Below are 142,526 nucleotides of genomic sequence, written 5' to 3'. Positions count from 1 at the left end.
CCCACCAGTCTGCCCACCTGCAATCATGCGGGGTCCACCGCGAAGCCGAGGTCGCTGTCACCGGATGTTCTACATGCGTGGCAGAGTTTTTGGAAAGTTTACCTGCAGATCTTGGCATGCAGTGCAAGCTAGAGTTTGTTGTGCTTGATTTGACCCAGTGTTCACGACTCTCAAAAGCATTTTAAATGTTGCTTGGTTTTCCCGCCTAGACTGGTACCACCTGCTCACCTGCGCTTCAGGAATTAGGATTAAACTTTTTAAAAAAAAGAAGAAGAAGCGAGACAGAGCTCTGTGGCTCAGCCCTGGAGATGCCCATCCTATCTGACCGAGGTCCTGGCATCTGCACACTTTGGAAGCAAGCCCTCCCCGGCCTCCCACCCCCGCCCCGGCGCTGCCTGCCCCACGGACAGAGTCTGGATGTGTGTCCCGCGGACATCAGCGGGGCTTTGTCAGACGCCCGCCGAGGCCCCCGCTGCGCACCTCGCCTCTGACGGCCTCGCGTTTAGGAAAAGAGCGCCCTTTCCCCTGCTCCGCGTTGACTCAGGGACCCACCTCCCAGCCATCACCCGGGGCTCCTGGAGAACAGCTCTGCTTCAGGACCCGGCCCCGGGCCCCGGGGAGAGGACCCCACACCGCTTCTCCCCTCCTCCAGGCTCCGCCCTCTGTGCCCGCTCCTCCCTCCTAGTCCGGCACCCCGGTACCTCGGGGGAGAGAATCCAGCGCGTCCCACCACCCGCCCCGAGAGAGGAGCACAAACCCCCTTCTCTCCACCCAGTCCTCCCACCCCTGCCGCTCGAGGACGGGGACAGGGGACCGAGGGCGCTTCACGTTCCGCCACCGCGTCCCCGGGTGGGCACGGCGGCAGGTGCGCTCTCACCTGGGGCGGGTGGGAGGGCGACATGGGGGCGGGGCGAGGGCGGGCCCGAGGCGGCGAACCCACCCGCGACGGGGCGGGCCGAGGCCGGCGGCGCCAATGGGACGGGGGGCTCGCCGCCGGGGGGTGGCCGTCGGCCCTCCCCGTCCCTCCACGCCCGCGCCCCGCCCCTCCCGGGTTTAAAGCGCCGCGGGGCGCCGGTGCCGGGGCAGCGAGCGCGGAGCGGCGCTGGGAGATGCGCCTGGGCGCGCGCCGCCGGCACCATGCGCCCCGCGCCCGCGCTGGCCCTGGTCGCGCTCTGCCTGCTGGCGCTGCCCGCCGCCGCCGCCGCCGCCTACTTCGGGTCAGTGTCCGCCGAACCCCCGGCCGCGCCCCCGCCCTCCTGCCTGCCCTTCCTCCGGCCGCCGCGGGGCCAGCTTTCCCGTCCCGCTGCGCCCGGCCCAGGCTGGGTCTCGAACTCAGACCTCACTCTGGCCGCGCCCAGCCCCACCTCCCGGTCGGGGGTCGCGCCACCAACTGCGTCTCTCCCTCCCTGGGCTCAGACCCCATCGCACCTTCTGGAGTCCGACGCCTGGGTCCCCTTCGCAGGCGCTCTTCCCACCTTCCCTGTCCCAGACCTCATCTCGCTCCCTCCGCGCGATCTCGGACCCTGGCCCAGCCCTTCCAGGTGCCTGTCGGGGCTCTGATGCCCGCTCTGGTTCTCACTCGGGGCCCCGTCTCCCCATCGTGGGCTCTGTCTAGCCACCGTCTTTGCCTCGGGCTCCCTCTCCGCCCTCTGCCTTTGACCCGCGGAGCGGAGACCCAGAGGCCGGGTGGAGGGGAGGGGGGGTGGGCTGTCGCGGAGGCCCGGGGAGGGCATCGCGCGGGTCCGAGAAGAGCGGAGGAAACCGGGGACCGGGAGGAGAGTCCGCTGCAGACCCGAGAGGGAACTGTCAGCTGGGGAGATCCGACCAAATCTCAGACGGAGCGTCCGGTGAATTCTCCGGAGAGTGACGGAGAGCACGGGGCGGGCTGGGGGTGTTTGCAGCGCCACTTTCAGGGCAATGGGTTGTAGCTCCTTCTCTGGCGCTGGATTGCAGGCACTTGGGGTGGGAGCCGGGGTCGTGGGTGTGAGGCCCTGCCCTGACCTCCACCCAAAGCCTGCTCCGACCGCGTGCCGTCTGTTACTTTGACTCGCGCCACTTTTTATGATCTTCACTCGAAGGTGAGGTCTACAGTCTGACTAAGGAAGGCAAGGAAACACCAAACAAGTGACCTGCAGAGATTGCTCTGAAGGGCCTTGCAGGGAGGGGCGAGTAAGGGTCTGAAATGCCCTCACAGGCTGGAGTAAGGACTCGGGGCTAATTTCCAGGTCATGACCTCTGGTTAAAACACTCCTGGGCTGTGGGCAATGGCTTCTTTTTAAAATAGATGGAAGGGGCAAGGGCTTGTCAGCTCAAACCCTAGCTCCAGGCTCAGCTGCTGCTGACGTGGGAAGACCACTCACTTAGCCTTTAGGGCTACAATGACCCCTTTTACAAAGAAGGGGATGATGGTATGATGGAGCCTCTAGACTCACTCCAAGAGCAGTGCACCAACATGTTTTTTTTCTGATGATTTCAGGCTTGAAGGCACTTATTGCCTCAGCAGGCAGGATATAATGGGTAGGGCACAGATTTGGGGTTCAGTTCCCAACCTTGCTACTTGCTAGCTGTGTGTTCTTGGCCAAATCACTTAACCTCTCTGTGCCTTGGTTTCTCATCTGTAAAATGAGGATAATAGTTCCTGTTTCATATGAAGATTGTGTGAGTTAGTACATGTGAGGCAAGCAGGACACGTCTAACACATAGTATATGCTCAACTAATGCCGATGATGATGATGATGATATCCCAGCTCTGACAAGGGTTTCTGAGCCGAAATGGAGAGGAAGCCTGGACCATTCTGGCTGGCATGGTAGGAAAGCAGAGGAGTTTGAAACAGTGCATGGGATTAGAGTTCGAGGACTGAGCATGGCCGCAGCCTTGGAAATGAGAGGGGCGATGATTCCGGCCGGGTTAAGGGTGAGAGGGGTCCTGTGAGTATTGGAGCCACCTCTTCCAGGTTGTGAGCCTGGCTGGGCAGAGCTGGCAACGTACATTTAAGCCACCACCACCACGTCTGGGGAGCCGGACAAACACTAAAAGCATAAGCTAAAACTGGGCCTGTTACGTGCTGTTATGTGTTTGGTCTTATAGAGCCTGAGTTCTCCCTGGGGAAGCCCTGTTGCTCACCAGTCAGGCCAGGGTTCCCAGCTTCCCGTCAGAATTTGCTCTCTGGGAGGAATGTGTATCAGTCATCCACACTGTAGTGAGAATGTGAGGCAATGTGCTTCTCTCTTCTCCAGGTCACTTGCTTTTGAAGTCTCATTTCTGATTATAAGGTGAAGTGCTTTGGCATCTTGATAAAAGAACATTCAAACATCAGGAGAGCCAGTGAAGCCAATCTTTCGGGGATCGTCAAAATCCTAGAATCATAGACTTAAGAGTTGGAAGTGGCCCCCAAAGGATCTCTGGTCCAACTCCCTGCTTCAAGCAGGTCATGTATTATTAGCCCCATTTTTGAGATGAAACGACCATCCTTCCCAAACCTCAGTAAGCTGGCAGCTGCTGCGACAGCTTCTGCATGAACCTGGAGCCTAATTCTCTTGATGGTAATCTATAATAATAAAAGGGTAATATGCTAATTAGACCAGACAGCTGAACGACCTTCCAGATGAAGCCTGGGTCCCGGGTGCCAGAGGGAAGCTGGTGCCGCCAGCTGGGAGAAGGAAGGCCTACTCTTGTACGAATTTCATGCATCCGGCCTCTAGTAAGAATATAATAACTAGTATCACAGTTTACAAATAACTTTCTCATACAGCTCTTCTCTCAGCTGATTCTCAGAGCCATTCCTGAGGAATATAGGATGGGCAGAGAGAAGAGCTGTATGAGAAAGTTATTTGTAAACTGTGATACTAGTGATTATGTTCTTACTAGAGGCCCGATGCACAAAACCAAGGGTCAGAAAGTTTCAACAACTCACCCAATGTCACACAGCATATCGGTGGGAGAGGCAGAATAGAAGCCAGTCTGGGCTCTTTGACCTACAGCCTCCAGAGCTAATACTGAGTGGTCGGTCACCCAGGGAAACAGCAGCTGCAAAGAAGGGTGCCCCCCTCTCCTGTTTAGTTAATTCTGTCAGACTCTCGTGGGTGCAGTGGAACGGGTGAGACCACAACATTCTCCTCTGTCCTCCATAATGAGACAGGATGCATGGAGCTCTGCTGGTGTGTCAGGTGGGCTCTCAAAGGATGGCACGTTGATGGTGGGATGGGAGGTAGACCAGAAGTCAGGAGCCCAGGTTTGCCCTATTTCTGGACCATTCTCTGTGTTGTCTGTGGTCAAGTCATTTGCTCCAGGATCCTTAGCACCTGGAGGTAGTAAGGTTTCCTAACAGGCTGATCCTCGCCCGGAGTCTAGGATTATTCAACAGCTCATGTTTTGGTGTGAGAATTCTGCAAGTATTAACTGATGTGATGTTTGATAAATGAGCGTGCATTGCATATGTGATGAGCTGGACACATGACAGGCCTTGTCATACAATCCAGTTATGAAGTCATACCAATGGCTTTGTAACTAGAAATAGTTCCTTCGGATGCAACTTTTAAAATCATAGTTGACTTCCGCGGTTATTTGTAAATGTATGACCTCTGTGCTTATTGGGTTTCTTTCCTCGCTGGAGATGGTATAGAGAAGTTTATGAAAAGCACAGCTAGACCTGAGTTAGAATCCAGATCATGCCTCTTGCTAACTGTGTGACTTTAAGCAAATGTCTTAACTTTGCTGAGTTTGGGTGACGATAACAGCCATCCTAAAGGCTGGTGTGAGGCTGAATTGAGCCAATGAATGAAAGATAGGTTACAGTAAGTATGTACTGAGCACATACTTAAGTGCTCAGTACAGTGCTTAGTACTCTTGGTGGTTGCTGGGGCTCTAGCCACCTTCTTTGGTTATGGAGACGTCATCATTGTAAAAGAAGCAAAACACAACCTTAACTCCCCTCCTCCCCCCAATCAACATTACATACAATAAAATGCACGTGTTCTAAATGCACAGTTTGGGTTTTAACAAATGTCTGTCCCCATGTAACCACCACCACAATTACATTTCCTTCATCCCAGAGGATCCCCTGTGCTCCTTTGCAGTCGACCCTCCCCCACCAGCCCCAAGCCACCACTTCTCTACTTTCTGTCATTATAGATTAGTCTTGCCCATTGTAGAAGTTCATATAAATGGAATCATATGGTATATAGCTTCTGCTGTGTGCATTCTTTTGCTCAAAATAATGTCTTGAGAGTCATCCATGTTGTTGCATATATCAGTAGCACATTCCTTTTTTTGCTGAGTAGTATTTCATTGTATGGATGTTCCTCGATTTGTTTATTCACTCACCTGTTGTTAGACATTTGGTTTTTCTCCAGTTTGGAACTATTCCAAATAAAGTTGCTATGTACATGTCTTTTTGTGGACATGTGTTTTTATTTCTCTTGGATAAACATCTAAGACCGGATTGTTGGGTCACATGATATGTATGTGTTTAACTTTATAAGAAACAGTCAACTAGTATTCCAGAGTGGTTGTACCGTTTCACACAGTAATGTGTGAGAATTTCAAGTATTCCGTATTCTTGTCAGCTACTGTCAGTCTTCATTTTGGCCATTTTAGTGGGTATGTCTTGGTATCTTGCTGTGGTTTTAATTTGCATTTTTCCAATGATGAATGCTGTGTTGAATATTTTTTATGTGACCATTGGTCATTTGAATATCTATTTCATTGACTTATTTGCTTTTTTATTGTTGAGCTGTAAGGGTTTTTATTACTTTGGGTACAAGTCCTTTGTCAGAAAGTATTGGCAATATTTTATCCCTGTCTGTGGCTTGCCCTTTCATTTTCTTATTGGTATCTTATGAAGAACAGAAGTTTTTAATTTTGATGAAGTAAAATTTTTCAACATGTTCTTGTACAGTTTGTGCTTTTTTGGTATCCTATCCAAGAAACCTCTGCCACCAGACGTTGTGAAGATTTCCTCCTGTGTTTTTTTCTAGAAGCTTTATAGGTTTAGCTTTTGCACTTAGGTCTATGATTCTTTTTTGAGTTACTTTGTGTGTGTGGTGTGAGGTAAGGTTTGGAGTTCATTGTTTTTTCATGTGGATAGCCACTTGTTCCAGCACCATTTGTTAAAAAGATGATCCTTTCTCCATTGTCATCTTTGTTGCAAATTGATTGAGCCAATAGATGAGGGCCTATTTCTGGACTCTCTTTTCCATTCCACTAATTTATATGCTTATCCTTATGCCAATACCACACAGTCTTGCTTACTGTAGCTGTTAAGTAAGTCTTGAAACCAAGGACGATAAATTGTCTGTCTTTTTTTTTCCCAAAACTGTTTTGGCTACTCCTGGTTCTTTATATTTCCACATACATTTTAGTATAAACTTGTCAATATCTACAGAAAAGCCTGCTGGAGTCTTGATCAGAATTGCAATGAATCTATAAATTAATTTATAGAAGATTGGCATTTAAACAATAGTGAGTCTACTGACTTATAAACAGGCCATCTCTCTCTAGGGCTTTTAAAATTTTAGCAGTGTTTTGTAATTTTCAGTGTACAGGTCTTTTAAAAAAAATCCATTAAGTGTTTTATATATTTGGATGGTATTTATTTTTAATCAGAAAACATTTTTAGGAGTTAATTGGGTACTGAGAAAACCAGGGTTGAAGGGAAGAAAGGGTAAAATAAATTTTACTGCTTTGGGGTAGTGGATTGGAAGCCAAACATCACTGATAAGAATCACTGTGTTTAGGGAAGGAATTCAGCCAGGCTTGTCACCCCCGCCCCCAAGAGTTGGGCTCTAAAGTTGGGTTTAGGGTGAAACCAGCCTCCTCAGTGGATGGTGGTGAAGTTTCTGAGGCTGTGGAGTGGGAAAAGGAGGGGAGGGAAGCAGATCAGGGGGACTCCTGGAGTGGCATCTCCCAAGTAAGAGAGGTCCTGGTACCTTTAGGCTTATGTGCTCTGGTAGATGTTGGACTCAAGAGGAGGTGGGCCAGGTACTGTGAGGGGACACCACCTCGGCTTCAGCCTGAGTAGGATTGGAGGCAGCCCAAGGTCCTGGTCTTGGAGTCACACAAATTGAGTTCAAATCCTTCATTTAACTACTTGCAAAAGTGTGGCCCAGGCAAGTCATTTAGCTATTCTGATCTCAGTTTTCCCATCTATAAAAATGGGTTAATCCTTACCTCATGGGGTTGTTGTGAGGGTTAAATAAATGCATATAAAAGTGCTGAAATGCTATCTACGTATAAGGAGTCTGAGAAATTTCGTGATCTGTCTTAGAGCATCCACGTTAAGGAGCATCTTTAGTGACATTTGCTCCTTCCTCTCTTCGTTTTTAACCCAGTGTATAATTGTACCCAGTCATTGTATAATTGGAATCCTTCTGTGGTCAGCACTTTATGTGCATAGCATCTCATTTAACCATTGTGACAGCCTAGGAGATAGGTACTGATACAATTATCTTCATTTTCAGGTGAGTGGGGGAAAGTTCAGAGACCAAGTGCCTTTCCCAAAGCCATACAGCTAGTGGCTGGGAGCACCAAGATTTAAATTCTACTCTTCAGAATCCAGAGCCAACCTAGTCATCTCTGCCTCATACTCCTGTTGAGCCCCAGCTGAGGCCTGCCTCCCTCTGGCCAGCTCAGGCCCTCTGAGACCCAACCTTTCACTTGGCTTCTATCATAGGCATCTCTTGTACTTCCTCTCTCCCTCTCTCTCTCTCTCTCTCTCTCTCTCATATATATATTCATGTTTTTATCAATTTTTAGAGATGGGAGAGAGAGAGAAATGTCATCAAGTGCCTGCTTCCTGCACGTCCCCTGCCAGGGATTGAGCCCACAACCCGGGCATGCACCCTATCCGGGAATCGAACCTATGACTTCTTAGATCCTGGGTTGATGCTCAACTGCTGAGCCACACTGGCTGGGCTGTACTTCATGTCTTAAACTCTTAATTTGTTACCCAATTCTTCATGTGCTCATGTCTCCAATTCATGCGTAGCTCTCTTTAAGCAGAGGTCTTGGGGCCCTGCTGTGGTCTGAGGCCCCCCGCCCAGGCCTTAGCTTTGCTCCTGGTCTGCAGTGAATGTCTGGGTGGGCAGTCGCCTCTCCCTTTCCCTGGTCCTTCCTCTCCCCCAGAACCCTCCTCTCTACCTCATCACATTTGTTCTTTCATCTGCTCACACTTGGCTCTCTGGAGCACACGTTGCTTTGCCAGGATCTGGCCTGTATCTGGAAGGAGCTAAAAGCCAAGCAGAGAGCAGAGACTTGCCTGATTAGACACCAGAGTCAGCCCCACCTGGCCTACCATGGGGATCCAGTGGCAGCCGAGATGCGCTTGGGGGTAGGGCAGTGGCCTCAAGGCCAGACCCCTCACTGGAGAGATGAAGACTGAGGAGGGGAGCGGGGGTGAAGAGTCTTAAAGAGCCAGGAAATACTTAGACCCCCATGTTCAGTCAGCGCTGGAATTTCCAAAGAAACTGGTTTTAGGACAAGAGCAGGGAAGGTCTGCTCTCTTGACAGTTATAATCCCTTTGAGGCCAGATGCGCCTCAGAATTGAAGACTTTTCAGATTTTAGTAAGGTGATATAATGCATACATTGTGTATAACATGACATCCCCAGCAAGGTCTAGGCCAGCACCCATCATCAGACACTTCATTTTTGCAGAGAAGCATCTACGTGTTGGGATAAATCAAGACCGTAAATATTCTCACTTTGGTTCAGGGCAGGTCTCTGCCACGTGAGTTCCTCCCAACTGTACGAACACTCGGCAGTTTTCAGAGCTGTCTGGAGTTTGGAATTGTGGGTAAAGGCTTGTGAACCTACGGCAAACTTTCAGCACGTGTCACCACCAGAGGCTGTGCAAGCTGAGTGTTAAAGAAAGACTTGGGCCAAGTTCTTGGCGGGTCCTCACTGGGTATCAAAGGGAGGCTCGGGCTGCCCTGAGCACAGTTTGCCCCCACAGGGGCTGAGAGGGCTGGAGGACTCAGGATCTGACTGACCACAGCCAGGTGGCCCTGAGCGCTGGCACCCGGGAGAGTACACACGAGAGATCACAGTCTAAGGGCCAGGGAGAGCGTGGTTACAGGCGGGCTCCTTCAGAGCCACGCCCTCCCAGAGTCTCCCAGGTTGGGCTTGGGAGCCAGACAGCAGGATGGCCAGGAAGTAGGGTTGGGAGAGGCTGAGGGAGAGCCTAGACTAGAGCTACACTCTAGGGGTTGGACATCTGAGGGATTTATGCAGCCAGCAGGTGTCTGAGGAACACTTGCTTAGAATGGAAGTCCTGGGCCGGGGACAGGAGGACCTCAGGAGAAAAGAAACTATGATCTCTGCCAAGGAGCTTACAGGCTACTTGGAGAAACTGTCTGTGTGGCCCTGAGGAGGGAGAAAAGAGTGCCAACCCCACGAAACTAATGCTACTACATCTGCAAAATTGGAAGATGGGGAAGGGGATGGGTAAAGGGAATGGGGCTGACAAGTAAGGAGGTCTTCCTGGAAGAGATGGACAAGCATCATAGCATGTTAGAGCTGGACGGGCCCTCTGTGTCCCTTTTCTCATCCTCTGCATTGTTGGAAAAGGCAGTGGCTATAAAAGGATACAGGGGCCTTAGCTGGTTTTCTCAGTGGATAGAGCATCAGCCTGTGGCCTGAAGGGTCCCGGGTTCGATTCTGGACAAGGGCACGATTCCAGTAGGGGGTATGCAGGAGGCAGCAGATCAATCATTCTCTCTCATCACTGATGTTTTTCTCCCTCTCCCTTCCTCTCTGAAATCAATAATATGTATGTATATGTGTGTGTGCATATATATGTATATATATATACATATATATATATTTAAAATACATAAATAAATAAATAGGTACAGGGGATCCATGAGGGGTTTTGGACTGAAAGGCATCCAGGTAGGAGGTGCAGCATGAGGAAAGGCATGGAGGTTGGAGTGAGAGCCATGGCTGGAGAGCAAGGAGGAGACTGGCCTGGCCTGAGGAGCGGCGCCCTGTGCTGCAGCCCGGGCTCGCTGTGAGGCCAGCATGGTCCAAGGTGGGACGTTATTGTGGTCCTGCTCTGGAGGCCCCGCTCTGTTCCCAAGGGAGCATCCCCTTGGGCTGTCCTGGACCCCTCTGGCCCTCCCTAGGCATGTTCAGGGAGTGACTTCTTGACCAGCTTAGGAGGTCCCTGCTATTTCTGGAGCTGAGAGGAGGGGCATGGGCCATCTCTGGGACCTGCGGGGGGACAAATGAAGTCTGCAGCACGGGGACGTCTCTGCCTAGAGCATCTGCAAATAATGGAACTGTCCTTGTCACAGAGTGAGCACACATGAGACATTCCCTAGGGGCCTGGCTCTCCCAGGACCCACAGCCCAGCCGGAGCCTGCCTGTCCATGGGGAAGAGGGTGGCCACTCAAGAGCATGCCACACTAGGTATAGTTGGTCGGTCAACTTACCATGATTCGTAAGTTGGCCAGAGTCGCCCAGTCTAGGAGCCAGCATCCTGTGGTTGGGGCAGAGCTGGATGGGGTGCTGCTTGCCATGAGGAGAGGCAGCCTCAGCAACTGCCCGCCTTTCCCTGCAGTCTCCCCCCCCCCCCCCCCCCCCCCCATGCCTCCTACTCCGCTCCTCTCCTGGGCCAGGTTTGGGCCTCTGGACCAAAGAACCTTGGGAAGCTTGTCTTTTAGGGCTCCTGGCCTCCCTTTTCTCTAGTCCCCCCACTCCTTGCCCCAGGCCCCCAGTTTCTCTCTTCACAATCCCAGAGGCTCTCCCCTGACCATTTTTCTTTCTAGCAAAGTATGTGCTCGGCACTAGTATCATATCGGACTCTCATGCTTTAGTGTGAATAAGCAGGCTGCTCCTCTCAAGTCAGAAGCTCTATTTCTGACTTTTGGCTGAAAGAAGAGTCAGTGTTAGACCAGGGCAAAGTAGCCTTTTAAACAAAGGGACCTTCTCTCCCTTGGGCTGCCCAGGGGGCCAGAGGAGTCCTGACCAGGTTTCCTTCCCTTCAAACCTACCTGTCTTGTACGCCCATCATCCTAGGCCAGGGGTGGGCAAACTTTCTGACTCGAGGGCCACAATGGGTTCTTAAACTGGACCGGAGGGCCGGAACAAAAGCATGGGAGTGTTTGTGTGAACTAATATAAATTCAAAGTAAACATCATTACATAAAAGGGTACGGTCTTTTTTTTTTTTTTTTTTAAGTTTTATTCATTTCAAACGGGCCGGATCCGGCCCGTGGGCCGTAGTTTGCCCACGGCTGTCCTAGGCATTTGCTGTGGTGGTGTCTGATTTTGATTACCTGAAGCTTTACATTGAAACTGAAAGCGGAGACCACCAGACGGCTTGATAGAAACAGTTAGGAGACCTGGGGCATAGTCCTAGCCCTGCCACGAACTCAGTGGGTCACCTTGGACAATCTTACATGGATTCTCAAGGCACCAGGCAGTTCAAAGCAGACTCTTGGCAAACCTCTTGCCCTCCTCCCTGCCCCCAGAAGCCTCTGAGATACCCCCAGGAGCCATCATGGCAAAACCTTGGGACAGGGTGATCTTGCAGGGTTTATTCAGCCCTAAAAGATAATAATTCAAATGGTGTACATTTGGACCCAGCCAGGGACCTGGGGGAGATGTAGAGGTGAGGGATGTCTCTGCACAGGAGTGACTTTGGGGACCCTCCATGCCACCTGATCCATGCATGTGATGGATGAAGGCTTCCTCTCCTCAGCTTCAGCCTGAGCCTGAATGGAGAGGGAGGGAGATGGGAGGAAGGAAGCGGGGAGCATTTCCTTCCCAGATGTTGCACTTGTTACGCTGGCTGTGAATACTGGAGATCGTTGAGATGCAAAGCATGTTTGCTGTGTGGGCTGCTTGCTGCCCAGTTAGCTCATGAGCACGTCTCCCCGATGCCAGCCTCAGCGGGCAGCCCAGTCTGCGGAAACAGGAAGCAGAGCTGTTCTTGGAGAGACAAAGCCCACAGCTGGGACTGGCTCTTTCTCTCTAAGCCAGGGATTGGGCGGGGCGGGGATGGGGGTGGGGGGAGGCTCTGGTGGGCTCCTGGGGGGAGGTGGTGAGGAGATGCAGTCCCCAAGGTGGGTTCTGAGGTTGAGAGCTGGGGGGCAAAGAAAGGCTGGACCCAGGAGGGGCTGGGGGACCCAGACAGGAAAGTAGTGAAGGTCCTTGTTTATTTCAGTCTTCTGTGGGTAAACCTGGCATGAAGCTGATGCTCAATAAAGTCCTCCATCTTGATTTTAAATGAGTGGGTGAGTGAAAGGAGGGAGTGGGAGCGAAGCTAGGACATGTAACGGCTGACCTTGCCAGGCTGCTCATCAAGGACTTCTTCCTGGGGGAGGCGTGAGGGGGCGCTGACTCCAAGAGAGGGGGCAGGAGTCTGAGGATGGAGGGAAGGATGTGCTGCTCAGGACCTCTGAGGGCAGGAAGAGGGGAGAGAAACCTGGGGCGGGTGTGGAGGGGCCCCCTCTCTGGAGGACTGTTTGCTCAGAACCATGGATGCTCTCTTCCTGGGCTAGTCACTGCCCTCACTAACTCTCCCCATCTGGGAAGAGATGGGTAATGGAGAGCGAGCACGGATGGGGGTAACAAGTTGGGGGGAGAGACAAAGAGAGAGAGAGAGAGAGAGAGAGAGAGAGAGAAGGGGTCCAGTGAGGGCTGGGAAAGTGGGCTGAGATGTTTGAGATGAAAGCACAAAAGGAGCACTTACCATGTAAACGGCCCTGCAGCGGAAGCCTGTTATCAGAGCATCTAATGGGGTTTGTAGGGCCAAGGCCAATGCTCCAGGCAGGGCAAGGCTTTCCTGGTTCCCAGGCAGCTGCCTGCAGTTGGCATGGGCCCTGGTGCCAGGCACAGCTCCTGGCCTCTCCAGCTAAGGGTCCAGACATGCTGGCATGACCTGGTGCCCTGGAAACCACCAGCCTTGTCTGATGCCAACCCCCACTTACCCACCACATCCTGGGGGTGGCCTCCCGTGGACCCATCAGACCCTCTCAAGCAGAAACAAGTGTGGAGGGTGGAGTAGAAAAGCAGAGCCTGGGGCACCCTCAGGTAATGGGAAGTGTTTTCCACCTGCCAGGCCTGGGAGCTTCCTCCTGCCTCCTCCCCGCCCCCCACCCCCACCTCCCACTACAGGCAGGATGGAGACTGGCCACGGCCAGGTTCTCACCCAGATGATTTGGGTCCCTGAGCAGCTACTGATTGTTCCTCGGGGAGCTGGGCTGGTTCAAAACTTCCTTCTCCTTCCCCTGCCCCTTGGGGCCTCAGGAGAGTGTGGGCTACGCTTGCATTCAGCTATGTTTTCTCTATACTGTGAGCTCCTTGAGGGCAGGAGGGGGTCCCAGCACCCAGCACAGTGCGCAGCACATAGTAGGTACTTCAGGAGGACACTTACCTGGAGCTTATTATGTGCCAGGCAGTGTTCTAAGAGCTTTACAATGTGAACTCATTTCACCCCCAGGACAGCCCTGTGAGGCAGGCACGGTGAGACCTGCATTTTACAGATGAAACACAGAGCGGTGGCGTCCCTTTTCCAAGGTGACACGACTAGTAAGAGGTGGAGGTGGGATTTGAATTCAAGCCGTCTGGCCCCGGTCATGCTCTCACACTAGTGACCGTGAACCTGTTAGATGGAACGGCTCAGGGGGCGAGTGGATGTCCTCACGGTCACCAGCGAGTGAGGGCAGACCTGGGACCCAACTGCCCAGATCAGAACTGCCTTGGGGACCTGAGGTCCTTGGGTCCCCACATTCCAGCAGGTGATGGGTGATTGTTCCAGGATGAACCCCACTTCTTGTCAGGGGTTTGATGGCTCCTGAGTCCTGTGGATGGTAAACCAAAGCAGTCTCCTGGGAAGCCTTCCCCAAAGCCTGGAGAGCCTTCTTTTGCTAACTTCAAGGTCATCCCAGATGGGGCTGCTTCAGCCAAAACTGTGGGTGACCTTGGGGAATGTGAAAGGAGGCAGAGGTGTCAAGGGCCAGGAGTGGACAGAAGAGATATCTGGGTTGGAGGGTGGGGTGGGGGTGAATGTGAGATGGAGTCCTGTGGGGCATTCTTGTCTTTTCCCACTCTATGGGGAGATGAGGTGGTCAGGGAAGTGTCTGGGGATGGCCTGGGGTCAAAGCCAAATGCATCTCATTGTATGGGAGTCAGGGTTTCTTGTCTTATTATTAACCTAAGGGTCATGGGCCCAGGGGGCAGAGGATATAGGCTGGGGCCAAAGAAGGGAGGAGAATGGAGATGGTCACATGTACTTTATTAATGGGAGAGGAGAGTCTGGAAATCAGCCTGTGGAAGCTGGACTGGATGCAGGAATAGGGGAGACCAACTGGGCCAAAGCAGGTGCAACCAATGAGGTCCCAGGAGGCTCAAGAGCACGAGTCAGGCAGGGAAGCCTGGGAGCTCAGCCCAGAAGAGCCATGAGCAAATTTGCAAATTCTTCGTCCTCTGCTCGTTGGTTCAGAACGCTGGTCACTTGTTTGGCTGACAGTCTGACCTCACCAAGGAGCAGTGTCTTTATTAGAACCCCAAATTTGTCTGGACTTATTAGCTTAACGAAGGGCACTTGATCTTCTCCAGTTTACTCCCATGGGGCTCAACTAATATGTGGGCCGTTGAGATTTTTGGAGAGGGGGCTGGTGTGTGGGGTTCTCAGGCCTGGGGTGCCAGAGAATGTGGCTTCTTTAAGGGAAGAGGATCATGTCCACGGACCTGGAACAGACTGGAACCTGCACCGCCTAGAATTCTTCCGAGGCCCAGGAAGAAGCCTTCCCGAGCGGATGCCCTGGGACGGGCACGCGGAGAAGAGTTCACAAGCACCGTTTAAGGAGATGCCTTCAGGCATTTTCTAAATTTGATGTCAGGGCCCTATTTCTTCAAAGGAAATATGATCTCAAACCGCAACATGGAAAACAAATAAGGGGAAAACTGGGTCCCGGAAGGGCTCCCAGCTGTCCTCCTTCTAGGGCCTGAGGGGCAGTGCCAGGGAGCCTTCTCTGAGGGCAGCCCTGGGCAGCCCAAGGCCCAGTGTGGCCTGAGGTCCCTGTGCGGTTGGCTGCCTTTCCCCACCATTAATCGCTACTTAGTGTCATTACCGCTAATAAAATTAACCGACTTTATACTGGACTCCTGGGGCCATCAATCACAGGGTTTATTACATGAAATTAAAAAACACACACACAAAAACAAAACAAAACATGTGCCTGTGGATGGGGAAAGGGTGCGGAGCCTGGCTCACAGGTGCAGCCTGGGGCACGCTGGTACTCCACAGCTGGCATAAGGACCTGGTCAGGGGCGGCAGGCACCCTTGGTTAGACAAACCAACACCACGTCTTGACACTGTACTATAGGTAGGAGCGTCTCAAGCAAGTACACAGCTGACCCCAGCAAGACCCTGCTCCCCAAATTCTCTCTCCCACTCTCTTGATGCATTGGTTCATTCTCTCTGTAGACCAGCTTTCTTTTTTTTTTTCTCACCTGAGTTACAGGCCGAGTCACCAAAAAAGAGAGAGAAAGCAACTGTATGCTCTCTTAATTCAAATTCCAAATTCCCAGAGAAAGGACTGATTGGCCCAGCTTGGGTCATGTGACCCTCATTGGTTCAATCAACAGGCCAGAGCAGCAAGGCAGCCAACCCATGTAGAGGGCCACCAGGATACAGGACTCTTTTGAACTAGTAGAACCATTTCACCGAGAGCCTCTGGGGAGGGTAAGGTGAACTCTAATCCTAAGCCCCACCTTGCTACTGATCTGCTGGGCAACTGGGCCCAGTCACTACCTCTTCAGGTGTCTACATAGTAATTTAAAGGGCTTAGTAATAAGCACTCACAAAGTGGTAGATATGTCATCTCATATAACATAATATACCTGTAATGATACAACAATAATAGCTATTATTCTTAAAATGGCATTTGAGACAGGCCTTAAAGGACATGCAACACTGTTGATCAAAATTCCTATCACTCCTGCTTGTTCTGCTATCTGTCAATCAGCTGCTACAAGGAAAGTACCAATTTCTGAAACATAGGCACTGTCCCTGGTGTGGGGAGGACATTTGAGGGGCTGCATGGCTGCTGCCCTTTGCTCCCTGCAGCCCCCCAGTGGCTCTCCACTCTGGAAGCCAGTCAGGGTGGGGCCTCCTCAGCTTCTGCTGTGGACCAGCCAAGGGTCAAGCTCCAAGGGTTTCCTGCCAGGCTGCAGGGAGGGGTTTGGGTGTAGACCTGGTGGACTGGAAATTTACCCATTTGCCCCCAGATTAATGATTAACGGGTCCCTGCCCTCACCCTGTCTGGGAGGGGAACCCAGGGCCAGGCTGGGCCAGGAGGAGCCTGATAGCATCTGTCTCTGCTCGGAGGTTTCAGAGATATGCTCCATGCTGGGTTGGCTGCACCTGATGGGTTTGGAATCTCCAGGCACTTTCTGGGGGCACCTGGGGCCTGGCCAGGACCGGCACCCACCCAGACAGGGAGGGCATGGCATCTAGCCAGATGTCCTGGCTGGGCAGGTGGCTCCAAACAGGAGAACTGTGCCCTTGTGTCCATGGGACATGGGCCTTTCTGACCCCTCAGGGCTTGGCCAGGACCTGCCTTGGAGCAGGAATGACCAGTGCCACGTTCAAGCAGGAGCTTTGAGAGCCATCGTGTGGTTCTACCTTGGCTCTTCTACCTTGACCATGAGGCCAGCATGTTCCAGAAAGCGGCCACGTCCTCCAGCCTGGGTCTGGGATGATATAGTTTCCACCCTCGCAGAGGGCCACCAGGGTATGGGACAGGGAATTTTTGAACTAGTAGAACCATTTCACAGAGAGCCTCTGGGGAGGGTGAGGTGAGCTCTAAGCATAGTCCCCGCCTTGCTGCTGATCTGCTGGGCGACTCGGCCGGTCACCGCCTCTTCAAAAAGCCTTTGTTTCCTTATCTGGACAAAGGGAAGACTCTGCCCGAGTTAAGACAGTCAAGCATCTTGCAAGAGGAAAGGATTCTGAGAAACTCTAGCCTGTCCCAGGCACTGTGGTTGGTACTTTTCATGTAATCCCCCCAGCAGCCCCAGGAGGTAGAGAGGATCGCTGTTCCCACTTTCTGGAGGAGAAGACCAAGCCTTCAAGGTTATACAGCTAAGAAGTGGCAGGCAGGCTTAGAACTTGGCAGCCGGATTCCAGAACCCACGAACTTCAGATATTGTAGAACGAGAGGTCAGGGGCTGATGGCCTAATGGAAATTCAGCTCCTTCACCTTCACTCACCCCTCTGTCAGTCTGTCTATCCACCCACCATCCCATCCTTCCTTCCCTTCCCTCCCTCCTTCTTTCTTTCCTTCCACCCATTCTTCCATCCAAGTGAATATTCCCCAAGCATTTCTTATAACAGGCACTGAGTGGCCAGAGGGTTGAAGATCTATCTGGGAACAAGTTAGGTTGGCGTGGGATTGCTTGGGCGGTGACATATGTAAGGGAGAAAGGGCTATCGGGGAGAATGGCTGGGTGTCTGTTCACGGTGCACAGCACTCGGCCTCCCCCCCTACCCCCTTGGAATGAAAGTGGCCCTCCCCTCTGGACAGCAGCCAAAGCTACATGCAGTATTTCCCAAACTTCCCTGATCATTGAGGCTGCCCAGGGATGTGGTAAATATACAGATTCCCCAGGCCCCACTCCAGACCAACAGAAGCAGAATTGCTAAGTGTGGATCCTGGAAACCTGGGTTTTAAGGACCCTGGGTGATGATTCTGATCGGGCAAGTTTGGGAAATTGGGTGGGTAAGAAGGGCAGAGACTCTGGCATCTAGAAAACACGCTTGGGGTCCTGTTGGCCCTTGTTAGAAGCACCTTGGTTTCCTACTCTGCAAAAAGGGAATATAACCCCATGGGGCTGGCCTCCCTCCCAGAAATAACAAACCCCTCCAAGAAGGCCCCTTCCCCTCACCTGCCCATGTCCTCAAGAACTGGCATCTTTAGTTCCCTCCCCCACCCCCACTCCGCCGCCCCATCGGGACTCCCAAGGGTCACAGGTCTCCCTTCTCGCCCTCTCTAGCCTGACTGGACGGGAGGTCCTGACACCCTTCCCAGGGCTGGGCACCGCGGTGGCCCCAGCTCAGGGGGGCGCCCACCTGAAGCAGTGCGACCTGCTGAAGCTGTCCCGCCGGCAGAAGCAGCTCTGTCGGCGGGAACCTGGCCTGGCTGAGACCTTGCAGGATGCTGCCCACCTCAGCCTGCTCGAGTGCCAGTTCCAATTTAGGCACGAGCGCTGGAATTGCAGCCTGGAGGGGAGGACGGGCCTGCTCAAGAGAGGTAGGGAGGAGGGCAGAGAGGAGGGCTGGGGCAGGAGGGCTGGGAGGGGGAGGGCTGGGGCAGGAGGGCAGAGGGGAGGAGGGCTGGGAGGGGGAGGGCTGGGAGGGGGAGGGCTGGGGGTAGGAGGGCAGAGAGGAGGAGGGCTGGGAGGGGGAGGGCTGGGGGCAGGAGGGTTGGGAGGGGGAGGGCTGGGAGGGGGAGGGCTGGGGCAGGAGGGCTGGGGCAGGAGGGCTGGGGGGGAGTCTGCCCTTCCCACACCCCTGGCCCCTGTGCTCAGGCCACACTGCCCTTGCGAATCCAGCACAGTCCTGAGGGAGCCGAGTCCTGGATTAATGAGGCCCGTTCATGAGGGCATGTTTCAGAAGTGGGTTAGTCCAACTTGTTCACACATGGACTTGGAGTCAGGAGCAGTGGTTCAGTCCCAACGTTGTCCCTCACCAGGTGCCTAAGTCACTTCTCTTTGCACCTCGGCGTTTTCACCTGTCCCCCTGACCTGCCGCCGGGGGAATCTGGGCGCATACCCACCGTGAATGGCAAAGTCCCATCTTAAATAGCAACTCGCAGCCTGAGCTGAAGGGCAGGTGGCAGGGCGGCTGCCCGAGCTGCGTCCTCGGGTTCACACGCCCCTCCTCCTGCTCCCGGCCCAGGTTTCAAGGAGACGGCCTTCCTGTACGCGGTGTCCTCGGCCGCCCTCACCCACACGCTGGCCCGGGCCTGCAGCGCCGGGCGCATGGAGCGCTGCACCTGCGACGACTCTCCGGGCCTGGAGAGCAGGCAGGCCTGGCAGTGGGGCGTGTGCGGCGACAACCTCAAGTACAGCACCAAGTTCCTGAGCAACTTCCTGGGGCCCAAGAGAGGAAGCAAAGACCTGCGGGCACGGGCAGACGCCCACAACACCAACGTGGGCATCAAGGTGAGCAGGTTCCTGGCGGCCCCGAGCCCTTGCAGCCAGAGCGCGAGGTCCGCAGGAGGTCCTCCCCCACCTTCCCCCCAGCACACACTCAGGCTGGGCACCTCTTTCCTGCAGCCAACATTCCTTGGGCAATGACTTTGGACTGTGACCGGGAAACAGGGAAGGGTCCTGGGGGTCAGTAGCGCTGGGCCGGGGGTGGGAGCCAGGGTTGGGACAGGCCATGGTGAGGCAGGAGCACGTTTGGAAAGGGCTCTCCATTCCAAGGACTAGCCTTCCTGGAGGTCTTAGAAGCCAACAGAGTTAGAAACAAGTTAGAAAGCTTTGATCTGGTGCAACCCCCACTCCTCCTCCAATTTTACACACGGGAAGAGGAGGGAAGGAACTTGGCTGAGGTCACATAGCGAGAGGACTAGAGGGTAAAGTGTCTCGTCTATGAGGCTGGGAAGGCTGGGAGAGGCGGGGCTCCAACGCTTTAGGAAACGGAGTTCTGCGCCCTCGTCACTGAGTTGTGCGACCCACGGCTGCTGTATTCAGTTGTGCACGCCGTCCATGCCACAAGGACTCCGGCCCGGGGAAGGGGCTGCGGCTGAGGTCCAGCCCACACTGCTCTCACCACGGCATGCGTGTTGGCACAGGACGCTTCTGCCCAGGGGAAGAGGAGCCTTGGGCCAGTTTGCACACAGATGCCACCTGGCTAACGTTCCCATCTTCCTGCCACTCCCCCGCCGGCGCTGGCGCCCCGGGCCCCTGACCCCACCTCCGTTCTGCCTCTCCTCGCAGGCCGTGAAGAGTGGCCTCAGGACCACGTGTAAGTGCCACGGCGTGTCGGGCTCCTGCGCCGTGCGCACCTGCTGGAAGCAGCTCTCCCCGTTCCGAGAGACGGGCCAGGCGCTGAAGCTGCGCTACGACTCGGCGGTCAAGGTGTCCAGTGCCACCAACGAGGCCTTGGGCCGCCTGGAGCTGTGGGCACCCGCCAGGCTGGGCAGTGCCACCAAGGGCCTGGCCCCCCGGCCCGGGGACCTGGTCTACATGGAGGACTCACCCAGCTTCTGCCGGCCCAGCAAGTACTCCCCTGGCACGGCAGGCCGAGTGTGCTCGCGGGAAGCCAGCTGCAGCAGCCTGTGCTGCGGGCGGGGCTATGACACCCAGAGCCGCCTGGTGGCCTTCTCCTGCCACTGCCAGGTGCAGTGGTGCTGCTACGTGGAGTGCCAGCAGTGCGTGCAGGAGGAGCTCGTGTACACCTGTAAGCACTAGGTCTGTGGCCCAGTGTGCCAGCCGGGCACTGCCAGGACCTCCCTCAGTGCCCAGCGCCCAGCTGCCCAGCTGCCCAGCTGGCCCCTCGGGGCAGATACTCCTGCATGCATGCGCTCATCGACGTGCGTGCCAGGCACACGCACTCCTCTCACCATCGCGCCTGGCAGCCTCCCCCTCCCTCAACACTCAGCCGTGAGAGGCGCAGGCTCCACCCTGAACCCCAGGGTCCCCAGTCTTTTTTGAGGACTTGGAGCAGGAAGGCAGAGTGGGAAAGATGTGGAAGGAAATGAGAGAGACCAGGAGGAGGGCAGGCCCGAGGTTTCAGAGGGTACGGAAGAAATCTCCCGCCGTCTCCGATCCTAGGGTAAGTGGCCTAGAGCCGGGAAGATGCAGGGAGTTGAGCTTCTGCGTGAAGAAGGCACAGGGAGGCAGTGTCAGCTGGAAGCCAAGGCTGGAGCCTGGCTGGGATGGGTCAGTCCCTCCCGTGGGCCCTGCTCAGGTCTCAGGGAACCCAGGGACCACAAACCATCACTGCCTAGAGAGGAGGGACAAGGCAGGGGATGGGAGCTGCAGGTTTGGAGAAAAGAAAGCTTTCTGGGCTTGCGTGGACCAAGTCAGATACAAGTCAGATACTGCGTCCTTGATTATGTTTTTAAAATCTGCCTGTGCTGAGGCCTCTTTCTTGTCTTGAGAGCTGTTACCCACACCCACCCATCCCTGCTCAGCAAGAGCACCAGTGGATGCGAGACCCAGAGGGAGCGCAGTCCCCGGGGTGGGGCTCTGATAGTGCATCGAGGCTGCACAGGGAGACAGTGGACCCTCCCAGTTTTCTCTGGGACCCAGAACCTTTAGTCCCAGCCCAGGAGAGGGTGACAGCCCCCTGGTGCCAGGCAGGGATGTGGTGCCAGGCAAGCTCAGTGTCTCAGCTTCCCCTTGAGCTGGCTTTGGTCCCCATGGCTGGGGTCCCCCTGCGCTGTGAGGCCCCAACACAGTTGACATTTGTGACACAGAAGAGTTGGCTTATGTGTCCTGATTCTGGTTACATTTCTACTCTGACGGCTACTCATCTACTTAAGGTTTTTGCCCTGGGGAGGGATAGGGACAGGAAACTCTTTGCTAAGCCTGGTTTCTTGGGGGCTCCTTTATTTACTAATGGGCCCTCTGCCTAAAAATTAGAAGTAACTTTGCTGATTTCCTCCAATCCTGTGGACATTGTCCATGATACCTACCAAGGCCCTGTGTGGGAGGAGGAGAGAGAGGCTGGTACACACACACACACACACACACACACACACACGCCTGCACACGCACATGCCCCTTAGACCTGCCAGGCTGAGGCTTCCCACTGAGCAGCACACAACCCTCTGGTTCAGGACCAAGACCTCGCAGGGATCACTGCTGGAGGCTGTGCTTCCCCGGAGCAGGGCTCGGTGCCAGCCGGGAGGAAGTGACCTCCTCTGGGATGCCCTTGGCCACTCTGCTGGCCCGGCCGCGCCCTCTGTCAGCTTCCTTTCTCTCTGAACCCAGAGTTGCTGACCCTCCACTGAAACAGGAAACTTCAGAGTCAGCTGAATGCTCAGAAACGCCATGCGAGCCCCAGGAAGGGGCCCCGGGGTGAGATCTCCGAGGGTGAGACGCGCTGCCTCTCTTCAGTGGCTCAGGCAGCCTTCAGGCTGCTGGAAGGATCTCTGGCCCCAGAGGCTCTGATGAGACCCCTTTCTGGACTGACCACTGACCCAAGCAGCTGGCCCACACCTGGCAGAAAGAGCAAAAAAGAGAGAGGGCTGGTTTTCTCGTTTCTTCCACACGCCCACTGCCTGGAGACTCTGCCAGCCCCGTCCATCTTGCTCCTCTGAGACCCAACTCTGCCCCCACGCTGGCTCAGCCCGAGGCCTGCGGCGGCAGGAAGAGGAGCATGATCCCTCAACACGCCATCTGCACCCCAGTTCCAAGGCCAGCGGTGCCGGGGGTGCAGGAGGTTAAAGGGCAGACTCTGAGGGACCAAAGCCATGACTGGCCACCAACACAGGCAACCCAGGCCAAGGGCCTGGATGCAGGCTCTGAGGGCCCCTCAGCCTATGGGGTCATCTCTCTCCAGCCCTTTCTTTTATTGCTCACACCCTTTCCCTTCCAGTTGCCCCCAAAGGTCCACCTCAGTCCTGCTGGGACCCTGGGGACCAGTTACCACTGACCCCCTCATTCTATAGAGCTTTAAGGGAATCACTCACAGGGTATTTGTTGTCTACCTCACATATATAGATTTTAGGGCAAAAAGAGAATAATTTATATAGCTAAGATATATGAGAAAATATTTATGTTATTTATATAGTTTCTATATTCTATGGGCAGCACCTGTGGCATGACTCCTCCCCACCCTCCCACCCCCTTCTGCATGAGCCCTAGTGGCTCGGTCCCGATCCTCCTTGTGAAGTCTGGAACTTCTCTGCTCTTCTGGTCCCAGGCCCCCTCTTCTGCTCTGGCAACACTGTCCTGCTCCTAATAATAATGACAACAAGGATGACCACACCTTGAATCTGTAAAGCACTTTCAATCTTCAGAAACACCTTTGTCCCCATAATCTCACCTGCTTTCCCCATTATCCCTGTGAGGTCGGTGGGACCACTGTGGGTCACTGTGCCCATTATACAGATGTGGCCCAGGATGGGAAGGCTGTGCTCAAAGTCTCACCGAAGAGGGCCCTTCAATGGCTATTTACTGAACTTCTCTTGGGCCAGGCACTGTGCGGGCTGACTTATCGCCTGGATACGCCCTGAGCCCAAGGACCCAAGGCAGCGGCTGCTTCCCTGGCGGTGGGTGGCATGGGCCATTTGGATCAGGACAGCACTTCCGCATTTTTCCAAATGGATTCCTGTGTCTCAGGGGCCGGGACTGCCCAAGAACGCTGGAGAGACAAGGACCAGTGGGGGTCACTCCAGGGGCTCCACCATCGGGCCCCCCTCCTCCTGCCCAGGCTGCCCGAGAGGGTCGGGCGACTTCGCAGGGCTCCTCCCAGCCACAGATGAATTTGTTTGCTTTTATTTGTGTTTTTATTTTTAAAAAAATGAATTGTTTTCCATTGGATTTCTGGCTTCTGTAAAATCAGCTGCACCTGTAGACTGGGCCTGCAGTGCCACCTGGCCACAGTCCGCTAGAGAGGGGGAGCCCTAAGAGGCAGAAGGCACGGGGCTCCCCAGTTTGCCAAGTGCCAGCCGCCTCAGCCCACTTTCCTTATGGATGTTCCACCTGGACCTCATGGCACATCATGTCCATCCCCTGGTGCAGACACACCCGGCTTCCCTCGTGTCCTCCACTGCGCGGCAGACAGAGCGACAGACCTGTGCCAACCCTGACAGTTATTTCTTGCTTTCCAGAGGTGTTTTATTTTTCTCAACAACCATGAACTTCAAATGCTTTTTGTCTTAGCACATTTTAGGGTTGCCGTGGGAGCTGTCATGTATTGAGCACCTTGTTCTGCCCATCCATGCAATCAGCAATTGCTTAGGGAGTTCCTACTGGGCGCCCGCACCACCTGGAGGCTAGGGTGCAGCAGTGAGCGACGTCCCTGCCTCGTGGGGCTGACACTCCAGTGGGGGGGGGGGGAGGGAAGGGGGTGACAATAAACCAATAAACTACATGTCAGCTTCTATACCCATTTTGTCTCGATTTATTTCAATCACCTTACACACTGGGCACAACCACCACTATCTTATGGTTAAGGACATGAAGGTGGTGAGACAAAAGCTCCCCAATGCCACTAGCAAGCAGTGGTGTCAGGATTGACCCGCAGAACCTCCAAAGTGTGTATTCCCTCCTCTCTCTACCTGCTGTCCCCCTCAGATGTAGGTATTTCAGGGGTGGATCACCCTCCTTTTCTGGATTCTGGTAACCTGAGGCCTAGAGGAAGGGGGTAACCCATCCAAGGTTGCATGCCATGTCAGATCAGGCTGGAGCCTGCGCCTCCCCTCCCCTGGCCCCAGACAGGATAAGTATTTCTAGAGCCCTCTTTTCATGGCCAGCAATGCAGGTTTGGGTGGGGGCAAGATAAGGCAAAGCCAGAACCTTCAGGACTTACGATTGGTTAGGAGAAATGAGAGGCACGACTGTGCATTTGTTTGGGTCCCTCCTCTGGCCACTCTGCCTTCCCAGCATGCTTTGGGAAATGCAGGTCCTCAACCAGCCACTGCTCCTGGGGGGTCTGATGGGACAAGAGGCACTGCCCGGCCCCCACTCTCCAGCCCCGCTGGGATCCACAGGGGTCCCCAGGGAGGGAGGCAGAGGGAGGTCCATAGTCCAACCCCGAGGGCACCGACAGTTCCACCAGCATGGCTGTCCTAATGGGCTCTTCCTGCTCAGTGTTCCCGGGCCTGGAGTGGAGACAGAAGTGTCCACGCGCAGCAGGTTCCAGGGCACTGAGGGATTTCCCGCACGAGCCTCACAGGAAGGGCATCCTTCTTCCCTTTACAGACAGGGAAACCGAGGCACACAACAGTTAAGGGACTCACTGAAGGCCACATAGCTAGGAAACCCACCCAGGTCTTTGCCTCCAAATCTATGTTCTTTCTACTCTACATAACTTTCAGCCTCCCCCTACCCCTAGAGGGAGGAGGCTGAAAGTTACATAGATTAGGAAGGTCCTTCGCTGCTCTTTTGTCCATAAACTGGTTCCCAATCAAACCCTCTGGCCTCTCCACCCTTAGCTGCTCGGTGCTCCACTCTTCCTGGGGATTGATCAGTGCTTTCCGAGACAATCGCTAGGTGGGTACTTACCCCCCGCCCCCCACCTTTAAAAGTACTTAGCCACATTTGCTCGCTCTGCCTGCATGTATTTTCTTGAGCCATTTATGAAAACATTGCAGACACCAAGACATGTAAATATGTCCTCATATATCTCCTAAGAACAAGAACATTCTCCAAAAGAGCCACAAGGCCATCATCACATCCAAGAAATCTGACGTTGACACAATATTATCTACTACACAGTCCTTATTCAGACTTCCCCAATTGTCCCTCAAAATGTCCTTTTAAGTTTTTTCCTGATTCAGGATCCACTCAAGAATCAGGCATTGCATTTGTTGTCATGTCTCTCTAGACCCCTGTAATCACGAATATTCGCCCCGCCTTCTTTGTGTTCATGACATTGCCATTTTTGAATTGTTCCGGCTGGATGTCTTGTAGAATGTTACTCAGTGGAGGTGTGTCTGATTGGTTCCTGATGATTAAATTCTGGTTAAACACTTTGGCAAGACGTTTACTTGGGCGATGGGTATACTTCTCTGTGCACGTGGTCAGGAGCCGTGAGATGCCGGTTGTCAACATCACCGGTGATGTTGGATTTCATCACTCGGTTAACATGGTTTCTGCCAGATCTCTCTGATGAAAAGTTGCCTTTTCCCCTTTGTGGTTCATGTGATGTATGACTCATCTATGGAGTGATGCTCTGAGACTGAGAATATCGTGAGGCCCAATAATATTTTACCCAATAGTTTCAGTCTCCATCGGTGATCCTTGCCCAAATCAATTACAAATGGTGATTTTTCTAATTCTGTCATTCCTATTTTTAGTTGGCATTCTTCCATAAGAAGAGATTTCCCTTCTCCCTTACCCACATGGTATTTTTTTTTCCATCTTCACAATCTGCAGGGTAAGAATTGTTATCCCATTTTACAGAGGAGAAAACTGAGGTTCAAGGAGCTTAAGTCATTTGCCAAGTGAGTGACAGAGCTGAGATTCAAACTCAGGCCTTTCTCATGCCTAAGCTCACACCCACTGCCCTCTGGAATCTTCTCAAATGCCTGGGCTTCTTCTTCTCTGATGACCTAGCTCAAAGTAGGGAGTGGGGAGTGGGGAGTGGTGCCATCTTCTAGCAAATTCCTGTAGCAATGGTGGAAGACGTTTAGGCCAGCGGTGGGGGGAGAGGAGGGAGATTCCTCTCTTGAAACCATGAGACAGCCTTGCTCCTGTCTCCCTGGTCCACCTCCAACCTTACAGGCTCAGCAGTATCTCAGCCTACCTTTCTGCTACCCCTGAGGACCCCTGTCCCCACCAGCCCTGCTCTGGTCCTTCCTGGATTCCTGGCTCTATGGAGCATGGCTGTAGTGACTTCAAGTCCTGGAGCTCCTGAGATGGGCCTGGGGGTCAATTACTCTGCCTCTACCAACTCCAGGAGACACGTGGCATGATCCCATATGTCCTATTTCCAGGAGGGGAAATATGCTCCCTGTCCAGCTAGCAAGCGTAGCCTGCCAAGCCCTGCCCTAGAAGGAAGGCTATAAAAGACCAGAGGAATGACCTGCGATTGGGGTGGGGCCATTCTGGAGGGAGAGCATGGGGTCAGGTCCTCTGCTTACCCCCCACCCTCTCCTATCATTTCTCACATCTCTCACCTGGTGTGCCTTCTTGCAACTGATCACTCAGCAAACTCAGTGGCCACATGTGTGCTGGGCATGTGCCAGAGCGCCACGGTGACCAGACATAGGCCAGGCCTTCAGGGAGTCACAGACAAGGAAAAGAGACACTAGGTGTTAGGCCGTGGGAGAGGCGGCTAACTGCACCGAAATTCCAGTGCCGCTCCCTCTGGTCATCCCGAGGGTATATACATCCACCATCCCCACTTTATAGGTAAGGAAACTAAAGCTCAGAGAGGTTCCCTGCCATGCCCACGGCCCCGCAGTCCATAACAGAGCTGGAAAGGAAACAGCCTCTCCATGCCTCTCGTCCCATGGTGTAGGGCATGGCTTGTGCAAAGGTCTGGGGACTAGGGAGAAGGCGGCATCGGGGAACTGCAAGCATTCAATGTGGCTGGGGGCATCTTCCTCCCTTTCCTGGTCCTCCTCTTGTCTTCCTCTCTTTCCCTCTCCCTTTCTCCCCTGCCTGCATACCTGCAGAGCTGAGGCCCACGGCTTCTTGGCTTCTTATCCCTTTACTCCCATCCCTCCCTGAGTCCCCAGGGCCTGTGGGGCCCACATTCCTCCCTGACTCTCCCTCAGACCCATTAGTGTGTTTACGCTGGAGCCCCAGCCCCTGCCCTGCCCCCACCACAGGGAGTGGACAGTTGAGAGGTAGAGGCTGGTCAGAGCCACAGGAGAACCTGACCCAGCATCCGAATTCCTGCCCCCCTGTCCCAACAAGTCCGGGGCAGCCAACAGTAGCCCCCGGGGTGCCTGCACCCCTTCTCACACGGCCCCTCCTGTGGCTGACAGGCCCTAATCTCAGCTGTCTTCATGCAGCCAGCCCTCCGAGCCTGGGGTCACCTGATGCCGACACATTTTAATTCAGAAGCTGATTTCTGCTTGTTGGCAACATGTCATTTCTGAAATTGCTTTCTCTGCCCAGAGGCAGGAGATGTCAGAGCTGTGCAGGTGTTGCAGCAGGGCCGCACCCCCCACCCCCTCCAAGTTCAGGAAGGATTAAGGGGCGTGGGGGGCACACATTAGATCCTCCAGCTCTGCTTCTCATGTTTCCCCAAGGGCCGGGGGCCAAGGATGGGGCATGCTGGGAATAGCCTCAGCCTTCCTCTCCTGACCAAAGACAGAGGCCCAGAGTAGGGTAAATGAAGTTGCTGCTGCTGCCCATACTGACAACATCCATGGTAGGTTGTCTGGAGCGTGTCCTAGACAGGTGCCAGGCACCCTGCAAAGTGCCTCTCATGCAATTCTGTATTTGAATCTCGTGACAACCCTCCAAGTTGGTGTCATCCCGATCTTACAGCTGAAAACAGATGCTCAGAGAGGTTAGATCACTTACCTGAGGTCACACAGTAAGTATGTGGCACAGCTAGGACTCAAACCATGAGAGTAACAGCCAGGCTAAGGTTCCAGAAGAGATGGGCCACAGAGCTGGAAGGACTTGGGGGCTGGCTTCTCCTTTGCTTGCTTCATGGCTCAGCCTAAATATCTTCAGCGAAATTTGCCTGCTCCCCTAACTTCCCCACGCCTGCAACCCATCAAGTAGTTATTTGCTCCTTGTACATTTACCTAGCATTTCGCATATACCTTGATTAGCAGTTATCTCAATGTTGGCACCGTTATTGGATAGATGAGTGAAAAGACAAATGAATTTATGAATCTTTCTCTCCATAACGTTCCCCCATTCCCATTTCCCTCCGCAGCAGTGTCCTACCATAGCAGGTTTCCTGTGTTAGCAGGGACCACGTCCTTCCATGACACATTGGCTCCTTACCAGCCGTGCTCCCTGACCTTTTCTCTCCTCCCTTTCCTTCTCCTCATTCTCTCTTGCCTCCCTTTCCCAACTCCCAGAATTCCTGGCTGCCACCAGGAAGAAAGTTAGGCAGGAACTTGAACCTGCAGCCCCAGGCAGGAATGAGCTAATGCACCTAGACAGCAGCCTTCTGGTCCCCTAGTAAAGATGGTGCCTGGGCCACCCCACCCTCTCCAAGGTGGTCCACCTCCCAGCTCCACCTGCTTCTCCACCTGCTGCTTCCTCCTGCCTCTCCTTCTAGCTCTTCAGGGGACCTACGGCTGTGTGTGCTTGACCCTTGGCCAGAGCTAGGGACATGGCCGGATTGGCTGGTGTGGAGAAAACTGTCCTGAATCACCTCATGCATTTGTTGCATGGATACTGAACGGTGGCTTTAATCAAAAGGCTTTCACAGCCATCATTTCCTTTAGTGCTGTCAGCTGGAAGGCGTAAAAATAAAGATGTTAGCAAGTCATTGACCTGCAGACCGAACAGGCCCCTTCCCATTTTACAGATGAGGAAATCGAGGTCCCAATTGGGCAGGCACCAGCGGATTTCTGAAGTGTGGCCATGCTCTGTTTTCTGATACACAGCTCTTTGCTTGGTGATAATTTATGGAGGGGCACTACTTCTGTTCCAATTTAAAAATGAAACTAAAAATATGAAACCAGGATCTATTTCACAGAGGAAGGTCAAACGGTCAAGAAGAAGGGACAGGTGGTCTTTAAAAGTCAGATAAACAAGAGTCCCCAGGTGAGTACTGTCTTGGGAGCTAGAGCCAAGCGGGCAAGTTACCTTTCTCCTCTGAGCCTCATTCATTAAAGCAAGCAAGCAAAGGAGCAAACACCAACAACAAAATCCTCGCTGTAGATCATCCCTCCATAGGTAAGTCGGTGGATAGATAGACTGGTTATATACAAAGCACTCCTACTGTGTGTCAGGCACTGTGCCAGGCCCTGGGGAGGAAGCAGTTAACAAGGCAGGCAGGGCTCCTACAGGACAGAAGACGGATAAACAAGTCATCACTACTGAGGGTGATGAAACTGACAGCCTGGTCGCCCCAGGCAGCTGAGCTCAATGACTGGGGAACGTGGGAGCTGGGAGCGCAGGGAGACTTCTCCGCTGTATTCCTTGTTGTTGCTGTTGGATAGGAACCATGTGAACGCATTACTTACCCCTCAAACTAAAGAGAATATAAAACAGAATAAATATGAGGTGTGATGAGTGTTAACAAGGGGTGAGTACACGGTGCTTCCGGAAGACTTCAGGAGTGTAGGTGCAGACCTGGCCTAGGGGAAGGGAGAGACATCCCCCACCCGCTCCAAGAGGAGTGAGTTCAGCCCAACTCCAGCCTGAAGCTTCATGGGGCCTTGGCCAGGTGAAGAGTTCGAGGGGGAGGGGGATGCAGGTGCCAGTGGGAGGTTACAGTGTGCGGTGATAAAAGCAACCTTGCAAGATCATTGGGAGGATTCGAGGGTGTCCCTAGAGAATGCCTGGCACACAGGAGGTGCTTAATGTGTGGTGACCACTACTATTATTAGGCCCCAATTGCTGCCATCGGCAGAGGCTAGGAACGCTGGCCCTCATGCTGTCGCTGACTCTGCGATAAACTCCCGGGCCTCGGTGTCTCTAGGTGACAGGAGCCGCCAGCACTGCTGCAACCTTTTATAGCTTGTGTGGACCCAGCACTAGGTGCAGGAAGGCAGAGAGAAGGCCTAAGCTGAGGGTGCCCTTCTTGGGGGTGGGCTCTTCTAGAATCAGCCCCTCAGACATAGGACCCAAACAACCCCGAACTTCTGATGCAGGGGACAGCTGCCCAGGTGGTGTCACTCACATCATAAACCAAGAACCCTCCTCATGCGGGGAAGGGACAGAATGCCCTGAAGGGTCTGGCAGAGCAACTGAAGCCCAGTGTTGTGAGCACTAATGATGCATGAATGCCTCATTCTCACAGCCACCCCACCAGGAGTGAGGAACTGTACTCACTACCCCCGTCTTACAGATGAGGCATGCAAAGGTTAAGTGACCTGCATGAGGTCATTTCATGAGGTCACATTCATGAGGTCACGTGGTCAAGCTTTGATCCCAGGTGGCCCCTTAGCCACTTAGTGGCGCAAAGCAGAGCTCCCATGTCTCAAATGTCCTCTGTGTGCCTGCTCCGCCCCTTCCCTGCAACAGGAAGAGAACCATTTCCTTCACCTCAGCAGCCCACTAAGCGTGCCTAAAACCTAATTTGTGTCCTGGACTTAGAATCCATGGTGACATCAATAAAATTTTGAATATCTGATTTCCAGGGAGGCCGGATAGTCAGGGGTTGACTATATGTAGATGCAGGATGGGTGGGGTGCGCAGCTCACTTAGAGGTGTCCCACTGGGAATCAGGCCCTCTGGGATGGGACAGCCTTACCCCAACAGGAAGTGCTTCCCTCCGGAGGGGACTCAGCAGGTCTCCCATGTGGTTGGCCAGGGCCAGAGAGGAAGAGCCCTGACCCTGGGAGCACTGTGGGCTAGCCAGCTGGGGACCGTGTTCCCGCTCTCCTTCCTGGAAGAAATCAGAAGTCACACCTTAACCCGAAGCTTCATCATGGCCTTGGTACGGTCCAAGCCAACCATCAATGGTCAGCCTACAGCCCCTGGTTGGCTAAATAGTCCTCTGACCTCTGGCTCCTAAAGGCTAATCAAGACCTCTGACCTCTGCGTTCCTGGCCCCCATCCTCTGGCACTCACCTAGCTCCCATCATCCATGCCTGAGAGGTGGTTTGGAGCTCATGTCTTTTCTTCCCTTCCAAATCCTGGAAGGAGGGGATCCATGCAGTCCTTCTTTATCTTGAACGTGGGAGTTGCATCTCGTTGACTCCTGAGTGATGTCTTTGACTTTTGACCTTTAGAGAGTGGAGAAGGCCTCTGAGGGCAGCGGCCCCCGGCCATGCGATCAGGGTCAGCATTCTTATCGATGGACCTTTCTGTGCTATAATTTCTATACCATCTGTAAAATGAGGATAGTGATACACCCGCATCATGAGAATTACATTTGTTAATACGAGAGCTTAGAACAGTGCTTGGCACAGTGCAGCTCTAAATAAGCATTAGCTGCTCCTCTTAGTATTATTTTCACTGCTGTTACTGTGACACTCTGTCCCCTGGGCTCCAAGGCAGCCCCTTTCATACCACGACTTGGGTCCTGCCTGAGCCTCCATCCCCAAAGCCCTGCCTCATTCCCATGTCTGCTCTGTCTCTTTGTCCCCAGTTCCTCCTCCTCTTCTCTCCCTTCCCTCCCTGCTATCCTGCTGCTCCTGCAGCTCTTTGCTGGCTAATAATGCTGCTGTCACTTCAGATTAGAGCCCATTACGTTCCTTCATCTCAGCTTAAAATTTTTGTGGTTTCCTAGCTCTGCCTACAGTGCTCCATGAGGGGCAAGGGCTGCCCAGCTGGAGGAAGCTTCAGGAGGAGAAAGGCAGGTCTGAGTTTCCCAGGTGGGCTCTCCTGGACTCCTGCCTATCAGAGATGGGGCTGGGGTGGGTGTGGGGGTTGGAGGGTGCCCACTTGTAGGACTGTGCATGGGAAGTACTGGGAAGGCCAGGGCCCCTCTTGACTTGGGCAGGTCAGTATCTACATGTCATTTTTGGATTTTCTCACCATGAGGAGAGGTGAAAACAGAATCAACTTCTGAGTTGAGGTTGGAAGCCTGAAGAAACCAAACTGGAAAGGCTCTGGCTTCTAGGGCTGAGAGGAGGAAAAGAAGCAAGAAGCCTAATTAATTCCCCTGGGTAAGCTCGTATCCTCAGGAGAGCTGAGCTGGCCACACAGGGCAGTGGGGCCAGAGAATGGACATCATGCTTCCAGGGTCTCTCCGGGAGTAGAGATGTCTTGATGTCAAGACACACACAGTGAAGACTAGTATAGCTGGATTGGCACAGCTGCCTGTTGCACGCAGCAACCCAGTCCCCACTTGTGCCTTGGTTTGTCTGGTGACTCAAGACCATGATACTCACCTACATCCATTTTTCATGACTAATGCATTAGCTCACAAGATTTCGAGAATGATCCAGGTGACCAGCATGCCCTCTTAGGTGCCACCCTTTTATCATCCATACAACAACCAATGAACAAATACTTACTGAACACCCAGTGTATCCAAAACGCTGTTGGGGTACAATAATGAGGTCACCTGGCCTTGACTACTCATCGTCCTAGCTCCTTTGACCTCAGTACTTTAGGTTCAAAGACAAAATTTGGAGATGCAGCCACCATCCTCAAGGGGCCTTACAACCTCATGGGACTAACCACACAGCAATGTGATTGACTGAGTCCCTTTCCTTCCCTGGGCCTCTGGCTCCTGCTCTGTAATAACAAGAAGGGTCAGACTCCCTGACCTTGGGTGCTTGCCAGGCCTCCTATAATTCCAATGTAGGTTCTACACAAAAGGTCACTGGGTGATGTGCAGGAATAACTTAAGTCCCCTTAAGACAGGTGCCAGGAAGCCTACCAATTGGATAATTAGGCTTGCCCCGACCCCTCATCCCTTGAGGGAGCAGACATGGACCTCAGCTGCCCTCCCCACAGTGGCAGGCGGAAGTGCTGGGGCCCCATCGTCGTCGGGGGTCCCCTGGTGGAATGTGGCCATGGTGGGCCCTGGGACAGAGGGCTTGCCTGACAGATCTAAGGCTGCCGCCTGCCACCAGGTCTCCATAGGGCAGCCTGCTGGCCTCCCTCCTATGGAATGACAGCCCTGCTCCCCCCTACCTGGTGTTTAATCTTTAATGCAGGCCCAGCTGCCCTCGGGCAGGACCCATCAACCCACCCGCTCTGATAAAAGCGATAATTAGCTCTTTTTCAACTTTTCACTTCTCCCCCCTCCACTCTGATGTGTGAGCATTGGGAGAATTCCAACTAATGGGCCTGCCCTTAGCCAATTCCCCGCTGATGCAGGCCGGAATGTGCGCAGGGTCATTAGCCGGGCCTCCGGGCAGGGGCCAGTGCTTGGGACGTGCTCTCCTGCCTGCTCTGGGTGCCCCAGCCACCCGGGAGAGAGCCCAGCCTCTGCAGAGCAGACCTGCCCAGACCTGCTGGATCCCACCTTCCTCAGTGACGGCCCCTTCCTGCACCTCAGCAGAGCCCGCTGGGAGGTGGCCCTAGGTTCCCATGGGGCCAGGCTGAGAGGACACAGGGCCATCTGTCCCAGGCATCGCCCTTGCTTCCAGGGCAAGGAGCCCAGCTGGGTTCAGCCACCGGTCAGTGCAGAGACTGCTGGCGGGAATCCCCCCAACCCCGCCCCCTAGTGACTTACAGCAGCTAACTTGTGCATGGTGTCTGTCCCCAGGGCTTCCTGATGGCTCAGCTCAGAAGTTGCTGCAGCCCAGGGCTTAAGCCGTACCTCAGGAGCATGGGACAATTCTGGCCTAGCTCCTCTTCCCTTCTTCTCTGACCAGCTCCAGCCAATACTCACAGACTCATTGGTCACCTAGTGCCAGAGGCTACCAGCACCCAGAACCTTGGGGCCTCTGTCACTAATATCACAGATTGCCCAGGGCTACCCAAGTCTAGAGCTACTGCCTCCAAGAGGCAGAAACAGAGCCATTGATGCTGAGAATCAGAGGTTACTACTAGCCAGGGCCACCTTCACCTAGAAACCCAGGGCCACCTTCACCTAGAAACCCAGGGCCACCTTCACCAGGTGTCAACAGCTGGAACCGCCCTAGACCCACAGGACACAGGCACCAAAAACCCCAGAAGAGCCCATCCAGGACTTCCATGGACTAGAACTCTAAAGTCATCATGAGCCAGAAAGGTGAGCCACAGAGTCACTGATGTCTAGTCCAAGCTTGGACCTATACTGGACTGAGACTTTGTAGTAAGGTCACGCTGGCATTTAATGACGGGCTTCCCTCATGTAGGCTCTAGTGCAGTGGTTCTCCACCTTGGCTGCACATTAGAATCACCTGGGAATCTTTTTAAAATCCTGATTTCTGGGCCTCATCCTCCGGAAAGTCTGTTTCTTTGTTACTAATGTTGTGGCCCCACCCCATAACAAAGAAACAGAATTTCCGGAGGATGAGGCCCAGAAATCAGGATTTTAAAAAGATTTCCAGGTGATTCTAATGTGCCGCCAAGGTTGAGAACCACTGCATTAGTGTATTTTCCTTCGCTGACTCTGCTTGACAATGAGCTGTCATGGAGACTCTTGAGCCACTAATTATAGCTAATCTCTATCAGCACTTTTGCAGCAGATTTTAGTTTGTTTTCATTTCATCCCAGAAAAGTAGTCCAAGCTGGAGAGATCATTAATTCACTCATTACCGAACACCATCCACAGGCCAAGCTCTGTACCCTAGGATAGAGTGGAGACCAAGACAGCCCAGGGTCTGGCCCTCATGGGCTTCCATTCTAGTAAGGGGAGGTAGATAATAAAGAACTAAACCTATAAATAATGTATTTTCAGTCAGCTGTGATGCAATAAAAATAATCAGATAAAGGTGGGAGGGACTAATATATATACCTTATATGTACATATCGGTAGGTGTTCAAGGAAGGGTTCTCTGAAAAACTAACTTCTGAGCTGAGATAGGAGGAGGGCATATGATGGAGGGGGAACTGAAGTGGGAACAAGGATGGTACATTTAACGAACAGCACGTTGGTCAGGGTGGTTGGAGCTGGGACAGCATGGGGATGACCAAGGGGACACCCTGAGGTAGGCAGGGGGCCTTATTACACTGAGTGAGTGGTCTGCATTTGGGACTTGATTTTTGTACCTTGTGCAGTTGGCTGCTTTGGGAAGGTTCTCTAGACTTCTTGTGAGGGAGGACCAGAAGGGAATGCAAAACTCCAAGGAATATATATTTTTAAAATATATATGTAAATATATATATATTTTTAATTGATTTCGGAGAGGAAGAGAGAGGGAGAGAAAGATAGAAACATCAGTGATGAGAGAGAGAATCATTGGTCGGTTGCTTTGTGCATGCCCCACAATGGGATCGGGCCACTTGGAGCATAGGAGGTTCCATGAATCAAATGAGATAACAATCAAACTTTTTCCTTTGCTTTAGATGAAGCCCAGTTTTTGGCCGCAGAAATGGAGGCTCATAGATGCCTATCCGTGCAAACCCCGTCAGAAACGAATGAGGGGAAGGTGTCTGTGCTGGGGAGGGGGCAATGACCTGGAACAGCCATTTTCCTCATAGTTCAGAGTAATTCAAGGGACACTAGATAGTGTGTGCGCGCGCGTGTATGTGTGTGTGTGTGTGTAAAACTGAGATAGAGAGAACTCTGTGGCAGGAAGTTTTCACTTGGCTAAGTTCGAACAACAAACAAGGAGCAGTTTGTGGCCAAGCAGTAAGTCTAGAGGGGAAAACAAACAGACAGAGCAGGGGACCGAGAATGCCAGGATGGGTTTCCCAGGCTGCTCCTGGGCTGGGGGAAGAAACACAAAACGCTGGGATCTGATTGCCAGCAGACACTGAGTAGCCTGCTCCCCCTTCTTGTAGGTAAAAGAACCGCAGTTCTGATGAGATATTCAACCTACCTGGGGAACAGATCTCTACCTCCAGTTAAGGAGTAAATCCAGGTGTAATCAGCCCTTAATCTGAGCATGGGCAGGTGATGCAATGCTAGCCAATGAGAGCTGAAGCCAAGTTCTGCTGGGGCTGGTGGGAAAGGTCTCTCTGTCTCTTAAAAAGGGCAGAAACCGTTCCTCTTATGCTTCAGTTCTTTACAGCCTTGGTCTGCAGTACCCAGATGTGTGGCCGACACTTTGACACCATGAGGTGAGCTGGCAGGCAGAAAGGTGGGGAAAAATTCAAGTTCTCAAGGATGCATTGAGTCCCTAAATAGACCAATACCGGAGCCTCCTCCCTCTGGCCTTCTTACTGTGGGAGATAAGTTTTCCTTGTTTCTTAAAGCCCTTTCAGGCAGGGTACTAATATCCTAATTGAGTTTGTCTTCCTCACTGGAAAACAAGTTGAAGGTAAGGACCATGGCTTCCTCACCTCTAGATCCCCAGCTCCTAACACTAAGCCTGGCTTATTTGGGTGTTCGACACATGGATGGATGGATGGCTGGATGGAGTTCACCATCTCTCACAGCAACTTTGTCCCAGTATCTGCTCTTCTGTTCTCATTTTATCCTTGATTAAGGTTAGAGTGGACTGAAGAGGCATGAAATCCCAATCTCAGGAGACCTGCATGAAGCCTTCATGTGAACACAGGCCTGAGCTCTGACTGGGGCTGCAGAAAAACTGGGACCTCCCTAGCAAAGACCTCAGAAAGAGTCCCTTTCCCCAGGTTTCCTGCAGAGCTCTGCCTCTTCCTTGGAGATCAGGCACTCCTGCCTCCTACGACCCCCTACCTGGGCCTCCACCTCTCAAAACACAGGGCAGGATCAGCCCACCCCCATCACAAAGAAACCAGCTCTGGGACCTTGGAGCAGGTCTCCACGTGTCCCAAAGCCCCCATTTCCACATTGGAGAAAGGGGGACCGCAGCTGCCCTAGTGAAGTGACCTTCTTAGACAGCTTGGGTCATGGAGTCCAAAGATCCCCTGTGAAGATGATGCTTGGAATAGCCGACCCCCAGCCCAAGTGGGCAGCAGCAAGACAGACTTTTATCCTCTGCCGAGTCACAAACTGATCCCTTGAGTACATGTTGCTCATGTGTGAGAGAGCAAGCCCTGATCCTGGGTGACATCTGTGGTTATGGAAGAGAAGGAAATCTATGTCTCTAAGGATTAATCCATGACCTTGACCTCGTGGGCAATGAAAACTGACGGCTAAGCCATCATTCCCAACGGCCCATTGTGCCTCGTGGCCCAGGACAGCCCAGTGGGATGTCAAGCAGACAGCCAAGTCAGTAACTGGTTGCTTCATCCCACAGTCCCTGGGCTGGTATATGTGTGTATGTGTGTGTGTGTGTGGGGGGGGGGGGGGTATTGTGTGCCTGTGAGTGTGTGCCCAGCCCTGCAGACTAAGGTTCTCCAAAGGATCTGCCCGTGTGAAGGAAAGACCCCGCCCAGCAATGACGAAGTGGCGAGGACATCTTTCCCCAGCATCTGGGAGGAACGGGCAGGTCCGGATGTGGGCCACTGACCTTCTCCCTTCCTCCTGGAAAGGAAGCTCCTCCTGCAGCCACCTTTGTGCTGACCATGGGCGGTTACAAACGCGTTCCCTGACTGTCGTCTCTTCCTGAGCGGTGAGGAACAGCTGGCCCAGCCCCCACTCCCCGGGAAGGAGCTGCCGCCCTGGTTTCTGACCAGTGCTGATGGGCGGGGTGGGAGGCAAGGACCAGAGGCCAAGCCAAGGCCGTCCCTGGGCCTCTTCTGCAGCTTGGCTCCTTCCCCGCTCCCATAAGAAAATAGACACAGGGTCAGAAAGGACTTCCCTGAGCTAACAGGACAGGGCCTGCAAAAGGCCTGAACCGGGGCCAGCAGATGGACGATGAGCGTCTTTGGGCAGGGAAGCTGGTCAATAAATGTCATTAACAAAACACTCCTGTCGCATGAGCATGTGCCCTTTGGTAATTATTACGTTATTCAAACCCCACAACAGCCCTATGAGGAAGGGGCTATCATTATGTCCATTTTACAGATGAGGAAGTTGAGGCACAGAGAAGTTAAGCACCTGGCCTGAGATTGCCCGGCTAGGAAGTGGCAGAGCTCAAATTTGAACTCAGGCTGCAGAGTGATGCTCTTCACTCATATGCAGCCCAACCATACAAACATAAGAGCATTGTGTGAGAGGGTATTAGGCGCTGCCATAGGCTCCTGCCACTTGGGAGACCAGCCTACAACTGTGCCACAGCTACCCTGCCACCAGAGCTATATGTGACATGGAGGACAGAGACAGACAGAAGAAGGAATTCCATCTGATAGCACCGTTCCCTATGTGTTGTGCCAGGTACTTTCATTTAATCCTTGCCAAAACCTCATAAGGAAAATGAAGGTCAGAGTACTCAAGTAATTTCCCCAAGGATGCACAGCTTGCCACGGACCCAACCTAGGTCTCTCTGATCACAAGGCCAGATGGCTTTCCACTACACCCGGAGTAACCGAGGGGCACTTGCCAATTAAGAAAACGGGGCTTGGAGGATTCAAGTAACCTGCCAAGGTCAACAGGCAGCAGGAGCCTGGGCCAGGATTTGAACACAGGTCTTTCTCATGCCTAGATGAGCAAGGTTTCCGGTTCATCTTCGTCCTGTTCTCAGGACTTCAGGTCTCCATTGGCACTCCCCCCCGCCCCACCCGAACCCCACCCCTCCTGAGAGGGAAGTAGAGAAGGGAAGTCCATGCTCTTGTCCCCCAGGCAGGGAGGGCCTGACCGTGGTGTGAGCACTCAGGGCACTTGAGGTCAGCTGACCCCTGTACTTCAGAAGGGCGAGCCAGGTGCGGGTGTTTGGCTCGCTGAGGAGGACAGCCGGTCCTCTGCTCTTATCCAAGGGACCCTTCCACTCTCCGGCCCCTGCTCTTGGCATAAACAAGGCTTTGGAGACTCCTACTGCAACCCAGATCTCCTGATTGAAAAAAAAGAAAAGATAGTAAAAATAGCTTCTCAAATTGTATGCTATTTTCTTAAAAGCAGGGGCAGACGAAAAGGCCCCACCGATTTCTATCTTGCCCTGGGCCCCTTAACCACAGCTCTAGTTGGGAGAGGGGGGTATAGGGGAGCTCAGTCCCAGCATGGTGGGTGAGCAGGCTTAGGGGGGGCATCCCAGCCTGAGCTGGGGACCCTCTAATCCCCCACCAATGGAATGTGCTTGATTCCAGGAGGCTAAGGTATTGGGGGTGGGGAGCTGCAGAAGTCCCCTTGAGAAGCCCGGTGTTCAGACAGGCCTGTGGCCCTGCTGTTTGATGGTTCTTGATGGATGAGCCTCCGACTCTCCTGTGGAGCCTCCTGGTGCCCCCTCCTCCCGCGCCCCCTCACTCTGTGAGGTCTGGCTTGTGCGAGGAAGCCCGTCAGTGTTGGGACACGTTGGTCCCATGGCCTGCAGCGGGATGGAGGCCTCTGAGGGACGCCTGCTGTCTGGCTCTCTCCTCAGAGGGCTTCTCTAACCCCATGCCTCAGGGTCGTGGGCACTTCCCTTTCAAAGCTGCGAAATTACCGCCATTAATGCAGCTTGTCTCCCCAGGGCACTGAAAGTGGGGCAAGGAGGCCCTGGCAGCGGATCTGGTGATTGGGGGCTGGCTCGGTGGGTGTCGAGGGGGGCTTTTCCCTGTGGGAGGCAGGGGCTATGAGGACCACCCTGGAACGACGGTGAGTTCAGCTATGAACCTCTCTCTCTGTCCCACTGAAGGCACCTCATGGGAGCTGGGAGCAGGGGGAGCGGCAGGTGAATTTTCCAGGGTCAGCCTGCACCTGAAGTGAGTGCCTCCATAAATTGTGTGCCATCGGTACCTGGCTTGCCTCATTCTCGTCCTGGCCCCGTTCGTCTTCAACAGAAAGCCTGCCTTGATTGCCCTCTCACCCCATTCTGAGGGTCTGGATTCGAAGGACCTAAGAGGGGACTCCAGGGAGGGGCCATTTAGTCCAGAGAACTGGGGCCCAATTTGTGCATCAGCATGTGCCAGTCCTGGGGTTTCAGGCTGGGAGGGGTGAGCGGGTGGAGGAAATACTATCCAAGTCAGTGCTCTGCCCTCAGGAGCCTGCGGTCTCATAGCGGGGCCACAGGGTCCAGCCTAGACGGGCACTGCCCCATAGAAATACAGCACAACTACAGATGAGAGCCTCACGTTTAACTTCACATTTCTAGAAGCCAACTTTAAAAGGGGGGGGGGGGGGGGGCGGGGATCGGTGCAATTCGTTTTAATAACATTATTTCAACATGAATCAATGTAAAAAAAGTATCGAGATCTTATATATATATATTTTTTTAGTCTAAGTTTTTGAAAGCCAGTGTGTATCTTACACTGGCAGCCCAAGTCCATTTGCACTACCCACACTTCGTGTGCTCAGTAGCTAGTGCGGCCAGTGGCGAGCATGTTGGGCAGTGGAGCCTGAGACCATGTGGCTTGGGCTGGGGGACAGCACCTTCGTTTCAAGGAGAGAAAAACAGGTAGGATGTGCCAAGGCCCGGCAGGTGTGGGGGCCTTGGAGAGGAGCGGAGAGAGTCCTCCCTGCAGCCTTTTTGGTCTGGGTGGGCTGCTTCCCAGCTTTGCATGTTGGAGGCGATCTGAACGCAGGGATGGTTCCTGAGCTCCGGGTTCCAGCCTGTGCTCCCAGAATCCCTGTATGGAAAGTATTGCTCTTGTGCCACCCAAGGGGCAGTGTGAGGCAGGGAGCTGAGCGCGGCACTGCAAGTCAGGCGTGAGTTCCAACCCCAGCGAGGCCTTGAGCTCTGTGTGATGTGGGCAGGTCACATCTCCTCGTTGGACCTCAGGGTCTCCGCGGGGAAATCACAGGTTGATTGGATCTCGGTTCACTGGTTATCAAGGGCGTGGAAAGGATTATTCAGCACCTCTGCCTCCCACCACACACCTGCAGCCCGGAGGACTCACTGAGTGGCAAGGATGCTACCTGCTCAGGGAAAGCTCTATGGGGCTGTAGATTAAAGGGCTTCTAGATTGCCACTCTCTGGCAGGTCCCATAAAGCTGCCACCTGCCAATAACAATCCCCCCTCCACACTGGCCCCCCACAGCTTGAGTTTCAGACTGAAATACGGATCTGGTACATCTGGTCCAACTGACACTGCAATGCCCTGGCTGGGAGTCAGCAAGGCCCGAGTTCAGGTCTCAGCTAGCCACTTACCCACTAACGTAACTTTGGGCTTCAGTCTTCTCATCTATAAGTTAAGATACCCACACTCAAGGGGATTGTAAGGAATAAATGAGAGCATTAGAATTAAGAGCCCAAAGAGACTAATTTCTCATTCTGTCCCTCAAGTATACATTATTAAGCCAACCCATTGCTCCATGATTAGCCAGGAGACCACCACCCTCCCCTTGCAGCTGCCCCAGCCTCATGCTACCTCTGCCTTCCTCAGGCCTCCTCTCTTCCAAGGATCCCACACACCCACCCTGACCCATGTGGCCCCAAGAAGCAGGGGGCTCAGAGGCATTTCTGCACCTGGCAGAGGGCTTCCTACAAACTGTCCGCGCTGAGCCCCTCGAGTGCCTGATGACCACGGGAACCACTCAGCAAGAGGAAGAGCCAGACCTTTGCCCTGGCCCCACTCACAGGCGATGGGGTTAGATGGGGTTAATCGGGAGTTCTCTTTCCTTGCTCAGGGCTGCTGGTGGGGGTCCGGCTCCCCATGACCTGGGGACACATTAGTCAGTGATAAGTGGGGCTTTCCAGCCCCTTTTATCATGTTTACAATACACTGACCCTTTTTGGACAAACCCCTGCTCCCCCACCTTGCTCCTGGCTGTTATGGCTACATGAGACAATTTGCTGATGGACTCTCCGTGGAGGGCAGCTTCCTGGGAGACCTCCTGCAGCACCTGGGGCAATATCTCCTCCACCTGGTGGGTCCCGGCAGGGGCCACAGATGCTTGTTTTTCTCAGCTCATTGCAGCCTCTGAGTTCAGAAATGTCACCCTTTCCGTCTGCTCAGCTTTAATCGAAGGGCTGGGGGAGCAAACCCAGAGGCAGTGAGATTATGTTTCTCTGGCTTTGGTGGGGCGACTAGGGTTTTGTTGCTGTTCAAAGTGGAAGTGTCAGAGGTGTCTTACTTACCTGTGGCCAGGCCCCCTTTGGGTCTAGAAGGAAGGATGATGCAGTAGTTACCTAACAGGTGGTGTGTGGCTGCAGCCGGGATCTAGCCCCCCTCTCCCACGGCCAGCCTGGGAAAGCGAGTTAATTTCTCGGCACCTCAGCATGTTTGTCTAGCAAACCAGGATGGTGATGCCTGTCTTGCCTCCCACCAGGTGGTTATGAGCCCAGAATGAGAAACGGCAGTGAAAGTGCTTAAAAGGGGAACATTTCCTTTAGCACTCTGCACTGATTTCAAGCGACGACGCTTTCAGCAGGAGAATGGCTCCACTGATCAGGCAGTCTGTAACTGCCTAAAAGTCAACTTCCAAATAATTCTGGGCTTCTGACATGGCAGGAAGGTAGACTATTTAAGAGAGTGAGTTGATTAAACGGAGTGCATTTCAAGTCAACAGATATTCAGCAAGCACCTACCTTGTATGTGTCACTGAGTTAGATGCTGGGGAAATGCAAGAATGAGAGAGACACCTCCTGCCCTCCAGTTAGTGGACAGAGAATGGGGACATCTGTGACAAATGCTGAGCGGGACACCAGGGGCCAGAGGAGCAAGGGGGAGGAGTTTCAACCCTGCCTGGATGTCAGGGGTGCACCCCAAGGGAGCTGAGACCAGAGCTGAGACTCCAGAAAGTGGGAGTTAATCAGGCTTGAGGCAGAGGAGAGCGTGTTTGAAGCACAGGGAACAGTGCATGCAAAGGCCAGAAGACACAGAGGCCCTTGTGAGAAGAGCTGCAATTCCTCTTGTTAGGACGGGGGAAATGGCTAGGGTTGCGGCCAGTCAGGAGGGCTGCCAAGTGTGTTTCTTAGGCACCAGGGAGCTATTAAAAGTCTTGACGTATATATGACATCAAATCTCTGTTAGAAAGATCTTTGGGCAACATTGAGGAGGAGGATTGGAAAGGGAAGGGAGTGGTGAGGAATGATGAGGACCGTTCAATAGGCTCTCATGGTTTAGTAGAGGAAGTGAGATATATTTGAAGCTGGCACCAATTGTTCGAGGTGGTGCTTGAGCATTGGCACAGGTGGCATAGACAATAGGGGCAAGGGTGGGTAGTCAGGAGGAAACAGGAACAGAAGGTATGTGAGAGGGGATGGAGCCCAGGGCTGGGGAAGTGTAGGGAGCATTGATGGTTTGGTAGAAGGGTTAAGAGAATTAGTCCATTGAATTTGCTCGAGATGGCCAGAGAGACACAACAGATTAATGTAGTTTCAGAGATCCCAATTGTTTCATCAAATTGGACAAACCAAAAGACTCTTCAGAGGGATGTGTTCCCAGTTTATCAGACTATAAAGGGAGCAAGCATGCTGACTATGGATTGGTTGTCAAATCCTGGAACTACAGAACTGTGGGCCATCTCTTGAAGTTTAAATAGAAGGAGAGAGCATGAAGTCATCATAGTGATTTCCCTGAAATATTCTTGATCCCATTACCCAAGGCTCAAAGCCCTCCAGACAGTTCCCAAGGCCACAAGATAGAGGCAAAGCATTTTTTTCTGTCTGCGGTATGACTTTGCTTCATTCAGCTTCATTTTCCGCTGTGGCAGAAACCCTCTGCTCTGGCCAAGAGGGACCACACAGACTGCCTCTTGGGACTACCTACACCTTCCAGCTTTACCTCTCTGCTTTTCAGGAATGCCCTGTGCCTGCCTCTCCATATGTCTTACTACTTTTTGTATTTTAAGGTCCAGCTGCAATCCCATCTCTTCTGGAAAGTCTTCCTTTATCGTCCAGATTCAAAGGAATCTCTTCCTTTTCTGCATTCTGACAGAACTTAATTATTTACTACTCATTGCACATTCATACCTTCTCTTGCATTGTTACCTTTTCATAAGCCCTGAACCCTGTCTCCCCAATTAGATGACAAACATTTTGAGATTGGGTATCTATTACTACAAACTGCCCCCAAATTCAGTGACTTAAAATATCATCCATTTTACTGTATCTCTTGATTTTGTGGGATAGGAATTCAGGCAGAGGCTCAGCTGAGCAATTCTTCTGTTTCATGTGGAGTCTGCAGAGGTCACCTTGTGGAATTTAGCAGGTGGGTAGACTAGAACAGATGGTACAAGATGTCTTCATTTACATTTCTGGTGTCTTGGCTGGTAGATTTGGCTCAACTGGGCATGTTGGCTGGAACATCTACAGACATGGCCTATCCAGCATCATGGCCTCAGGGAAGTCAGACTTCTTCCAAGATGACTCAGGACTACCAGAGAGAGTGTTCCAAGAGGCTGGGTAGCAGCTGCAAAGTTTTTTATGACCTGGCCTTGGAAATCCCAGAATTTCATTTTTGCCACATTCTATTGGTCAGGCAAGTCACTGAGGCCAGCTCAGATTCAAAGGGAATGGAATTAGATTCCACCTCTTAATGGGGGCAATAGCAAAGAATATGAGATCATCTTCATTCTACAATCCAACATTGTCCTGAGACCTAGGCAAGCAGAGTCCCTGGCCCAGGTCCCAGGCCTCAGGGACCCCCACACTTTGAAATGCTATTTTTGCTTTTTTTCTAAGTCCCCCCCTTCAGTGGTTGGGATTATCCTGGTCTGTTTTTTCTCTTCAGGGTACTCTAGAACCCTTCACCACATACATGGGGTCGACCAGGTGCCCTGAAAAGCTTTTGGGGCTCATGCCTATGGGTTGTCTAGGGCAATCTGGCAAGCAGATTGCTTCTCTTGGCCAGCACAGTATTTCTTTTGTGGCACTGCACAAGATCAGGCGACCAGAATGGTACTGACTTGCTAATTTGGAGGTGATTCCCATTCACATTGGATACAGGATAAGTTCAGAACTCTGGACTACTGACAATCCACTACTGACCCATGGGGTTGAGCCACCTGTGTGGTAAAGAAATAAATAAATTGTAAAAAGTGTGTGTGTGTGGGGGGGGCATTTTAAAAAAAATTCTATTGATTCTTTTTTTTTTTTTTTAATATATTTTACTGATTTTTTACAGAGAGGAAGGGAGAGAGATAGAGAGTCAGAAACATCGATGAGAGAGAAACATCGACCAGCTGCCCCCTGCACATCTCCCACCGGGGATGTGCCCGCAACCCAGGCACATGCCCTTGACCGGAATCGAACCTGGGACCCTTCAGTCCACAGGCCGACGCTCTATCCACTGAGCCAAACCGGTTTCGGCAAAAAAATTCTATTGATTCTTGAAGGCCCTATTCATGTTTTTTTTTCAAAATATATTTTTATTGATTTCAGAGAGGAAGGGAGAGGGAGGGAGAGATAGAAACATCAATGAGAGATAATCATTGATAGGCTGCCTCCTGCACACCCTACACTGGGGATCAAGCCTGCAACCCAGGCGTGTGCCCTGACCAGGAATCGAACTGTGGCCTCCTGGTTCTTAGGTCGATGCTCAACCACTGAACCATGCCGGCTGATCCGTAATTCACGATTTTTAAAAGTCCATGTACACTTGCTCTTCTCCAGAGAAATGGTTTGAAATTTCTATCAATTGCAGCACTTATTCTACTTGATAATATAACTTGAGGGCGTGAACAGCCCTCCCAACAATGAGAGATGAGAGATTTGAGGGCTGTCTTTCTCGTATTCCTACCCGTAATATCTGTGCCTTTTAATAGTAGGTACTCATTAATAAATGTTAGAATAAATGGAAAAATAATGTTAGGGAAAGAATGCACACGATAGACAGTCTCTTGAGACACAAAACTGGGTGGGATCCAGGATACAGGAAAATAGTAGCATCAACTTCTCAAAGGAAGAGGAACGTCCCCTCCCTTGGGAGGAACCGCAGATAAGCCTGGTGGGATGGAAGCGGGAGAGGCCTGTGTGCAGAGGCCGAAGGGTCCAAGTCCTTCAAGTCGGAATTCAAATGCTGCCCCTCCGCCATCTTCCCTGAATCTCCTACCAGCGCGGTTGGTGTTGCCAGCTCCGCTCAGTATCTCTAGACTTTCTACTTTGCAGACGTTTATTTGTATGCATATCTTATTCTCTTTCCTAGATCTCGACCCCTTGGGGGGCAGGCGGAACCTGGCTTCCCCCACGACACACATAACACATAGTAAACACGCATTCAGTGTGGGTTTATTGGATGACTAAAGAGTGTGCGCGCGGGGGCGGGCAGGTGCGTGGGCAAGGGAGCAGGCCAATTTGAGATGGGAGAGGCTTGTGCCAGAGACTCCAGGGGAGAGCTCGTCGCCAGACCCACAATCAAACAGTTGAACGCGAAGCATAGCCCACCTCCAGCAAGCAAGAGCCGGCAACCGCCCATTCGGCTCCAGCCCTGCTCTGAGGACCTCACGTCAGTATTCTGAGGCTGCCCTCGCCACTGCCTGACTCAATGCTGCAGACAGCCTCCCGCCAAAACCTATACCTCCTAGTCCTCCATCTGAGGCCGAACCTGTAACTACAGTTATCCGTCTTCTCCCGGCCTATTTTCTCGTTCCCTTTCTTTCTCTAGTAATCACCACCAGTAAGGCGAACGGGGGGGCAGCCCTAGCCGGTAGGGGAGAGAGGGTCCTGAGACCGGAAGCCGAAAGCCGGAAGGAGGGCTGTGAAGACGTGTTCGGAGGAAGTCGGAGCCGGACCCGGCTGGGCCGGCGACATGGAGCCGCTGTACCAACAAACGCACAAGTGAGGGTCGCGTCGGGGCACGGGCGGGGCAAAGGCAGGCTCGGTGAGACCGGCCTCCTGAGCTGGGGCCTGGGGCTTCGGCCATTGTGGAGGCCCCGTCTTTCCCGCCGGGGCACTGCTGGAGGCAGCTCGGAAGTGTTCAGATCCTGGCGGGATGCCCAGGTCTACCTGCGAGTGGAGGGTCTGGCTTGGGGCCGGAAAAGATGTGCCAGATGGCTCCCGGGATCTTCGAGGCTGCGACTACCTGCCGAGTAGACTAAGTGAAGGGAAAGTTGCATCTACCGGTTATAATAGTCGGTCTCGCACCTGCCAACTCAGTGCTTCGGGTTGTTAGAGCTCGTGGGGAGACAGGGCTCTGCCCAGAGGAGTTTACCGTTTAGTTGGAGAGTCGGGGAACGTACAGAAGAGCCGACGTGCGGCAGGATAGAATGGAGGGTAAAATAAGCAGTACAGACAGGATCAGCGTAAGCAACTTAGAAGGATCCATCAGTGAGTGGGCTAATGTCAAATAGTTTCATTATAGCTCGCAGCTCCTAAACTTGCAGTGGTTCTCAACCTGTGGGTCGCGACCCTTTAGGGGCCCAACGGCCCTTTCACAGGGGTCGCCTACGACCATCGGAAAACATATATAATTACATATTGTTTTTGTAATTAATCACTATGCTTTAATTATGTTCAATTTGTAACAATGAAATTGGGGGTCACCACATGAGGAACTGTATTAAAGGGTCGCGGCATTAGGAAGGTTGAGAACCATCCTTTAGGACCTAAAGGATGTCAGTCTCCATTCTTGATTGACCCCAAACATGTTGCTACATTATGATTTTTCCCTTTTTTTTCTGATTTGGTTTATACTAAAGACCATATTTTTTATGGTACAAAGAAATTGCTGTACAAGTAGCATTCAGTATTACATACTTAGTTACAGGTTACCATTAAGGAGATCAAATTTTGATGTAGTTTCTCATAATTTAAATTCCTTGGTAGTCCTTTATTAACACTGTCCTGCATTTTTGCAATTTGCTGAGACATGTAGTTGAGTATGGTAATAGGGATCATACCTATCCTGTTATTTGGAAAGAACTTTTATGATTTATTTCATTTTTATTGTGGTAAAATATACAGAACATAAAGTTTACCGCCTGCACCATTTCTAAGTGTACAAATCAGTGACATTAAATACATTCACAATTGTGTAACCATCACTGCTATTCATTTCCAGAACTCTTTCATCAGCCCAAATAGAAACTTGATGTACCCACTAAGCAGCACCTTCCCAAATTCCCCTCCCTAAGCTCCTGGTAACCTCTGTTCTACTTTCTGTTTCTGAATTTACCTATTCTAGATTTCTCATGTAAGTGGAACCATACAGTATACATCCTTTTGTGTATGGCTTATTTCGCTTCACATGTTTTCAAAGTCCATCTCTGTTGTGCCATGTATCAAATATTATTCCTTTTATGGTTGAATAATAATCCTGTGTGTGAACACCAACCAGATTTTGTTATCCATTCATCTGCAGATGGATACTTGGGTTTCTACCTTTTGGCTATTATGAATAATGCTAATAGGAACATTGGTGTAAACCTAAGTCCCTGTTTTCAATTTTTTTTTTTCAGTATATATCTATACCAATCCTACTTTAACAACTCTCTGTCTTTCCCTCTCTCGTCCATTCTCTCTAGAAATCAATGGAAAAATATCCTTGAGTGAGGATTTAAAACACAGGAAACACACTGAGCCCTGGGAGCATCAGAAATTAGCTTCTGAAGTTGCAGAAATTAGTGATTGTAGCTGAATTGACACATTAACAACATATTAATTTTACCAGAACTTTGAACCCAGTTTGTGATTATCTCTTGCAAGATACATAGCTTTAAAATGTTTATCTAATTCCAATGTACAGGACATTGAAATTAGATAAACATTTTAATGTTACGTATCTTACAAACTCCCGAACAGTGAATGGAGGGAAAAAAATGAAAAGTGGAATAAACATTTTATACTTAATGCATTAGAATGAACTTTAAAGAGGAGCCAGTAGGCAGGCTTCTGTTTTTGAGATCGCAGTGTTGTAAAGGTGCCCCACTTGTAGTCCTAGAAATTCTGATTCGGTTGGTCTGGAGTAAAAGAAGCTGTTTTGTTTTGTGTTTTTTTAACAAGCTCTCCAGGTGATTTTTATGAGCAGCTGGACTTAAGAACTCTACCTTATGTCAAGACCAGTGTTTCCATTTTTAATTTTGCCTTCTGATCAGAAGCTAAATACTATATAGTAGAGGCAAAGTGGGTGAGGTGAAAATGACCAAACGGTTTTACTATTTATAAGTAAGGTTAAAACAACAAACTTGTATGATGCTGTTTAGGATACCGAGCATTTTCGTATTGCATTTGGATCTACCACCCTTTAAGTAATTGTGATTATTAGTATCCCTATTTTACAGTTGAGGAAGCTGAGGCATCAAGGGGTTAAATTACTTGTTCAGTGTCCCTTAGCTAGGATATAGTGAAACTAGAACTTCAACCCAGATCTTTCCATATGGCAGTCAGAGGCAGCATGGATGGACTTTTAAAAAGCAATTCTGTTTTAAAGTGCTTCCCAGGTTTTCTACTGACCCTTTAAAAAAAGATTAGCAACAGTGACCCTTGCCTACTTGCTCCTAGGTCTCTGCTTGGTTATCCCTAAGCCCACCACGGACCCCATGCTAGACAGATCTAGGACTTCTGATTTCTAATGTCCACACTCCCAGGTCTCATTAGTGTATCTGTTTCTTACTGGCTTCAAGTGTGTTGTCTGAAGTCCCAGTTCAGTTTAAAACAGATTTTCCACTTGGCACATAGTAGTTCCCACCCTGCCATGCATACTTGCTTTGTTGTTTTGCATATATTTCCTCTCAGGCATGAAATGTAGAGATTGGAATCACTTTATTGACCATATTTTTTCTAGTTCATTCGAAGCAAAAAGAGATTGGATGGGAAAAGTCAGTAATGTTCCCCTGCAACTTATTAAAGTTGATCCTTTTTAGCTTAGGAAATAGTAAAAGCCAGCTGAAGAGGGTTTTGTGGGTATTGGCCTCATCTCTCCTGCTGTCCTCATAGAATTTAAGATTTGAAAGTGATTGGCAAGATCTTCCATTTCACCTCACTCCGGTCAGGAAGACCCTTTTGACGGTTTGTCTTCATGGCTTGATTTCTAAACACTCCCTCAATCATCCTGTTCATCTCCCATTGGGGAAAACCTTTAATTGATAGGGTTTCTTTAACAGTTGGCTCCCAGAATTGAATGGCATTTTATTTTTTTTATTTTTTTATTTATTTATTTTTTTAAATATATTTTATTGATTTATTACAGAGAGGAGGGAGAGAGATAGAGAGCCAGAAACATCGATGAGAAAGAAACATCGATCAGCTGCCTCCTGCACATCCCCCACCGGGGATGTGCCCGCAACCCAGGTACATGCCCCCGACCGGAATCGAACCCGGGACTCTTCAGTCCGCAGGCCGACGCTCTATCCACTGAGCCAAACCGGCCTCAGCTTGAATGGCATTTTATAATGTGCATTTGACTTTTTTTTTTTTTTTATACATCTGAAGTCAGAATACTTTTAAACCCCCGTTTTAGCCTAAATGGAAAATGTTAATGTTTGTTTTGTCACATCTTAACCCCTCATTCTATCACAGATCATGTGCAGGTTTCATAAACATAAGTTGATTTTTTTTTTTTTCAATATTGAATGACACAGAACCAAAGGCAATGCTATGGTGGAATACTGGAAATCAGTCCCTCAACCTGTAATATCATCAAACCAAATTTACTGCAAGAAGCTATCAAATATCTCTTGAGATAAACATAAACTTACTGTGGTATCCTCAGCTTGTTACTCCTTTCCCACTATAAGCACACCTGTGGTTTTATTTCCCCATGGACCATTGTGATTGTCTATCCCACTTATTTGTTGAATGAGTGAATGAACGAATGACTGAGTGAGTAAATAAATGATCCTTGTTAAACCATTGATTCAACATCTGAAAAAAATCTATTAGTTATTTTATGTATGAAATATTTCAAACATAAAAATAGAGAATAATATAACTTATGTGTTAGGCCTCATACTTAATACATACGCTTCAGGTATTTAAAGACAGAAGTAGAACTGAATCCCACACCCATTCTCTTCTTTTCGAGGACCTAGTCCCAGAAGTGGAATGCTGGCTCATAGGATATACACATATTTCACTCTACCAGGTTTTGTCAAAAAGCTACTAAAAGGGTTTCTACCAGTTTAATAATCCTACCGGCCATGTGTGAGAGTTCTAGTTTCCCCACATCCTTATCAGTGTGTGTTATCAGACTTTAAAATATTTGCCAATCAAATAGAAATGTGATATCTTTTTATTTTTATTTTTTAAAATATTTTTATTGATTTAAGAGAGGAAGCGAGAGGGAGAGAGTGATAGAAACATCAGTGATGAGAGAATCATTGATCAGCTTCCTCCTGCATGCCTCACACTGGGGATAGAGCCCGCAACCCGGTCATCTGGTCATCCAACCGGGAATTGAACCGTGACCTCCTGGTTCGTAGGTCAACATTCAACCGCTGAGCCCAGCCGGGCATATCTCCTTATTTTTAATTTGCACTTTACTGATGATTAATAAAGTTGAGTATCTCTTCATATGTTTACTGAGCATTTGGGTTTCCTTTTTTGTCAGTTGCCCTTTGCTCGTTTTTTAAAAATTGCTGTTTGACTTTTCCTATTGATTTGTAGCAGTTTGTTATATATTCCCCACATTAGTCCTTTGTTATCTGATGAAGATATCTTCCAGTCTCTGCCTGTCTTATATTTTATGGTGCCTTCGTTGTAGGAAAAAAAAATTTAAAAATTGTAGTTCATGGTTTTCCCACCCATCTGTCACCAAGTCCCCAAATATGTAGGACTGATTCCGGCCTTCATTCTTTCCTCTTGAGTCAGGGTTAGGGTTTGTCTATCTTTGTCTGTCTCTCCCTGCATATTACCATATTGTTTTCATTATCATGTCTTTGTAATAAGTCTTAGTAGCAGGTAGGATAGGTCATTCCTTTCATACATATTCAGAGGGTCTTGGCTATTTTCCACCCCTCTCCATTTTTTTCATTTTATTTCTGTTCCTGTCAATAATGCCACCAATTTTCAGATTTACTCTGTTAAGCTACCATTGAAAATTTACCTCACTGCCCACATCCAGGACTTCAGTAAAGTTCTAATTCTCCCTTTGATCGGCATTACCATCCAGTCCTCTATAGCTGTTTCCACAATTACCCTGATCCAGATGTTCATTGCCTCAAGCTGCGTTCTCCCTTTGCCTCCATGTCTCCATGTGCCCCATTCGAAAATGTCTGGACTTACCTACTGAAGTCGCAGTCTGGTCTCTCAGATTCTAGTAGTGATTTCTAGGGGGCATGAGTCTTGCCCAGGATCACTCTGGGAGTCATTAAGAGGCTGTCCTTGCTTCTAGTGCCATGGGTCATGCTTAGAGGCCACAGGAAAGCTCAGAAAAAGACTAGAGAAGCCAAATTTGGGCTCCTGGCTCACATTGGTACATTTGTGGTCACAGTTTGTGGTCCCTCATGGTGGAAGATGGTTGGTGACCTTTCCCTCGAGTTGGGGATGATATAAGAGCTCAGCAGGTCCCTTTCACATGGCTCTAACATGGAGAGACTATAAGCACCAGGAGGCGGTTGTTGGGGGTAGCATAAGCAATTCCAAGGACTAATCCCAGGGACCACTAGGAAAGGTTCTGAGGGTGACCTTGGCCACGCCTTGGGGAGCCTTCCGAGGGTGCTCTGGAGCCTGATGTCTGGGACCATGCCAGAGGCCCAGATGAGATGGCAGTGGCCTCATATGGCCTGGGAAAGATGTTTACCAAGTAGGAGATCCCTTTCATTGAGGGCCTTCCTCTGATGGTCCAGCTAATCCCCTCTGACCCTGACTCTTCCAGACTGGCTGATTCCTTTTAATCCCCTTGACATGGTTTGCATGCCTTTTTGCATATCATTTTCTTTATATCTTCCTTCACCAAATCACGTCTCACTTCAAAATGATGTTCAGAACTCCCTTCACCCACAGAACGCCAGCTTCCCCTGTCTCAGCCCCAGCCCTTCATTCGCTCGCCTTCGCGTGGCACCACTGTGCTTCGCTCCTCAGCTTTCCGTTTGTTTACACTTACATGGGTTAGTTTTCTCTTAAATCTTCCAGGGACTTCTCTTTCTATCTAGCCTGTCATTCCTAATTACATTGTTTCTCAAGAACAAGGATGATCTCTCTCTCACCCTTTGACTCTGCCCAGTACAGACCATTGCTCAGCACATTGGGTCAAACAACAGAGAGTGGGATTGGCTGGGTCCGGATCGAGGTTTATCACTTGCTATGTGTCCTTGAACAAATTACATAACCTTTCTGGACTTCAGTTGTCTTGTTTATAAAATGAGAATAATAATACTTTCCTCATAGGGTATTGACTTTGCAGAATGTCTCAGATGGGGGAAGACAATAAATGCTGCCTGTCAGTATTATTATTACTATTATTACTAATATTAATGTTAAGATATTATCAACCATGCCAAAACATGTGGCTTCAAGTGCCACATACAAATTTTACAGCTCAGTGACGCTGTCAATTTAAATCAGTTACATGTTGGCATCAGAAAATTGACTTTCCTGTGAAGCGCTGTTGATTACTCCTGTCTCACCCATTTCCTCCCTTTTCCTTTGATAGGCAGGTCCACCAGATCCAGTCTCACATGGGACGCCTGGAGACGGCAGACAAGCAGTCTGTGCACTGTGAGTAATTAGCTATGGAGACCAGAGTCCTTTCTCTGATGACACGGTGCTAATGGGCTGGGTTTCCTGACTGCCTTTCTGCCTCAGGGGCTTAATGATTCAGCGTGGAATGAGTTCTGTTGTTAAGATGCAGAAAACCCTGTAGCACAGTCACTGATTTCCCTGATTGTGCCCTTGGAATCCCCCAAGTCGCATCCCCCATTACCCCTCCACTCAACCTGACATGGCCCTGTGGGAGTGGAAGTTCTTTCCTCCATCTGTCTTAATCTAATTACCTTGTCCTTAGAGGAATGTGCTCCATAAAAAGTTGGACGTGTTTAACTGGAATTGGTCATTTCTTCTGAGCTGAGAACTGTGGCTTTTTAGAAGGCTTATTCAGAAATGAATAGCAATATTCATTAATTTAGTTCCCACACCATGATTTCTTTTGAGAAGAGGGCTGCTTTGTGGTTTTTAGTGTCTTTTCTATCATAAGAAAAGGTCCTTTTTCTGAGTCGGTTATACACACTGCTGCCTACCCACACACACAGAAGCTGCCTTCTCACCTCGCTGCTTGGCTGTCACCATGCTCGTTTCTCCGTCTCCTTTCCACAGCTTCGGAGCATCCCTTCTCTCCGTTCTGTGCCCCACTTTGTTCTTTTTTTTTTTTTTTTTTTTTTTTTAAATTAAATCTTTATTGTTCAGATTATTACATTTGTTCCTCTTTTTTCCCCCCATAACTCCCCTCCTTCCAGCTCCCACCCCACCCTCCACCCTCACTCCCCACCCACTGTGTTCATCCATAGGTGCATGATTTTTGTCCAGTCACTTCCCGCATCTCCCACACCCCTTTTTCCCCCAAGAATAGTCAGTCTATTCCCTTTCTATGTCCCTGATTCTATTATAATCACCAGTTCATTCTGTACATCAGGTTATTTATTCACTTGATTCTTAGATTCATTTGTTGATAGATGCATGTTTGTTGTTCATAATTTGTATCTTTACCTTTTTCTTCTTCTTCCTCTTCTTAAAGGATACCTTTCAGCATTTCATATAATACTGGTTTGGCGGTGATGAACTCCTTTAGCTTTTCCTTATCTGTGAAGCTCTTTATCTGACCTTCAATTCTGAATGATAGCTTTGCTGGATAAAGTAATCTTGGTTGTAGGTTCTTGGTATTCAGCACTTTGAATATTTCTTGCCATTCCCTTCTGGCCTGCAAAGTTTCTGTTGAGAAATCAGCTGACAGTCGTATGGGTATTCCCTTGTAGGTAATTGAGCCTCTTTCTCTTGCTGCTTTTAAGATTTTCTCTTTGTCTTTTGCTCTTGGCATTTTAATGATGATGTGTCTTGGTGTGGTCCTCTTTGGATTCCTTTTGTTTGGGGTTCTCTGCGCTTCTTGGACCTGTAAGTCCATTTCTTTCACCAGGTGGGGGAAGTTTTCTGCCATTATTTCTTGAAATAGGTTTTCAATATCTTGCTGTCTCTCATCTTCTGGCACTCCAATGACTCTGATATTAGACCGCTTAAAGCTGTCCCAGAGGCTCCTTACACTATCTTCACACTTTTGGATTCTTTTTTCATTTTGCTTTTCCAATTGGGTGTTTTTTGTCGAATCTTTGGTTTGATTATTGTACTCCTCTGGTCTGCTATTGGGTATAATATTCTTTATTTCAGTCCGTGTATGCTTACTTTCTAATTTCTTTATCGTAGCATCGAGGGTCTCATTAGTTTTCGTGAGGCTCTGCACAAATTTATGGCAAGCCCTCAAAATTGCGATTCTTAGCTCCATATCCTCCATTTCTGTCATGTTTTTTGTCTCCGCATCTTTTATGCTTTCTTGGTGCACCCCCTTGTGGTCTCTGTGCGCAGTCTTGTTCTAGCCAAGCCTTAATTGTTGTAGTTAACACTAGAGGGATTTGACCCCCAGGCCGACTGGCTATAGGAATCAGCTGTATGGAAAGCGTCTGCCTTCTGGGGAGGCGCTAATCCAGCCTTTGCCTGAGGCGATCGGCAAATGGCTGTGCGCAGGGCCTGGGCGGGGCGGGATCAACAGGGCGGGCGGAGGGAGCAGTTATGGCCACGCTCAGTCCCGTTCCCAGAGGCTCTGCTTCTCAGAACCCCGGCAGCCGCTGCAAACCTCGGAGAGAAAGCTGCCCTCAGGTTCCAACTGACGCCGGATAATCCCGCTTCTCCCGTTTGAGTCTGGGTCCCTAGAGACTCGCCCGGATCTGGAGCCCAGAGTCTGAGACTCACTCCCGACAGAAAACGACAACCGCGCCCTCAGCCACCAGCCCGCTTTGCGCGCGCACCTCGGTACCTTTGTATTTTCCACACTGCGCCTCCTCTGAGCCTCGATTTGCTGTTCTCTTTCCTTCTAGTTGTAGAGTCTCTCTTCAGCCAGCCTTCCTGTGGTTCTGGGTGATGTCCGTTCAGTCTTTTAGTTGTATTTTTGAAATGGTTGTTTGCGGCAGCGGTCTCCGGTGTTTACCTACGCCGCCATCTTGGTCTCCCTCCCCCACTTTGTTCTAATCTGTATTTGTTAGCTGACCTACAAATGTGACATTGCCGTCTCTCGTTCATGGGGCGAGAAGCAGTCTGCTTGTGTGCACAGTTTGGTTTCTGTCCATTGACTTTGTTTGCCTTCCCAATAATCTCATTGTTACATGATTAGAAATGGAAAAGAGGCCATTTTGACGGTTTATCACAAGGGATAAGGAAAATGACTGTGTTTATCATATCTTTACTGCTATGGATTCTTTCCTGGGCCTTTCCTACTGATACTTGGTCTATTTTGGGGATTCCAGCTTCAGCCCACCCATTCTTATGGAAAGCCGTAAAGGAACTCTCCTCTGTTTCAATTACTAATCTTCCCCTTTGTGTGTGAGGTGTTTTTTTGTGTGTGTGTTTTTTTTAACCTTATTACTATAGGGAATTCAACTGGCAGTCTTTTTACTAGATATTTATAATCTATATATGAGAATAATCTCAAAGGAAAAGAGACCTCATGCTGTATCAGAAAATACTGACTTTTGCTTAAAGACTTTTTGGATAACATTTAAATGTTCATTTTATTTTCTAACAGCAGGAAATTTATATCTACAGATTGACCCTCTTAAAAATTGGCATTGTTATATCAACAGCTATATATACATATTTGAAACAGCATTTACAGAGTCACTTAGTATAACTTGAACTTTTTCTATTATTCAATAGCATATGCATTTTTCTCCTTTTGAAATACATATTTTGAGTCTATTGGTTATGGAAAAAGATATGTTTGATTTACCTTTCTAATTTAAGTTCACTATCTCTTTTCCAGCAATTATTCTTTTTTCTCTTTTGTGCAGTAGTAGAAAACGAAATCCAAGCAAGCATAGACCAGATATTCAGCCAGCTAGAACGCCTGGAGATTTTGTCCAGCAAGGAGCCCCCCAACAAAAGACAGAATGCCAAACTGTGAGTGCTCTAACACCCCAAGTCCTTAAGACACGTCTTTCTCCCCGGGGAGGCTATTGAATGCTCTGAAAATTCATTTACACATTGAAAAACTGATGCTATGCAAAGTTAAAGTCCCCGTAAAGGGTGCAATTTTATTCTCTCAAAGTAAAAATTCTGTGATTTAGTGGCTCAGAAGTTTTGTGTCTCCTTACCTCGTTGGTGTCATTTTGAAAAATTGCCTCCAGTACTGTTTTTCTGTCCAAACCCATGGCCACTTGAAGCCTAAGTGAGTTTACTCTACCCTTTGGCTCCCACTACATTCTTGGGTTGAAATGAATCTTGCTCTTAATCACTTCAGTCAGTCTAATTATAATGAAATACCGATCTAATGTTTGATAGTCCCCCCATGAAATTAAAATGAAACCACCCTCACCACCTCTACCCCAGCCCCTGCTCCCAAAAGTTTTATGAAACTTTGTTGATGCTTTACGCCAAAGATGCCCTTGGGCTTCTTCCAGGAGAGTGATATAATCCATAGAAGGTCAGGAAGAGGTCATTGAGCCTGTTTCCTGTCACCTGTTCCCTGTCATGCATCCAGAATCAGAGACCAGCAGGTATTTAAGTAAAGCTGTTGGAATCTCGTGTGCTACAACCCTACTTTAACCACAAGCTACTTCTTTATTTTCAACATCATTGATCAAAATCAGATTATTTGGGGTGGGGGGATGGCATGGAGTGGCACAGGAAGAAGTAAGGCAAGTCTTCTTTCCTGAATACAAAGCCTGGTGACCTCAAACTGTGCCACGCTGGGTTCCTGGGATGTAACATCCATCTCTCTCTCAATTCCAGTCGTGTTGACCAGTTAAAGTATGATGTCCAGCACCTGCAGACTGCTCTCAGAAACTTCCAGCATCGGCGATATGCAAGGGAGCAGCAGGAGAGACAGCGAGAGGAGCTTCTGTCTCGCACCTTCACCCCCAATGTAAGCCAGGCGCCGGGGTGGGAGTCTGCAGGTACTTGACAGCTCATTGAAGCTGGAGCTCAGGGTATGAGCGTCATCCTTTTAGGTGGTGTCTGAAGCAGACTGATGAGACCAACTGGAAATGACAGTGGACCTTGTGCACCGCCACAGAGACTCTAACTAGACAGGGGATCTCTTTTTCTAACACAGAAACCTGAAGAGAAAGCAGTTACCTTGAGGGAATGAGCGGGGGTGAAAATCGCCTGCTTTGACTGGGCCGATGCAGAGAGATTGTGGTTGACATGGTAGAAACGTTTTTTCTGATCAGATAGAGACAGGTGATTAGAACTTAGGCCATTTTTAGTGAGGGCAGCATTTCAAAGCTGCCTTCGGGCAGTTGCCTTTGTGCTGAGTATGTGTGTGGTTCCAGTGTCAGGTGCATTACAATGTTTTTGTCCCTAGTCTGAGCAGCAGTTTTGGAGGAATTTGTTAACAGATTTTTTGTTTTAGATGGATTACTTGTTTTGAGCCTATTTGAAAGTGGCCTATTGGTTTTCATGTTTGATTTTGTAGAACACCATTGTCCCTGCCCTTTGGTTTCAATAGGATCATTTTCTGCACATGATGTAGGACATACTGACCTTTTTCTTGTGTCCTACATATTATATTCCACCAAATGAGGTAGGTTTTGGGGTGGTTTTTTGTTTTTTTGTTTTGTTTGTGTGTGTGTGTGTTTTTTTTATGGAGATGTTTGTTTTCTAAAGAGGTCTTAGCTTCCTAAGCCTGACATCAGAACAAATCAGTTCCCAATTTGCAGATGTTTAACTCTTTGCTGTGTGCACACTTGCAGTAAATTTCCCCAAGTGTTTCAGAATGTACCTCTGTAGTTTCTGTGTCTCTAGAGTAAGCAGTCAAGTAACAATAACTAACAATTCAAAAGTGTGATGGAGACGTGTTGGTGGTATAGTGGTAAGCATGGCCGATTTTCAATAGCGTAATGAACTCTATGACACTCTGGAAGATGTTATGTGGGCTTTTGATTGTTACTTAGGCATTTTTTAGGCTGGGGACTTGCTGAATGAACTTCTTCCTATTTATTCTATGATCTGGAACTATCATACATTTTTCTGAGAGATAGTGGCTCATCAGCTCTACCCTTTCAGGTGGGAAAGTAAGAAAGGTTTGTATGTAAAAGGCATTCAATAAATGCTTGCCAAATAAATGAAGTCTTTAATTGATTCAAACACTGCAGTCTTATGACCCGCTGAGCCTTAGCTGTATGCAGAACACTGTTTAAGGTGCTGAGAATAGAGGGGTGAGAAATCCTCTGTAGGCAAGGGGAATTGAAAATGTGTGCATTAATAATTTTGAACTTGAACATCAAAGGAAAGGTGATTTGACCTCTTTGTAATGATTAAAAGTGGTAAAAATAACCCTGGCTGGTGTGACTCAGTTGATTGGAACGTCGTCCTGAACACCAAAAGGTCGAGAGTTCAATTCCTGGTCAGGGCACATACCTAGGTTGCACGTTCAATCCCTGGCCTTGGCAGGATATATGCAGGAGTCTGATCGATGTTCTCTCTCTCTCTCCCTCCACCTTCCTCTCCCTTTCTCTAAAAATCAATGAACATGTCCTGGGGTGGCTCAGGACATGTGGTAAGAATGGCTCTGGTTGGCAGAAGAGTTTGTAGTCATCAGGAGGCAGGAAAGAGAACAGTATTATGGCTGGTCATGAATTGGTTCTGTGTACAGTGCACTTTCAGTTTAGAGCCTAGGATGGGTCCTGATGTTTCTCCTGACAGGATGGCTAAGAGAGCAGACTCTGCACTCAGTACTGGGATTCATGCCTTCCTGGACTTCTTACCAGCTCTGTGAGAACTTGAACAAGTTATTCCAACTGTCTGGGCTTCAGTTTCCTCATCTCTAAGTGGGGATAATATGTTTACCTCATAAGGTTGGGATGAGGATTACGTGAGCTTAGGGTAATGAGCATGCGAAGTGGAAAGTACTTGATCAGTATTAGTTTTTGTTTCCCTTCCTTTTTGTGCAGATTTTTCTTGCCTGCTCAGGAGACCAGTCCCGTCTGAACATTATTTGGGCGTCAGTAAGAAAGCACTGTCTCTTCTGTCCTTAGTCGGTGTCAGTCTAGTTGGAGGGATAAGCTATGGATAAAATAGCTAAAGAACAAAAGCAAACATTTCATGTGGTATTAAGGGGAAGCCAAGTAAAGGAACATTTGGAACAAGCTAGGTTCGTGAGCAGTCAGAGAAAGACTTTGAGAGAAGCCCAGGAGGTCTTGAAGGGATCGCTTTTCCCAAGTGGGGGTAATGACAAGAGGCAGAAATTAACAAGACTCGTGTAATGGAACTGAGGAAAGGGACAGAGGCCACTCCAGATCGTTGCTTTGCTTTTTTCCCCCTCTATTAGGTTCCTCTGATCCTTGCACCATTCCCTCTGACTATCCTTCTGGCTTGGCCTTAACCAACAGGCAGAGCTGTCAGACGCGGTGGGACCGCAGGGGCTGACCAGCAGCAAAGTTAATCAAGTACCTGCGTTTCTTTCACAGGACTCTGACACCACCATACCAATGGATGAATCACTGCAGTTTAACTCCTCCCTCCAGAACATTCACCACGGCATGGATGACCTCATTGGAGGCGGGCACAGTATTCTGGAGGGACTGAGGGCCCAGAGAATGACCTTGAAGGTGGGGGCCCTGCTGGGGGACAGGGAGAAGGCCTCTTGTTTTGGCCTAATCCAACAGCTTGGTACCTGCATTTGCATTTTGGTTACATATCCCCAAATTGTGATACTGTGATGGTGAGACGGAGCCCTTTAGTTTGGGATCCTTCCTTTGGTGTCAAATTATTATGAGTCCAACAGTAGCCCAATTGCCTTTGCCAGTAGGTATTTCTTGTGCTTGCAACGAATCATAATGTGGCATCTTTTGGTAGCCAAGTCTTGTCCCACTTACTGAAGGTGACTGCTGCTCTGAGAGGAACCAATGATAGACTAAGAAATTGTTATTTAGTCCAGTCATAGAAAGAAGACGTGGCTGTACGTGGCACCTCGCAGTCAGGTGTTTTCTCGTAAGGGCCTCTGCATGGACTGCTTTATTACTGAGACCTTTCTGTGCTGTGGTGACTGAACCCCAGGGGTGGGGTCTCAGGGCTGCCCTGGTTGTTTAGCAGGAGAGAGCTTCTAGAGCACATGCTAGTGATCCCCAGCAACTCCTCACTCACTCTTTAGCCCCAGGTATTGCTGGAAGCCCTGCCCCATTGGCTGAGACTCCAACCCTCTGGGAGTAGTTTACAGAAACATTACACAGACTCTGATGTCAGTCGTGATGTTTCAGCCTCAGCCCTTTTCCTGTATCAACTCTGATGGATAATGGGGTGTGGACTGTGCCTTATTATCAGGGTGTGGTTCCCTGTGAACGAAGCACTCCCAGCCACTGAGCTGTGAGAAACAGTCCCTCGGAAGCGTGAGCTTTATCTTAGTTTTTCTTGGACCATGTTGAGGCGGTCAGCTCCGCGGGCCTTCGGTACATTTCTGCCACCTTTACCAGGGGGAAGGTCAGGCAAGCCACGAGTGACATGTAACCTCCTGCTGACGGCCTGAAGTGTGGTCTCCGACAGCTTCATGGTGCCCTCCTTTCGGAACCGCCACCTGCAGTAATCTAACCCGATACACGTTGATTAATCCGCCCTTTCTGTAGAACACGGCTGGCCTCATTCCCATATCTCAGAAAAACAGTAAAACCCTTCTAGGACAGGGCTCGCCATGTCACACTAACCTCGAGCAGTGGGGGTTAGAGCCTATTGTTAAGGAGAACGTTGGCTTCCTACTGCAGCCTGGTATCACTGAGGAGTGCAAGCAGCTCCTGCCCCTGCACGGTCCCCGGCAGTGAAGTGCTAGGAAGCCTGTGAGGCGGTCAGAGGCTGGAACGAAGTTGCTAATCCCGCGTCTTCTACACATACCACTACCTGCCTTCTTCCCTCCACCTACCTCCCACCCCACCTCTGTAAGGGAAGTTTTTGGCTTTAACCGTTTGAAATTAACATGGGAGAGAACATAAAGGAGCTGGGCCATGATTTGGGACAATTCCTGGTTGAAAATGTTTATTTGGGGGGAAAGTTATGGTAATTTTTAGGTGATTTTAGAAGCTTGATGCTTGAACTTCAGATGGTGAGGAAATACGCACTTTCAGAGCTGAACAGAATCATAGTGAGAGTCTAGTATTCACCATCGCCATATGGAAAAGCATATCTCAGCTCTCCTCTGGCAATAATCAAGTTTGACTTGTGAGATCTCTCTCAGTGCGGCTTTGAGATCATTGTCTGGGCAGTAGTAGGTCTGTATTCCTGTCCGTGGTGCCTCGTGTCATTCTCGCTTCTCTTCCTGCTTCTCGTTTGCTTGTTAATGTTCATTTAAAAGATGGGTGTGGGGTATTAGGTTAGATGCCACCCATACAGAGGCAGTTGGTGATGTGTGAAGTGACGTGGGGTCTCCCCCGCATTCATCTATATTTCTTGTCTCATAAGAATTTGAACGTGATTAAAAATGAAAATTAGAAAGCAGAGAGGAAGAGCAGGCTGGGTGGTTTGGGCTCTTGGTTTAGGAATAAAACACCCTTTGGTTTTTGGTGGTGGGTGGTGACATTTATATAAGGGGTTTTAGATCATTGTTGGTGTCTGTCAGTTGTGTTTCTGTCATTCCATCTTGCCCACTTCAAACCTCCTCTTAAACCTGGGCACTAGCCCAACGTGTTATACTCAGCAGCATCCTGATAGCAAGGATTTTGGAGCTAGGGAGCAGAGACTTTTTAATATAAAATACTCTAATTTAAAATTTTGATTGAGGTATCATGTACATGCAAGGAGGTATACAGATCTTATTTGTATAGGTCATTGAATTCTGACAAATTTATGCATCTTTGTAATTCACACTGTATCAAGGCATAGGCTGTTTTCATCGCCCCTAAAAGGTCCCTGGTGCCCTTTCCAGGTCAGTCTGCCCCTTTCCACAGGCAACCACAGTTCTGATTTATTTCACCATCAATTAATGTTGCCTGTTATTGAACTTCATATAAATGTATTCATGTTACTATTTTGTGTGTGGCTTCTTCTCAGTGTTTCCCAGGCTCTTTCGTACTGTTACATGTTGATAATTAGGTCCTTTTTATTGTCAAGCAGTATCCCATTGTCAAATGTATCATAAGTTGTTGATCCATCCTCTGGTGTTAGACATCTGCATTCTTTCCAGTTTTAAGATATTTTCCTTTGTTTTCTTCCAGAAGCTTTATTACAGTTGTAGCTTTTATGTTTAATTCTATAATCCAAATTGAGTTTTCTATATAATATGAATCGAGGATCTTTTTTTTTTTAAATTAAATCTTTATTGAAAGTATTACATATGTCCCCTTTTCCGCCCCATGGACCCCTTCTAGCCCACCTCCACCCCAGGTCGAGGATCATTTTTTTACACAAATATATATGCATATACATAGATACTTATATAAGATGTGTGTGTGTAATACATACATGTGATATTTATTATAAAACCAGTTGTTCCAGCACATTGGTGGAAAAGACTTTTCTTTCCCCCTTGTGTTGCTCTGGTATCTTGATCAAAAGTCATTTGACCACATGAGAGTGGTTGATGCTGCTTTGTATATGCTTTAGGCTTGACTAAGAGACTATTGTTGGTAAAGCCCCACCTCATAACAATGTTCACCCTCCTGTTTTTCTTTCTCTTTTCTGCCCCAGGGGACTCAGAAGAGGATCCTTGACATTGCCAACATGCTGGGCTTGTCCAACACAGTGATGCGGCTCATCGAGAAGCGGGCTTTCCAGGACAAGTACTTTATGATTGGTGGGATGCTGCTCACCTGTGTGGTCATGTTCTTCGTGGTGCAGTACCTGACATGAGCCAGCTAAGCCCAGCAGCTGGACAACGTTCCCACTGCATGAGCGTGTGTGACTGTGTATGTGTGTGTGAAAGAGAAAAGGGGGGCCCAGAGGCCACGTTTTGAAATGTATGTCCGTCTTAACTGTGAAAACCACTCAGAAGTAATTGTGATCTGTAACCCAGTGAGCATTTCAAACCTGCTCTGTTTGTGACATCTTGGAGAGGATGCAGGTGCTACCAAGATGCACGGTGCGTAGGAAATGAACGAAGTACCTGTTCTCTCTTTGTCACTCTCGCTCACTGGGGGAGGAGGTGATGTAATGGTAGGGGATGAAGTAAGGAAAGGAAAAGAATGGCTTTGGTGGTTTTGTCCACATATATGCACGTCCTGGAAGGCTTTCACGGTGACCCTTTCGGACAGGACTGTCCACACTTTGTCATCATCCAGCTTTTCCGCCTCCTAATGGACAGGATGGAGCAGTAGCGGAGAGAAGGAGGGGAAAGAGGTCTTTTCCTGCATTCATTACAGTAAATGGATTCACATGCAACTAGCCATCCCACCCCCCAAATGACATGCAGATGACTGACAGCTCCTACTTGTCACCCTTTCCCAGAAGCCGCTCCCTAGAGGAAACGGGCATTGGTGCTGTTGCTGACGAGTAAGATTTTCCACATTACAGCTGTTGGGTGTTGCTCCTTTCTAAACTGAGGCCACTATTATTCTCTGGGCATGTGCAGTCTTAAGACTAAAGACCCTAGTTACTGGAATGGTTGGCTTTTAAGGTTCCAAGACTGCAGCCTGGCACCCATGCCCAGGCTTTGTTGGGCTTTGGCCCCTTAGAAAGTAGCTGTGAGCAAAGGTTAGTGATTTGTCCATGACAGTCTCATCTCTAGTTTTAACATCCCTAACTCTTTGGCTCTCTTTTCTTCCCTTGTAATATATAAGCAACTGCCAGCCAAGCCCCCCCTCTGCCCAGCCAGTGTGGGCAGGTGCCACCCTAAAACTGTCTCTGGTGTCCTTGTGAGACCAGACCCTTTTCCCTTTTCTGACCAACCCTGGATTAAGAATGGTGCATCATAGAATTTATTGTAAAGGCAGTCTGTCTGTTTTGATTAATTGCTGCAAGTACCAAAAAGACCTGGTTGGCATATTGTTTTTATCGATGACAGGCCCTCCCAGCCCTATGCTCAGTAGCCTTATGGCAAGACATAAGCTAGCACTCAGAATTTCCCAGACTGGAAACCTGGTCAGTATTATTGCCACCTTAGATTGTGTTGCTCCACCTACTGTCTTTATTTCACTACTTAGACTGTTTTCTGTTTCTTTCCCTTTTCTGTGTGTGTTCCATTCAACCTCCCTTTTTACCTTCCTCCTGTTTCTGTAGCAGTATTGGTCTTTTAAGCAACATCTGTGGCATAGATCCCCTTTTGGTAAATGTTTCTTAATAGTCACAGATTTTTAACATGAGCTTCCTGGGTACTGATTTCACACTTTTGGTGGAATCTCTTTTGCTCTGACCCATGGCTTTTCAAGGAAGGGAAAATCCATGACCCCTTCGTAAAAGAATTGAAGGCCCTGACAGAGTGAAAATGATGGCCTGGAGGGTGGAGAGAGGGGTTGAGGCATCTTCAGACCGAGATCTAACTTTGGGGAGGTACAGTTTGAAATTTCCCTCACATCCAGCACCTCTGCCATCCTCAGGACCCAGCGTAGGCCTCCTAGCAGTCCATAAAATGGGTTTTTAAACTGCACAGACCTGGACACCGGAAGATCTTGCCAGACAGTGCACTTTGGAGGAAGGTGCAAAAGGAGCAGCTAAGCCATTTGGACTTGAACTCTGGGAGAGCAAAACTCGCGCCCCCCCCCCCCCCCCCCCCCAATTGGCTGATGTTTGTAGTGTGCACCACTGTTTCCACACTTGCCTTTATAGTGATCGTTAGCCTTGATGAACCAGCAGTAAGGCCTTCCCCGACCTTCAGAGCCATTCTCCCTACTGTGTAATAAAAATTGTGGAGGCAATTTGTGGGTCTTCCATTCTGGCTAGGGAACTATAGCTACAGTGTGTGAGAAACGTACGCACACTCTGTCTCCACAATCCCATGTAGGCATGTAGGGAAGGGCCCAAGGCCAGGACAGGAGCACCACCTAGTGGAGTCAGGGTGAATTACCAGGTTGAGCTGGTGCAAGAATCTCCAGTTGACAGTCTCTGTGACCTTGTCCCGGCTTTTGGTAAAAGGTTTGCCTGTTGTGGTTTAAGACAAGTGGGTTGTCAAGGAACTTGGAAATATCTTCTTTCTGTGGCATTTACTCGTGGGACCACCTTAAGAAAAGCCAAATTCGAAGACCAAATAAATTGGAGAGTCTTGACTTTTATAGGCTTCATTGCTGGTATTTTTCCTAAGTCCTCTGCCCTAATGAACTTAAATGGGTTTTATTTGCAAATTTGGACTTAAACCCATTGTTTTTTAAATGGGTTTAAGTTGAATAAAATTGAGATTTATTTTATTTAGAATGTTACGTTTTGTAAAGAAACTTGACATTCATTGTAACTAATGATCTCCTTTTTATTTTATTGATTTTAGAGAGGAAAGAAGAGGGAGAGAGAGAGAGAGAAACATTAATGATGAGAGAGAAGCATTGATTGGCTGCCTCTCTCATACACCCGACTGGGGATATCGAACCCACAACCCAGGCACATGCCCTGCTGGGAATCAAACCCTGACCTCCTGGTTCATAGGTGGACCTGGTTCAAAGCCAGGCTAATGATCCCCCTTTTGATGTTTTCAGGCCAGACATTCTCAGACATTGCTCCATGGCTAGGGGCGGGTCTGGCTGCTTCAGAAGCAGCTGGGAAACTTTTAATTATGATTCTTGGGAGCCTACCCCAAACCTTCTGAATTAGAATATTTGTGTTAATCAAAGGTGATAGCATTTGCAAATGTATGCTGAACTAGTTCAGCGTATATGCCTGAAGAACAAAACTTATAAAGTCCCCAGTAAACCGTACTTGTTTACATCCTATCTCAGAAAAGATTCAAGGAGAATTATAGGAATTAACGAAAGCAGTGAAATAGAAAGAAATGATCAAGAACAAATCAGAGTAGAATGTCAATACCAAGGAAAAGACTCAATTTAAATCATGAAGCCCTACTGAAGTGCTCTGGGGAATCCCTCATTTGTCTGTAAGCCCCCAAAGCCAAAGCAAAGAGAGAAGCATGACTTGTTAGTGTCTAAATGGGGGGGGGGGGGGGTATGGTGGTAAGGATGGGGATGTCTTATTTGCTCAGGGGGGCACCCAGACCTTTAATACTGCTAGCTTGCCTGGAGCCCTTACTGGAAGTCAGCCATGGTTATTTTCCTGGGCAGCTCCTCTGATCTTCACCAACCCTTTGAGTTAGGGCCTCTATTGTCCCCATTGTGCATATGAGGAGGCTGGGCTTTAGTGACTTTCCCACAGCCCCGGCGAGGAGTCCTGGAGGAGCTGGCCTCTCTTCTCTATGGTTTCATAGCCCAAGCTCATGATCACTCCACTGACCTGACTCCTGTGCTCAGTATGAGATGCAGGAATCAAGGCAGCCTGCCAGGATTGGGTAGAGGGCTATAAGGCATTTATTGCATCTTATATGGCAGGTACTCTGTCCTAAAATATTTTCCTAATTGAAAGGGAAGAGGCTGTTTGGCCAGGAATTTCTGGGAATGGAGAATGGAAGCTGTACTCGGGCCCTGCCACCAGAGAGCGACATAACCCTACTCGTTGGTCTGCCTAGAACCCTGTGTCTTAGGCCTGGTGTTGGAAGAGGAAACAATTGCAGGTTTGGTTCGTTCTTTTTAGTTCTAAAGCTCCTCCCTTTTTTTGTGTCCTTTCATTTTATATGGCACATGGGAGACGAGGGAAACGGGATGGGGTGGGGGAGTCTGGCAGGTCCTTGGCCCCCCAAGTGCAGTTGGTAAGTCCCAGGCCATAGGGCCTCTGCAGGCCCTCCCCACTTCCTCCCTATGCCTCTAGTACAGATTCTCAACCTTGGTTCTACATTGGGCCCAGCAGGGAAGCCCTCCCATCTCCTCAGTATCCAGCTGCCAGAGCCCTGGCATATGCCTGGCACCATGTTAGCTGTTTCAGGGCAGATGGTTGGAAGCCACCTTTGCCCTCTGCACTGGGCATAGTTACAGAGGCAGCAGTGAAAGCCCTGGACCCAGGATGCAGACACTTGGCTTCAGGTCCCAGCCAGCCCTGCTGGTGGCAACATCTTTCTCCTGAGCCTCATCTTCTCTTCTTAGAATAAGGTAACAGCTGTCCCGCTTCCCCTCCCAGGTGGACAGGGGCCCAGAAGACTGAGTGTTTGAGGCAGACGGTCTGCAGCAAGGAGTCTCAGCCATGGCCTCGCGATCACGGAGAGCTTAACCAGTCCCCCTTCTGGGGCTTGTCCCCAGAGGCTTTGAGCTACTTGATCTCAGGTGTGGCCGAGGTTTCAGGAATTTTTTCCTTCTTCTAACTTTCCAAGAGATTCCCCTGTGCTGTGAAGGTTGAGAACCACTGCCTAAAGTGCCCTCCGGGTGTGATGGGTTTTTATTCCTGTTTAACTGGAAAGGCAGGACAGAGGAACAGAATCTCCAAGGCTGAGGGACAAGAGTTTAGAGTGGCTGTGGCTGTGGCAATGGGGGCATTAACGAGGAGGGGCTTTCTGGGAGAGCCGGGTGATCTGGACAATTGAAGAAGAGGAAGAGTTGGAGAAGGGGAAGGGTGCAGCCTGGGGGAATTAATAAACTCTAGTCAGCCTTTATCTACCAAAGGGCCATGAGGGAGGGCTGGTTCAGTCCATAAGAGATGGTTGCTGCTCAGGCCCAAGAAGCCTGAAATGGAGCTGAATCCTTAGTGGCTGTAACTTGGAGACAGACAGAGGTGGGCTGTGCAGAAGGGAGGAAGTTTCCCCCCTTACTTTCCTTTGCAGCCCAGGCAATGGGCCCCACATCCTTTCATCCCAGACAGCATAGGCAGAGCCCACCCTCTGGCCCCACTCACTTGGCACCTTCCAGCATGCTTTGCTAAGTTTCTCATGCCCAGAGCATATGTAGGGACAGAGGTGAGGGGTCAGGGAGTGGGGACCTTTGTAGGAGGGGACAAAAATGTTGTGAATATCTAAAGATAAGACCCTGAATGCTCCTGGATGTTGTCCAAGTTCTTGTTGCTGTATGCCTGGGTGGGCGTAAACTCAGTGTCCATGGTGATTGCTTTCAGGAAACCATTTTTCCCCTCCCCCTCCTTTACCCCTGCAGCAGAGGCAGCCTGAGAGACCCTTGGAAGGCAGCCCCCAGAGCAGAATTCCAGAACGGGAGCCATGGCCACCCCTCCATGAGAAAGCATCTTGGAATAAGTTTTCTGAGGCCACCCATTTGGAGAGACCAGCACTTGGTTAAAGATGTAGAGGCCTGGGATGTTCACTTAAGGGGGGTGGGAGGAGCTCAACTCCAGCTGTGTACCCTTTTAACATAAAATATCAATTTAATAATTAGATGAAATTTCATGGAGTAATGATAGGTGGCAAGGCAGTAGGGTAGATACCAGAGACTGCATTCAGGGGCAGAGAGCTTATCCAGCCCATGGGAGTGGTGACAGCGCCTCCCGGAGGAGGGTGGACCTGAGTCCAGTAGTGGATGGACTAGGGGACCTGAGGGTGGCACTGCCATGTCCCTGGGGAATCAAGGAGAGGAACTGGTGTGAAGTGGAGTGTGAGCTCGGTTGGGGGTAGCCTGAGGAAAGAGGAAGTATTGGATGGGAAGCCGGAGAGCGGTAATGGAGGAGGTCCAGGAGACCCTGACCTGAGGGCAGATGTCAGGATCTTTAGCTGCCATCCTGAAACCAGAAGTGCCTGGAGGGATCCCTGCTCATGCCTGGACTCTGGACCCAGGAGCCCCTGCCCAGGAAGGGGATGTGGCTCCTAAACCAGCCTCCCCTCCCGAGTCTGGTTTCAAGCTTCCTGGTGTAAGTGCAGGAGGAAGGTGTGCAGTCTCCCAGGAGCACCCGGCCACCTGGACTCTGCAGACATGGTGAAACCACCGAGTAGGTGTGGGGCTAGCACTGCCACCTATGCTGAGGCACCCCCCACCCACCACCCCCCCCCCCCCACACACACTCATTTTCTTGCTGTTGACATGAATGAGACCCAGTGGAGAAGCTCTGAACTGGGAGGACCTGAATGATTGGAATCCAGCAGGCCCACATGCAGCAGAGCAAATCACTTACCTCTCCAAGCTTCTGCTCTCCTATCTTCTAGGGATAAATGATGCCATCTCACAGGATGGCTGAGAGCCAGTGAACACTGCAGTGTAAAGTGCTTAGTGCACAGCCTGGGACGTAAAAGATGGCAGCCGAAGTTTTCTCATTAATTAGCATTGCACGAGGCCTGGGTCTCATCCCTTCTTATTCATCTGATGTGGTTGTTAGTCAAGGACTAGCCAGCATTCATTCACTAGTTAGACTTTATTTGTGAACAGGTGCCGTGTCGTGGACATAATACTGAGTTTGGCATCAGAAGACCTGAATTCAAATCCCCACTTTATTATTTACTACCACTTGCTCCCTCCCTCTCGCTTAGCCTCAGTGTCCTCATGTGAAATGGGGGTGGTGTTAGAGACCTCCTTTGCAGAGCTGTTGTGAGGGTAAAACGATCAAGTATGTGGATCAGTGAGGATGCTCTGGGCTGCAGGTACCAGCTACCCCTTCTCCAAGGAGCTGGAGCAGTAAGAACTCAGGGAGCTTGGGCAGGCAGCAGGGTTGCTTGGTTCAGGGCTCAGTGCCCTTAGTCTTCCGGGGCAGGCTTGTAACTGCCTAGGCTCCCTCAGAGCAGTGGAACTCTGAGAAGGGGTTCAGTGGGTGCCATACTCTAAATATTTTGGATTTGGGAAACTAAAAAATGGTCTAACTAGATTTTGATAGGCAATTTGACCAGTGAATGTTTTTATTAGTAGTAGCAGAGTTTGTGTGTTTTGAGCGCTATTTCATATTGCTTGCCAGGCATTTTCCTTTCTTATTGGATGTAGTGTTAAGTTGTTGGATGCTTTATTTTTCTAGATTAATGACTGTGTTGAGCCAAGGTGGGAGGGGGACGTTTCCCCATACCACTGTAAGGGGCTATTCACTTGGTTTCAGACGCTCTTTCCCAGAATGAACTGCTGACCCTGGAGTCATCTCTGATTCAGTGGTAGCCCCTGTCATAGAGTGGTGAACTAAGAATCAGACATGGAACCCTGGCCGGGTGGCTCATTTGGTTGGAGCATAGTCCTGTGCACCTAGGGGTTGCAGGTTCGATTTCTGGTCAGGGCACATACCTAAGTTGCAGGTTTGATCCCCGGTCTGGGCATGTACGGGAGGTAACCTATCAATGTTTTTCTCTCATATTCATGTTTCTGTCTGTCTCTCAAGTCAACAAACATATCCTTGGGTGAAGATTTTTTTTTAAAAAAAGAATCAGACATGGATACTGAGAATTTCGAAGAAATAGCAACATTTCCCCTCCCCTCCGCCCTAACTGGTGTATTTTATAGGTCAGCTACTTGTCTTGGAAGCAGTATGGCCAAGGGGGGAAGAATGTCTTGCAGGTTTTAGCTTTGAGGAGGAGTTCAGATTGCTAGACTAGACTGGTCCTTCTGAATTTTCTGGGATGCCAGGCCCTGTGGCTTTCTTGGGAAGCTCTGCAGCATGTCCCTAGCCCCCACCTTCCTTAAAACCCCCCATCCCACCATCCATGGGCTTCTGGACTCTGGGGCCACCCAGGGGTGCAACCCAAATCCTGCCTCACTGTGAGCGGGGAGGGGACATCCAGCCGGAGGTAGTTGTCTTTTCTTCAGGGGAAAAGATCCACTTGGTCCCTGGTGATTCTGGGAACAAAAAAAAAGGCTTGCTCTTGTGCAGTCACTCTCAGCCCAAGAATAATAAAGGTTGCCTAAATAAAGATTGAAACCCGAGGTGGGGGGAGGCTTGCTTGGTTGCTAAGGGGTCGATGCATGACATGGCTGCATTTGTGACATGGCTGCCAATTGTTGGACTCCCACTCAGCACATGGTGCCGGCACCCCCCTTGCCTGGGTCACTTGCTGTGCCCGGACCTCTGCCTCTCGTGCCCCGGCTGTACATGTGGGCACCACAGCTCCTGTTCACATGGAAGCTGTTGTGGCTATAGGTCCAGGTAGCTCAGCCTCTGGAGTTGGCCCTACACGCTGTCCTGGTGACCTCCACCCCCCGGGGGCCCACTGAGCCTGGCCTTGGGATCAGCAAAACCCTTGTGTAGAGGTTGAACTTGCATCATTCCAACAGGAAGCCTCAGCTCTGCTACAGAGGCTGCTGAGAAAATGGAACCGTCTCCGAACGCTCAGGAGGCTTCAGCTCAGCTTCCACTCCAACGAGAGGCCTCAGCTCCGTCTATATGTCCTTTGAGCTGTTGAAATTTTTGTTAGTCCACGAGGGAGTTCTAGCTAGGCATCCACCCTACGTTGAATATGTACAGTATTCAATCCAGCGAAGCGCTCAGCTCTGCCTCACATGCCTCTTGCTGGTGTACAACCTTCTCTAGTCCAGCTGAAGGGTTGAGCTCAGTCTCCAAAATCCTTGATAGGTGTCATAGCTCAACCTTCAGTCATCATGAGGTGATAGTCTTGCCTTTAGATTCGGGTGATGCTCAGCATCCGGTGTTGCCTCTCAGTGTGAAATGTGGGCCTGGGGGTTTTGATAACTTCAGAGCTCCCTGAGAACATTGAACTACCTGCAACTGAGAAGGAAGTCTCAGCTCATCCTCCAGAGTCCACTGAAGAGGTCAAACCTCCATCCCAGCCAGAGACCCCAGCTCAGCCTACTGGAGAGGTTGATACAGCCCTGCAGCAGACGGCAGTTCCTCCAAATCACCCTGAGGTGACATTTCCATGTCCAGAGTCTATTCAGGCTCAGCAGCCCACCTTGACTGAAGTCCCAGTTCAATCTTCAAACATGGAGATCATCATAACTCCAGACCTACCCTCAATATGTTGAATTTTCAGTCCAGCAGAAGAGCTCAGCTCTGCCTCACGTGCTTCTGGCCCAGGTTGTTGCTGTGACCCACTTGCCTGGGTCCCTTGCTGTGCCCGGACCACTGCCTCTCGTGCCCGGGCTGTACATGTGGGCATCACGGCTCCTGTTCACATGGAAGCTGTTGTGGCTATAGGTCCAGGTAGCTCAGCCTCTGGAGTTGGCCCTGCACTCTGTCCTGGTGACCTCCACCCCCTGGGGGCCCACCGAGCCTGGCCTTGAGATCAGCAAAAGCTTTGTGAAGAGGTTGAACTTGCATCATTCCAACAGGAAGCCTCAGCTCTGCCTACAGAGGCCCCTGAGAAAATGGAACCATCTCCGAACGCTCAGGAGGCTTCAGCTCAGCTTCCACTCCAACGAGAGGCCTCAGCTCTGTCTATATGTCCTTTGAGCCGTTGAAATTTTTGTTAGTCCACGAGGGAGTTCTAGCTAGGCATCCACCCTATGTTGAATATGTACAGTATTCAATCCAGCGAAGCGCTCAGCTCTGCCTCACGTGCTTCTGGCCCAGGTTGTCACTGTGACCCACTTGCCTGGGTCCCTTGCTGTGCCCGGACCTCTGCCTCTCGTGCCCGGGCTGTACATGTGGGCACCACGGCTCCTGTTCACATGGAAGCTGTTGTGGCTATAGGTCCAGGTAGCTCAGCCTCTGGAGTTGGCCCTGCACTCTGTCCTGGTGACCTCCACCCCCCGGGGGCCCACTGAGCCTGGCCTTGGGATCAGCAAAAGCTTTGTGAAGAGGTTGAACTTGCATCATTCCAACAGGAAGCCTCAGCCCTGCCTACAGAGGCCGCTGAGAAAATGGAACCGTCTCCGAACGCTCAGGAGGCCTCAGCTCAGCTTCCTGAGGCCCCAGCTCCTTCTACAGCATCCTCTGAGCCATTGAAATTTTTGTTAGTCCACTAGGGAATTCCAGATAAGCATCCACCCTACCCTCAATCTTTAATCCAGCCAAGAGCTCAGCTCTGCCGTAGGTGCCTCTTCCTGGTGTACAGCCTTCTCCAGTCCAGCAGAGGATCGAGCTCAGTCTCCAAAATCCTCTATGGATGTTGTAGCTCAACCTTCAGTACATCATGAGGTGACAGTTTCACCTCTAGGTTCAGGTGAAGCTCAGCATACTGTGCCTGTCACTGTTAATTTCAGAGCCCCCTAAGAAGATTGAACCATCTGCAACTGAGAAGGCGGTCTCAGCTCATCCTCCCAAAGTCCACTGACGAGGTTATACTTCCATCCCAGCTCAGCCTACTTCTGAGGTTGATGCTACTATATTGCAGTTGACTGCAGCTGCCCCAAAGCACCATGAGGGGACACTTCCCCTTCCAGGGCCTGTGCATGCTCAGCAGCCAACCTTTCGATGTTTGGACCTGGAGCTAACTATCCCTCCCGAGTGCTTTACTTCCAAATGAATACTGTTCATGAGTGTGTCACAGTTGGTGCATTAGGTTTCAAATGCTCTTTACCACGAGGTTTAAACTGGCTTTGTATGCATTAGGTTTCAGTTATCTTATAGGGCAATTATAGATATATTTTCATTTTGTTTGTTTTTGCAAGTTTATAAAAAGAGTATAAATGATGCTGTTTTATGTAAGGTTTTTTTGGGAACATGGGAGTTTTGGGATCCATCCCTGGAAGCTGCTACCAAGCCCTTCTAATGCATGGGAGGCTCTTGTATTCTTCGACTGTCCAACTCTAACTTGCTCTGAAGCTCATGGTTTTCTATCCACCAAACACTCTGGTGCTTTTAAGTATTTTTCTATATATTAGGTTTATTGGCAACTACTTGATAACTTCCAAAGTGTGCTTTCATGCCCAGATAGCTTGAATTCTATTTCTGTCAGTGATCTGAGGTACATCATAAATAATGATGCTGTGCTATTTACATAAAGACAGTGCTGCTTATTTTCCAAAACAATGTTTTGACCAATGATATTACTCCCTTCTGCCCCATCAGTGGGCAGAACAGGCATTTTCATCTCCTTTTAAGGTGAGTAAAAACAAGATCAGAAAGGGCTAAGGACTGTCACCTAGTGCCCAGGTCTCCAGCTCCTAGTTTTGGGCTCTCCGCAAGCCCATGTGCCTCCTTTCTCAGGATCCTTACCTCCTTCTTTGACCCTCACCGCCAGCAGCAATATTTTTAGTTCTTCTGGAAAAGAAACACAGCTGCACAATGGTACACTTGACCTTCACGTAGTCAGAAGCTTTTGGATGCTTCCCCAAGTAAAGCTGAAATGAAAGCAAACTAGGCCACTGACAAAAGTTGCTTTCTCCCTCCTGCATTTTGGGAGGGGTGGTGTGTGTGTGTGGGGGCGCCTGGGGGCGGAATTGGGTGGAAGGAGAGGCTCAATCCTAAATACTGGGGCCCCACTCGGATCGTGTTCAGCCGCCATCTCGTTTGTTCCCGCCCCCTTGGTGACTCTGAACTATAGAGGTCACTGGCCTGGAGCGCAGTCACGTGAGCAGCGCCAATGACGAGCCTGGGCCAGAGCAAGGCCGCGCGGCGACCGCTAGGGGGAGCGCGGGAGACAGGTCTGTCGGGGAACTGGGGCGCTCAGCGCGGGCGCGCTGGACCACAGATTAGAGGGGCGCTCCCCCTAGCGAAGGGCCCCCCACCAGAAGCCTCGGAAGACGGAGACGACGATCTCCGCGGAGCTCACGCTGGAGCCAACTCAGCAGGGCCTCCCCGTATCTCCCCTTCCCAGGCTCTGAGAGGAGGACAGGGGAGCCCCCCCCCCCGATGTATCGCCCTCCCGCCTCCTTGGGGGAACTGATGCTGAAAGAGCCAGTGTATCACGGAGCAGGGCTGGGGTAGCTTTCCTTTAGGAAAAGAGAAAGATTTTTATCATACAGATTACCTCGTCTTTCTATGGGGGCCCATGTGACAGATTACCTTACAGATGACCAGAAGATTCCATACTGGTGGTGAAGATTATGTTTCTGGGAGAGGCCGAAACTCCAGTTAGATTCGGACTTAAATCTAGGTTTGTTACATGCAATAAACATTCTTGAAATATTAATGTTTAATGCATGTAACATTATTATATTTAAAATAGTTTTTCTTGAAATGTTAATGTTTAATGCATGTAACATTATTATACTTAAAATCATTTTTCTTGAAAAAAAATCTAGGTTTATCATGGGCTTTTAGCATGAATGATGCGATTTTGGGCCAGTGGTTTTTGTCTTTAACATTCCCTGTCTACTACACCTAATTCAGATTACACTATAGTTATCAAAAACAATATTTCCCTACAGATCCTCGGTAGGTCCTTTCTGAGCCTGCTGGGCCTTGATGGTTTTCAAATCCAAATAATCTGCATGCAGGGCGGTTGTGCTCAGTGGTTGAGCATCCACCTATGAACCAGGAGGTCAGGGATTCCCACGGGGCATGCCAGGGTTGCAGGCTCATCCCCAGTAGGGGGATTTTAGGAGCAGCTGATCCATGAATTGCTCGCACATCAATGTTTCTCTCTCCCTTTCTAAAATCAATAAAAAAATCTTTAAAAATACATAAAAATTTAAATTAAAAAAAATAGATTACGGCTGATGACAGACTGAACAAAACCTTTTTCAGCTACTTTTTAAAATGTAATGAAGGCCCCTGATTTTAAAAAAATCTTCTAAATTTTATTTACTCCTCTTAAAGGAAGCTAGAATTTCGGGGAATCAAGATCAATAATAGAATGTGAGAGTTGGAGGTTTTTAGTTAGTTAAAAAAAAATCTCATTTTACAGATAAAGGAACAGAAGAGAATAATTTGCTTAAGGCTGGAGACAAGAACCACAAGATTTTAAATAATCATTCTGCATTCTACCTCAGTGGAAGACTTGCTCTGGCCAAATTTTCTGCCCCGGGGTTAATTCTTTTGCATTTAAACTAGGACTCTTAGAATAGTTTGGAATGTATGGGGTGAAAGGGGAACTAGTTGGGACTTCTGGAATTCAGTTTCCCGTCTTCCGAAGACTTCTAAGTGATACCTATCGCCTTGTCAGCGTTTCCTTATTTTAAATGGACTCGTCAGTTAATAAATATTTCTTGACTGCCTAACGTGTAGAGCGCATGAGGATTGTATTTTCACAATAAATTAAACAGGAGCCAGCCCCTCAAATATTTGACTGATAAACTGGTACCTTGCATGGGTACATGTTACTATAGGGAAAGTTCTCTGTTGGCTAGACAAATGGGTTCATTATTTGCTTTAACTCCTCCATCGCTAACAGTTCCTTGCATTTCCTAGAGCAGAGGTTAAGACGCACGGTGGAATCAGTCCTTTTTTACGTGGATTTTCAAATTACGCCAGGCCCTTTCTGCCGAGTGATGGCGAAGGCACGGTCAGGTTACAAGCTTCCGCCTCCGTCCGGAGCTGCTTCTGACCACGAAGACCGGTCCTGGGCCGGCGCCTTCCCAGCTCCGGCGCCGAGCGCGCCTGCGCGCCGCAGCCCCTTTGTTGCTGGGGCCGGGCGGCTGCGCCTGCGCGCTGGGCGGGCGCGAACAAGTGCGCCGCGCCGTAGGCACCGGCTGGGGGCGAGCTGGCCCGGAGCCGCCGCCGCCGTCGTCGCGACCGCCGCAGTGGCGTTCTGCGGGCCTGGCGGCGGGAGACTGGCCACGCTGAGCCGAGATGTCCACCGCGGCGTATTACCTGCTCTCCACCCTGGGAGGGTACTTGGTGACCTCCTTCTTGTTGCTCAAGTACCCGACCTTGCTGCACCAGAGGAAGAAACAGCGCTTCCTCAGCAAACACATCTCTCACCGCGGAGGTGAGGGGGTCTCCGGAACCCGGTGGCGGAAATGGGGGAGCCTTTTTGGTTGGGTATTTTGTTTTTGTTTTTTACCCCCCTAGGTCCTTCGGAGCCCCGCCAAAGGCTGGCGGGTGGACATACGCCCGAGTTTGAGGAAGAATGGGGATGTGTGAATGGGGGCTCCCCGGAGGTGCGGGCGATGTGGAGGGGAGGTCTCCTGAGGGAAGGAAAGGGTCTTGGGACAAAGCCAAGGTGAGGGTTTCTTGGGTGCAGCGGTGTCGGGGTCCTCGGGAGGAGGAGGGACCGTGGAGAAGCGGGTGGACGGGGAGCTCCTCAGCGGACGCAGGAAGGGTCGCGCCGGGAGGCACGAGGGGGTGGGGGTGGGGGGCCGGGGAGCTGGTGCGGAGGGAGGTCCGGTCCACCGTTTTCAGGGCTGAGGAGCCCGGAGCCCGGAGCCCGGACCGGCTGCCGCCCAGGTGTTGCCGAGCCCGCGGCCGGGGCCAGCCCAGCCCACCCGGCTCAGCGGGATCGATCGGTTCATGGAGGGGATGATCCAGGGGCACCATCCGCGCGGGGGCCGGGCGGGGGCCGGAACCGGAACATCCCGGTGCCCGAGTCTGCACGCCTGTGGGGTTTTTGAAAGCCTCACCCACACCCCAGCCTTGACACGTGGATTTCCTCAAGATGAAAAGATGATTTCGTCTGTGACAGGACGGTGTTGTTTAAAGAAAGCGAAAGTTTATTTTGGAAAGATGTCTTGCTGGAAGGAGACTAGATGGTCCAGCCTCTGTTTCCCAGGCAGCAGTCACCGCAGGTCCAGTCTCTGCCTCTTCGTTATTGAGTAATAAGTGTCTATGTCACTTTGAGTGTGATGTATAAAATGTCATCCAATTGGATGATTTCAATCCACGTTAACTCTTCTTTAGAAATGAGTGTAAAACTAGGTTAACATTGCTTGGAGTTTGTAGCCTACTACTTAAAACGGTACATTTCTAGATTTATAGTCTAAAACTTGATTTAGTAGCATCACTCCTTTTCTAACAAGAACTGGCCAGGAATAAGGCTTTAAATGTCACAGAAACGCATTATCATTCATCCGTATAATTTTATCAGTTACACTTAGTACGAAAGACTAACTTGCGTGGTTATGCTCGTCTCCCACTCATGAAAAGTATCCAAGGTTTTAAGGGGTCACCTGCTAAACGCCATGTTATTTCTCATTTGGTTTATCTGCATTTTAATAAGTGCATACATAGTTCAACTATAAGATGTACGTATAATTGCTAACACGCCTTCAACCATTAACGCCCAAAACCAGCTTTCAGTGTTTACGTTGTTGCTGCAGAAGCAGTTTTCAGCGGTGATCGTCCTATTCTAGGGACGGGCAGTCCACACCGCAGTTGTGTTCACTGGTTTTCTCAAAAAGTGTGCTTGCTTAAAACCCAAACCAAAACAAAACTAGATCCTCTAAAAAGCTCTCTCATCTGTCATTGTGGGTGATCTAAATTTCATTTTAGAAGAAATAATCTTGTTAAAATCTCTGCAGGCTCAAAATCTGTTTTACCCGGTATGCTGGGCTAAAGCACTGTAGTGAGTTTCAGTGTGTTAGTGGCTTCATATGCTTTTGTGTGGAGCATGTACACCAGATAATACAGTTGAGTCCAGAGTGATAGAGGAGATATTTATTTTAGACACACACACTCACACACTTTGTAACTCAAGATCCTACGTTTCTGGAAAACAATAGACTGGGAAGGAGTCTCCTTGCTTATTTTTTTTTTCTTGGACACTGATAACAGCAATCTCTCAGTGCATATGACTAACATTTGGGCTAATACTGTAATTGCCCCAACGACAAATACCTGATATTTCATATAAACCAGATGTATAACCATTCCGAGACTGAAATATTGATAGCTGTATGTGTTTAAAGTATATACACCTGAATTGCTCTAACTTGAAACTCTTAATGTGTACTATATTATGTCTGCTATAAAAGCATTTTCCTGAGTCAGATGCTGGACCTACCACTAATTAGCTTTGGGAATAAGCCTGAGTTTTGCTTATCTATAAATGGAGAGCATTTGTCTTGCTTTTCTCTTTGAGTTGTTAGAGGACTAGGTGTATAGAAAGCACTTTGAAATTTTGTAAAATTGAAAATATAAGCATGGCTATTGGGGATCCACATTTGCATTTTTCAATAGAATGTTGAGTTGATTATGAAGATTGAGATCACCCTATAATTGTTTTCAAACTTTTAATGAACACTTTTGCCTTTTTTAACATTGAGTGTCCTTGAAAGCAGCTGTCTCGGAAATTAAATGCTGTAGTCTTGCTTTGCTCTTACCTCTTTAAAGCATACCTTGTATTGCATTATATTGTAATAGGATATATTAATACATCTGCTTCCATTACTAGACTGTGAATTCCTCAAGGCCAACTTTTAGATTTTATTAATTCTTTTGTCTCTAGCCTCTAGTACAGATACTAATCTATAATTAAAATAATAGTTTAAAAGTAATAGCTTATTGTCTGCTAATTATCTACTACATATTAGATACTTTTCATGTGTTTCTTAAATTTATTTGACCAAGAGCACACTTTATAACTACAATGTATTGATGAAACATCAACAGAACCAAAGATATATCCTTTGGATTAAATGGGGAGCAAGCAGTATAATCAAGGGCCATTTTCTTAATTCCTCTATGAAATTATGGGTTTTGTTAATATTTTTCCAATTACAAAAGTAACTCATGTTCATTGTAGAAAACTTGGAAATATGGAAATGAGGAGAGAAAAAATATCTCCTAAACTTTACTATCTGGACATTTTCAAGTATGTCCTTTAAGTACATATTGTCCTGCATTTGGAATTATACGGTATACAGTATATATTTATTTCAGATAGAGATAGGATAGCAGGGAAATAACATACTTTAATACTCTCTAACCTGTCTCTATGAGCCAATTGAATTAAGCAACAGGCTTTAAAAGAAAAGTCTACTTACTAGGAATTAATGGTCAAAGAATTTTTAAAAATCAACAACTGATCAAATCTTTTTTTAATGTTTTTTATTAATTAATTTTTTTAAAAAATATATTTTATTGATTTTTTACAGAGAGGAAGGGAGAGAGATAGAGAGTTAGAAACATCGGTGAGAGAGAAACATCGATCAGCTGCCTCCTGCACATCTCCTACTGGGTATATGCCCGCAACCAAGGCACATGCCCTTGACCGGAATCGAACCTGGGACCCTTCAGTCCGCAGGCCGACGCTCTATCCACTGAGCCAAACCGGTTTCGGCTAATTAATTTTTTTGAGAGAGAGAGAGAGAGAGATAGAAACATCAATCGCTGTCTCCTGCACGCCCCCTACTGGGTGTCAAGCCTGCAACCTGGGCATGTACCCTGACCAGGAATGAACCAGTGACCTCTTGGTGCATGGGTCAATGACATTTCACCACCGAGCCACACCAGCTGGGCCAACTGATCACATCTTAACCTTTCCTCCTAATCTTTCACCCTTGCAATTAAGCGAGAGTACTGTCACAGTCTGGGCATATTGCCACAGATTGATTTAACAGGTGATAAGTTTGAGGGTAAAGATTGCTTTTGGGCCTTGTCCGATGTGAGTCAGTTTGTTGAGCATCATCCTATGCACTGAAAGGTCGCCAGTTCGATTCCCAGTCAGGGCACATACCTAGGTTGCTGGTTCAATCCCTCATGGGTCAGAGTGCCTATGGAAGGCAACCGGCCGCTGTTTCTCTCTCTCTCTCTCTCTCCTCTCCCTTCCTCTCTCTAAAATCATAAAATAAGGTGGAATGAAAGTATATCCATTCCTTTAAAAAAAAAAAAGTTATTCCAACCATTTCATGAAAGAAGCACTAACACCAAATAATTCTTTGGAGAGGAATGACATACTCTTAATTAGTCCCTTAGTTACTCTCTAGGCTTTCCCCATATGAATCTAATAAGTAATTTGTCCCATGCACCAGATCCCCAATCAGGGCACATACAAATATCAACCAATGAATGCATAAATAAGTGGAACAACTAATTGACCTCTCTCTCCCTTCTTTCTCTAAAATGAATAAATAAAAACTGGCAGTTTCACTTAAGACTATCTTTGATGTGTTAGTAAAAATTAGTAATGTTATTAAATTTCAACCTTCAACTACACATATTCTATGTGACATAATTGGAAGTATTCACTTTTGCTGCATACCAAAGTATGATGATGGGTGTCTTGAGAAAAAGCACTTGTGCAGTCATTTGAGTTGTGAGCTGAATTTATCTTTCTCACAGAACACCATTTTTACTTAAAAAAACTGACAACTGGTTATGGATACTTGAATATTCAGCAGATATGTTCTTGAAAATTAACAAAGTATATCTCTCGTTAGAATAAAAATAATCTAGCTGCCTTCTATGAAGGTAGTGCCAATGATTAAATTTGAGCTTTTAAGCAAAAATTAGAATTTTGAAAACTTGCATCCGCCACTGTGAGCTTGATAACTTTCCACTTCTCAAAGATTCTCCTGATGAGATAAGATGTTAACAAATGAGATTTAAAAATATGTATTGTATAATGAAATGTGTCCGAATTTAGAAGATTAGCATAATTCAGTGAATCAGTATTTTCCAAAAGATGAGTGGATGATATAAAGCCATGATTGGGTGAAAGATCCATTCAAAGTTCACAGTGGACCGGTGGGTTTTTACGTAATAGAGTATGAAAAGGACATTTCTGTGGTTCACATTCCACATTGCAGCTATCTTATAAAACTACCCCTTGTTGAACTCAGGTACATGTTAAGCAGATATAAGAATCTAGCTGCCTTCTATTAAGCCAGACGTTAAAGAGATTTGCAAAAATGTAAAACAGTGCTACTCTTCTCATTAAATTTTTTGGAAGATAGTTATTTTTCATAAAATATATGTTAGCATGAAATGGGTTTACTGTTGTTTTCAAATAAATTACATTTTAAGGAGTCCATTTCTGAAGCTCTTTGAGGTAGTCAGTAAAAGAGTCGTGAGAACAAGTGGCTGGGAACTGCCAGTTTAATGAACTCTTGTCTGTGATAAGAATCACTGTAATCTGAAGCGACAAGAAAGTACTTTCATGGAGGAGTTGCAAAGTGAATTCATTCTGGAATTAATGTTAAGAAACATTGGGAGGCAATGGTGAAAATGATCTTCCAGGCATATGGCATGAGCTTTAGACTTTGATTCTTCCCTCTGTTTTTAAAAGTAGTGCATATTCATTGTAGAGTGTTTGTAAAGTATAGAAGAATGCACATTAGAAAAGAAATCATTTGTATTCTGACCAAATTGATAACTGTTATTAATTTGCTTTGTGAAATTAAACTACTCACTGCTTATTGTGCCAAAAAGCAAGGAAATTAACAGGACACAGCAGTCAGCTTGAAGGAGCTAGTGATGTTGAGTTTGGTCATTTGGTTAAAGTGGTTTCTGAGAGACTTTTCCACTGGGAAGTTACTCCTTTATTCTTTGTAATTAATAAGTGTTTTTGTAGGGAGGTACTTTGAAACTACATAAGTAGTCATTCCTCATCAAACTTTCCATTTATTAAAATAGACTGAAATGTTGGTTATCTGAGTGTAACATATTTCCATAGTTTTTGACTAAAACAGACACCAGCTGGATGTTTTAAAGTCATTTAACCTCAAAACAGCACTTACTTTCGAAAAAAACCTATAATCTTCATATTTACTTCATCTGTTTTCTATTATGCAACAACTCTAGTAACCATTATCCTCATTCTTATAGGTAAGAAAGCTCAGTCTAACAGAGAGATTAGGTAACTTTCCCAAGGTGACACAAACATCAAATAGATTGTAGAACAAATATCAGAACTCTGGAGTCCCATTCTCAACTACTATAGTATTCTGCTTTCAGCCAAGGTGATTAAAGTACAGTCACTTGTCTTAATTCATGGGAAAGGAAGGAGAGAGATAGGTAATAACTTATGCTATAATATGATAAATGCATGGTAGCGAGGTGCATAAGGGACTATGTGAATACAGGGGAGAGATGTTTTAACTCTGCTTGGGGAGGTGTATATGTACCAAGTCCTCTTCTGTCGTTCCTCTATGACAAGCTGATATGACAGTTTAAAAATCATGTTTAGGTGCTCTCACACTTCTGTGGTGTTGTGTCTGTGTTTTGATCTTTGATTCTTCCTGGTACAGCTAAAATATAAAATAAAGATACCATTATATTCTTTAGAACATTTGTAAAGATGTATCTTATTAAAATGAATTTGTAGAAAAATAAAATGTTCAGAGTATATAAGTAAATGAAATTTACATTTAATATTTTTACAGGTGCTGGAGAAAATTTGGAGAATACAATGGCAGCGTTTCAGCAGTAAGTATATAAAAGATTATTCATTTAATGTTGATTCACAAAGTGAAGATAGTATACATGTCATATCCACTTGTGATCGTTGTTCCTATATTATTAAAATTGCTTTTTTATGTAGTTAGTCTCCAGTGTTACAATAGAGACTGGCTTCTGCATAACTGAAAAAACTACATCAGAGTTTTGGGTAATCAAAAGATACTATAGTTCCAAAGTTGAAAGAAGACATTTATAACAAGGAACATACTGTGTGTAATGCTAATTAGTCTTGGAGAGAAAGAGAAAAGGAGAAAATGAAACAACTGTTACACTGACTGCTGTTTATGAATAGGATTACGTGTCTACCCAGTAATTCTCGTACAGACTTAAACCCGTAATCTAGTCTAAAACAGGGAATGTGAGAAGTTAAACCCCGTGAAAGACGTTACCTATCCATATTGACTTTTTCTTATGTAATTTTAAAACCATTTTTATGTATGTAAAGACAGCTAAGAAATCAGGAAAACTTGGCTTATATTTTGGTCCTGCTTGTCATCATTCAAAGACATTTTAGAGATTATTTTTCCTGTTATCAGGTCCAAAGGTATGCTTTTCCATGTTTTAGTTTCATCTAAATCCTGTCCCCCTGAATTTGTCATGGCTTACTTTTCCTCTTCTATATGATGCCTTTTAACTATAATCTCAAGAGTCTCTTACAGCTTTAAAGTGAAAACTCTTTCCTCCTGCCATAGACTGTGAAACAGAATAATTTAAATTATTTTTTTCTACTGAGATTATATTTCTAGCTAGCTATAGCTAAGTATGTGTATAACTTCATGTGTACAGTTTCCACTGAGATACACCCCACACACATATTTAGAAGAATGCACATTAGAAAAGAAATCATTTGTATTCTGTTATTAATTTGCTTTGTTAAATTAAACTACTCACTGCTTATTGTGCCAAAAAGCAAGGAGATTAACAGGACACAGCAGTCAGCTTGAAGGAGCCAGTGATGTTGAGTTTGGTCATTTGGTTAAAATGGTTTCTGACAGACTTTTCCACTGGGAAGTTACTGCTTTATTCTTTGTAATTAGTAAGTGTTTTTGTAGGGAGGTACTTTGAAACTACATAAATAAGCATTCCTTATCAAACTTTCCCTAATACCTAGCTCTGGTACTAACAGGCTCTTACTAGTTGCTTACTGAATGGGATACAGAACGGGGTACTCAAGAACAAAGCAGAATATTAGCAGAAGACAGGATGAAGAAGATAGAACCCCATCCATAATAAACACAGAATCAAAGACTAATGAATTATACTACACACACACACACACACACACACACAGCGTCACTAAGCCCTTGAGTATGTAAAATCTGGTTCTTAAGAGCTAATAAAACTAGGTTATTAAACCAGGCCGTATTTGTAAATACCCACAGGATAATTTGATCCCTATGGTATTAGCATGAATGGTAAGAGAAAGAAACAAATTGTATTAGCAGTAGCTGGAAGTATAAGTTGGCAGACAGTCAAAGTAATTAATCAGCGACTTGATTCTTATAATATTTTTTAGACTATCTAGTTAATATAATACCAATTTTCTCATCAATGAAATGGGAATGATAATACAACCTCAATACTGTGAGGAGTAAATGAAATTCAAATAAATTCCTTAACAAAATTCCTGTTGGAAATTGTATGCATAGCTTCTGTGGAGTTTCAAGTAATTTCACATCTTGTATAGCTAGAGTTTTACTTTCTTTTTTCTTTTTTAAAAAAATATATTTCTTTATTGATTTCAGAGAGGAAGGGAGAAGGGGAGAGATAGAAACATCAGTGATGAGAGAGAATCATTGATTGGCTGCCTCCTGCACACCCTACACTGGGGATGGAGCCCGCAACCCAAGCATGTGCCCTTGGCTAGAATCGAACCCGGGACCCTTCTGTCTGCAGGCCGATGCTCTATCCACTGAGCCAACCTGGCTAGGGCAAGTTTTAATTTCTTTCTCTGGAAATGTTGAAGCCTGGCTTCCCTAACTTTTTTCAGTGTTTGTCATCAATTTGTCAGAAATTTAGCTACAAAAAAACTGGTGTTTCAATTGATGTAGATGCATATTGTTATTTATGGAAATTTCTGAAGGCCAAAGTGATAAAAAAAAATTTTCTTGCTATGTTCTAGGTGTTTGTTTATTAAATTGGGATAATTTATTAGGCTAACTTATAAGTTGTCCTAGATATACTTGCTATTGCTCTAAATTTTTATTATCTTGTTATTAAGAGATAAGCATACGCCCGGCCAGTGTGGCTCAGTGGTTGAGCATTGAGCCATGAATCAAGAGGTCACTGGTTTGATTCCTGGTCAGGGTACATGCCCAGTTTGCCGGGCTCCATCTCCAGTAGTGGGGCATGCAGGAGGTAGCTGATTGATGTTTCTCTTTCTACCTCTCCCCTCCTCTCTAAATATTATATAAAAACAATATTTAAGGAAATTAAAAAATACAGAAAAATAATCTCCCAACCTAAAAGCTGTTTTTGTTTATTATGTCTTTTTGGATTTCATTTTTACACATTTGTGGCTCTACAGTTGGAAAACAAATATTCTCTTTTAAAGTTGAGAATTTAATGCTCATTGACAATGTACCTGGTCACCCAAGAGCTCTGGTGGAGATATACACTGAGTTTAATGTTTTCTTTTTTTAGATATATTTTTATTGATTTCAGAGATGAAGGGGAGGAGAGAGAGAGAGAGAGAGAGAGAGAGAGAGAGAGAAAGAGAGAGAGAGCGCGCTACGCTGGCCGGGCCTGAGTTTAATGTTTTCATTCCTGCTAGCACAACATCCATTCTGCAGCTCATGGATCAATAAGTAATTTCAACTTTCAAGTCTTATTATTTAAGAAATATATTTTGTAAGGCTATAGCTGCTTTAGTGATTTCTCTGATAGATTTGGGCAAAGTAAATTGAAAACCTTATGGAAAAAATTCACCATTTTAGATGTTAAGAACATTTGTGATACATGGGAAGAGGTCAGAATATCAACATTAACAAGAGTTTGGAAGAAGTTGTTCCTAACCCTCATGGATGACTTTGAGAGCTTCAAGACTTCAGTGGAGGAAGTAACTGCAGATGTGTGGAAATAGCAAAGAAACTAGAATTAGAAGTGGAGCTTAAAGTCATTACTGAATTGCTGCAATCTCCTGATAAAACTTTAATGTATAAGGAGTTGCTTTTAATAGGTGAGCAAAGAAAGTGGTTTCTTGGGATGGAATCTAATAAAGTCTAAAGTGAAAAAGAAGGGGAGAAAAATTAGCTCTGGCCAGTGTGGCTCAGTGGTAGAGCATTGGCCTGTGCACTCAAGGGTCATGGGTTTGATTCCTGGTCAAGGACACATACCTGGGTTGCAGGTTTGTTCCCCACTCCAGTGGTCTGGGCACATGCAGGAGGCAACCAATCGATGTGTCTCTCTCACACAGATGTTTCTCTCTCTCTCTTATCTGAATGTTTTCTAATGTTCCTTATAATAGTGTTCTGATATGCATAAAGCCTAATGTGAGGTGGAGTCTATTCCTGGAGAAGATGCTGACAAAATAGTTGAAATAACAAAGGATTTAGAATCCTATATAATAAAAGGGTATTATGCAAATTGACCCTAACAGCAGAACCACTGGGAATGACTGGTCACTATGACACACACTGACCACCAGGGGGCAGACTCTCAATGCAGGAGCTGCCCCCTGGTCGTCAGTGTGCTCCCACAGGGGGAGCTCTGCTCAGCCACAAGCCAGGCTGCTGGCTGCCAGGACAGCTCTGGTGGAGGGAGCCTCTCCTGCCTCCTCAGTAGCGCTAAGGAAGTACGACTACAGCTTGGGTCTGCTCCCCGCTGGCAAGTGGACATCCCCCGAGGGCTCCCGGGCTGCCAGAGGGATGTCTGATTGCCAGCTTAGGCCCAATCCCCCGGGGAGCTGGCCTAAGCCAGCAGGTGGTCATCCCCCGAGGGGTTCCAGACTGCGAGAGGGCACAGGCTGGGCTGAGGGAACCCCCCTACCTCTCAGTGCACAAATTTTTGTGCATCGGGCCTCTAGTATTACATAAACTTCATTGATAAAACAGTGGCAGGGTTTGAGAGGATTGACTGGATAAAATTCTATCAAACAGCATCACATGCTACAGAGAAATCATTAGTGAAAGAAAGAGTCAACCGATGTAGCAAACCTCATTGTTGAAGAAATTGCCACAGCCACCCCAGTCTTCAGCAACCTCCACCCTGATCACTCAGCAGCCATCAACATCGAGGCAAGACCCTTCACCACCAGAGATTATGACTCACTGAAAGCTCAGATGATGGTTAGCATCTTTAAAAGTATTTTTCAATTAAGGCATCTACATTGTTTTTTAGATATAATCCTTTGCAAACGTCTTTTAAGTGGATGCCTTGGCAATCAAAGCTTAAGTCAGTCACTTGCATTACAAGAAAAAAATATCAGGGCTTACACTACACTATACTGTAGCTTTGTAATAAGTTTTGAAGTCATGAGGTGTGAGTCTTCCAGCTTTGTTCTTTTTCAATATTGTTTTGACTCTTTGGGGTTCCTTGAGGTTGCATATTAATTTTAGGGTGCATTTTTCTGTTTTTGCCAAAAACATCATTGGGATTTTGATAGTAATTACATTGACTCTGTAAATCAGTGTAGTATTTGCATTTAGCAATGTTAAGTATATTCTAATTCTTGAATGTGGGATATCTTTCCATTATGTATTTCTTTAATTTCTTTCAACAGTGTTTTGTAGTTTTCTTTGTACAAGTCTTTCACCTACTTGGTTAAGTTAATTTAAGTTTTTTATTCTTTTTATGCTATTGTCAGTAGAATTGTTTTATGATTCCCTTTCCAATTTGAACCCCCCCTCCCCCTTTTTTTTCTCCTTGCTTAATTGCCCTGGCCAGAATTTCTAATCCTTTGTTGAATTAAAGTGTCAAAAGCTGTCATCTTTTTCTTATTTTTCACTCCTTCCATTTTATAGATATGGAAAAGTAGGCCCTGAGGGGGGCATTTACTTGTCCAATGTTATACAGCAGGTTTGTAGCAAAGCAGGAACTGACACCTAGATCTCTTCACTTCTGGCCCAGTGTTCTTTCCATTCTATTGGGTTGACAGAAGTTAGGATAGCTAGTTATGGAAAGACTTGTCTTCTGAGTTCCTTTAGAATACTTTCACATCAGTAAATCATAATAGATGACAGTGTTGAGGAATTTTAATACTATGGATTTTTAATTTTTTGCTGTTTGATTTATAATTCCAAAAATTTAAGTTTCATTATTTGTATTTCTTCAGTGCAGTTACCATTGGAACTGATATGCTGGAATTGGACTGTCATATCACAAAAGATGAGCAAGTTGTTGTGTCACATGATGAGAATCTAAAGAGATCAACTGGGGTCAATGTGAACATCTCAGATCTCAAGTACTGTGTAAGTATAAAAATGCATGGTAAACTAATATCTAGTAGATCTTGGGCCTGTAACATTTTTAAAAACAGTGAATGCCAGATAAATAATAAAAAATAAATGACAGTGGTTAAACAATGAATGTCAAAGGGAATTTAAAAAAACTATTCTGAGTTTCAGTAAAGATGTACTCACTATGTAATATATAGAGTCTTATTTTTGTAAGTAATTTAACAAAATTACCAAAGTCCTCAAATGTAAAACTACTAGAGTTCAGTTCCTTGAAGCATTCTTTAATTTGTTTTATTTGGATTAAATATGTAAATTAGTTTTACTCTTATAGTATAGGAAAGAACTCTTTAAAAATCTGGTTTTAGTAGTAAATCCTGATAAATAGAAGGAAATGCTGTTTTACCACCTAAAGAAAACTTATGTTAATAGGATACTATCTTATTGAATATCCTGTATGCTTTTTATATAGTTGTGATCCTGCTGTTTATTATATATATTGTGTTTTTTAATATTTTGACATGATACACATTTTCTGAACTTTTTGTTTTTAATGGACTTTAGTTTTGAGAGCAGTTATAGGTTTACTGCAAAATTGAGCAAGAAAGTATAGAGAATTCTCACATAATTATATGATTGAATTGCTTTTGGAGATGTTCTGCTACAGGGGGCCTTACATATGTAGTGTTTCATTCTTTTATTTTTTGAAGAAGCAAATATTTATGTCTTAATGTAAGACATTAAAATACTGATTTTTTGAGAGCTAACTCTTTTCAATCATATCTTTTAAAGGAACTCCCACCTTACCTTGGCAAACTGGATGTCACATTTCAAAGAGGTAATATTTCCCATTTGCAACTTAAACATTAACATTAAAGTGTATTCATTTATGTTGAGAATTAGATATATAGGCATGTTCTCTTGTCATAGTAAGTTCAGCTAAAAGTACTGCCCTCAAAAAATTCTCTCAGGCCTAATCTGAAATCTTGACCCTGAAAAGATGAAGTCCAGAGATTTAATTAGCTCATTCTACTAAAATTATATACAGTTAATTTAAACCAAGTACTAATGACAAGAAAACCATATATTATTAGGGACACTTTGTACCTCTAAAGCTTCCAGTTCTAGAATATTACTATAACTTATAGTAATCATGAATCAAGTAAATGAATAAATGAAAAGAAATTGAAGGGACCCCTTTCAGATCCTTACTAATTGTCTCACATTTGATTCTATGTCATTCAGGTGGTCCATATTTTAAATTTTAAAGAAAATTTTGTTTCTCAAATAAATTGTCCAGTCCAGCCAGTGTAGTTCAGTGGTTGATCATCGATCTATGAACCAGGAGGTCATGGTTTAATTCCCGGTCAGGGCATATGCCTGGGTTGCTGGCTTGGTCCCCAGTGGGGATTGTACAGGAGGCAGCTGATCAGTGATTCTCTGTCATCATTGATGTTTCTATCTCTCTCTCCCTCTCCCTTCCTCTCTGAAATCAATAAAAAAATAAATAAATAAATAAAAACCATACTTTTCCTAGTCATCTTCACTTTTTAATTACCAGCATAACAGTTTTCTTTCCTTTGAGGGAGCATATCTTACAAAGAAACATGTCCCTTGGCCCCAATTTGTTCGTTTTGTTAGAATGGAAAATACACCTAGAGATACAGGTTGCTGAGCAGGTATTGTCTCCCACACTACCACAATTCAGCCTCGTGCTTTGAATGATTCAGATGTAACTCAGTAAAGCTATGAGATGCTATATGTTATGGTCCATTGTATGGCTTGGATATACGTAAAACTTTGGTTAAATGTGAAGGATGTATTGATATTAATTTTCAAAAAGAACTGTTAACTGCTCAGTGAGCTACATTTAAAATTAGTATAATTTCTCTTTGGGAAATTTTAGAAAGGTAAATAAAAATTAGAAAACTGTTTAAATTAGCTATCTCTGAGTGATATTTAGCTCTGATGTTTGTTGGTTTTTGCCTTCTAGGTAAGTATCATTAAGCTGTGTTGGTTTGAGGAAATATCTTTCTCATTCTTGTAATTAATAGGATGATACTTGCCAAGCTTTTCTAATAGTTGTGTCAATTGTGAACTTGTGAAAGTTAAGAAAATTTCATGGGTGGGGAGTAGGGGTCAATTTGGGGCAAAAGGGGACATATGTAATACTTTTGACAATAAAGAATTAAAAAATAATAAAATATAATTTTTTAAGTAAAAGAAAATTTAGAAGCGAAGTTTTTTCTGTTTTTCCCTTTGTAGAACAAAGCCAAAGCCTCATAAAGATGAAAAGATCATTTGCGAAAAAAAAAATGTTTTAATTTTTTTCTGGTTTTTATACCTTCCTCATAAAGTCATAAAACTTTTGAATGTGAAGAGACCTTTGAGACTATCTGTCTCTTCCTGTTATAGATAAAGAAAGAGGCCTGAAGATGTAAATTAAGGTCATACAGTCAGTAAATGACAAAGCTAGGACTTGAATCTAGATTTTCTCCTCACCAGGCCAGTATTTAGCTATACCATATTGCCCCTCCATCTGGAGAAAATAAACCTCAGGAAATACAAAGAAATATAAAGGATGATTAAGATCCTCTTTTAATTTTTTCATGACTCAATTTTTTTTTAATTGAGTTGCACTCAACACATTACTGAAGTAGCATATATTTCTCTTGCCTGAACATATTATTTTCAACCTCTGAAAAATTCAATGATGATAACAGAGGAAAACTTTAGAAACAATCTCAGTAACCACTGATAGGCTATAGAGAAGAAAAAAATCTTTTTCTTTCTACCTTTCTAGATTCTCAGCTGAGACTGTGTAACAAAAGAGAGATTAATATGAGAAAAACAAGCAGAAGTGTATTAATATGTATGTCTCATGGGAGAGACTCAGAGATGGCTAGAACCTGAGTTTATATAGCATTTTAACAAAACAATAACATTTTCAGAGAAGTGACAAGACAAAGGAAAAGGACTTTGAATTTTTAGGGTGGCAAATTGTGGGAATGTACATATGTGGGAGAATAATGGAAGATAAAGGCTAGTCAGTTTGTTATATAGAGTCCTCTGGTACTGATGAGCGTTTATGGTTTTGGGTGATTAATTTTTGTACAAATTTAAGTCTTGTTTTAAGGAAAAAGGGTGAGGGCAGAGAACCTTTCTTGTATCTGCTTCTTCTCCATTGCCTTCAGTTAGAAATAATCCTTATACCAAAGTGGCATATTTTGGAGTGGCAGACACTGCTGCCTTTCAAGGGAAATGGTTAAACGAAAATAATAAAATTGATATATGGCTACTCAATTGAATATTTTTAAAACTTTAAAATAATCATTGTAGTCCTGGCTGGTGTGGGTCAGTGATTAGAGAGCATTGCCCTGCACACTGAAGGGTTGTGGGTTTGATTCCCGGTCAGAGGTATGTTACCTGGGTTCCAGGTTCCATCCCTGTCCCAGGCTGGGCACATGCAGGAGGCAACCAATCAATGTGTTTGTGTCTCTCTCATCAATGTTTCTCTCCCCCTCTCCCCCCTTCCACTCTCTCTACAAAAAAAAAAAAAAAAAAAAAAGATTAATGGAAAAATACCCTCAGGTGAGGATTAACCAAAAATAATAATAATTACAGTATTAGATCGGTGGATTATATCAATGTCCGTATCATGGTTATGATACTGTATTATAGTTTTGCAAGGTCATCATTGGGGAATCTGGGTAAAGGGTACACAGATATCTATTATCTCTTACAACTTCGTGTAAATCCAGTTATCTCAAAAAGTTTAATGAGCCCTAACTGGTTTGGCTCAGTGGATAGAGTGTCAGCCTGCAGACTAAAGGGTTTGGGATTCAATTCTGGTCGAGGACACATGCTTGGGTTGCGGGCTCCATCCCCAGTTCAGGGGGTGTCAGGAGGCAGCCTATCAATGATTTTCTCTCATCATTAATGTTTCTATCTCTCTCTCCCTCTCCCTTCCTCCCTGAAATCAATAAAATATATATATATATATATATATTTTAAAGTTTAATGAAAAAACTTAAAACATAATTATAAATGCAGTGTATTAACATGCAACATTTATTTATTTTTTACGTAAAAAGATCAGGTTAAAATGTGTAGGTATACTATAACTCTATTAAATTATGCATAGGGGGGAAAAAGAGTAGAGAAAGTATACCAAATGGTCATAATGGTTATATCTAAATTGTTGCATTTATATGATTTTTCTTTCCTTTTTTTATGCTTTTCATCATTTTGTAAATGTCCTATTATGACTACTACTTTATCTCTTCTAACCATCAAAAAAATAAGTTATCTTTTAAAAATACATTTAAAAATCTTGCTTTCTCAGCATGCCAATGTGAAGGAAAAGATAACCGAATTCCATTATTGAAGGAAGTTTTTGAGGCCTTTCCTAACACTCCCATTAACATCGATATCAAAGTCAACAACAGTGTGCTGATTAAGAAGGTACTTAAGGCATTGCCTCCTCTGAATGTGTTGCATCCAATTTCACAAACTGATCAGGCTTGAGTAGGTGGCTGCATAGACTGATAATGTGCAAGGAAACGTGATGCTCTGGGGTCAGTGTTTTAAATAATGCTCTGGTAAAAGAGATCACTTTACTGTCCAAAAGCCTGTTTTCAGAGTTGTCATGTCTCAGTCATGGATAAAAGTGAGCTCCTGTGAGCCAATAGTTCTGGCATTTGTATAATTAACGTCTAGTTTAACTTGTTTCATTTTTAGTTAGTGTATGTCAAATTATTAAGTAGTTGTATTCCATTAGATAAATGATATAATGGTAAAATGTAGCTAATTTGTTATATTTTATAAAATAATCTTAATTTATACATCGGTTCTTCTAAGATTTTGTAGTCTTCACTGGCAGATAGTCAATTATAACCCATTTTTAAAATGAAATAATGTAAGTGGATTTACAGTAGGCATATGCATAAAAATTTGAATTTTCACTTGTAGGTTTCAGAGTTGGTGAAACAGTACAGACGAGAACACATAACAGTGTGGGGTAATGCCAATTATGAAATTGTAGGAAAGTGCTACAAAGAGGTAATTCTTTCAAAAATGATACAGAATGACCTTTGTTGTTGTTATGTATCTATAAATGGTAAGTTATTGTAGTAATAATTTTTTAATATGAAGACCAATGGTACTGGGTGAAAGCTACTAACCAGAGTTTGCTAATAGAGATAATGGATTTATAGATAATGGGTTTCATAGAGATAATGGACCTTGCAATTAAAGTTCAAAATAATTGGACTGGTTTACAGGATTATCACCATTTGGGGCAGTTAAGTTAAGGCTAGATAGGACTATATTATGTTTTTACAACCTCCTGTGAAACTATATTGTTTCAGAATAAAAAGTTAACTTTTGGCCCAGAATCACAGAACTTTTCCTTTGATTCATATTTTTTTTTCTAGAAGCCTCTGGCTTTCTGTTATTTTATTTATTTAGTTAGGTAGGTAAGTAGTTGGGTTTTATTGTTTTGTTTTTAGTTTCCTGTCATTTTAGAATTTGAAAACTTCCAAGCTTTCAATAATAATTTTCTTTTGTTTTTATTTTTTTCTTCCAACAGTAATTTTCAGACATCAAATATGATTGTTTCAATAATATTTGTCATTCATATTATGAACCTGCTGTATATAATTGTCATGTGTCTTTTATAATTCTTAAAGTGTGATTTACAAGAATTTTACATTAACCCTTTAATTCCCAGATGCTAGAAACTAAAAAAGAAAGAAAGTGGGCTACACACTAGTGATGGGAAAACATGTGGCACTGTTCTCATTTAATGATTTTTTGTTTTTCATTTGTTTGTTTGTGTTTTTTTTTTTTTTCCAGAGAGGAAGGGAGAGGGAGGGAGAGATAGAAACATCAATGATGAGAGAAAAATTCATTGATCGGCTGCAACCCGGGCATGTGCCTGACCAGGAATTGAACCTTGACCTCCTGGTTCATAGATCCATGCTCAACCATTGAGCCATGTCAGCTGGATAATGCAGTGGTTCTTCACCTTGGCTGTATGTTGGAATTACCTGAACAGTTACAAAAACTACTGATGCCTGGGTCCCATCCCAGATTTTCTCATTTAAAAAACATGGGGGCCTGGTCGGCATGGCTCAGTGGTTAAGCATCAACCTATGAATCAGGAGGTCACAGTTCGATTCCCAATCAGGCCACATGCCCAGGTTGTGGGCTCGATCCCCAGTGTGAAGCGTGCAGGAGGTAGCCGGTCAGTGATTCTCTCTCATCATTGATGTTTCTATCTTTCTCTCCCTCTCCCTTCCTCTCTGAAATCAATAAAAATATATTTAAAAAAAACAAAACATGGGGTGTGGCCAGTTGTTATGCCAGTGGTATACCAATTCCCTCCCAGCTCTCCCATCAGCAGCCTTGCATGACTCTCCAGAAGTACCAGTTACTGTTTTTAGTTCTCTGGTTCCAAAGTTGCATAAGTTTTGAGGTTCAGCTCCTAACCCTATTTTCCCCATAAGTTCTGTTATTCTTAGGGTCTGAATTTACAGAAATCAAGGTTTTTCAGGGACTTGTATATTAAGTTGCAGTTGACACACCTGTATATATAAATAAGCTGAAAATACTACAAAGCAGCATGCGAACATAGGGGGAAAAGAAATCCTCAAACTTATTTATTCTATTTTTTAAAAAATAAAGAGGTGGGTAATTTAGAGCTACTATTTAAAATAAATTACTTTTTTACATGTTTTTCCCCCCAATATAGTACTTTTATGCAAAAAACTCAAATGTAGCTCAGCAGGTATGCTCGGTGGTTAGAGCATTGGCCCGTGTACCAAAGGGTCTGAGGTTTGATTCACAGTCAAGAGCACACACCTGGGTTGCAGGTTCGATCCCCGCCCTGGTCAGGGCACATGCAAGAGGCAACCAGTTGTTGCATCTCTCTCACATCGATGTTTCACAGTCTGTCTTTCTCTGTCTCTCTTTCTGTCTCTCTCCCTCCCTTTCACTCTCTCTAAAAAAATTAATGGAAAAAGTACCCTCTGGTGAGGATTGACACACACACACAAAAAGATAAGAGTCTTGGGAAATTTTGAGGATTGTGAAATAATCCTCTACTTGAGCAGTTGCAAAGTAACATAATATTGTTTGTATCTTTTAGAATTCAGATATTCCCATCCTCTTCAGTGTACAACGTGTTCTGCTCATTCTTGGCCTGTTCTTCACTGGTCTCTTGCCCTTTGTGCCCATTCGAGAACAGTTTTTTGAAATCCCAATGCCTTCTATCATATTGAAGTAAGTGGTTACCTGTTTTCATCAATTATCCATTACAGGAGGACGAAGATAAAGCTCATTAATATTAATATTAATATTAATGATAAAGAATAGATTGCTATAGTTATTTCCATGTTTTCTTAGCTGACCTATATTAACAGTGCTTTTTGCCATAAGACATTCTCTAAAACGAATAATAAAGGGTTATAAGTATTTAATCTGGGCCCATTTCACATAACAATGACTTTCTGTGCCTATGTATTCAGAAGTCAGATAAAAAGAATTGAGCTTAATTGTTGAAGTTTAATAATTCTCTTATTCTAACATCTAGTAGCAATTGCCCTCCAACTTCCTTCCCTTCTTCCTACTTCATTGACAACTATACAAAGCTGAAACTCCATTAAACTTGAAATTCACCACTAGTATTAATACATTTAGGAAGAAAAACAACCACCCCCACAACAACCCAAAAGAAACCTCTGGAGATGGGAGAAAGAAAATGATAGGATTCGCTTACATAAGATATTTCTATGTATGCATAACTTCTCTAAAGGATACAAAGCCTTGCTTTTCACACACTAATTTACTACAAAAAAATATATATATAAAACAATTAGTGCCTGACAAATAATAAACACTCAATAAATGATAGCTTTTATTGTTAAATTATCTTTATCATTATTATTAAAGACAGATAGTTTTATCTCCTGCACCCTCAGAATGTGATTGCTAGCTATAAATTTATAATAATAACTGAATCGTCACAAAGGAATTCAGAGTTCCTAGGAGATCATTTAAATGTGATTTCACCTGCATGGAAATTTTTTTCATTCTCAAAACAAAATTTTTTTAAAAACCAACCTGAGCCGGGCTGGTATTGCTCAGTGGTTGAGTGTCAGCCTATGAACCAGGAGGTCGAGGTTTGATTCCCAGAGTACATTCCCAGTTGTGGGCTCGATCCCCAGTGTGGGGCTTGCAGGAGGCAGCCAATCGATTCTCTCTCATCGTTGATGTTTTCTCTCTCTCTCTCCCTTTCCTTTCCTCCTGGAAATCAGTAAGAAATATTTATTAAAAAACAACAACAAGGTGAATAATTGTCATTAACCATTAGAGAATATTAGTAAGAAAAGCAATTTGGTCAGGACCCTTGTATTCAGCATCTGTGTTTCATACCAGTTTGAGTTACTTAGTGATGAGCATTCTTATCTATTCCTAGTTATATTTATTAGCGATCTTTGTGGCTATTTCTCAGACAAAACAACAGAAATCACTTCTTGTTTACAAAGAAATAATTTTCATTTCTAAATTAAAATGATTTCTAACCATTTATTCCTAGTGTTCTTAGCTTTCCTCTGGCCTGGAATGAACTCTTGAGCTCTCTGGATTATCTCTATGTGTTCCTTTTAGAAGTTAGTATTATTGAAATACAGACATGAAAAAACTTCATAGAATTAATCTTTTCTCTAAAGAGTGTTAATGGATTAAGTCATGGGTAAAACATTGTGTTGTATGTTTTAATGTTTTGGGGTTCTTTTATGGGAGACAATGGGTACTTCCTAAGACAACATAATAATTTGTGTTTAGTGAGGTACTTTAGTATTTGAGGTACTAAATCCCTGAGATTCCTGAAATAGCAACCAGGACTTTCCACCTTGGCTAGAGTTAGGGAAAAAAGGATTTTATTTAGAGAGCTTCTAAATAAAAACTGAATTCAGAGAGAAAAAACAAAATGAATTTAAGTGTGGGGACTCAGGATTATACTAAGAGTATAGATAGGTGGCTTTAGAAAGAAAACAAGAAATGAAGACCTGGGGAGATTGAGAATCATTGTGTGCTGTTAAACTTAGAAAGAAACTGAGAAACCTTCATAGTAGAGAGGCTAATCAGAGATTTCTTATGGTCACAACCCCAAGTTAATAACACAGGTAGTGGTGCTGCTCTGGGCATCAATAAGATTGAAGAAGAAACAGCATAGGTCTAAAATTCGTGTGCTCTTTCAATAGCAAAGATAATTTAAAAGTACAGGGCCTAGATCTTCAAATATTGAAAGGGAAAGAAAAAAAACCCATGCTTTTATAGGGGTTTTTTGTGTGTGTCTCATTTTTACCCCAAATATCTTTTAATCCATAGTAAAGTTTGGTTATATGTTTTAAGTCTACTATATCACATTGTTTGCGGGTAGTTTTTATCGGGCGCTAACAGGTGGCGTGGGCCATTTTTGCTAATTTTTTGCGCAAAGGGTAACGTTCAGTAAAATTACGATAACTTTAGTTTACATATTTATACGTTACCCGCATTCTACCGCTAGTCTATAAAAAACGTATTAATACGTGTCCCGCGCTCTACTACTTACAGTCAACATAAAACGTATAAATATGTTTCCCGCATACAATGTGATATACTAAACCATAGCAGACAGAGCAAGAGAAAGTTTCACCAAAATAAGAAGAGACATGAGCCCTAGGCACTCAGGGTCTCTAGAAAGATAACTTTTTTTAAACCTTTCAGTAGTGGTTGCAAAAAGCCTGAAATCAGTGGAAAATAGAGAACCCAAATGAGCTTTATTTTAATTTATATTTGTCCTTTTAGGAATATTTTTTTAGTACATACTAATGTAAGGCACTTTCTGTTTTTGAACTTGTTTTATTTTATCACACTGTGTTTCTAATTTATTCAAATTTTATTTTGTCTCAGGTTAAAAGAACCACACAAAATGTCCAAAAGTCAGAAGTTTCTCATCTGGCTTTCTGATATGTAAGAATTTTCGTTTCTTGATATACAAGTTAGTGTTTTAGCTGTATCTGTTAAATACTATGCTCAAGTTTAGTGTGATCTTTCTACATGTAATTTGTAACAAGGATGTGTTGAGTATCAACTATACAAATGGATGTGTATGGATCATTTAGAACTAGTTTAATTACTAGTCAGAAAGCCTTAGGCGGAATCTAGGGAGATAATCTCATTCAACTTGAACACAACCCACCCAAAGTTAAATTACTTACTTGGGGTTATCTAGCTAGTTAGTAGCATTCTAATAAACATAAATGGAATAGAAATTAGATGTAGCCCTAGCTGATTTGGCTCAAGGGATAGAGCATCAGCCTGCAGACTGAAGGGTCTCCGGTTCAATACCGGTCAAGGGAACATGCCTGGCTTGCGGGCTTGATTCCCAGTAGGGGACATGCAGGAGGCAGCCAATCAATGATTGTCTTTCATCAGGAGTCCTCAGACTTTTTAAACAGGGGGCCAGTTCACTGTCCCTCAGACCGTTGGAGGGCTGGACTATAGTTTAAAAAAAAACTATGAACAAATTCCTATGCACACTGCACATATCTTATTTTGAAGTAAAAAAACAAAACGGGAACAAATACAATATTTGTATTTGCATGTGGCCCGCGGGCCGTAGTTTGAGGACCCCTGTCTTTCATCATTGATGTTTCTCTCTTCCCCTCTCCCTTCCTCTCTGAAATCAATAAAGATATATTTTTTAAAAATAAAGAAATTAGATGTAAAGCTTTTCAGTACAATAGTTCCCATCTTGCTCAAGTGATTTGTATTCTAAAAATTCACTTTTAGTTGGTTATGAGCTTTAAAAATTTTTTTTCTTATATGTAGATATTGTAATTAATGGACATTAGGTTTCTAAGAGAGCTCACAAAAGACTAGTCCACTCTGTAAATGAATTATGATGTTAGAGAACTTGACCCAAGTTTACCGTCTTATTTTAACTTCCAAACTTAGGAATACAGACTTTAGTGAGCTGCTCCAATAAGAATGGAGCAGGATCAGTGGCAGCAAGGAGTAGAAAGTCAGTTCTGGTTGTTCACCAGCCAGCAGTGAAGAGAGATCCAGCAGTTAAGATACAAATGCATCCATAGCAGCGGTTATTATTTGAGGCCATTGCTTAAAACTCTAAATTAGGACTAAGTTAGGACTAAGGACTAATTTTAGTCCTTCCTTAGGCTAAGAAGTACCTAAATCTGTTCTGCTTTTCTCTTCTAGTTTATTAATGAGAAAAGCTTTGTTTGACCACCTTACTGCTCGAGGCATTCAGGTAAGTTTCTGGAATGATGCATTTTTGGAAACAGACTAGTTTACCAGTTTAACCCAAGTATAAGGAGCAGGAACTTTTAACTGACTTAATTTAGTCCCAACTCTGATGATGATGCTTGACTGGTTGACATATGAAGATCTTAAGTTCTGCCTTACAGTGAACAAGAAAGCATTGGCATTTCAGTAACTACAAGTCCACTTATATATAGGTAAGAGTAGCTAAAGGCAGACGGGTAGGTCAGTGCATATTTAATGAGCAAAGTGGAATTTTTTAAAGGGTGCAATTATTTCTTAAATTTGCAGATAGATAAATGCTATTATAAAAACAATTTTCTTTTTAAAATAATTTTCTATCAACATTTGTTCTCATACTTCTCATGCTTCTAATTTTCAGGTATATATTTGGGTATTAAATGAAGAACAAGAATACAAAAGAGCTTTTGATTTGGGAGCAACTGGGGTGATGACAGATTATCCAACAAAGCTTAAGAATTTTTTACACAGTTTTTCAGCATAGAAAAGGAAGTATTCAGAAGCATTCAAAGAAACTATGAAAAGATCTAAGGGGAAAAAAATTTTCATTATCATTTTCCTAAGCCATTTTCAGAAAGATAAAAGGTTTAATCAGTTAAGTTTTTATTACCTCATTTTTAAGCTGCCTGAGAATGTAGAAACTCTATATTGTATATTTATTTTAAACAATATTGCATATTTGCATTTGTAAATAGTTTATTTAGAAAGATTATTGATCAAGATTTCTGTATATGATTATATTATTGTAAGTAATTCTGAAATCAAAAGACCATTGGATAATTTGATAATTTCCCTGGAATAAGGCCAGCTCATTAGTAAAACAAAACTATTGAAGGCCACTATAGCTATTTTGAGTTGTCTTTTTATTTCTAGCTACATCTTAGTTGGTGGGGAAAAATACTGTGGAAGGAGAGCTTGGAAATCATTGATGTGGTTACCTGACAAGTTGTACATGTTAACAGAAGGCAGACTCAAAGAATGAACTGCAAGTTTATTACTTGATCAGAAATAAAATCTGTAGACTGAATTAGATTTTATAGTTGCTGTTGTTAATGGGGACATTCTATTTGGAATCCTCTTCAGGTGTGTAACATGTCCTTTTTCTTTTTTGGGGGGGTTAAATATTAAAACTAGATTTATCAATTGTAAATTAAGACAAGATCCAAATAGTCATATTTTTATGTTTCCTGTAAAGAAATTTAAATTTTCCATTTTGGGCAATGACTGTTTGGGCTTACATGTAGATTTTCAGTAACATCTTGAATCCTAATCACATGAAACTGATGAAAGTGCATATCATTTGTTAATACTTGTAGTATAAACTACCTGTTCCTGATCTTTAAGAATGTATTCTTCTGAGTATTAATGTGGAAATGAAATTTTCCAAAGCACTAGCCATCACTTTCTCTGCTTTTCTGATGTGACCTCATGTAAATCTGTTTCTGATTTTATTGACTAATTTTCATGTTCTCTTTGGGAGATGAATGTAATCTGAATTAATAAGTATCTTTTACCTAGATCACATCTCTCATTTAGAGTTTGCCAGTTTACAGCTAAGAAGAATGACCAGACTCCCACTTATCCCTGGATGATAAAGTAACATTTGCCTTTTTTGTTTGTACCAAAATAAAGTTTTCCAAGAACAAAATAAGGGTCCTTCATTGTTTGTTTGTTTTTGTAGTTGTAAATTCACATATACTTTGTAGATTTTTCTTTTTGCAGAATTTGATGAGGTGATGAATTGATGAGTAAATGCACCTGAGATTTCTCTCTAGAATTAAGAAAATGTGGATACACTTTTATGGTAAAGAAGTTGCTTCTTGGCATGTGAACAAATAACTTGGGCAGGTAATCCATTACATCAGTCATTTTCACTATAATTTATGATTGTAGTTGCTAAGGATCATATTTGATACAATTCTTTTTTATTTCTTTTTACCAAATTTTGCTTTGTTATGATTTGGAGCAGTTCATATTATAGGGCCAGCATATATTTTGTGTCAACCAATAGAAGATAAAGTACCCAGTGTGGTAAAGCTGTTTAGAAAGTCATGTTTTAGAAGTTTGATGATTTTATAGTTGAGGTGACTAAATCACTTAACAGAAGTGTTGATATTCACTATCAGAAAACATTTAAATACTGTTTTTCTGATTGGGGTGTCATGTTTTAAAATAGGCTAAATAGCCGGCCAGCATGGCTCAGTGGTTTAGTGTCAACCTATGAACCAGGAGGTCACGATTTGATTCCCAATCAGGCACATGCCCAGATAGTGGGCTCTATTCCCAGTGTGGGTCGTGCAGGAGGCAGCCAATCAGTGATTCTCTCTCAGCATTGATGTTTCTATCTCTCCCTCTCCCTTCCTTTCTGAAATCAATAAAAATATATTTTATAAATAAATAAATAAACAAACAAATAAATAAAAACAGGCTAAATATCCTTTCATTTTGAGATAGCTATTGCTAGGCTTGGTGGATAGCATAGTGAGGAAGACCTTTCTTCTGAGATGCAGCTGGCACTAGATTTGACAGAACCAGCTCTAGGTCTAGTGTAGCATGACAGTAGTATCCCAGGTACATGGCAGTAGGACAGCAGTTGGCAGGCATTTCAGTAAGCAATTGGCATGAGGGAGTTTTAACATGAAGTAGTAAGAGCTTCTTTGTAGGACTAAAGTCCTAGGCACGTTACCAAGGCCAAACAGAACACCAGGTACCAACCAGAGCTAGCACCCCGGTCTTGGAAATAAGCTCATTTAGTAGAACTGAAGAACAAAGTGATAACACTGGACTAATTATAGCAGCAAGTTGGTACTGAGTCCTAGAGTGATTACATCTCTAATTTCTGGCCAAGGCTGGTTCTAGAAATTGGGGTGGGGCCCTGACAACAGTGGGCATCTAGAAGCCACAACTGTAGAGAAAGAATGGCAGCAGTGAATTGAGATAAAAGAACGTAAAACGTAAATCTTAGTATGTTGTTGTTGTTTTTTTAAAAAAAGGCCCTAGCTGGGTAGTTCAGCTGGTTGAGTGTCATCCCGATACACCAAGGTTGCAGGTTGATCCCTGGTCAGGGTACTTACAAGGATCAACCAATGAATTCATAAATAAGTGAAACAACAAATTGATGTCTCCCCCCCCCCCCCCCCATCCCTCTCCCTCTCTCTCTATCAAATCAGTAAAAAAAAAAAATTTTTTTAAATGGTCAAGAGAGACCCTGCAGTAGATACGAGTGCCAATGGAAGAGTGCCAGGTTGAATAGTTTGTTCTGAGCTGAAAGTCTTATGACTTCAGTAGGTGTCTAAACTCAAGACATTAAAAACAAGAACCAAAACTGTTAGGCAATAATATGACATAATCATTTCAGTAACAAGGAAAATGTAAATAGCAGTCTGAGACCAGGCACCAAAACAAGGTCAGAGCTAAAACGGTCAGATCCAAGAGTCAGAGATCAGAATGCAGAGAGCAGTGGTGCCAGATGAGTACTAGAAATATCAGAGGGAACACTCTGTAAAGTACATGATTGTCTGACCACTATACACCTAAAACTAATACAAAATAATGTTGCATGTAAACTGTAATTGAAAAAAAAAAACTTACGTTGTACATCAACTGTAATTGAAAACATTATTAAAGAAAAAATTTAAATTTTGTTTAAAATTAAATCTTTATTGTTCAGATTATTACATTGGTTCCTCTTTTTTCCCACCATAACTCCCCTCCACCCAGTCCCCACCCCTCTTCCCTCACTCCCCACCCACTGTCCTCATCCATAGGTGCACGATTATTGTCCAATCTCTTCCCGCACCCCCTAAACCCCTTTCCCCCCCAAGAATAGTCAGTCCATTCCCTTTCTATGTCCCTGATTCTATTACAATCACCAGTTCATACTGTTCATCAGATTATTTATTCACTTGATTTTTAGATTCACTTGTTAATAGATTTGTATTTGTTGTTCATAATTTGTTTCTTTACCTTTTTCTTCTTCCTCTTCTTAAAGGATACCTTTCAGCATTTCATATAATACTGGTTTGGTGGTGATGAACTCCTTTAGCTTTTTCTTATCTGTGAAGCTCTTTATCTGACCTTCACTTCTGAATGAAAGCTTTGCTGGATAAAGTAGTCTTGGTTGTAGGTTCTTGGTATTCAGCACTTTGAATATTTCTTGCCACTCCCTTCTGGCCTGCAAAGTTTCTGTTGAGAAATCAGCTGACAGTCGTATGGGTACTCCCTTGTAGGTAACTGATTTTCTTTCTCTTGCTGCTTTTAGGATTCTCTCTTTGTCTTTTGCTTTTGGCATTTTAATTATGATGTGTCTTGGTGTGGTCCTCTTTGGATTCCTTTTGTTTGGGGTTCTATGTGCTTCCTGGACTTGTAAGTCTATTTCTTTCAGCAGGTAGGGGAAGTTTTCTGTCATTATTTCTTCAAATAGGTTTTCAATATCTTGCTCTCTCTCTTCTTCTGGCACCTCTATAATTCGGATGTTGGTACGCTTGAAGCTGTCCCAGAGGCTCCTTACTCTATCTTCGTATTTTTGGATTCTTTTTTCATTTTGCTTTTCCGGTTGGGTGTTTTTTGCTTCTTCATATTTCAAATCTTTGACTTGATTCTTGCGATCCCCTGGTCTGCTGTTGGGAGTCTGTATAATATTCTTTATTTCAGTCAGTGTATGCTTAATTTCTAGTTGGTTCTTTATCACAACATCTAGGGTCTCGCTAGATTTCTTGAAGATCTCACTACATTTATCGGTGGTCTCACCAGTCTTTTCGAGGGCCTTACTAAATTTATCGGCGGCTTCTAGACAGTTCTTTAAAGACCTTAAAAGTGTGGTTTTGAACTCCATATCCAGCAGTTTGCTTTCCTCCATTTCTGTCGTTTGTGTCCTGTTTCTTTGTCTCGGCATTTTTTATGCTTCGTTGTGTCGATAGAGTGCCTTTCTGTGCTAAGTGTCCCAATTACCTGAGGTAGACACTCTTGGTGCACCCCCTTGTGGGCTTTGTGCACAGTCTTGTTGTAATTAAGCCTTGATTGTTGTAGTTATCACTGGGAGGAATTGACCTCCAGGCCAATTGGCTGTGAGAATCAGCTGTGTCTGCAGTGGGAGAACTTCTGTGCTGGAGACACCCCTCTGGGGCAAGACTTGCTTCAATGGGGCGTTGGTGCTCACTGAGTCTGCCCCCTGAGTGTGTCTTTTATGGTTCCACGGAGCTGCAAACTGGATGGTCCCACTCTGACCTCTGGGCTTCCTGGCTCCTGGATCTCTAGGGAGGTGCTAATCTAGCCTTTGCCTGAGGCTATCCAGCAAAAGCCTCCCTGCAGGGCTTGGGCGGGGCAGGTCCCACGGGATCAACAGGGCGGGGCTAGCAGTTATGGCTGCTCTCAGTCTTGCCCTCAGAGGCTCTGCTTCTCAGTGTCCCGGTAATCACTGCAAGCCCCTCCGAGAAAAAGCTGCCCTCGGGTTCTGACCGATGCCAGACAGTCCCGCTTCTCCCGTATGAGTCTGGGTCCCTAGAGACTCGCCCAGAACTGGAGCTCAGAGCCTGAGACTCCCTCCCGATTGAAAACGACAACCGTGCCCTCAGCCGCCAGCCCGCTCCGCATGCACTCCGCACCTTAGTATTTTACTTCCACACTGCGCCTCCTCTGAGTCTCGGTATGCTTTTCTCTTTCCTCCTCGTTGTAGAATTTCCACTCAGCCAGCCTTCCTGTGGTTCTGAATGATGTCCTTTCCGTCTTTTAGTTGTATTTTTGAAGTGGTTGTTCAAGGCAGCAAATTCCGGTGTTTACCTATGCCGCCATCTTGGTTCTCTCCTTAAAAAATTTTTAAAAGAAGGCTGAGAGCATACCAACACAATTCATAAAGCCACTAGAGATGTTAGTGGCTTTGGACTGTTCTCTGGACTGTTCTGAATGCTAATTCAAGGCTTGAGAGTCTGTATTTAAAATGAAATAAACTCAGTTATGGTTTATTAAAGCTCATCAACAAAAGAGTTGATAATTTAAATTAAGAGAAAAAGAAAAACTCACGAAAGAAATGAGTGCAGGGAAAAGAATGACAGTCAATCCCTTGAATTTGCCCACAGCATCTTTAACCCCATGAAAGTAGAGAATTTGTGAGAGAACATGGTTATCAGCAGTGTCCAAAATAGGACATTGAGAAGGCAGGGCCTGGGAAAGGATGACTGCATTTGGTTTAGAAGGAGGCCTCCTTAACTGTGGTTCACTTATCTCTCTAGTTGATGGAAATGATACCAGATTGCAAAGGGCTGAAGAGGACTGAATAGTACTAAATGAGGCTAGTAAAAACCAGCCACTTACTCAAAGGAATTGGAGAACCAGGACATTTGAAAAGACAGCAGTATCAAGTGAGTTGTATTCTAAATGGGGACTGGCTTATAAATGTGTGAAAATGAGAAGGAGCTATTGGAGAGAGATTGGAGATATTGGAGAGAGAGGATATGTGAGAAAAGATCTCTTTTAAGACTGAGTGGGTTGTATTTTTCAACAAATATTTATGAAAGCCTGCCATGCCAGGCACCTGGCTTTTTTTTTTTTTTAAATTAAATCTTTATTGTTCAGATTACATTTGTTCCTCTTTCCCCCCCCCCCCCATAACTCCCCTCCTCCCAGTTCCCGCCCCACCCTCCGCCCTCACTCCCCACCCACTGTCCTCATCCATAGGTGCACGATTTTTGTCCAGTCTCTTCCCGCATCTCCCATTCCCCTTTCCCCTCCAAGAATAGTCAGTCCATTCCCTTTCTATGTCCCTGATTCATTATAATCACCAGTTAATTCTGTACATCAGATTATTTATTCACTTGATTCTTAGATTCACTTGTTGATAGATGCATGTTTGTTGTTCACAATTTGTATCTTTACCTTTTTCTTCTTCCTCTTCTTAAAGGATACCGTTCAGCATTTCGTATAATACTGGTTTAGTGGTGATGAACTCCTTTAGCTTTTCCTTATCTGTGAAGCTCTTTATCTGACCTTCAATTCTGAATGATAGCTTTGCTGGATAAAGTAGTCTTGGTTGTAGGTTCTTGGTATTCAGCACTTTGAATATTTCTTGCCATTCCCTTCTGGCCTGCAAAGTTTCTGTTGAGAAATCAGCTGACAGTCGTATGGGTATTCCCTTGTAGGTAATTGAGTCTCTTTCACTTGCTGCTTTTAAGATTCTCTCTTTGTCTTTGGCTCTTGGCATTTTAATTATGATGTGTCTTGATGTGGTCCTCTTTGGATTCCTTTTGTTTGGGGTTCTCTGTGCTTCTTGGACCTGTAAGTCCATTTCTTTCACCAGGTGGGGGAAGTTTTCTGCCATTATTTCTTCAAATAGGTTTTCAATATCTTGCTGTCTGTCATCTTCTGGCACCCCTATTATTCTGATGTTTGTATGCTTGAAGCTGTCCCAGAGGCTCCTTACACTATCTCCGTATTTTTGGATTCTTTTTTCATTTTGCTTTTCCGGTTGGGTGTTTTTTGCTTCTTCACATTTCAAATCTTTGACTTGATTCTTGTGCTCCTCTGGTCTGCTATTGGGTGTCTGTATAATATTCTTTATTTCAGTTCGTGTATGCTTAATTTCTAGTTGGTTCTTTATCATAGCATCAAGGGTCTCATTAGTTTTCATGAGGCTCTCATCAAGTTTATTGGCTGCTTCTAGCACATTATTGCAAGCCCTCAAAATTGCGTTTTTTAGCTCCATATCCTCTATTTCTGTCATGTTTTTTTGTCTCTGCATCTTTTATGCTTTCTTGGTGCACCCCCTTGTGGTCTTTGTGCGCAGTCTTGTTCTAGTTAAGCCTTGATTGTTGTAGTTAATACTAGAGGGATTTGACCACCAGGCCGACTGGCTGTGAGAATCAGCTGTGTGGAAAACTTCTGTCCTCTGGGGAGGTGCTAATCTAGCCTTGCCTGAGGCGATTCGGCAAATGGCTCTGCACAGGGCTTGGGTGGGGCGGGCTCAACAGGGCGGGCGGAGGGAGCAGTTATGGCTGCTCTCAGTCCCGTTCCCAGAGGCTCTGCTTCTCAGAACCCCAGCAAGGGCTGCAAACCTCGGAGAGAAAGCTGCCCTCACGTTTCAACTGATGCCAGACAATCCCGCTTCTCCCGTTTGAGTCTGAGTCCCTAGAGACTCGCCCAGATCTGGAGCTCAGAGTCTGAGACTCCCTCCTGATTGAAAACGACAACCGCGCCCTCAGCCACCAGCCCGCTTTGCGCGTGCACCTCCGCACCTTTAAATTTTCCACACTGCGCCTCTTCTGAGCCTCAGTATGCTGTTCTCTATCCTTCTAGTTGAAGAGTCTGTCCTCGGCCAGCCTTCCTGTGGTTCTGGGTGATGTCCGTTCCGTCTTTTAGTTGTATTTTTGAAGTGGTTGTTTGCAGCAGCAATCTCAGGTGTTTACCTATGCCGCCATCTTGGTCCAACTTCCAGGCACCTGGCTTATAACTGTGAACCATACAGAACAATTCCTGCCCTCCTTAGGGCTTTTGGTCTTGTTAGTAAGTAATTGAGCTGAGAAAAGGAGGAAGCAGTATCTTTTTTTCTTATATTCCAGGGTAGCATCCTATATAATAAAAGCTTAATATGCTAAGTGTCCAACTGTTTGTATGACCATTTGACCAGTCGCTATGACACGCACTGACCACCAGGGGGCAGATGCTCCAACCAATAGGTTAGCTTGCTGCTGGGGTCCGGCCGATCGGGACTGGATGAGACAGGCCAGACATGCCCTGGAGCCCTCCTGCGGTCCCTCCCAGGCCCCGATTGTGCACCCGTCGGGTCCCTCAGCCTGGCCTGCACCCTCTTGCAGTCAGGAATCTCTCTCACAGTCTAGGATACCTCGCTCCTTACCGCGCAACTGCTTGCTGCTCCTTACCACTTAGCTCACTGCTCCTTAGTGCTGCCACAGAGGCAGGAGAGGCTCCCACCGCTGCCACTGAGCTCTCCATCTGTGAGCCCAGCTTCTGGCTGAGTAGCACTCCCCCTGTGGGAGCACACTGACCACCAGGGGGCAGACACTAAACGCAGGAGCTACCCCTTGGTGGTCAGGTGCATCATAGTGACCGGTTGTTCCACTGGTCTTTCCGCCATTCGGTTGATTTGCATATTAGGGTTTTATTATATAGGATTATTGATTGTAGTCCCTATGCCAGTGATGGCGAACCTATGACGCATGTGTCAGATGTGACATGCGAACTCATTTTTTTGGTTGATTTTTCTTTGTTAAATGGCATTTAAATATATAAAATAAATATCAAAAATATAAATCTTTGTTTTACTATGGTTGCAAATATCAAAAAATTTCTATATGTGACACGGCACCAGAGTTAAGTTAGGGTTTTTCAAAATGCTGACACGCCAAGCTCAAAAGGTTCGCCATCACTGCCCTATGCTGTACTTTTGATGTAGTGCATTTTTAAGATTATTCTTGCTGCTGAGTAGATATAGATTGGAAGGGGACAGGATGGAAATAGATATAGGGCAGTGGAAGTGAAGATGGAGAGAGCGGCTGGATTTGAGATCTATTTTAGAGGTAGGACCAGTAGACTTTGTGGGTAAAGGAAGAGGGAAAACTCTTAATTGGTAGGTTTGGCTTATACAACTGAATAGTTGGATGGTGGAGCCAGTTACTGAGAGGAGAAAGAAATGTGTTTCTGGAGGGAATATGAAAAATTTCAATTCCAGTCACTCTTTGAAAAGCAATATCCAGAGCTCAAGTATGCATGCTTTAAGCTCTACCAAATAACAAGACAACTCTGACCCTACTTTGGAAAGAGGAATAAAGTTAACATGTATCCAGTATCTTTTGTATGCCAGGTATTATTACACCTATTATCTTATTTAATATTTACCACAGTCTTGTGAAATAAGTGATATTATCTCTGATTTATAGATTAGGAAATGGAAGCTCAGATGGGTTGGGTGACTCACACAGATTGCACAGCTAGTAAGGTGACAAACCTATTTATGCAAAACCTTGAACTTGGTCTTCGAATACCAAGTTCAAAGCTGTTTTCACCACACAACACTGCTGTACCCAGGCTTGTTCTTTCTACATGATCTTTGTCACTGAACTTCTTAAATATGATCATAGGAAGAGTGTGTTAAAAGAAATCCAATTATTTCTCACATGTCATTGTTTTCCTTTTTCTTCCAAATAAAACTTTTGATTAAACAAATTAATATTTAATATACATAAGTGCTGGGCCTCTCCCAACTATTGTATGGCGTTAAACAGAGGGTAGTTTTTTTCCCCACTTCCTTATTTTAACCATTTCACCATTTTATGAAAAAAAGAAATTTGAGTTTTAAAAACTCCGAAAATTTTACCTTTCTGTCTTCTGTGGTCTTTGAAGTCAAATATTAAAGTTTACCAACGATGAAACTATACTTCTGTATATTTAAGTAAAAGTTCTGATGAACTATTAACTTTTTACAGGCTCTTTCCCAACCCCATCTCCTTCATAGCTGATTCACTTCCCTTTTTCTTGGGTATATCCCCTTAGTCATCATGTTTCGGTCAGATGATTCCAAAGAAAAACATTTGGGTGGCTTTGCAAAATGTAACAGGATACACCCGGTCCTATTAATCACTAACAGCAATCACGAACCTATCAAAAAGTTAGATAAATGATATCATCTTAGTAGAAAAATACCTCTCGGGTCAAATGGGAAATGCTGAGAACAACTATATCAACATTTTTCTCAGGAAAATGTTGTCTTTTTCTAAATCAGCTTTGGGAATAACTTCTCCCAAATAACTTATTTTTTGAAAATTACTAGAACTACAGTACTTCACACTCATTAGAAAGACTATTATGAGAAAAATCCGGAAAATTACAGATGTTGACAAGGTTGTAGAGAAATTAAAACTCTTGTGCACTGCTGGCGGGAATGTAAAATAATATGACTTCTAAGAAAAAAGAGAATAAGGTGATTCCTCAAAGAATTTAAAATAGAATTACCATATGATCAGTAATTGGGTACATACACAAAAGAATTGAAAGCAGGGACTTTTCCAGTACAGCAGGTTCGTAGCTTTATTCACAATAGTCAGGGAGGCGTGTAAGCAACCCAAGTGTCCATTGACAGATGAGTGGACAAACAAAATGTGGTATACATGTAATGGAATATTATTCTTGTACATGCGGAGTGTATAAAGCTGTGGTTGGGCCCTACCATCAGGAATATCATATTTTAGAGAGAAAGACTTAGAATAAGAGTTTAGTAGTCCAAGGACAACCTCTAACTTGGCATCTTATGTTACTACCCTATTATTAATCTAAAAATTATAGTAAAAGTTGCCTTATGAGGACATATTTATAGAGTAAAGTATTCCTTCAATCAAAATTAAATAATTAGGTATCTTCTATGTACCAGGCACTATTCCAGATGTTGGGAATTTAATAAGAAATAAGATGCAGTTCCTACTTTCAAGGGATTGGTGGGGCATTCTTATTTAGAAGGCTTTTATTCTTACTGATTTTATTTTATTTTTTCACCTGAGGGTTTGTTTTTATTGATTTTAGAGAAAGGGCAAGGGAGAGAAACATCAATGTGAGAGAAATACCAGTTGCCTCCCATATGCACCCCAACCAGGGATGGAACCCACACCTGGGCATGTGCTCTGACTAGACTTGAACCCAAGATCCTTCCCTTTTTAAAAATATATCTTTATTGATTTGATTTCAGAGAGGAAGGGAGAGAGAGAGAAACATCAAAATGAGAATCATTTACCACAAATAATACTGTGATGCAAAGTCTTGTTCGTGTCCCCTTAGTGGCCTATATGAGAATTTCCTTTAGCACATATACCCATGAAGAGAATGATTGCATCATAAAGTATGCACAGCCCTAGCCGGTTTGGCCTGTGGACTGAGGGGTCCCAGGTTCTATTCTGGTTAAGGGCCCCTCCCCTGGGTTGTGGGCTCGATCCCCAGTGGGGGCGTGCAGGAGGCAGCCGATGGATGATTCTCTCTCATCATTGATGTTTCTATCTCTCTCACCCTCTGCCTTCCTCTCTGAAATCAATAAAAATATGTTTTTAAAAAGTGAAAAAAAAAAAAAAAAGAATCATTGATGGGCTGCCTCCTGCATGATCTGGGATTGAGCCTGCAACCCGGACATATGCCCTGATGGGGAATCAAACTGTGATCTCCTGGTTCATAGGTTGATGCTTAACCACTGAGCCACCTGCCTGCCTAAGATCTTTCCATGCACTAGGACAATGTTTCAACCGAGTCACACTGGGCAGGACCTAAAGGTTGTTTTTATTCCCCTCCTGGAGGGGCGAGTATCCCCAGGTGGCTTTTTCACAAGCTACGGTAGGCACCCACAGTGTTGTCAAAGAGTTTTGTGTTAGGAAAATATCCAGCTTTGTCCAAGAGGAAGTAGAAGCGTCGGCCTTTGACCTTTAGAGGCACCATGGCAGGGACTTCACCCCGGTGGGCCACGCAGGATACTTGGTTCAAGGGAACAGTGAATTGCGCACCCAAGCCAAAGCGGGCGTGAGTGGTGAGGGTCACCTGCTTCCCTCCAGCCTGCAGTATCACCGAACCAGAGCGGAGGGAGAAGAGAAGTCCAGCGGCCAGGACCAGGGTACCGATGGCCCCGCAGCCCACGGCCAGGCCGTAGCGCCAGAGCGCGGAGCGCACGTCCACACGGCCGGGGTCTGGAATCTCCGCATCCGGAGGCTGCGCGGGGACCGGGGTCCGGCCAAGGCCGCGCCGGCCAGGAAGGCCCAGAAGACGGCCAGCGCAGAAGAGCCCCAGAACCACAAAAAAGCGGCCCGGCTTGTGCTCGAAGAGCAGCACATCCCGCGCCGTGGCCCACTCGTGCAGGGTTTGGCGCGCGGGGAAGCCCCGCACCGCCACGAGCAGCCCCACCAGCCACCGCCGCCCAGGTGCCGCCATCTCTTATTGATTTTAGAGAGAGAGGCAGGGAGAGGGAAAGAGAGAGAGAGAAACATCAATTAGTTGCCTTCATATGCACCCCGACTGGGGACCAAACCCAAAACCTGGGTACGTGCCCTGACCGGGAATTCTACCAGCAACCTTTTAGTGCACAGGACGATGCTCGACCAACTGAGCCACACTGGCCAGGGCTAGAAGGTTTTTTGTTTGTTTGTTTGTTTTTAATATGGTTTTTTTTTGCCCAGCCGGCATGGCTCAGTGTTTTGAGTATTGACTTATAAACTGGGAGGTCACGGTTTGATTCCCAGCCGGGGCATATGCCCAGATTGCAGGCTCGATCCCCAGTGTGGGGTGGGCAGATCAATGATTCTCATCATTACTGTTTCTATCTCTCCTTTCCTCTCTCTGAAATAAATAAAAACATTAAAAGAAACTATTTTTTTCTTAAAAAAGATATATATATATATTGATTTCAGAGAGGAAGGGAGAGGATGAGAGAGAGAGAAACATCAATGATGAAAGAGAATCACTGATTGGCTGCCTCCTGCAGGCCTCCTACTGGAGATGAGCCCACTACCTGGTTCATGGGTCGATGCTCAACCACTGAACCATGCCAACTGGGCAGGCATTTTTATATATAGTATTTCCTTCCTTGATTCTTACAGAAGTCTCATGAGGTGGTCATGAAGAGACAGAGGCTTGGAGAGGTCCAAGAATTGCCCAAGTAAATCACAAAGTATCCAAACTGAGGTTTTCTGATGGCAAAGTTCATATAGACAATGAAAATTAATATTTAACACATGAACTTGGAGAGAACGTGGAGATCTGACTTATTTCTCTGTATCCCTTCTTTTTTTATGGTAGGCAAAGGGAAATTTTCATTCTAGCTGGTAGTGCATTTGTACTTAACATTTTGAAGAACCAGTAGTGTTCTGACTACTTATCTCTTGAGACTACTTAAGCAACAACCTTTAAAAGATCTTAAGTGATAGCATGAAAACTCTTAAGTGCTCTTGTTGGAATTTTTGTTCTTGTCATAAAAATACTATCCAGGAGAGCAGAGATTTCTTACATATTTCTTTTCTCTGCAATGCATAATGTAGGTATATAAATTGCACTTCCCTTTGGGGTAATGCAGTCACAAACAAAAAATGACTTTATTACACTGGGCTTCTGGAGTGTGAGAAGCTTGTCTTCACCTCTGCTATTTACCTTTTCCCCAACTTTGCAAAATGCACATAAGGTACATGGTAGATCCTCATTAAAACTTCAAGTTGAGGCAGCTCTCCCTGCTGGGAGCATGCCCTGGCCTTTCCCCTACCTCTGTCCCTCGCCCCCCACGCCCCACCCCCAGGGCGTTATCTTTACCTTTCTCTTTCCTAAGCTCCAAGGACCCTTCTGCCTCTGTAACTTGTTTCCTGAGTTCATTTCTTCTACCATTTACTTCTTCTAATGAGAAAAAAACAAACAAACAAAAATTCAAGTTGAAAAGGTTATAGAAACAACTTCAAGTTGAAAAGAGCAGAAAAAGAGAAACTGAGTTATGGAACCTCTTTTTATGACAGCAACATTCTTCAGGGTTAATATTTCAGGTAATTTAGTTTGTCTAATATTTGCAAGTAGAAAAAAGAAGCAAAGGGAGCTATGAACTTCTTTCAGTATTTAGTGAATTAAGATAAAATAGCATCCTTGTGTAAATAAGAGCGTTTGGGTTTTGTGTTGTTTGGGTTGGTATTTTCTACATGCATAACCAGCTTCAAGGACAAAAGAGCTTTGCCTGCAGGAAGAGGCGATAAGGAGGCTGAGCTAGGTTGTAAACATGGGTCTGCTCCTACTGGCTGATGTTGAACAAACCAGTAGTTGGAATCAGAAACAAACAAATCTTCCTGTGGAGCCTTCACTAAATAGTAGCCATACTTGCCCTTTGACTTAAGCACAGAGAGGGGGTGAGGGGCCACTGCATTCTGGAGTGCTCTGATCCTGAGGTGGAGCAGAGGTCTCGAGTGTTACTGCTGCAGTTTCCCCAAAGCAATCAGAGGCCAAGAACAAAATGGTTCGTTTTGTTCAATGCCGCAGCTTGAAGAAAACGTGAGCTAGAGTAGCCAGCTTCCTTCATAAATGTGTGCAGAGAGTTTATGCTCATGTATTCATTCAACAAATATCGAAGGCTCACAATGTGGAGGTTCTGAGGCGACCGTAGTGAAAGAGGCAGGCAAGCTCTCCATTCTGAAAGTTTCAATGCCACTGTATGTGGGCTGACTAAATCACCATTGCGTATCCCTGACTCTTTTATATTAACTCCCCATGGAAAGGGCCAATGTAAGAGCAGAAAACCTGAACAGTATCTGATTCTAGCTGATTAAATGGATTCGTATCCCTTTCCTTTCTTGGAAAGGTGATCTTTCTCCTTTCTATTGCCTGGAAAGAATGAATGCCGCCCTGACCGGTTTGGCTCAGTGAATAGAGCGTCGGCCTGCGGACTCAACGGTTCCGGGTCCGATTCCTGTCAAGGGCATGTACCTTGGTTGTGGGCACATACCCAGTAGGGAGTGTGCAGGAGGCAGCTGATCGATGTTTCTCTCTCATCGATGTTTCTAACTCTCTATCCCTGTCCCTTCCTCTCTGTAAAATCAATAAAACATATTAAAAAAAAAATGAATGCCAAGTGCTGCAGGTAAAAGCTGTATACACTTGCCTGGCTGGTGTAGCTGAGCGGCAACCTGTGAACCAGGAGGTCCTGGGTTCGAGTCCCAGTTAAGGGCACATGCCCAGGTTGTGGGCTCTATCCCCAGTGTGGGGTGTGCAAGAGGCAGCAGCCAATCAATCAGTGATTCTCTCTCATCATTGATGTTTCTATTTCTCCCTCTCCCTTCCTCTCTGAAGTCAATATTCATTAACAACAACAACAAAAAAAGCTGTATGCACTCACATCATCCACCAGATTTGTTTCTGTGCTTTTCCATTTCTGGGATGTGCGCTCAATTGCATTTTGGAAATAAATTCCTTCGCCTGTTATTTCTACCTTGATACATCAGTGTGATATCAAGCAGGGAGTTGGCAAGCTTTTTCTGGAAAGGACTGGATAGACACTATTTTAGGCTTTGCAGGCTAGAAGGGCTCTTGTCACTACTACTCCACTCTGCTGTTACAACGCAAAGCAACCATAGCTCCTACCTAAATGGATAAGTGGGGCTATGTGGCAATAACACGCCAAAATTTGCATTCCATGTAATTTTCACATATAACAAATATTCTTCTTTTTATTTTCCCCCCAACCATCCAGAAATGTGAAAACCATTCTCAGCTTGTGGGCCATGAGTCATGATTTGCCAATACTGTGGCTGTCATCCCCATGTGAGCAGTCACGTCAGCTCGGCTCTGGTGAGCCTGTTGCAAGCTCGAGTCCCACCCTCGGTTCTTGCCAGTGACTCGAATATGTCACCAGAAGCCATTGAAAGGTGCCACTTCTCATGCTTTCTGATGATTGATCCCTCTTTTTCTGTCACTTGAAAAATTTTTTTAAAAATCTTTATTGTTGAAAGTATTACATGGGTCCTCCTTTTCCCCCCGTTAACCTCTTCCAGCTGACTCCCATTCTCCCCCCTGCCCCCTGAAATTTCTTTAATTCCATTTTTTCAGAGGAGGGCGACGCAAATTACAGTGTGCTCTCCTCACCCCCTCAGTAAGGCGACAATGCCAGAAATCTATGGGGTTTTGTTGTTATGTAGGAAAACCTACTTGTAAGCATTTTCGGATAATTCTCTGAGAGAGCAAAACAGCTGTGTTGTGCATATTTAATGTCAACCTTGAACCTTTTATTGACCAGGATGATTTCATTCAGTTCCCTTGGGTTTGCTTTGTGCCGTGAAATCCGAGGAGCACTTTTGTTTCCTGTTGAGGTCCTTCCTGGTAAGGCCCAGAGCTCTCCGTTCACCTTCACTGAGCTTTACAGATAGCTCTGAGGTGTGCTCTAATGTGAAGGCGTTTGTTTTCCGACCTAGATTCCCTTGCCTCTTTCACACCTCTAAATCCCCTGCTTTTGAAATGCCTTTGTTTTGAGGTGAACAACTGGCTAGTGGGGGATTTGTAAAGTGTACAGAGCCCTTGGAGGAGATTTTATAAACAAAGGCACTCTTTGTCGGCTATCATTGTAAACTGGCTTAAATCCCTCCAGAAGAAATTATTTTTTATTACAGGTATCAGTAGGTGCAAGGCTGTTCCAGCAAAGCTCTGTCACGTGGACTGTTGCCTAAACTTGATGTTACTGTAATGCGGTTTAAAGGAGTAGACCCCTGGCAGATTCTCTGTGTGAGCAGTTTTACCACATAGTTTGTCCAGAAGGCTGGGTTCAGTTCCACCCTACTCGCGCCTGAAAACCTGGACTCATGCTTGATAATCTCTTTTTCTTATACCCCAATCTCATCTCAGAACCCTGTCAGGTCTGCCTTCACAGTGATTCCAGAACCAGGTCCCTTACTTCCTCAGTGCTGTAATTCTGACCCAAGCCCATGCCATGTCTCTCCTGGATTACTCCCCCTGCCTCTTCCCTGCTCGGCTTCCCTGGCTCTTCTGGCTTTTTTTCCTTCCTTCCTCCCTCCCTTCCTTCCTTCCTTCCTTCCTTCCTTCCTTCCTTCCTTCCTTCCTTCCTTCCTCCCTCCCTCCCTCCCTCCCTCCCTCCCTCCCTCCCTTCCTTCCTTTAAATATTTTTATTAATTTCAAAGAGGAAAGGAGAGGGAGAGAGAGAAACACCAATGATGAGAAAGAATCATCGATCGGCTGCCTCCTATACTACCCCTACTGGGGATCGAGCCCGCAACCCGGGAATGTGCCCTGACGGGGAATCAAACCGTGACCTTTGTTCATATGTCAATGCTCAGCCACTGAGCCATGCTGGCTGGGTCAGGCTTTTCTTAGCAGAGCAGCCAAAAGGATGCAGTTAAAAACCTCAGTCAGATTGTGTCTGTCTTCTCAACACCCTCCAATGACTTCTTCTCTATCTCAGTATAAAAGGCCTGCTGGTGGCCTAACCGGTGTGGCTCAGTGGTTGAGGTTCTATCTATGAACCAGGAGGTCACAGTTCGATTTCAGGCCACATGCCCGGGTTGTGGGCTTGGGCTTAATCCCCAGTGCGGGGCATGCAGAAGGTAGCCAATCAATGATTCTCTCTCATTATTGATGTTTCTCTCTTTCCCTCTCTCTCCCTTTCTGAAATCAATAAAAAATACATTTTTCCAAAAAAAAAGGCCTTTCGATGGCTTACTTTATCCTTTGCCCCAGCTCTCCACTTCTCTTCTCTTACCCTGTCTCCTATCACCCTCCCCATTGTTTACTCAGTTCCAGCCATACTGGCCTCTTTGCTTCTCAAACAACACGTGTCTGCCTTGAGGCCTTTGTACTTCTCTTTCAGAGGCAAAGTGTTCCAAGCAGAGCACACTTCCCTGAGGTCTCTGCTTAGAAGTCACTTCGCAAACATAGAAGTCTACAGTGAAAAAGACAGTTGCAACCATGTGATAGCAGAGACGTGGCTTAGTTGGTTGGGTGTTGTCCCATGTACTGAAAAGTTGCTGATTTGAACCCCAGTCAGGGCATATGCCTGGGTTGCAGGCTCGATCCCAGGTAGGGTGTGCTAGAGGCAGCCGATTCATGTTCTGCTCTCACATCAATGTTTCTCTCTCCACTTCTCTTCCTCTCTCTCAAGTTGTACATAGTTATACACTTTACCCGTTATTCTATATAATAAAAAGCTAATATGCAAATTGACCAAATGGCAGAACAACTGGTGGCTATGACGTGAACTGACCACCAGGGGACAGATGCTCAATGCAGGAGATGCTCCCTGGTGGTCAGTGCACTCCCACAGGGGGAGTGCCGCTCAGCCAGAAGCCAGGGTCACGGTGCAGCGGCGGTGGCGGGAGCCTCTCCCGCCTCTGTGGCAGCGCTAAGGACCCCTCGGCAGACATCCCCCGAGGGGTCCTGGACTGCAAGAGGGTGCAAGCCGGGCTGAGGGGACCCCCCTGTTCCCCCAGTGCACGAATGTCGTGCACCGGGCCTCTAGTATCTTGATAATTAAGAAAAAAATAATAAAACAAATTCACTTACTAAAATAGCCCTTTCTACCGTCTCATCACTTCTCCCCATTTTTGTTTTATTTTTGTCCATAGTACATGTCACCAGCTGGCATATTTTGTATATACTTATGCATTTGCTTATTCATTATCTGTCTCTCTCACTAGACTGTGAGCTCCACAAGGGCAAGGACCTTGTTTTGTTTACTGCTGTATCTCAGAACTTAGAACAGTGCTTGGCACAGAGAAGGTTTCAATAAAGATTTATTCGATAAATGAATTACTATATTGCAGCCTTCAGCTCTGGATATACCTACAAATCAATTTTTGTCCGGAACATGAGCTACTCCTCTTTCCTGATAATCAGCACTATTTAAATGGTGCAGAGTTTTACTGATGACAGATGCAAGATGGGTTTGGGGACAACGTCAGTCTTTGGGTTGAGTTGCAGGCACTGAGATTTTTACTGACAAAGACATCATTTGGTTGACTTCTGGGCCCAAACCTAAGAAGGTAGAAGAGTGGGGATGTCGGTTCATATTTCTCATTCTCCCAAGGTTTTTGAGTTGTTCAGTTTTATTTCCTCAGAAGCTAGAAGAGGAAAATGAATAAGCCATGATCTCTCTGAGCTAAATGCTTGTGCTATCATCAGGATCTTTGACCCTGGAATCAGATGGAAAGAAGCAAATCCCAGGACATGTGATACAGTGAAATGGACAGGGTGGAGGGGCTGGTCTCTCCAGATCTAAAATGCTCTTGGCAGGATAAAGAATATACAACAATAACAACAACAACAACAAATTGCCTTAAGGTAGAATTTAAGTACAAGAATATAGACCTGAAAAAGAAAATGGGTAGTAGATTCTGAGAAGTCCCAGAGCATGGAAACAGTGATGAGTAAAAATGCAAATTTCTCAACTGTGAACTCAATCAAGGTAGGAGCTGCACAATTGGAAATAAGACTTATTGAGTGACTATAGTTGGCATTAAAATAGTTTTTCACATTTAGTCCTCACTGCAGGTACTTAGGTAGGTATTATTGGCCTCATTATTTTATTAGAGGTCAGGAAATTGAGGCTCAAAAGGCTACAGCCAAAAAAAAAGGCTACAGTCGCAGCGATGTGGCACAGTTGGTTGAGTGTCGTATTCCAGGTTGGGGCACATGCCCAGGTTGCGGCTTCAATTTCCAGTAGGGGGCGTACAGGAGGCAGCTTATCAGATGTTTCTCCCTCTTCCATCTCTCTCTCTCTCTCTCTCTCTCTCTCTCTCTCTCTCTCTCCATATATATATATATATATATATATATATATATATATATGTTTTTTTTTTTTAAGGCTATAAACCTTGTTCATAGATGATGAAAGACCTGGGATTCCTGCCTACGTCTGATTTTAAGGCCAAGATTCCCTCCCTATGTGGTGATAACTCCCTCCCCTGAATGCCTACTGTTATTATCTGTGCCATTTATCACAGCACATTTTACTGTTTTATTACTTATTTGATCTTATCACTCTGCTGCCTGTGGGTTAGGGTCCAATGGCAGGCTTTGCTCCCTACAGCATGCAATGCTCTTCACAGTCTGGCTGCCACCATCTCTCCAGCCTTCTCTCTTCCCATTCCAAGCCATCCCTGGTGCCAGAATGATTCTGTCAAAAACTAATTCTGATAAAAACTCCTGCTTTAAAACCTTTGCTGACCCTGTTACTTTTATGATAAAGTTCAAATCTTTTGCATGTTATACACCTTCACTCATCTTTCCAGAAGCCACCCCCATTCCAAATACCCAAAACTTCAGCTACACCAAACAAATGCACTGTTGTCTGTGCAGAACATACTATTCAGTGCCTCCCTAGCAATTCCCGTTTGCCTTGCTTCAGCCCTTCACACAGAAACGTCCAGTTTCCTATCCCTGAACATGAGGTGTTTCTGCTCCATGGAATGCACCTTCTCCTTTCTTTCCTGGAGAACCCTTGTCACTGACTAATCTTATCTCCTTGGTGCAGCCTTATTGACCTTCCTTGTGGCATTTTATTGCCCTGCTTTAAATTATTTAGATCATCTATTTATCTTTCCGAAGAGTATCAGTTCCCCAAGGACAAAAATAAATAGACACACTCAACCATGTGTCTTCAGAGCCTGGCATACAGCATATGCTCAATAGATGTTGTGATGAATAAATTAATAATCCTTCTACAAGGCTAGTATATTCCTCTGCTATATTACACAATTTTTACATTAATTTATATCCCCAATGCCTGACAATAACCAGTGAAATCAATAAAAATATATGTTTAAGAAGACCTTTCACCAACACAATCAAAAGAAAAATGTCACTGATTAATATTAACAAGAAATTTGGGTGACAAAACCACCATATACTATTCAGGAATACAAAGAAATACCTGAATATGTGGAGAAGTAAACCATATTTCTGAAGGAGAATTTTAATTAGTATTAATATTGGTATCACATTAACTCTTAGTGTGAATTAAATCCTCAAAAGCAGATGTATTTTGGTTTGGTTTTATTTGAGTTTTGAAACAAATTATTTGGGAAACTTTATCTGGGGTGCTTATAATTCTTTTAACTTTTCTTTATATTTAAATTTTTCATAATTAATTATGGGTAATAAAATTTATTTGGAAGAATGAGCAGGCAAGACTAGCAAGGAAAGTGTTACAAACAAATAGTGGGTATAGGTGTGGGCTTGCCCTATCAAATTTAAAATGCTATTTTATTTTATTTAAATTTTAAAAAATTTTCAATTAGTTGCCCGGCTGGCGTGGCTTAGTGGTTGAGCATCAACCTATGGACCAGGAGGTCACGGTTCGATTCCCTGTCAGGGCATATGTGCGGGTTGCGGGCTCAATCCCCAGTGTGGGGTGTGCAGGAGGCAGCCAATCAGTGATTCTCTCTCATCATTGATGTTTCTATCTCTCTCTCCCTCTCCCTCTGTGAAATGAATAAAAATATATTTTTAAAATTTTTGTTCTCAATTAGTTGACATTCAGTATTATATTAGTTTCAGATGTACAGCATAGTGGTTAGAGATTTATATAACTTACAAAGTGACCCCCCATAAGTCTAGTACCCAACTGACACCACACAGTTATTACAATACTATTGACTATACTCCCTATGCTGTGCTTTACCTCCACATGACTATTCTGTAACTACCAATTTGTACTTATTAATCCCTTCACCTTTTTCACCCAGCCCTCCACCCCAATGCTATTTTAATAATCAAAGCTAAAACAGAAACCAACACAGATCAATGGAATACAAACAGGTATCCTTGAAACAGATTTTTGGGTAAATAAGTCCATGACATTTTCCCTGAATTTATTAAACAAACATTTATACAAAGATTACTATATGCCAAGCACTGTTCTAGATTCTTTACAAATATTAACTCATTTATAATTTAACTCAGTTAATTAAGAATGGATCTCTGATGCCAAACTGCCTGTGTCAGATTGAGTCTCTACCGTTTATTAGCTGTGTAAACTTGGGTAATTTACTGAACCTCTCCGTGCCTATTTTCTTAGGTGTAAAATGTGAATAATAACAGTCATCTTATAGGGTTTTTAAAAGAGTAAGTTAATATTTCATAAAGGCTGCATCACAGTAGATAAGAAATTATATAATCAATTATTTGTAGCAAATTGTATAAAAATACCTAGGCGGGTTTTACCTCACACCATATAACGAAAATAAATTCTAGAATTTAAAGAAGTATATCTAAAACTATTGAAACAATGTTAGAAAAACTACTGAAACCATAGGAGAATGGCTATACTGTGGTTCATCTACATTGTGAAATATAATATAGACATTTAAAAAGATAATGGAAAAAAATTTTAAATGAAAAGATAATAGAGACTCTAGGAATATAAAGGCATTTCAGATACAACATTCATTGAAAAAAGTAGAGTATGAAGTGGTTATATTCATTGCTTGCAACAACATAAAATATATAGGAATGCAATTGAAATAGTTGTGGATCATAGTTGCAATGGGCGTGGCTGCAGCTTTCCCCTCAAACTTATTTTTAGTTTAATTGATTTATATTTTAAAAATCATCTGAAAAATGTATTACTTATTCCCTTTCTCAAAACACTGGCCCTGATTCAGTTCTTTTTCTACCTGCACCTCTTCTGCTCAGAACAGCTTCCCATTTGCCATTTGCTTCTGTTTTGCTTCACACATGAGCTTTTGCCATTCGTATTCATGTGCCCAATATTGGCCCCAACAGAAACTGCACATTTCCAGAAATCACTTCGCCATTTCTTCTATCTCTGCTGTGGTCAGTAGCGTTGAGCTGCACATTTTATTGAAGAATTTGTCCTCTCTTTTTACAAAACAGGGTCTCTTTCTTTCTTCCTCCCCCTCCCCTCCCTTTTAATAGTGTTTGTTTGAGCATGACCATAACCTTTATACACCCACAGGGCTTCTTTTTTTAAAAAAATGTATTTTATTGATTTTTTACAGAGAGGAAGGGAGAGGGGATAGAGAGTTAGAAACATCAATGAGAGAGAAACATCCATCAGCTGCCTCCTGCACACCCCACACTGGGGATGTTCCCGCAACCAAGGTACATGCCCTTGACTGGAATTGAACCTGGGACCCTCAGTCCACAGGCCGATGCTCTATCCACTGAGCCAAACCAGTTAGGTCTGGCGACAGGGCTTCTTAACCTCAGCATTATTGACGTGTCAATTCAAATCATTCTTTGTTTGTATGTGTTCTGTGCATTTAGCAACATCCCTGGCCTCTTCTTACTAAATGTCAGTAGCATCGCCTCCCAAAAACGTGGCAATTAGAGATAGCTCCAGATACTGCTGAACATTCCCTGGGGCCGGGTAGCAAAATCATCCCAGTTTGAGAACCACTGGACTGAAGGAATGTCAGTGGCACAAGGCAAGAGCCCACAACTGGCTGGTTATGCCCTTATTTAACCACTAGAGGTCTCCCTACACCCTGTTATGGTTCTAATCTGGAAACTAATACAGGGCTATGGAAATCACCAAATAGGTTCATGGTCAGGCCTTGGTGTGCGTTGACAGCAAAAGGTTTACAAACTAAAGCTTTTGGACAATCTCCAAATCTGCAGAAGCATTCCAATCAAATGATATTCCACTGTCGGGGGGAGGGGTGGGGCGCATAGCTCCCCCAGCGTGGGCTGTACATGGTGATTTCCTGCTAAAACCTCAGTATGGAAAGAGGAGTAACCACAGTGGAGAAACCTAAGGGGAACTCAGCCAGGTGATTAAAGTCAACAGCACTAATAAATCAAATAGCATGTGCTGTTGATATGATGTGATGAAAATGGCACCTTACCTCGGCGATCCTCCTCCCCAAACCACATAAACCCAGTCTAATCGTGAGAAAAGCATCAGACAAATTGCAATAGAGGGGCATCCTACAAACACCTGACCAGAACACCTCAAAACTGTCAGGTCATTAAAAATAAGGAAAGTCTGCTGGGTAGCTCAGTTAATGTTTTCTTTATACGCTAAGGTTGTGGGTTTGATCCCCAGTCAGGGCACATACAAGAATCAACTAATCCAGTGGTCAGCAAACTGCGGCTCTCGAGCCACATGCGCCTCTTTGGCCCCTTGAGTGTGGCCACGAAGTTTCAATCGCACTGTACGTGCGCGCCCGCACATGGTATTTTGTGGCAGAGCCACACTCAAGGGGCTGCAGTTTGCCGACCACTGAACTAATCTATCTATATAAGAGGCTAAGTGTCCGTCCATCTGACTGGTAGCTATGTTGCGCACTGACCACCAGGGGGCAGTCACTCAACGCAGGAGCTGCCATGACATGCACTGGCTATTTAAAAATAAATGGCACCACGGACCTGGAGCCAACAAACCAGCACTCGCTTCCCCCAAGTGGGACACAGGCCCGACCACCACCCCCGAGTGACACCCCACCAAATCACAGCCAATGCTGCCAAGAACCCATGGCGCAAAATGTGGCCCACAGCCCTGGCCAGTTTGGCTCAGTGGATAGAGCATTGGCCTGCAGACTAAAAGGTCCCAGGTTCGATTCTGGTCAAGGGCATGTACCTTGGTTGCAGGCACATCCCCAGTAGGGAGTGTGCAGGAAGCAGCTGAATCTCCTTCTCCCTTCCTCTCTGTAAAAAAAAAAAAAATCAATAAAATATATTTTTTAAAAAATGTGGCCCACAGCCCAGCCCAGCCTTGAAACAATCACTGTGGGTGCTGGGTAATGATGTCACATAGCAACACCTGGCTTCCTCTCCCTAGCAGCTAGCCTCCTTGGAGTTTCTTCAGCCAAGGAACCCAACTTGCTTTATAGCCAGGTGCAAACATTTTACAGTTTAACCAAATGTTTGTGAAGCATCTTCCTGTGCCTCATCTTATTTGATCCTCACAGAAGTCCTGGAGTAGGTAGATAGGAGACTCGGTAGAATCCTATTTTCTTTTCATTAGCAAGACTCGAATAGCAATATTAAATATTTCTTCTAATTAATTTCCTTTCAATGTGCACAAATCTGTGCACCGGGACACTAGTGAATGCATAAATAAGTGGAACAACAAATTGATGTGGTCCCCCCACCCCTCTAAAAAAAGAAAATGAATCAACACTGTAAATGGTGAATTTGCTATGCTTCTGATTTCTGATCTAGGTGAAATCATTTGGTGACTAATGAGAAATGCCGCCAGCACAAACCAGTGAAGCACCTCACCTATGCAGTAGTGTCAGGTACGAAAGGCAAAGATTGAGACCAAAGAAAACTTAATGGACTAAAGGAGCCCAACTACATTTTTTTAAAAAATATATTTTATTGATTTTCCACGGAGAGGAAGGGAGAGGGACAGAGAGCCAGAAACATCGATGAGAGAGAAACATCGATCAGCTGCCTCCTGCACACCCCCTACTGGGGATGTGCCCGCAACCCAGGTACATGCCCCTGACCTAAATCGATCCCAGGACCTTCCAGTCCGCAGGCCAATGCTCTATCCACTCAGCCAAACTGGTCAGGGCCCAACTACGTTTAAGGAAAAAAAATTCCTAGAGATTTGTTACAAGTAGGAAACTGTGGCATGATTATATAATGAGAATATCAACTGTTGTATCTCTTTGATGCCCCTTTGAAGGTGGCACTATATTTTTGTTCTATATTCAGATGAGGAAAACTGAGTCTCAAAGAGGTTATATATGTGCCTAAGATCATAGAGCTAATAATTCACATTCTTACGTCTGGTTTTTAAACCCTTGCTCTTCATTCCTATGCGATATTCCTCCTCCGTGTGACACCGAGGTCATTTACTGTCGCTGTAGAGCAGTGGTTCTCAACCTTCCCAATGCCACGACCCTTTAATACAGTTCCTCATGTTGTGGTGACCCCCAACCATAAAATTATTTTCGTTGCTACTTCATAACTGTAATTTTGCTACTGTTATGAATCATCATGTAAATATCTGATATGCAGGATGTATTTTCATTGTGACAAATTGAACATAATTAAAGCATAGTGATTAATCACAAAAACAATATGTAATTATATACGTGTTTTCCGATGGTCTTAGGCGACCCCTGTGAAAGGGTCGTTTGACCCCCAAAGGGGTCGCGACCCACAGGTTGAGAACCGCTGCTGTAGAGTATGCGGTTATGTGATTTTAAAAGTTGCTGAACAAAAAACAGAAGTCCAGGTCCTCAGTGGGCTCAGGATACCAACGTCCTTACCAGAAAACTGTGGCTAATAATACCTGTCCCGCTTTGCCTCACTGGATTATTTTAAGAGTCAAATGTAAGAATTTGTGAGAAAATGTCTTGCCGCCTGTGAAGCGTGGCATTGTATCCTTAACACCGTTCTTTGCAGTTTTTTGCAAATATGTCTGAGCTAATTGCCAAAGGCGTGGAGATGCTGGAGGGGAGCTTAGAAGGGAATTATGCCAGCTTCCCATCCTCTCTTTTAACGTAAGACCCCAAGCCTGTGGTCTTCATTGCAACTGCACATATGACCTGGGGAGGTTTTAAAGGCATCCGTGCCCAGGTTCCACCCCAGACCAATGAAATCACAATAGGTAGGAGCGGGGACACGGGCATCGCTGCTTTTAAAAAGCTCTCCAGATGATTCTAATCTGCAACTAAGGCTGACAACGGCCGTCCTAATTGATCTGAGGTCAGCCCAGTTCCCTGGGGCCCGGCATACCCTTCCTGCATGGGCTGCTCCTCACTCCTAGAAATTGCTGGAGTTGGAGTATTGCCATCAGGCAGTGAGGCTAAAAGAAATGTCTGGTCATCCAAGCTGCTAGGACAGCTGACGGTGTTGTCATTGACTAAAGAAAATGGGTCTGTTTCCGTTTTCTTCAAAGAAGGAAGAGTCCAGCCACAGGAGGGAGAAGGCCAAAGAGGCTGGCTGTGCAGTCGTTCAGCACTCAGCCACAGTAGTCAGCCAGGATGGCAGACCCCAAACCTCTGCAAACACGGCTCTGTAGGTCAGTTCATCAGTGTCGTCTGAAGAGCCTTTGTGGAGAGCCTGAGCCTTGGTGCCTGGCAGACCAAAGCAACAATCAGCTAACAAGTTGATGAGTTCACACTATTCAAAAATGGAGGCCATGGGCCTGGCCAGTGTGGCTCAGTTGGTTGGGCATTGTCCTATACACAGAAAGGTTGCTGGTTTGATTCCGGTGTGGGCACATGCCCAGTTGCTGGCTCGATCTCCAGTAGGGGTGTGCAGGAGGTAGCCCATCGATGTTTCTCTCTCGTTCCCTCTCCCTTCCTCTCTCTAAAAATCAGTAAACTATTATTTTTTTTTATCATGTTCCTTCTTATATGGATCAAAACTCATACTGAGCAATGAGTTCTGGGTTGCAAAAGAGTAAACTATTATTTAAAAATAAAACAAACCTGAGGCCATAGAAGAAATAGCTGTTGAGCAAGAACGCATTGGGTGTGCTGCTGAATTATTCCAACTCAGAGCTATAAATTCTCTTATTTTAGAAATAAGGCACAGGTTTCGATCTGTCTTACTTCTCAGGGTCTTCGGTGGAAGAATTTGGGTTACAGCACTGGGAGGAGAGAGTACCAGCATGAAGTCATCTGGGGAGACTGAGGGTGTCTGTCCTCTAGGCTCTGGGCATCACTTTGACAAACACAGGACCTTATTTTGTCATAATGCTCAGAGGTGGGGCGTCTCCTGGGGATGGACCCACATTAACCACGCTCCCAAGAGTCCAATACTGGATTATGCAATGACCAGACCTTGGACGGCACATGTTCTACCTGTGAGAAAGGTAACAACGTGGGAAGCCACATTTGAATCATACATTATCCTTGAACATCAAGGACATAATTAAGAAATGAGTTGGGTGATCTTAAAAGATGGTATCATCGAACTACAGTAGGCTCATTCAGCCTCCCCGTAGGCGTGAACAGTTAAGCAGAATGGAACACCCCAGACTCTGGGGCACCTTCTGTCTGAACCATGTGGGAGTGTCACTGACAAATTCTTGCTCTTCGGGGGTCACTTTTTCAAACCAGGGGTCTCCAAGCTTTTCTGATTGTATGTGACTAACAGCAAAAAATGCATAAATCCGTTTTTCAAATCATTTGTGGATATTTCTTGGCACCATTTTCTTGTCAGATCTGACACAAAGGTTACTGCTTTTACTGAGTAATGTGGCAGACAAATTATATTCAAGGGAAGAGAAATTACCGATTGACCTTACTATCAACCATATAAGAGTGGCTATTTTTTTTAAAATATGTTTTTATTAATTTCAGAGAGGAAGGATTTCAGAGAGAGAGAGATAGAGAGAGAAACATCAATGATGAGAGAGAATCATTGATTGGCTGCCTCCTGCATGCCCCCTACTGGGGATTCAGCCCCAAACCGGGCATGTGCCCTAACTTGGAATTGATGTGTCAAGACTCACCCACTGAGCCACACCAGCCTGGCAAGTATGGCTATTTCTTTACATCTCCAACACAATGTCACTGAGCGTTTTACTACTTGCCAATCTAAGATTAAAATAGCACCTCATTATAATTTTAATTTACATTTTTTTCTTGTAAGTACGGTTAAACATTTTTTCATATCTTTTACAAGTTATTTCTATTTCCTCTACAATGAATTGTTACTTCATATCCTTTGTCTTTACAAAAATTATCCCTTAGTCTGTCATGTGTGCTCCAAATATTTTCTTTTCACCATTTCAGACATATTTTTAATTCTAGCTCTACTATTTACTAGCTGTGTGACCTTGAGAATATTAGTTAACCTCTCTGTGCCTACGTTTACTTGTCTGTAACAGGGATAATAATATAGTTCTCAATCCTATATTTGATAGGTAGGTGTTTTAGATTCTAGAATATTTTAGTACAAATACTGTTGTATGTTACATAAAAACCTAGGAAGTATGCGCTGTTTCAAACATTAATATTCCTATAAGAAACATATGGCTGAAACCGGTTTGGCTCAGTGGATAGAGCGTCGGCTTGCGGACTGAAAGGTCCCAGGTTCGATTCCCGTCAAGGGCATGTACCTAGGTTGCGGGCACATGCCCAGTAGGAGATGTGCAGGAGGCAGCTGATCGATGTTTCTCTCTCATCGATGTTTCTTTTTTTTTTTTTTTTTTTTTTAAATAATTTTTATTTCTTAAAGTATTACAAAGAGTATTACATATGTCTCCTTTTTTCCCCCCCATGACATTCCCCCGGCCCCTACCCCCCGCCCCCCCCCGCCCCATGTCTTGTGTCCATTGGTTAATCTTATATGCATGCATATAAGTCCTTCAGTTGGTCTCTTAATCCCCCCCCCCCCAACCCTCCCCAGGCTTCCCACTGTAGTTTAACATTCTGTTCAATGTTGCTCTGCTTCTGCATCTACCCCTGTTCATCAGTCCATACTGGTCCCCTTTATTTGTCCCAACCTCACTGGAGTAGTCTCAACCTCACCAGGGCCATCTGAGCCTCACCAGGGCCGTTTCAACCTCACCGGGGCCGTCCCTACCTCACGGGGGCCGTTTCAACCTCACCAGGGTCGTCCCTACCACACCGGGGCCGTTTCAACCTGACCGGGGTTGTCCCTACCACACCAGGGCCGTTTCGACCTGACCGGGGTTGTCCCTACCAGACCGGGGTCGTCCCTACCTCACGGGGGCTGTTTCAACCTCACCGGGGTCGTTCCTACCTCACGGGGGCCGTTTCAACCTCACCGGGGCCGTCCCGACTTCACCAGGGCCGTTTCAACCTCACCGGGGTTGTCCCTACCACACCGGGGCCGTTTCAACCTGACCGGGGTTGTCCCTACCACACCGGGGCCGTTTCGACCTGACCGGGGCCGTCCCTACCTCACGAGGGCCGTTTCAACCTCACCGGGGTCGTCCCTACCACACCGGGGCCGTTACAACATCACCGGGGTTGTCCCTACCACACCGGGGCCGTTTCGACCTGACCGGGGTTGTCCCTACCACACCGGGGCCGTTTCAACCTGACTGGGGTTGTCTCTACCACACCGGGGCCGTTTCAACCTGACCGGGGTTGTCCCTACCACACCGGGGTCGTCCCTACCTCACGGGGGCTGTTTCAACCTCACCGGGGTCGTTCCTACCTCACGGGGGCCGTTTCAACCTCACCGGGGCCGTCCCGACTTCACCAGGGCTGTTTCAACCTCACCGGGGTTGTCCCTACCACACCGGGGCCGTTTCAACCTGACCGGGGTTGTCCCTACCACACCGGGGCCGTTTCGACCTGACTGGGGCCGTCCCTACCTCACGGGGGCCGTTTCAACCTCACCAGGGTCGTCCCTACCACACCGGGGCTATTTCAACCTGACCGGGGTTGTCCCTACCACACCGGGGCCGTTTCGACCTGACTGGGGTTGTCCCTACCACACCAGGGCCGTTTCGACCTGACTGGGGTCGTCCCTACCTCACGGGGGCCGTTTCAACCTGACCGGGGTTGTCCCTACCACACCGGGGCCGTTTCGACCTGACCAGGGTCGTCCCTACCTCACGGGGGCCGTTTCAACCTCACCGGGGTTGTCCCTACCACACCGGGGCTGTTTCAACCTGACCGGGGTTGTCCCTACCACACTGGGGCCGTTTCGACCTGACCAGGGTCGTCCCTACCTCACGGGGGCCGTTTCAACCTCACGGGGGTCGTCCCTACCACACCGGGGCCGTTTCGACCTGACTGGGGTTGTCCCTACCTCACGGGGGCTGTTTCAACCTCACCGGGGTCGTCCCTACCACACCGGGGCCGTTTCGACCTGACCGGGGTCGTCCCTACCACACCGGGACCGTTTCAACCTCACCGGGGCCATCCCGACCTCACCGGGGCCATCCCAGCCTTACCGGGGAAACAGGAAGTTTGGCCCTCTGTCCCCTGCCGGCGGCTCCCCACCAGACAAAATCTCCAGGCGTTCCTGGTGGTTGAACATCCAGCACTCCTGCCCTCCACCAAGTGCACAGACTGCCTGTCTGCTGTCCCCCAGCGCCCCACAAGAGACTGGAACCAGTGGGCATGTTTGTGCGCTTGCTGGTACAGCAGTTCCACAATGCCGGCCGAGTCAGGCCCAGCCCTGGCCGGCCCCGGACCCGACTCTGCCCCCCGATTGCGTCCCTCCCAGATGCAAGGAGCTGAAATCTGCAGCCTGCTGGGATGGGCTCTGTACTTGGTGCCTCTGCACATCCTACTCAGTCTCAATTCGCTTCTTTCTATGCGAGGAGTTGAAATCTGCAGTTTGTTGGGTTGGGCTCTGTACGTGGTGTCACATCCTACTCAGTCTCAATGTTCTTTCTCTCCTTCCAGTTGTAGAGCTTCCACTGGGCCAACTTTCCCATGGTTCTGTATGATAGGTGTTTGTCTGATATTTGGTAGTTTCGATGTTGTTGTGTGAGGTAGCACGCACAGGTCTCTTCCTTATGCCGCCATCCTGGTTCTCCTGGGTCTGCTTCTTGAGTGTGTCTCCCATGGCTGCGAGCAGTTGAAGTCTGCAATTTGTTGGGATAGGCTGCAAAAGCGCAGGTGGGTCTTTTTGTGCACCTGGCACAGCTTGGATGGGGATGTGAATTGATTAGGGCTGAGACTCAGGGAGTCGCCATGGCGGAGCAAATAGTACTGGCTGAGTCTCCGCGGCCCCTTGAATCTCTGCCAGGGCTTTGTGTCCCCCAGTGCCGGCGAGCAGCTGTGCAACAGAGTCTCCCTCGCTTTCTGATGGCTGCAAGGCCGTGCTGCCTCTCCCCGTAGGGTCTGGTGCCTCATGATCCCGCCTGAACCAGCTCAGTGGATTTGAAAGTTTGCAGAAGCAAAGGCGTTTCTACTTGTGAGTCTGGCCCAGCCCAGATGGGAATGTAAATTGCGTAGGGCGGGGACACAGGGAGTCGCCGGGGCGGAGACTCAGCGGCCCCTTGCCTATCCAGGACACCAGGACTTTGCGTCCCCCAGTGCCAGCGAGCAGCCGAGCGCCAGAGCCTCCCTCGCTTTCTGACCGCTGGAAGGCCGTGCCGTCTCTCGCCTTGGGGCCTGGGGCCTCAGAGACCCGCCCGAACCAGCTCAGTGGATTTGAGAGTTTGTAAAAGCACAGTCATTCCCTCTTGTGCCTCTGGCACAGCCCTGAGGGTAGGGCGGGGTCACAGGGAGTCGCCAGGTGGAGGAAATAGTGATGGCGGCGTCTCCGCGCCCCTCGCCTCCCCGGGACACCAGGACTTCTTGTCCCTCAGTGCCGGCGAGCAGCCGCGTGTCAGAGCTTCCCTCGCTCTCCGACCACTGCAAGGCCGTGGCCGCCTCTCCCTGTGGGATCTGGGGCCTCAGAGACCCGCCCCGAGCAAGCCCAGAGGATTCAAGGGTTCGTAAAAAACCGAGAATCCATTTGCAGCCCGCGTGGCGTGTGACTGCGTACCTCTGGTTTTGGTGCCTCCGTAGCTCCCATTCAGTCTCACTGCGCTTCTTTCTTTTCCTCCAGTTGTAGATCTCCCACTGGGCCAACTTCCCCATGGTTCTGAGTGGCGGTTGTTTACTTCATAGTTGATAGTTTCAATGATGCTGTGAGAGAGCAGCACACACAGGTCCGCTCCCTACGCCGCCATCTTGGTTCTCTCTCATCGATGTTTCTAACTCTCTCTCTCTCCCTTCCTCTCTGTAAAAAATCAATAAAATATATTTAAAAAAAACAAAACAAAAAAAACAAACAAACAAAAAAAAGAAACATATGAATGTACTAGGTGGGATTAATAATACCTACGAATGACCTCATATCAGTTTAAGTTTGCCATCAAATGAGTTGCATTGTTGTAAAGTACCCCTCGAATCACACAAGGACGCCTCAAGAAGTCGAATTAAAGTCACATTTATTGCAAATCCGGGACTATGAGGGGGCATTTCGCTCTCCCAGATCTCATAGTGCCCGCCCCAGCCCCAACACCAGATTTATATAGGCAAGGATCACACAGGTATTGATTACATCCCAAGGTTTGGAATGAGGAACCTGGTTTTCAAAAAGACAGTTTACAGCCAAAACCGGTTTGGCTCAGTGGATAGAGCGTCAGCCTGCGGACTGAAGGGTCCCAGGTTCGATTCCGGTCAAGGGCATGTACCTGGGTTGCGGGCACATCCCCAGTGGGAGATGTGCAGGAGGCAGCTGATCGATGTTTCTCTCTCATCGATGTTTCTAACTCTCTCTCTCTCTCTCCCTTCCTCTCTGTAAAAAATCAATAATAAAATATATATTAAAAAAAAAAAAAAAAAAAAAAAAAAAAAAAAGACAGTTTACAGAAGCAGAAGCAGTTTTACTTAAGCATGTTATCTAAATTATAGTTTTGGGTCTCAGGATCACTGAATTGACAGAAACACATTATCTAGAGCCCTTGGGTCTTGCGACCACTGAGTCAACAGGGACACGTTATCTGGAGCCCTCTGACCTTGGCATAATTGTGCTGTCCTTCCCAGGTACAGAAGAATGTGCTTTCTAAGACCAGTATGACCACAACCAATGGGATATTCACATTACAATCAATAGGGTATTTAATCGAATGGGATGATTTATATAATTCAGAAAATCAAAATAACTTTTCTATTATTTTAGCAAGCAAATAAGTACAGAAACCAAACAGCAGGGTTAAAGTTAAACTATAGTTTCTACCTGAGATGATTGCTACCATACTTCAGCATCAAACGTTTTTGTGTGTTTTTTTGGAAAGTGGAGTATACGAGAAGCTACGGTTTATTGCATCGGGTTGTTGAAGAGAGACATTCTAGTGGTATTGTAGCCGATTGTTTAAATATTGAGACTAGCCCACGTGGGAAGGATTGGAAAGGAAAAGATACTCAATGAGAGTAATTTTAGTAGCTTGTGCAAATAAACATCATAGTATTCTTACAAATATATTCTACCCTACTGATCGTAATGATTGAATACCACTGCCTGTAATTGTTCCATATGAGCTCGGTTAAACTTGTTTTTGATGTTCAGAGCTTTTTAGATTTTGGACCAGTGGTTAAGGTGTATACATCTGTGGTATCCTCTCATAGGTTGTTGTGAATATTGGGTTAGATTACGCCATACGTGGAAAGCGTCTATAGCAGCTCTTAGAACAGAAAGCACCAAGTAAATATTCTTGTTGTTCTTGTTTTTAAGATGGGACTGCTAAGCCCTTACAATTCTTGTTTCTGGGCCTTTAGCTTGGCTTTGTGGGGTGGCTTGGTGTTGAATGAGGTTCCTTGTAAAGGCGATGGGGATATTTAAAGAGGAGAGAAGCATTTTTATTCTTTGATGGACACTGTAGAAGAAAGAATACGTACATGGCCTTTGAAGCCAGAAAAATCAGGGTTCAACTTCCATCGGATCAGCTTCTTTTAAAAACGGGGGGGAAATACCTATCTTGCTGGTTGCTTTGAGGATCATCTATAACTAGATAGGATGGAGACTGCTCTGTATACAGTATATGCTCAATAAATGATAGCAGCTGTTTTGTTAGGGGAATTTCTGGAGAGCTGAGGTCCAACCTTTACCCGCATACAGTCTAAAAAGCATACAATCAGCCACTTTCATGACTGAAAATGAGGGACTTGGACAAAGATCAGAGAAAGCATTTATTGTACATAAAGAAACAAAGCACCGTGACCATGATCCGTCTGCAAGAAGGTGGCACCAGGCCCTCCTTTGTGACATAATGTCATGGGACTTTACTTCTGGGCGGAGGTGGGAGGAGGGGTCCAGTGAGGTCTGCCAGGAGCAACCCCCCTTCCCCACAGAGGCCGAGGGGACAGCACCCCCAGGTAGTAAAGTAACCCAGCAGCCTTTAGCCTCCAGGACATTTCCATTGTACTGTGATTTTAAGATATAGGTTGCTCCTTTTATTATAGAATACCCCCCCAGCTTTAGATTGAACTTCTCAGACTTCAAAGTCAGACTGCTATCTCTTGATCCGTATACCCCGAGGCTAGACCCTATCCATTTCTGCTTAAATCCCTACTGAATTCAACGGAGATATAAACCATGAGGGAGTGCCTCCCATGTGCCAGGTGCTGAAAATACAAAGACGATCTGATAAGTTTCCATCCCAGGAGGGACTGGCAAAGAGGAAGGATAGCTGATAACTCTCTTAATAGGGAGTGCCGAGTGTTGAGTGATGTGACAGAGCTATGATAAAGTGCTATAGAGGGTACTGAGAAGAGAAAAATTAAATTTTCTAGGGAGGTTAGGGGAAACGCCTCCACAGAAGTGCCATTTGATCTGATCTTTGGACTGAGTCATCAAGCAGAAGGCTTTGAGATGGAACCAGGAGAGGAAAAAGCAGAGACAGAGGGAAGTGGGGGAAGGAGAGAATAGCACTCCCAGTGAAAGAAGCTGCAGGCACCAGGGTGCGAGGCAGGAGGCATATTCATCCACTTGTTCCGTTATTTATTCAATTAGCAGGCACTGGTTGAGTGCCGACACGATTCTTGGCACTGGGGATACAACAGGGAGCAGACAAAGTCCCTGATACTCTCATGGAGTTTACACTTCAGAGCAGGATGGGTCTGAAAACAAATAAATATAAACAAGGTAACTTTCGAGAGCAATATGTGTTAAGAGAGCAATATGTGTTACGAAGAAAGAAGAAAATAAGCTGGGAGAGGGTATGATGATAGGGAGCCAGGGGCGTGTACGATTGGGTAATCAGGGAATGCTCTCTGGAGGAGGTGTTTGACCTGAAAACCAAGTGGCACGGAGGCAGCCTTCTGAAGGCAAAGTGTCCCGAGTAGAGGGAACAGCAAATGCAAAACAAAAAAACAAACAAAACCCAATAAAACGGCAACGGGGCTAGGCCTGGTGTGTTTGAGGGACAGAAGGGCAGGCAGCTTGACTGGGAACAGCCTGAGCAAAGGAGTGATGGGGGCAGACCACAGAGGGGCAGGCCTGGTTGGAAGGCCTCGTGGGGCATCCTAAGGAGGTTGTTTTGAAGAAGTACATCTGGCTGCGGGGTAGAGAAAGGGTTGGAAGCAGGGAGGTCAGTTCGGTGTTGCTTACTCTGGGCAAGAGATGTTGGTGGCTCCGACCAGGTGGTAGCAACAGAGACAGACAAATATATATTGAAGTAGAGCTCACAGGACCTGCTGATGGATTGGAGTTGGGGTGAGGGAAAGGAAGCTGTGATCATGTCAAATGCTACGAAAGGTTGAATAAGATGAGCCGATAAAAGTGACCTTGCTCATTGTAGTAGTATTGTCCATGTGGCAATAGTGGGAACATGAGGTTGGAGAAAGAGGATGGTGGAAAAGAATGGCTATAAAGACTTTGGGAATGAATGAACCTGGCCTCACACAGAGGACACAAGGGTACTGAGCCACTGACAAAGCCAGGCTGATAACCTGTGAGGCCAGGTACCTCTCAGAATGTTACTGCCAAGGGTTTTAAAAAAAGAGGCCTTCAGCTAAATATGAACAGTCTGTCTCTCTCTCCCTCCCCCCACCCTTTCTCTCTCTCTCTCTCTCCTTCCCCCTCTCTCCCTCTCTCTTTCCTTCCCTGCCCCTCTCAGGAAGAGATAGAGAAATAAACATCAATTGGTTGCCTCCCACACGCATCCCGACTGGGGACCAGCAACCTGGGTATGTGGAATTGAACATCACCACCTTTTGCTGTATGGAACAACACTCCAACCAATTGAGCCTCACCAGCCAGGGCTCTTCATCTCTTTTTTGCCTTGTAGGGTAAATATCTGCCTGTTCTCACACACTCTCCATTAGCCTCAGCCTCTCCTCTCAGTAGATTATTCAGATGTGTACTATCATCCAAGTCAAGCAGGAAATTCTGCACTTAACCGGCTTGAGTAAATGTGTACTGAGGGGTAATTAGAGGTGCTTGCTTTCAGAGAGGAAGAGAAAACACTTTTGCTACTTTGTTTCACCCAAGACTTTGTTTTACTCTCACTTAACAACTCGGGATGTTTGACTCCTTTTTGACTGGGACGGGACATTATCAGGCTTCTTAAATATTTTGTGTTGACTGGCTGGCTAGTTCAATTGTCTCCTGATCCTACAGTCCCCTGCATACCCACATCAGGCCTGTAGGGGTCCTCAGACCTCTCTCTGAACCACTACACCAGGCTTGTCCTCTTTAGCTAACATTATCTTTTATTTAAACAGAAACAGTAGCCACCAATCTTGTTACATAACATACCAATATCCTAGGGTGTTACACTAATGTAATATCTACTGTTAGGGAGTGGTAATCTGTCAACACAAATATTCACTAGGAGAATATTTTGGAAACATTGTATTAGGTTTGACTTTCTGGCCCTACTTGAAATTTTGGAGCCGGAAGGAACTTTAGAGATCATCCTATTTCATTCTGCCTTTTATATGGTGAAAACCAAGGCCCAGAGAGACAAAGACATTTGCCCAAGAGGTGGCCCAAAAGGCTAGATAGAAATTAAGCTTTTGATAATCCCAAGAATCCATCACACATTCTTAGATTTAGGGTTTAAGTGTTAAACCTTTCTTTTTCATGATTCTTATCTCAAAAGCCTTTTTTTCTGTTTAAGACTTTGAAATTTTGTCAATTGTGAATAGTGACATGGTGCTCCTGCTTTTACTGAAACTGCATAGTTGAGACTGATAAATATGTACAATACTGATGTATTTAAGGTAGCTTTGTTGTTTTTACTAACACTAGGGCTGGATTCACACCCAACCATGCAACTTATATTAACTGAATACAATTTGAATGCAATGTGTATTAACTGAATCAAACAGATTTTAAACACAGCTGGGTGAAGTTTGAACCACCAGGGGAGCCACCCCTGTACCATTCTCACTTCTGGTCTCTGAGGAATTGCAGGAACCTCAGTGGCCTAGTGAAAAGGCTGGGCCGCTCTCTTCCCCTGACCCCTGCCAGCATTCTTTTTCAAACGGACCTGTTTTCCTGCTGGGAGGCTGCCCCACTCCACCCACCTGGTGCCTCCCCGAATTTCCTGACTGCCCTGGGCTTATTTTTTAACCTTCTGTTCCTTGAAAAGCACCACCCCACTGACCCAGAATGTGGGCTCCTCCCCTCTGGTCACTGACCCACCTACTCTCCCGGGGTTACCATCCCCGTCTCCCTCTAAGAGTCTTGGAAAATCAGCAGCAGTAGGCGGCTGAGCGCCAACCAATTTCCCTAAAGGCTCCTTCCTACTTGGAGCTCACCGAAATGGCCAGCAGAGAAGAGGGAGAACGGCTTGCTTCTGAGTAGGGCCTGGTTGGGCCGGGCTGGCACTGTCTTATTCAGCAGCCCCAGGATCTGAGGGCTCCTCAGTTACCGTCGGCTCTGGGTTAGGCATGGCTAAGGTGTAAGGAGAAAGTTACCATCTTCGGACCTCTAAGCAGAAGCACCGTAACACCTCCCTTCTCCCTACCCCAGGTTCTGGAAATCCCAGTTTTGACCTGGGGACAAATCTCAAGCCCAAATAAAAGATCTCCTCCCAGGCGCTGAGAGCCCTCCCATTCTCATCACCCTCTCTCCCCGTTCCTCCGGCCAGTCGCCCTGGTTAGCCGCGTGCAGCGGCCTGAGCCTCGCGGGGCCAGACCCGTCAATCGCAACACTCCCCGCACCCAAGCGCCGCCAGGGCAGAGGGGTGGGGGGTGGGAGGTAGGGGAAGCGGGGGGCGGAGTTCCGTCCTTTCCTGATTGGCTCGGGGTGGGTGGCTGCGGCCGTGCCGAGCCAACCCGCGGCGTGTTGCTATGTGCTGAGCTGAGGGGATAGGCGCGGGGGCGCGTCCGTCATAGGGCAGCCCCCAGCCCCGACCCGGAGGGATGCAGAGTGGCGGCGGCGGCAGTGGCGGAGACTGTGGCTTTAAGAGAGCGCCCGGAGCCCGGGATCCGGCCGGGCGGTCCTTTGCTGCGGCGCATCCCCGTGGAGCCAAGCCTGGCGCGGGCCGGACGGTGCAGCTTGCAGCCGGGTAAGCAAATCGGGAGCGCGGCGCAGGCCGAGCGCGCGTGGGCATGGGGCGCGCTGACAGCGTGAGCGCCGGGCACCCAGCACTGGGCACCGGTCCCGCGGCCCCTCCGGCCCCATCTCGCGGGGCGCGGCGCTCTCTGCCCAGCACGGCCGAGTCAGAATCCGGCGTGGGGTCTCCGTGGGGGCCACGGGCGCAGGGGGCGGGGAGCTGGCTGCCGGGGCCACGTGACCGGTTTGTTTACAAACACTGGCGGGCCCGCGGTGGCCCGAGGAGGGAGCCGAGGTGGCGCGGGGTCCTCGGGTCCGGATCCGGGACGTATTCGGCGAACTGGGCATGTCTGGGGTGGCGATTGGGCCGAGGGAACCAGGAGACCCGATCGCTGCTTCTTTCTTAGCATAGTTCCGTGGGTTCGGGCTCCGTGGGGGCCAGGGCGGGGGCTTTGGACATTTCTGTCCCGGGAGAAGCTGACTGCCTGCTGGAGACTCTGGGTCCTGGAGCGCCGTCCTCGGGGCCCCCGCCTTTGGGAGACTGGCCGCCTTCAAAACTCCCGGGAGGGAGCGCTCGGCCGGCCCGAGCCGAGGTGACCGCAGCCGAGTTCCTGCCTGGCCGCTTCCCGGCGCCTCCCCAGTGCCCTTGCCAAGGGGGTGGGCGCGAGTTCGCTCCTGCCCGACAGAATGTAGGGGCCTCTACAGCGATTATCTCCCAGGAACTCTCTGCTTCAAGTTCACCCGCTGACCTCTTGTGGGTGTCTTTACCCAAGTGGTGGCTTTTCTCCTGTTGGGGGCTGGGGGAACCACCTGTTCTTTTGGACCCAGCCCAGGAGACTGCCACCTCCGACTGCACTCTCAGTTTACAATTGTTTCGAAAGGCAAGTGAGTGAGTGTCCTCTGTTTTTCTCGGCTCTGCACGGGCTGCTGTGAATGGCACGTGAAACTGCTTCAGGGCTCTGCTGGAGGGGGAGGGCGCTGCTTTCCGGCCTGCTGTTGGATTTGCTCTTCTGGAGTCTTAAGGCTCTTTTAAGTGAGCCCTTGCTTCGTCAGTCTGAAGGCTAACAAGACAGCTAGCTACTCGTCCTTTTTCCTTACCTTGCCTCCCTTTTTCTTCTCTTCAGATCCAGCAAGATATGCACGATGGGGCTCCCTGTCCTAGAGCAGTGGGCAAAAAGAGGAACTGCTACCCTGTACCCCACTTGCTCACAGGACATTAGCAGTTCAAGGAACCTGGGGTGGGGGTGGGGGTTGAGAAGTTAAGCGACTTGCCCAAGATAAACATGAACTGGATTGGGTGGGACTTGACCTCACATGCTTGATGCTAAGTGCTCTTGATTTTGAGAACTTGACCTTGTGATCAGTAGGATTGGATTCAGCCTTCCCTGGCTTTCCTTTGACTTCATCACCGACACAGGACTTGCAGATGTGGGCTGAACCTGAATGTGACTTCTTTCCATCGCAGTGGTTCTCAACCTTCTTAATGTCGCGACCCTTTAATACAGTTCCTCATGTTGTGGTGACCCCCAACCATAAAACTATTTTCGTTGCTACTTCATAACTGTAATTTTGATACTGTTATGAATCGTAATGTAAATATCTGATATGCAGGATGTATTTTCATTGTTACAAATTGAACATAATTAAAGCATAGTGATTAATCACAAAAACAATATGTAATTATATATGTGTTTTCCGATGGTCTTAGGCGACCCCTGTGAAAGGGTCGTTTGACCCCCAAAGGGGTCGCGACCCACAGGTTGAGAACCGCTGGTCCATCGCTTCCTTCATTGCCTTAGCCCTTCATACTAAGGCTGAGTCTTGCCCTGGTGAGGAATATGTTAATTCTTCTGGACGGTGATATGAGCGGCTACAAGTTTTGTTCTTATCAAGGAACAGGCCCAGCCTGAGGAGAGTTGCGCCAACTTCCCTTTGACATTGTCCCTTGTCCCCAGGTCCATGATAAGGGTGTCCGATCTGAGTAGAAAGGGGCCTGGGCTCATCCCCCTCCCCAGTTCGGTTTTGCCTTGTCAGTTTAAGATTTGATAACGGCATTTTTGGGATCTGCCTTGGTATCTTGTCCTTGACCTGAAGTCACGCTTGGAGTTAGCGGTGGAAAATAGAAAATTAAACGCCATGCACAAGAAGACCCTTTTCCTTTTAAGAGAGCTGTTTTCAAA

The 142,526-nt window shown here is 46.4% G+C and overlaps 4 protein-coding genes and 1 non-coding gene across 6 annotated transcripts; 3 read left to right on the top strand and 2 right to left on the bottom strand.

Annotated features, from left to right (window-relative positions):
* Positions 1–1,137: 1,137 nt before the first annotated feature.
* On the top strand, positions 1,138–23,965 carry WNT9B (Wnt family member 9B). The gene is made up of 4 exons (XM_070395379.1): positions 1,138–1,217; positions 18,003–18,259; positions 18,907–19,172; positions 19,953–23,965. Exons 1-4 carry the CDS (start codon positions 1,138–1,140, stop codon positions 20,424–20,426), a joined length of 1,077 nt encoding a protein of 358 aa, XP_070251480.1. The 3' UTR covers positions 20,427–23,965.
* A 22,871-nt stretch (positions 23,966–46,836) lies between these two features.
* GOSR2 (golgi SNAP receptor complex member 2) lies at positions 46,837–66,405 on the top strand. 2 transcript variants are annotated; one of them, XM_070395438.1, is made up of 6 exons: positions 46,837–46,924; positions 53,676–53,740; positions 57,070–57,178; positions 58,010–58,142; positions 60,688–60,828; positions 63,890–66,405. In XM_070395438.1, the coding sequence occupies exons 1-6, from the start codon at positions 46,896–46,898 to the stop codon at positions 64,049–64,051; spliced, it is 639 nt and encodes a 212-aa protein (XP_070251539.1). In that variant the 5' UTR covers positions 46,837–46,895; the 3' UTR covers positions 64,052–66,405. The 2 variants fall into 2 exon arrangements, with proteins under 2 accessions (XP_070251539.1, XP_070251540.1); XM_070395439.1 differs by lacking the exon at positions 60,688–60,828.
* An 11,188-nt stretch (positions 66,406–77,593) lies between these two features.
* Positions 77,594–102,021, top strand: GDPD1 (glycerophosphodiester phosphodiesterase domain containing 1). Its single transcript, XM_070394644.1, has 10 exons — positions 77,594–77,840; positions 84,172–84,214; positions 89,520–89,655; positions 90,433–90,478; positions 93,986–94,104; positions 94,612–94,701; positions 96,791–96,924; positions 99,598–99,657; positions 100,906–100,957; positions 101,351–102,021. The coding sequence occupies exons 1-10, from the start codon at positions 77,702–77,704 to the stop codon at positions 101,471–101,473; spliced, it is 942 nt and encodes a 313-aa protein (XP_070250745.1). The 5' UTR covers positions 77,594–77,701; the 3' UTR covers positions 101,474–102,021.
* An 11,265-nt stretch (positions 102,022–113,286) lies between these two features.
* Positions 113,287–113,895, bottom strand: LOC138994392 (transmembrane protein 223-like). Its single transcript, XM_070394277.1, has one exon. It carries the CDS (start codon positions 113,893–113,895, stop codon positions 113,296–113,298), a length of 600 nt encoding a protein of 199 aa, XP_070250378.1. The 3' UTR covers positions 113,287–113,295.
* A 14,861-nt stretch (positions 113,896–128,756) lies between these two features.
* LOC138995255 (small nucleolar RNA SNORA40) lies at positions 128,757–128,838 on the bottom strand. The gene has a single exon (XR_011468575.1). It is a non-coding gene; the product is annotated as a small nucleolar RNA SNORA40 (small nucleolar RNA).
* Between the last annotated feature and the right edge of the window lie 13,688 nt (positions 128,839–142,526).

Source organism: Myotis yumanensis, unplaced genomic scaffold (genome assembly GCF_028538775.1).
Source record: "Myotis yumanensis isolate MYYU_CA2020_CCGP unplaced genomic scaffold, mMyoYum1.0.hap1 SCAF_16, whole genome shotgun sequence".
NCBI classification, from domain to species: Eukaryota; Metazoa; Chordata; class Mammalia; order Chiroptera; family Vespertilionidae; genus Myotis; species Myotis yumanensis.
The sequence above is the reverse complement of the archived record's forward strand: the minus strand, read 5'-3'. Positions and strand labels throughout refer to the sequence as shown.

Bases quoted from the DNA above. Each gene is read 5' to 3' on its own strand.
- WNT9B (XM_070395379.1), top strand. From the start codon at position 1,138: ATGCGCCCCGCGCCCGCGCTGGCCCTGGTCGCGCTCTGCCTGCTGGCG. The intron at 18,260-18,906 runs GTAGGGAGGAGG...CTCCCGGCCCAG, and splicing joins GACGGGCCTGCTCAAGAGAG to GTTTCAAGGAGACGGCCTTC. The intron at 19,173-19,952 runs GTGAGCAGGTTC...CTCTCCTCGCAG, and splicing joins ACACCAACGTGGGCATCAAG to GCCGTGAAGAGTGGCCTCAG.
- GOSR2 (XM_070395438.1), top strand. From the start codon at position 46,896: ATGGAGCCGCTGTACCAACAAACGCACAA. The intron at 46,925-53,675 runs GTGAGGGTCGCG...TTCCTTTGATAG, and splicing joins CTGTACCAACAAACGCACAA to GCAGGTCCACCAGATCCAGT. The intron at 53,741-57,069 runs GTGAGTAATTAG...TCTTTTGTGCAG, and splicing joins AGACAAGCAGTCTGTGCACT to TAGTAGAAAACGAAATCCAA.
- GDPD1 (XM_070394644.1), top strand. From the start codon at position 77,702: ATGTCCACCGCGGCGTATTACCTGCTCTCCACCCTGGGAGGGTACTTG. The intron at 77,841-84,171 runs GTGAGGGGGTCT...ATATTTTTACAG, and splicing joins ACACATCTCTCACCGCGGAG to GTGCTGGAGAAAATTTGGAG. The intron at 99,658-100,905 runs GTAAGAATTTTC...TTTCTCTTCTAG, and splicing joins CTCATCTGGCTTTCTGATAT to TTTATTAATGAGAAAAGCTT.
- LOC138994392 (XM_070394277.1), bottom strand. From the start codon at position 113,895: ATGGCGGCACCTGGGCGGCGGTGGCTGGTGGGGCTGCTCGTGGCGGTG.